Here is a 144179-nt window from a genome sequence, read left to right as displayed (position 1 = left end):
TCATTTGGAGCGCTTTGACGCCTACAGCGGAATAGGAAACATCTTATGATAAAAACTAGACAGAAGCATTCTCAGAAGCATTGTATTGATGTGTGCATTCAACGGCCAGAGTTGAACCGTGCTTTTGATAGAACAGTTTTGAAACACTCCTTTTGTACCGTCTGCTTTTGGATATTTGGAGCTCTTGGAGGAATTCGTTGTAAACGGGAAATCTTCACATACAAACTAAACAGAAGCGTTCTCAGGAACTGCTTTGGGATGTGTGCATTCAACTCACAGAGTTGAGCCTTCCTATTGACAGAGTAGTTTTGAAAGAGTCTTTTTGTAGAATCTGCAAGTGGATATTTGGAGACATTTGACGCCTGTGATGGAGATGGAAATATCTTCCCATAGGAACTAGACAGAAGCTTTCTCGTAAACTGCTTTGTGATGTGTGTATTCACATCACAGACTGGAACTCTACTTCCGATAGAGCAGTTTTGAAACAGTCTTTCTGTAGAATCTGCAAGTGTTCATTTGGAGCGCTTTGAAGCCTACGGTGGAGAAGGAAATATCTTCACTTAAAAACTGGACAGAAGCATTCCGAGCAAATTCTTTGAGATGTGCGCACTCAACTAACAGAGTTGAATCTGTGTTTTGATAGAGCAGTATTGAAACACTCGTTTTGTAGGATCTGCTTGTGGATATATGTAACACTTTGAGGAATTCGTTGGAAACGGGATTTTTCATATAAATCTAGACAGAAGTATTCTGAGAAAGTTCCTTGTGATGTGGGCAATCATCTCACAGAGTTGAAGCTTTCTTTTGATACAGCAGTTTTGAAACACACTTTTTGTGGAATCTGCAAGTGTTCATTTGGAGCGCTTTGACGCCTACAGCGGAATAGGAAACATCTTATGATAAAAGCTAGACAGAAGCATTCTCAGAAGCTTTGTAGTGATGTGTGCATTCAATGACCAGAGTTGAACCGTGCTTTTGATAGAGCAGTTTTGAAACACTCCTTTTTTACCGTCTGCTTTTGGATATTTGGAGCTCTTGGAGGAATTCGTTGTAAATGGGAAATCTTCACATACAAACTAAACAGAAGCGTTCTCAGGAACTGCTTTGGGATGTGTGCATTCAAATCACAGAGTTGAGCCTTCCTTTTGACAGAGTAGTTTTGAAACAGTCTTTTTGTAGAATCTGCAAGTGGATATTTGGAGACATTTGACGCCTGTGATGGAGATGGAAATATCTTCCCATAGGAACTAGACAGAAGCTTTCTCAGAAACTGCTTTGTGATGTGTGTATTCACATCACAGACTGGAACTCTACTTCCGATAGAACAGTTTTGAAACAGTCTGTCTGTAGAATCTGCAAGTGTTCATTTGCAGCGCTTTGAAGCCTACGGTGGAGAAGGAAATATCTTCACTTAAAAACTGGACAGAAGCATTCCGAGCAAATTCTTTGAGATGTGCGCACTCAACTAACAGAGTTGAATCTGTGTTTTGATAGAGCAGTATTGAAACACTCGTTTTGTAGGATCTGCTTGTGGATATATGTAACACTTTGAGGAAACCGTTGGAAACGGGATTTTTCATATAAAACTAGACAGAAGTATTCTGAGAAAGTTCCTTGTGATGTGGGCAATCATCTCACAGAGTTGAAGCTTTCTTTTGATAGAGCAGTTTTGAAACACACTTTTTGTGGAATCTGCAAGTGTTCATTTGGAGCGCTTTGACGCCTACAGCGGAATAGGAAACATCTTATGATAAAAACTAGACAGAAGCATTCTCAGAAGCTTTGTAGTGATGTGTGCATTCAACGGCCAGAGTTGAACCGTGCTTTTGATAGAGCAGTTTTGAAACACTTCTTTTGCACCGTCTGCTTTTGGATATTTGGAGCTCTTGGAGGAATTCGTTGTAAATGGGAAACCTTCACATACAAACTAAACAGAAGCGTTCTCAGGAACTGCTTTGGGATGTGTGCATTCAAATCACAGAGTTGAGCCTTCCTTTTGACAGAGTAGTTTTGAAACAGTCTTTGTAGAATCTGCAAGTGGATATTTGGAGACATTTGACGCCTGTGATGGAGATGGAAATATCTTCCCATAGGAACTAGACAGAAGCTTTCTCAGAAACTGCTTTGTGATGTGTGTATTCACATCACAGACTGGAACTCTACTTCCGATAGAGCAGTTTTGAAACAGTCTTTCTGTAGAATCTGCAAGTGTTCATTTGGAGCGCTTTGAAGCCTACGGTGGAGAAGGAAATATCTTCACTTAAAAACTGGACAGAAGCATTCCGAGCAAATTCTTTGAGATGTGCGCACTCAACTAATGGAGTTGAATCTGTGTTTTGATAGAGCAGTATTGAAACACTCTTTTTGTAGGATCTGCTTGTGGATATATGTAACACTTTGAGGAAATCGTTGGAAACGGGATTTTTCATATAAAACTAGACAGAAGTATTCTGAGAAAGTTCCTTGTGATGTGGGCAATCATCTCACAGAGTTGAAGCTTTCTTTTGATAGAGCAGTTTTGAAACACACTTTTTGTGGAATCTGCAAGTGTTCATTTGTAGCGCTTTGATGCCTACAGCGGAATAGGAAACATCTTATGATAAAAACTAGACAGAAGCATTCTCAGAAGCTTTGTAGTGATGTGTGCATTCAACGGCCAGAGTTGAACCGTGCTTTTGATGGAGCAGTTTTGAAACACTTCTTTTGCACCGTCTGCTTTTGGATATTTGGAGCTCTTGGAGGAATTCGTTGTAAATGGGAAATCTTCACATACAAACTAAACAGAAGCATTCTCTGGAACTGCTTTGGGATATGTGCATTCAACTCACAGAGTTGAGCCTTCCTATTGACAGAGTAGTTTTGAAACAGTCTTTTTGTAGAATCTGCAAGTGGATATTTGGAGACATTTGACGCCTGTGATGGAGATGGAAATATCTTCCCATAGGAACTAGACAGAAGCTTTCTCAGAAACTGCTTTGTGATGTGTGTATTCACATCACAGACTGGAACTCTACTTCCGATAGAGCAGTTTTGAAACAGTGTTTCTGTAGAATCTGCAAGTGTTCATTTGGAGTGCTTTGAAGCCTACGGTGGAGAAGGGAATATCTTCACTTAAAAACTGGACAGAAGCATTCCGAGCAAATTCTTTGAGATGTGCGCACTCAACTAACAGAGTTGAATCTGTGTTTTGATAGAGCAGTATTGAAACACTCGTTTTGTAGGATCTGCTTGTGGATATATGTAACCCTTTGAGGAATTCTTTGGAAACGGGATTTTTCATATAAATCTAGACAGAAGTTTTCTGAGAAAGTTCCTTGTGATGTGGGCAATCATCTCACAGAGTTGAAGCTTTCTTTTGATAGAGCAGTTTTGAAACACACTTTTTGTGGAATCTGCAAGTGTTCATTAGGAGCGCTTTGACGCCTACAGTGGAATAGGAAACATCTTATGATAAAAACTAGACAGAAGCATTCTCAGAAGCTTTGTAGTGATGTGTGCATTCAACGGCCAGAGTTGAACCGTGCTTTTGATAGAGCAGTTTTGAAACACTCCTTTTTTACCGTCTGCTTTTGGATATTTGGAGCTCTTGGAGGAATTCGTTGTAAATGGGAAATCTTCACATACAAACTAAACAGAAGCGTTCTCAGGAACTGCTTTGGGATGTGTGCATTCAACTCACAGAGTTGAGCCTTCCTATTGACAGAGTAGTTTTGAAAGAGTCTTTTTGTAGAATCTGCAAGTGGATATTTGGAGACATTTGACGCCTGTGATGGAGATGGAAATATCTTCCCATAGGAACTAGACAGAAGCTTTCTGAGAAACTGCTTTGTGATGTGTGTATTCACATCACAGACTGGAACTCTACTTCCGATAGAGCAGTTTTGAAACAGTCTTTCTGTAGAATCTGCAAGTGTTCATTTGGAGCGCTTTGAAGCCTACGGTGGAGAAGGAAATATCTTCACTTAAAAACTGGACAGAAGCATTCCGAGCAAATTCTTTGAGATGTGCGCACTCAACTAACAGAGTTGAATCTGTGTTTTGATAGAGCAGTATTGAAACACTCGTTTTGTAGGATCTGCTTGTGGATATATGTAACACTTTGAGGAATTCGTTGGAAACGGGATTTTTCATATAAAACTAGACAGAAGTATTCTGAGAAAGTTCCTTGTAATGTGGACAATCATCTCACAGAGTTGAAGCTTTCTTTTGATAGAGCAGTTTTGAAACACACTTTTTGTGGAATCTGCAAGTGTTCATTTGGAGCGCTTTGACGTCTAGAGCGGAATAGGAAACATCTTATGATAAAAACTAGACAGAAGCATTCTCAGAAGCTTTGTAGTGATGTGTGCATTCAACGGCCAGAGTTGAACCGTGCTTTTGATAGAGCAGTTTTGAAACACTACTTTTGCACCGTCTACTTCTGGATTTTTGGAGCTCTTGGAGGAATTCGTTGTAAATGGGAAACCTTCACATACAAACTAAACAGAAGCGTTCTCAGGAACTGCTTTGGGATGTGTGCATTCAAATCACAGAGTTGAGCCTTCCTATTGACAGAGTAGTTTTGAAACAGTCGTTTTGTAGAATCTGCAAGTGGATATTTGGAGACATTTGACGCCTGTGATGGAGATGGAAATATCTTCCCATAGGAACTAGACAGAAGCTTTCTCAGAAACTGCTTTGTGATGTGTGTATTCACATCACAGACTGGAACTCTACTTCTGATAGAGCAGTTTTGAAACAGTCTTTCTGTAGAATCTGCAAGTGTTCATTTGGAGCGCTTTGAAGCCTACGGTGGAGAAGGAAATATCTTCACTTAAAAACTGGACAGAAGCATTCCGAGCAAATTCTTTGAGATGTGCGCACTCAACTAACAGAGTTGAATCTGTGTTTTGATAAAGCAGTATTGAAACACTCGTTTTGTAGGATCTGCTTGTGGATATATGTAACACTTTGAGCAATTCGTTGGAAACGGGATTTTTCATATAAATCTAGACAGAAGTTTTCTGAGAAAGTTCCTTGTGATGTGGGCAATCATCTCACAGAGTTGAAGCTTTCTTTTGGTAGAGCAGTTTTGAAACACACTTTTTGTGGAATCTGCAAGTGTTCATTTGGAGCGCTTTGACGCCTAGAGCGGAATAGGAAACATCTTATGATAAAAACTAGACAGAAGCATTCTCAGAAGCTTTGTAGTGATGTGTGCATTCAACGGCCAGAGTTGAACCGTGCTTTTGATAGAGCAGTTTTGAAACACTCCTTTTGTACCGTCTGCTTTTGGATATTTGGAGCTCTTGGAGGAATTCGTTGTAAACGGGAAATCTTCACATACAAACTAAACAGAAGCGTTCTCAGGAACTGCTTTGGGATGTGTGCATTCAACTCAGAGAGTTGAGCCTTCCTATTGACAGAGTAGTTTTGAAACAGTCTTTTTGTAGAATCTGCAAGTGGATATTTGGAGACATTTGACGCCTGTGATGGAGATGGAAATATCTTCCCATAGGAACTAGACAGAAGCTTTCTGAGAAACTGCTTTGTGATGTGTGTATTCACATCACAGACTGGAACTCTACTTCCGATAGAGCAGTTTTGAAACAGTCTTTCTGTAGAATCTGCAAGTGTTCATTTGGAGCGCTTTGAAGCCTACGGTGGAGAAGGAAATATCTTCACTTAAAAACTGGACAGAAGCATTCCGAGCAAATTCTTTGAGATGTGCGCACTCAACTAACAGAGTTGAATCTGTGTTTTGATAGAGCAGTATTGAAACACTCGTTTTGTAGGATCTGCTTGTGGATATATGTAACACTTTGAGGAATTCGTTGGAAACGGGATTTTTCATATAAAACTAGACAGAAGTATTCTGAGAAAGTTCCTTGTAATGTGGACAATCATCTCACAGAGTTGAAGCTTTCTTTTGATAGAGCAGTTTTGAAACACACTTTTTGTGGAATCTGCAAGTGTTCATTTGGAGCGCTTTGACGTCTAGAGCGGAATAGGAAACATCTTATGATAAAAACTAGACAGAAGCATTCTCAGAAGCTTTGTAGTGATGTGTGCATTCAACGGCCAGAGTTGAACCGTGCTTTTGATAGAGCAGTTTTGAAACACTACTTTTGCACCGTCTACTTCTGGATTTTTGGAGCTCTTGGAGGAATTCGTTGTAAATGGGAAACCTTCACATACAAACTAAACAGAAGCGTTCTCAGGAACTGCTTTGGGATGTGTGCATTCAAATCACAGAGTTGAGCCTTCCTATTGACAGAGTAGTTTTGAAACAGTCGTTTTGTAGAATCTGCAAGTGGATATTTGGAGACATTTGACGCCTGTGATGGAGATGGAAATATCTTCCCATAGGAACTAGACAGAAGCTTTCTCAGAAACTGCTTTGTGATGTGTGTATTCACATCACAGACTGGAACTCTACTTCTGATAGAGCAGTTTTGAAACAGTCTTTCTGTAGAATCTGCAAGTGTTCATTTGGAGCGCTTTGAAGCCTACGGTGGAGAAGGAAATATCTTCACTTAAAAACTGGACAGAAGCATTCCGAGCAAATTCTTTGAGATGTGCGCACTCAACTAACAGAGTTGAATCTGTGTTTTGATAAAGCAGTATTGAAACACTCGTTTTGTAGGATCTGCTTGTGGATATATGTAACACTTTGAGCAATTCGTTGGAAACGGGATTTTTCATATAAATCTAGACAGAAGTTTTCTGAGAAAGTTCCTTGTGATGTGGGCAATCATCTCACAGAGTTGAAGCTTTCTTTTGGTAGAGCAGTTTTGAAACACACTTTTTGTGGAATCTGCAAGTGTTCATTTGGAGCGCTTTGACGCCTACAGCGGAATAGGAAACATCTTATGATAAAAACTAGACAGAAGCATTCTCAGAAGCTTTGTAGTGATGTGTGCATTCAACGGCCAGAGTTGAACCGTGCTTTTGATAGAGCAGTTTTGAAACACTCCTTTTGTACCGTCTGCTTTTGGATATTTGGAGCTCTTGGAGGAATTCGTTGTAAACGGGAAATCTTCACATACAAACTAAACAGAAGCGTTCTCAGGAACTGCTTTGGGATGTGTGCATTCAACTCAGAGAGTTGAGCCTTCCTATTGACAGAGTAGTTTTGAAACAGTCTTTTTGTAGAATCTGCAAGTGGATATTTGGAGACATTTGACGCCTGTGATGGAGATGGTAATATCTTCCCATAGGAACTAGACAGAAGCTTTCTCAGAAACTGCTTTGTGATGTGTGTATTCACATCACAGACTGGAACTCTACTTCCGATAGATCAGTTTTGAAACAGTCTGTCTGTAGAATCTGCAAGTGTTCATTTGGAGCGCTTTGAAGCCTACGGTGGAGAAGGAAATATCTTCACTTAAAAACTGGACAGAAGCATTCCGAGCAAATTCTTTGAGATGTGCGCACTCAACTAACAGAGTTGAATCTGTGTTTTGATAGAGCAGTACTGAAACACTCGTTTTGTAGGATCTGCTTGTGGATATATGTAACACTTTGAGGAATTCGTTGGAAACGGGATTTTTCATATAAATCTAGACAGAAGTTTTCTGAGAAAGTTCCTTGTGATGTGGGCAATGATCTCACAGAGTTGAAGCTTTCTTTTGATAGAGCAGTTGTGAAACACACTTTTTGTGGAATCTGCAAGTGTTCATTTGGAGCGCTTTGATGCCTACAGCGGAATAGGAAACATCTTATGATAAAAACTAGACAGAAGCATTCTCAGAAGCTTTGTAGTGATGTGTGCATTCAATGGCCAGAGTTGAACCGTGCTTTTGATAGAGCAGTTTTGAAACAGTCTTTCTGTAGAATCTGCAAATGTTCCCTTGGATGACTTTGAGGCCTACGGTGGAGAAGGAAATATCTTCACTAAAAAACTGGACAGAAGCATTCTGAGCAAAGTCTTTGAGATGTGCACACTCAAGTAACAGAGTTGAATCTGTGTTTTGATAGAGCAGTATTGAAACACTCCTTTTGTAGAATCTGCTTGTGGAAATTTGGAAGTCTCTGAGGAATTTGTTGGAAATGGTATTCTTCTCATAAAAACTAGACAGAAGCATTAACAGAAATTTCTTTGTGATATGTGCATTCAACTAACAGATTTGAAGCATTCTTTTGATACAGCAGTTTTGAAACACACTTTTTGTAGTATCTGGAAGTGTACATTTGGAGCCCTTTGAGGCCTACAGTGGAAAAGAAAATATCTTCACATAAAAACTAGCAGAAGCATTCTGAGGAACTTCTTTGTTATGTGTGCATTCAACTAACGGAGTTGAATCTGACTTTTCATAGAACAGTATTGAAACACTCCGTTTGTAGGATCTGCTTGTGGATATATGCAACTCTTTGAGGAATTCGTTTGAAATGGCTATCTTTTCATAAAACTAGACAGAAGTATTCTCAGAATGGTCCTTTTGATGTGGGCAATCATTTCACAGAGTTGAAGCTTTCTTTTGATAGAGCAGTTTTGAAACACACTTTTTGTGGAATCTGCAAGTGTTCATTTGGAGAGCTTTGAAACATGCCGTGGAAAAGGAAATATCTTCTGATAAAAACTAGCCAGATGCATTCTCAGAAGCTTTGTACTGATGTGTGCATTCAACGGCCAGAGTTGAACCGTGCTTTTGATAGAGCAGTTTTGAAACACTTCTTTTGTACAGTCTGCTTGTGGATATTTGGAGCTCTGGGAGGAAGTCGTTGTAAACGGGAAATCTTCACATACAAACTAAACGGAAGCATTCTGAGGAACTGTTTTGGGATGTGTGCATTGAACTCACAGAGTTGAGACTTCCTTTCAACAGAGTAGTTTTGAAACAGTCTTTTTGTGGAATCTGCAAGTGGATATTTGGAGAGATTTGATGCCTGTGATTGAGAAGGTAATATCTTCACATAAGAACTGAACAGAAGTTTCTCAGAAACCGTTTTGTGATGTGTGTATTCACATCTCAGACTGCAACCCTGCTTCTGAGAGAGCAGTTTTGAAACAGTGTTTCTGTAGAATCTGCAAGTGTTCATTTGGAGCGCTTTGAATCCTACCGTGGAGAAGGAAATATCTTCACTTAAAAACTGGACAGAAGCATTCTGAGCAAATTCTTTTAGATGCGTGCATTTCACTAACAGAGTTGAATACGCGTTTTGATAGAGCAGCATTGAAACACTCCTTTTGCAGAATCTGCTTGTGGAAATTTGGAAATCTCTGAGGAATTCGTTGCAAACGAAATTCCTCACATTAATACTAGACAGAAGCATTGTCAGAAAGTTCTTTGTGATGTGTGCATTCAACTCACATATTTGAAGCATTCTTTCGATAAAGCAGTTTTGAAACACACTTTTTGTAGTATCTGCTAGTGTTCATTTAGAGCCCTTTGAGACCTACAGTGGAGAAGGACATATCTTCACTTAAAAACTGGACAGAAGCATTCTGAGGAACTTCTTTGTGATGTATGCATTCAACTAATGGAGTTGAATCTGACTTTTCATACCGTAGTATTGAAACACTCCTTTTGTAGGATCTGCTTGTGGATATATGTAACTCTTTGAGGAATTCGTTGGAAACGGCATCTTCCGCTAAATGTAAACAGAAGTTTTCTCAGAATGTTCCTTGTGATTTCAGCAATCATCTCACAGATTTGAAGCTTTCTTTTGATAGAGCCCTTTTGAAACACACTTTTTGTGAAATCTGCAAGTTTTCATTTGGAGCACTTTGACGCCAACAGCGGAATAGGAAATATCTTCCGATAAAAACTAGACAGAAGCATTCTCAGAAGCTTTGTAGTGATGTGTGCATTCAACTGCCGGAGTTGAACCATGCTTTTGATAGAGCAGTTTTGAAACACTCCTTTTGTACAGGCTGCTTGTGGATATTTGGATCTCTTGGAGGTATTCGTTGTAAACGGGAAATCTACACATACAAACTAAATGGAAGCATTCTCAGAAACTGCTTTAGGATGTGTGCCTTCAACTCACAGATTTGAGCCTTCCGTTTGGCAGAGCAGTTTTGAAACAGTCTTTTTGTAGAATCTGCAAGTGGTTATTTCGGACATTTGACACCTGTGATGGAGAAGGAAATATGTTCACTTAAGAACTAGACAGAAGCTTTCTCAGAATGTGCTTTGTGATGTGTGTATTCACATCACAGACTTGGACCCTACTTCTGATAGAGCAGTTTTGAAACAGTCTTTCTGTAGAATCTGCAAGTGTTCATTTGGAGCGCTTTGACGCCATCAGTGGAAAAGGAAATATCTTCCAATAAAAACTATACAGAAACATTCTCAGAAGCTTTGTAGTGATGTGTGCATTCAACTGCCGGAGTTGAACCGTGCTTTTGATAGAGAAGTTTTGAATCACTACTTTTGTACAGTCTCCTTGTGGATATTTAGATCTATTTGAGGAATTCGTTGTAAACGGGTAATCTTCACATGCAAAGTTAATAGAAGCATTCTCAGAAACTTCTTTGTGATGTGTGCATTCAACTCAGAGAGTTAAGCCTTCCTTTAGACAGAGCAGTTTCCAAAGAGTCTTTTTGTAGAATCTGCATGTGGCTATTTGGAGACATTTGATGACTATGATGCAGAAGGAAATATCTTCACATAAGAACTAGACAGAGGTATTCTCAGAAACTGATTGTGATGTGTGTGTTCACCTCACCGACAGGAACCCTACTTTTGACAGAGCAGTTTTGAAACAGTCTTTATGTACACTCTGCAAGTGTTCATTTGGAGTGGTTTGAAGCCTACGGTCATAAAGAAAATATCTTCACTTCAAAACTGGACAGAAGCATTCTGAGGAACCACTTTGAGATGTGTGCATTCAACTAACAGAGTTCAATCTGTCTTTTGATAGAACAGTATTGAAACACTCCTTTTGAAGAATCTGCTTGTGGATATTTGGAACTGTCTAAGGAATTCGTTGGAAACGGGTATCGGCTTATCAAAGCTAGACAGACGCATTCTCAGAAAGTTCTTTGTGATGTTTGCATTCAACTGAGATATTTGAAGGTTTCTTTGGATATAGCAGTTTTGAAACACACTTTTTGGAAAATCTGCAACTGTTCATTTGGAATGCTTTGAGGCCTGCGGTGGAAAAGGAAATATCTTCACAGAAAAACTAGACAGAAACATTCTCAGGAACAACTTTGTGATGTGATTGTTCAATTCACAGAGTGAAACCTTTCTTTTGATAGAGCAGTTTTGAAACACTCCTTTTGTAGAATCTGCTTGTGAATATTTGGAGCACTTTGAGGAATTCGTTGTAAATGGGATACCCTCACATACGAAGTAGACAGAAGCATTCTCAGAAAGTTCTTTGTGATGTGTGCATTCAACTCACAGAGTTGAAGCTTTCTTTTGATTCAACAGTTTTGAAACACACTTCTTGTAACATGTGCAAGTGCTCATTTGGAGCCCATTGAGGCCTATGTTGTAAAAGGAAATATCATCACATAAAAAGTAGATAGAAGCATTCTCAAAAACTGCTTTGTGGTGTGTGCATTCAACTCACAGAGTTTAGACTTGCTTTTGAGAGAGTAGTATTGAAACAATATTTTTGTAGTATCTGATTGTGAATATTATGGAGCTATTTGAGGAATTCTTTGTAAACGGGATATCTCCACATACAAAGTAGACAGAAGAATTCTCAGAAACTGCTTTATGATGTGTGCATTCAACTCACAGAGTAGAACCCTTCCTTTGATAGAACATTCTTGAAAGAGTCTATTTGTAGAATCAGCAAGTGTTCATTTGGAGTGCTCTGAAGCCTATGCTGAAAAAGGTAATATCTTCACATAAAAACTAGACAGAAGCACTCTCAGAAAGTTCTTTGGATGTGTGCATTCCACTCACAGGGTTGAAGCTTTCTTTTGATACAGCAGTTTGGAAACACATTTTTTGTAGAATCTGCAAGTTTTCATTTGGAGCCCTTTGAGTCCTATGGTGGAAAAGGAAATATCTTCACATAAAAACCAGACAGAAGCCTTCTCGGAAACTGCTTTGTGATGTGTGCATTGAACTCACGGAATTTAGCCTTGCTTTTGAGAGAGCAGTTTTGAAACAGTCTTTGTGTAGTATCTGATTGTGAGTAAATGGAGCTCTTTGAGGAATTCGTTGTAAACGGGATATCTTCACCTGCAAAGTAGACAGAAGAATTCTCAGTAATTGCGTTTTGATGTGTGCATTCAACTCACAGAGTTGTACCATTCTTTTGATAGAGCAGTTTTGAGACAGTCTTTTTGAAGTATCTGCAAGTGTTCATTTGGAGTGATTTGAAGCCTATGGTGGAAATGGTAATATCTTCACATAAGAACTAGACAGAAGCATTCTCAGAAAGTTTTTAGTGCCGTGCCCCTTCAACTCACAGAGTTGAACCTTCGTTTTGATAGAGTAGTTTTGAAACATTCCCTTGGTACATTCTGCTTATGGGTATTTGGAGCTCTTTGAGGAATTCGTTGAAAACTAAATACCTTCACATACAAACTAGACAGAAGCATTCTCAGAAACTGTTTTGTGATGTGTGCATTCAACTCACAGTGTTGAGCCTTCCTTTTGACAGAGCAGTTTTGAAAGAGTCTTTTTGTAGTATCTGCAAGTGGATATTTGGAGCGATTTGATGCCTATGATGGAAAAGGAAATATCTTCACATTAGTACTAGACAGATGCATTCTCAGAAACTGCTTTGTGATGCGTGCCTTCACTTCACAGAGTGGAACCCTTCTTTTAATAGAGCAGTTTTGAAACAGTCTTTGTGTAGAATCTGCAAGTGTTCATTTGGAGTGCTTTGAAGCCTATGGGGAAAAGGAAATATCTTCACTTAAAAGCTGGACAGAAGCATTCTGAGGAACTTCTCTGAGATGTGTGCATTCACCTAATGGAGTTGAATGTGTCTTTTGATAGAGCAGTATTGAAACACTCCTTTTGTAGAATCTGCTTGTGGATATTTGGAACTCTGTGAGGAATTCTTTGGAAACAGGTGTCTTCACATAAGCACTATACAGGAGCATTCTATGAAAGTTCTGTCTTATGTGTGCATTGAACTCACAGAGTTGAGCATTTGTTTTGAAAGAGCAGTTTTGAAACACACTTTTTGTAGAATCTGAAAGTGTTCATTTGGAACACTTTGAGGCCTATTGCGGGAAAGGAAATAACTTCACATAAAAACTAGACAGAAGAATTCTCAGGAACAACTTTGTGATATATGTGTTCAATTCAGTGAGTTGAATCTTTCTTTTGATAGAGCAGTTTTGAAACACTCCTTTTGTAGAATCTGTTTGTGGATATTTGGAGCTCTTTGAGGAATTCGTTTTCTGCCAGATATCTTCACCTGCAAATTAGACAGAAGAATTCTCAGAAACTGCTTTGTGATGTGTGCATTCACGTTGTAGAGTGAAACTCTTCTTTTTTATTTTTTTATTTATTATTATACTTTAAGTTTTAGGGTACATATGCACATTGTGCAGGTTAGCTACCTATGTATACATGTGTCACGGTGGTGCCCTGTGCCCCCTATCTCATCATCTAGTATTAGGTATATCTCCCAATGTATCCCTCCCCACTCCCACCACCCCAGCAAAGTCCCCACACTGTGATATTCCCCTTCCTGTGTCCATGTGATCTCATTGTTCAATTGCCACATATGAGTGAGGATATGCGGTGTTTGGTTTTTTGTTCTTGCGATAGTTTACTGAGAATGATGATTTACAATTTCATCCATGTCCCTGCAAAGGACATGAACTCATCATTTTCTATGGCTGCATAGTATTCCATGGTGTATATGTGCCACATTTTCTTAATCCAGTCTATCATTGTTGGACATTTGGGTCGAATCCAAGTCTTTGCTATTGTGAATAATGCCGCAAAAAACATACGTGTGCATGTGTCTTTATAGCAGCATGATTTATAGTGCTTTGGGTATATACCCAGTAGTGGGATGGCAGGATCAAATAGTGTTTCCAGTTCTAGATCCCTGAGGAATCACCACACTGACTTCCACAATGGTTGAACTAGTTTCCAGTCCCACGAACAGTGTAAAAGTGTTCCTATTTCTCCACATCCTCTCCAGCACCTGTTGTTTCCTGACTTTTTAATGATTGCCATTCTAACTGGTGTGAGATGGAATCTCATTGTGGTTTTGATTTGCATTTCTCTGATGGCCAGTGATGATGAGCATTTTTTCATGTGTTTTTTGGCTGCAACTTAAAAGGGATGTGAAGGACCTCTTCAAAGAGAACTACAAACCACTGCTCAAGGAAATAAAAGAGGATACAAATCAATGGAAGAACATTCCATGCTCATGGGTAGAAAGAATCAATATCATGAAAATGGCCATACTACCCAAGGTAATTGAAAGATTCAATGCCATCCCCATCAAGCTACCAATGACTTTCTTCACAGAATTGGAAAAAACTACTTTATAGTTAATATGGAACTGAAGAAAAGCTCACATTGTGAAGTCAATTGTAAGCCAAAAGAACAAAGCTGAAAGTATCACACTACCTGACTTCAAACTCTACTACAAGGCTACAGTAACCAAAACATCATGGTACTGGTACAGAAACAGAGATATAGATCAATGGAACAGAACAGAGCCCTCAGAAGTAACGCCACATATCTAAAACTATCTGATCTTTGACAAACCTCAGAAAAACAAGCAATGGGGAAAGGATTCCCTATTTAATAAATGGTGCTGGGAAAACTGGCTAGCCATATGTAGAAAGCTGAAACTGGATCTCTTCGTTACACCTTATACAAAAATCAATTCAAGATGGATTAAAGAGTTAACTGTTAGACCTAAAACCATAAAAGCCCTGGAAGAAAATCTAGGCATTACCATTCAGGACATATGCATGGGCAAGGACTTCATGTCTAAAACACCAAAAGCAATGGCAACAAAAGCCAAAATTGACAAATGGGATCTAATTAAACTAAAGAGCTTCCGCACAGCAAAAGAAACTACCATCAGAGTGAATAGGCAACCTACAAAATGGGAGAAAATTTTCACAACCTACTCATCTGACAAAGGGCTAATATCCAGAATCTACAATGAACACAAACATATTTATGAGAAAAAAAAAACCCATCAAAAAGTGGGCGAAGGACATGAACAGACACTTCTCAAAGGAAACCTTCTTTTGATAGAGCAGTTTGGAAACAGTATTTCTGTGGAATCTGCTAGTGTTCATTTGGAGCGCTTTGAAGCCTATGGTGGAAAAGGAAATATCTTCACATAAAAACTAGACAGAAGCATTCTGAGGAATTTCTTTGAGATGTGTGCATTCAACTAACAGAGTTGAATCTGTCTTTTGTTAAAGCAGTATTGAAAGACACCTTTTGTAGAATCTGCTTGTGATTATTGGAAACTCTGAGGAACTTATTGGAAACAGGTATCTTCACATAAAAATTACAGAGAAGCATTGTCAGAAAGTTCTTTGTGATGTCTGTATTCAACTCACAGAGTTGAACGTTTCATTTGATAGAGCAGTTTTGAAACACACTTTTTGTAGAATCTGCAAATGTTCATTTGGAGCGCTTTCAGGCCTATGGTTGAAAAGGAAATATCTTCGCACATCAACTAGACAGAAGCACTCTCAGAAACTGCTTTGTGATGTGTACATTCACCTCACAGAGTGGAACCCTTCTTTTGATAGAGCAGTTTTGAACCACACTTTTTGTAGGATCTGCTTGTGAATATATGGAGCACTTTGAGGAATTCGTTGTAAATGCTGTAACTTCACTTACAAACTAGACAGAAGCATTCTCAGAAACTGCCTTGTGATGTGTGCATTCAATTCACAGAGTTGAGCCTTCCTTTTGGGAGAGCAGTTTTGAAACGGGCTTTAGAGTTATCTGCAAGTGGATATTTAGAGAGATTTGATGCCTATGATGGAAAAGGAAATATCTTCACATAAGAACTAGACAGAAGCATTCTCGGAAACTGCTTTGTGATGTGTGCATGCACCTCACAGAGTGAAACCCTTCTTTTGATAGAGCAGTTTTGAAACTGTCTTTCTGAAGGATCTGCAAGTGTTCATTTGGAGTGCTTTGAGGCTATGGTGGAAAAGGAAATATCTTCACATAAATCAAGTCAGAAGCATCCTGAAGAACTTCTTTTTGATGCGTGAATTCAACTAAGAGAGTTCAATGTGTCTTTTGATAGAGCAGTATTGAAACACTCCTTTTTTTGAATCTGCTTTCGGATATTTGGACCTCTTTGAGGAATTCGGTGGAAATGGGTATCTTCACATAAAATGCAGACATAAGCATTCTCAGAAAGTTCTTTGTAATGTGTGCATTCAACTCACAGAGTTGAAACTTTCTTTTGATAGAGCAGTTTTGATACACACTTTTTGTAGAATCTGCAAGTGTTCATTTGGTGTACTTTGTGGCCTATGTTGGAAAAGGAAATATCTTCAGATACAAACTGGACAGAAGCATTCTCAGAAACTGCTTTGTGATGTGTGCATTGAACTCACAGAGTTGAACCTTCCTTTTGAGAGAGCAGTTTTGTAACAATGTTTTTGTAGTATCTGCAAGTGGATAACTGGAGCGAATTGAGGCCTATGATGGAAAAGGGAATATCTTCATATACAAACTGGACAGAAGCATTCTCAGAAACTGCTTTGTGATATCTGCATTCAACTCACAGAGTTCAGACTTCCTTTTGAGAGAGCAGTTTTGAAACAGACTTTTTGTAGTATCTGCAAGTGGATATTTGGAGAGATTTGACACCTACGATGGAAAATGAAATATCTTCACATAAGAACTAGACAGAAGCAATCTCAGAAACTGCTTTTTGATGGGTGCATTCAACTCATGGTGTTGGGACTTCCTTTTGAGAGAGCAGTTTTGAAACAGTCTTTTTGTAGTATCTGCAAGTGGATATTTGGACCGATTTGACACCTATGATGGAAAAGGAAATATCTTCACATAAGAACTAGACCGAAGCATTCTCAGAAATTGCTTTGTGATGTGTGCATTCACCTCACAGAGTGGAACCCTACTTCTGATAGAGCAGTTTTGAAGCAGTCTTTTTGAAGAATCTGCAAGAGTTCATTTGGAGTGGTTTGAAGCCAAAGGTGGAAAAGGAAATACCCTCACATAAAAACTAGATGGAAGTATTCTCAGAAAGTGCTATGTGATGTATGCATTGAACTCACAGAGTTGAACCTTTCTTTTGACAGAGCAGTTTTGAAACACTCCTTTTGTAGAATCTGCTTGTGGATATTAGGAACTCTTTGAGGAATGTGTTGGAAAGGGTATCTTCTCATAAAAAGTAGACAGTAGCATTCTCAGAAAGTTCTTTGTGATCTATGCATTCAACTCAGTGAGTTGAACGTTTCTTTTGATAGAGCAGTTTTGAGACACACTTTTTGTAGAATCTGCAAGTGCTCATTTGGAGCACTTTGAGGCCTATGGTGGAAAAGGAAATATCTTCACATACAAACTAGAGAGAAGCCTTCTCAGAAACTGTTATGTGATGTGTGCATTGAACTCACAGAGTTGAGCCTTTCTTTTGATAGAGCAGTTTTGAAATACACTTTTTGTAGTATCTGCAAGTGTTCATTTGGAGCGCTTTGAGGCCTACGGTGGAAAAGGATATATCTTCGCATAGAAACTAGACAGAAGCACTCTCAGAAACTGCTTTGTGATGTGTGCATTGAACTCACAGAGTTGAACTTTCCTTCTGAAAGAGCAGTTTTGAAATAGTGTTTTTGAAGTATCTGCAAGTGGATACTTGGAGTGCTTTGAGGCCTATGGTGGAAAAGGAAATATCTGCACATAAAAACTGGAAAGAAGCATTCTGAGAAACTTTTTAGTGATGTGTGCATTCAACTCACGGAATTGAATCTTTCTTTTGTTAGAGCAGTTTTGAAACACTCCTTTTGTAGTATCTGCTTGTGGATATATGGATCTGTTTGAGGAATTCGTTGTAAACGGGATATCTTCACATACAAACCAGACAGAAGCATTCTCAGAAACTGCGTTGTGATGTGTGCATTCAACTCACAGTGTTGATTCTTCCTTTTGAGAGAGCTGTTTGGAAACAGTCTTTTTGTAGTGTCTGCAAGTGGATATTTGGAGCGATTTGAACCTCTGATGAAAAAGGAAATAACTTCACATAAGAAATAGACAGAAGCATTCTCAGAAACTGCTTTGTAATGTGTGCATTCACCTCACAGAGTAAATGCCTTCTTTTCATAGAGCAGTTTTGAAACAGTCTTTCTGTAGAATCTGCAAATGTTCATTTCGAGGGCTTTGAAGCCTATGGTGGAAAAGGAAATATCTTCACATAAAAAGTAGACAGAAGCATTCTGAGGAACTTCTATTTCTTGTGTGCATTCAACTAACAGAGCTGAATCTGTCTTTTGATAGAGCAGTATTGAACCTCTCCTTTTGTAGTATCTGCTTGAGGATATTTGGAACTCTTTGAGGAATTCTTTGGAAACGGTTATCTTCCCATAAACACTAGACAGAAGCATTCTCAGAAAGTTCTTTGTGATGTGTGTATTCAACTCACAGAGTTGAACCTTTCTTTTGTTAGAGCAGTTTTGAAACACACTTTTTGTAGAATCTGCAAGTGTTCATTTGGAGCGCTTTGAGGCCTACGGTGGAAAAGGAAATATCTTCACATTAAAACTAGACAGAAGCATTCTCAGAAACAACTTTGTCATGTGTGTGTTCAATTTGCAGTGTTGAACCTTTCTTTTGATAGAGTAATTTTGAAACACTCCTTTTGTAGAATCTGGCTGTGAATATTTGGAGCTCTTTGAGGAATTTGTTGTAAACGGGATATCTTCACATTGAAACTAGACAGAAGAATTCTCAGAAACTGCTTTGTGATGTGCGCATTCAACTCACAGATTTGATGATCCCTTCCTTTGAGCAGTTTGAAACAGTTGTCTTTTTGTAGAATCTGTAAGTGTTCATTTGGAGTGCTTTGAAGTCTATGGTGGAAAAGGAATATCATCTTCACATAAAAACTAGACAGAAGCATTCTCAGAAACTTGTTAGTGATGTGTGCATCCAACTCACAGAGTTGAATCTTTCTTTTGATAGAGCAGCTTTGAAACACTCGTTTTGGAGAATCTGCTTGTGGATATTTGGATCTCTTTGAGGAATTCATTGTAAATGGGATATCTTCACATACAAACTAGACAGAAGCATTCCCAGAAACTGCTTTGTGATGAGTACATTCAACTCACAGAGTTGAGCCTTCCTTTTGAGAGAGCAGTTTTGAAACAGCCTTTTTGTAGTATCTGCAAGTGGATATTTGGAGCGATTTGATGCCTATGATGGAAAAGGAAATATCTTCACATGAGAACTAGACAGAAGCATTCTCAGAAACTGCTGATTTGTGCATTTGTGCTGATTTGTGTGTTGTGATGTGTGCATTCACCTCACAGAGTGGAACCCTTCTTTTGATAGAGCAGTTTTGAAACAGTCCTTCCATAGAATCTGCAAGTGTTCATTTGAGCGCTTTGAGGCCTATGGTGGAAAAGGAAATATCTTCACATAAAAACTAAACAGAAGCTTTCTGAGGAACTTCTTTTGATGTGTGCATTCAACTAACAGAGTTGAATCTGTCTTTTGATAGAGCAGCATTGAAACACTCCTCTTGTTGAATCTGCTTGTGGAGATTAAGAACTCTTTGAAGAATTCTTTGGAAACGGGTATCTTCACATAAAAACTAGACAGAAGCATTCTCAGAAAGTACTTTGTGATGTGTGCATTCAACTCACAGAGTTGAACGTTTCTTTTGATAGAGCAGTTTTGAAACATACTTTTTGAAGAATCTGCAAGTGTTCATTTAGAGTGCTTTGAGGCCTATGGTGGAAAAGGAAATATCTTCACATACAAACTAGACAGAAGCATTCTCAGAAACTGCTTTGTGATGTGTGCATTCAACTCACAGAGTTGAACGTTTCTTTTGATAGAGCAGTTTTGAAACATACTTTTTGAAGAATCTGCAAGTGTTCATTTAGAGTGCTTTGAGGCCTATGGTGGAAAAGGAAATATCTTCACATACAAACTAGACAGAAGCATTCTCAGAAACTGCTTTGTGATGTGTGCATTGAACTCACAGAGTTGAACCTTCCTTTTGAGAGTGCAGTTTTGAAACAGTTTTTTTGTAGTATCTACAAGTGGATATTTGGATCGATTTGAGGCCTATGGTGGAAAAGGAAATATCTTCGCATACAAAGTAGACAGAAGCATTCTCAGAAACTGCTTTGTGATATGTGCATTCAACTCACAGAGTTGAACACTTCCTTTGATAGAGGAGTTTGGAAACAGTCTCTTTGTAGAATCTGCAAATGTTCATTTGGAGTGCTTTGAAGCCTAAGGTGGAAAAGGTAATATTTTCACTTAAAAAATAGACAGAAGCATTCTCAGAAACTTTTTAGTGATGTGTCCATTCAACTCACAGAATGGACTATCAATCATTCTGCCCCTATCAGGGCAGTTTTGAAACACTCCTTTTGTAGCATCTCCTTGTGGATATTTGGAGCTCTTTGAGGAAATCTTTGTAAACGGGGTTTCTTCACATACAAACGACAGAAGCATTCTCAGAAACTTCTTTGTGATGTGTGCTTTCAACTCACAGGGTTGAGCCTTCCTTTTGAGAGAGGAGTTGTGAAACACACTTTTTGTAGAAAGTGCATGAGTTCATTTGGAGCGATTTGAGGCCTATGGTGGAAAAGGAAATATCTTCTCATAAAATCTAGACAGAAGCATTCTCAGAAACTGCTTTGTGATGTGTGCTTTGAACTCACAGAGTTGAACCTATCTTTTCATAGAGCAGTTTAGAAACACACTTTTTGTAGGAGAGGGAGCCATGATAGCTGAATAGGAACAGCTCGGGTCTGCAGCTCCCAGTGTGAATGATGCAGATGCTGGGTGATTTCTGCATTTCTATCTGAGCTTTGAGGAGAGCAGTGGTTCTCCCAGCATGCAACTGGAGATCTGAGAACGGGCAGACTGCATCCTCAAGTTTTTCTCTGACACCTGACCCCCGAGTAGCCTAACTGGGAGGCGCTCCCCAGCAGGGGCACACTGACACCTCACATAGTGGGGTATTCCAACAGACTTTCAGCTGAGGGTCCTGTCTGTTAGAAGGAAATCTAACAAACAGAAAGGACATCCACAACAAAACCCATCTGTACATCACCATCATCAAAGACCAAAGGTAGATAAAACCACAAAGATGGGGAAAAAACAGAACAGAAAAACTGGAAACTCTAAAAATCAGAGTGCCTCTCCCCCTCCAAAGGAACGCAGTTCCTCACCAGCAACGGAACAAAGCTGGATGGAGAATGACTTGACGAGTTGAGAGAAGAAGGCTTCAGATGATCAAATTACTCTGAGCTATGGGAGGACATTCAAACCAAAGGCAAAGAAGTTGCAAACTTGAAAAAAATTTAGAAGAATGTATAACTAGAATAACCAATACAGAGAAGTGCTTAAAGGAGCTGATGGAGCTGAAAACCAAGGCTCGAGAACTATGTGAAGAATGCAGAGGCCTCAGGAGCCGATGTGATCAACTGGAAGAAAGGGTATCAGCAATGGAAGATGAAATGAATGAAATGAAGTGAGAAGGGAAGTTTAGAGAAAAAAGAATAAAAAGAAATGAGCAAGGCCTCCAAGAAATATGGGACTATGTGAAAAGACCAAATCTACGTCTGATTGGTGTACCTGAAAGTGATGGGGAGAATGGAACCAAGTTGAAAAATACTCTGCAGGATATAATCCAGGAGAACTTCCCCAATCTAGCAAGGCAGGCCAACGTTCAGATTCAGGAAATACAGAGAACACCACAAAGATACTCCTCGAGAAGAGCAACTGCAAGACACATAATTGTCAGATTCACCAAAGTTGAAATGAAGGAAAAAATGTAAAGGGCAGCTAGAGAGAAAGGTCGGGTTACCCTCAAAGGGAAGCCCATCAGACTAACAGCGGAACTCTCAGCAGAAACCCTACAAGCCAGAAGAGTGTGGGGGCCAATATTCAACATTCATAAAGAAAAGAATTTTCAACCCAGAATTTCATGTCCAGCCAATCTAAGCTTCATAAGTGAAGGAGAAATAAAATAATTTACAGACAAGCAAATGCGGAGAGATTTTGTCACCACCAGGCCTGCCCTAAAAGAGCTCCTGAAGGAAACAATAAACATGGAAAGGAACAACCGGTACCAGCCGCTGCAAAATCATGCCAAAATGTAAAAACTGTCGAGGCTAGGAAGAAACTGCATCAACTAACGAGCAAAATTACCAGCTAACATCAAAATGACAGGATCAATTTCACACATAACAATATTAACATTAAATGTAAATGGACTAAATGCTCCAATTAAAAGACAAAGACTGGAAAATTGGATAAACAGTCAAGACCCATTAGTGTGCTTATCCAAGAAACCCATCTCACATTCAGAGACACATTTAGGCTCAAAATAAAAGGATGGAGGAAGATCTACCAAGCAAATGGAAAACAAAAAAAGGCAGGGATTGCAATCCTAGTCTCAGATAAAACAGACTTTAAACCAAAAAGATCAAATGAGACAAAGAAGGCCATTACATAATGGTAAAGGGATCAATTCAACAAGAAGAGCTAACTATCCTAAATATATATGCACCCTATAAAGGAGCACCCAGATTCATAAAGCAAGTCCTGAGTGACCTACAAAGAGACTTAGACTCCCACACATTAATAATGGGAGACTTTGACACCCCACAGTCAACATTAGACAGATCAACGAGACAGAAAGTCAACAAGGATACCCAGGAATTGAACTCAGCTCTGTGACAAGCGGACCTAATAGACATCGACAGAACTCTCCACCCCAAATCAACAGAATATACATTTTTTTCAGCACCACACCACACCTATTCCAAAATTGACCACATACTTGGAAGTAAAGCTCTCCTCAGCAAATGTAAAAGAACAGAGATTATAACAAACTATCTCTCAGACCACAGAGCAATCAAACTAGAACTCAGGATTAAGAATCTCACTCAAAACTGCTCAACTACATGGAAACTGAACAACCTGCTCCTGAATGACTACTGGGTACATAACGAAATGAAGGCAGAAATAAAGATGTTATTTGAAACCAATGAGAACAAAGACACAAAATACCAGAATTTCTGGGACGCATTCAAAGCAGTGTGTAGAGGGAAATTTATAGCACTAAATGCCCACAAGAGAAAGCAGGAAAGATCCAAAATTGACACCCTAACATCACCATTAAAAGAACTAGAAAAGCAAGAGCAAACACATTCAAAAGCTAGCACAAGGCAAGAAATAACTAAAATCAGAGCAGAACTGAAGGAAATAGAGACACAAAAAACCCTTCAAAAAATTAATGAATCCAGGAGCTGGTTTTTTGAAAGGATCAACAACATTGATAGACCACTAGCAAGACTAATAAAGAAAAAAACAGAGAAAAATCTAATAGATGCAATAAAAAATGATAAAGGGGATATCACCACTGATCCCACAGAAATACAAACTACCATCAGAGAATACTACAAACACCTCTACTCAAATAAACTAGACAATCTAGAAGAAATGGATAAATTCCTCGACACATACACTCTCCCAAGACTAAACCAGGAAGAAGTTGAATCTCTGAATAGGCCAATAACAGGATCTGAAATTGTGGCAATAATCAATAGCTTACCAACCAAAAAGAGTCCAGGACCAGATGGATTCACAGCCAAATTCCACCAGGGATACAAGGAGGAACTGCTACCATTACTTCTGAAACTATTGCAATCAACAGAAAAAGAAGGAATCCTCCCTAACTCATTTTACAAGGCCAGCATCATTCTGATACCAAAGCCAGGCAGAGACACAATAAAAAAAGAGAATTTTAGACCAATATCCTTGATGAACATTGATGCTAAAATCCTCAATAAAATACTGGCAAACCGAATCCAGCAGCACATCAAAATGGTTATCCACCATGATCAAGTGGGCTTCATCCCTGGGATGCAAGGCTGGTTCAATATATGCAAATCAATAAATGTAATCCAGCATATAAACAGAGCCAAAGGCAAAAACCACATGATTATCTCAATAGATGCAGAAAAAGCCTTTGACAAAATTCAACAACCTTTCATGCTAAAAACTCTCAATAAATTAGGTATTGATGGGACGTATTTCAAAATAATAAGAGCTATCTATGACAAACACACAGCCAATATCATACTGAATGGGCAAAAACTGGAAGCATTCCCTTTGAAAACTGGCACAAGACAGAGACGACCTCTCTCACCACTCCCATTCAACATAGTGTTGGAAGTTCTGGCCAGGGCAATTAGGCAGGAGAAGGAAATAAAGGGTATTCAACAAGGAAAAGAGGAAGTCAGATTTTCCCTGTTTGCAGACGACATGATTGTATATCTAGAAAACCCCATTGTCTCAGCCCAAAATCTCCTTAAGCTGATAAGCAACTTCAGCAAAGTCTCAAGATACAAAATCAATGTACAAAAGTCACAAGCATTCTTATACACCAATAACAGACAAACAGAGAGCCAAATCATGAGTTAACTCCCAATCACAATTGCTTTAAAGAGAATAAAATACCTAGGAATCCAACTTACAAAGGATGTGAAGGACCTCTTGAAGGAGAACTGCAAACCACTGCTCAAGGAAATAAAAGGGGATACAAACAAATGGAAGAATATTCCATGCTCATGGGTAGGAAGAATCAATATCATGAAAATGGCCATACTGCCCAAGGTAATTTACAGATTCAATGCCATCCCCATGAAGCTACCAATGACTTTCTTCACAGAATTGGAAAAATATACTTTAAAGTTCCTATGGAACCAAAAAAGAGCCTGCATCGCCAAGTCAATCGTAAGCCAAAAGAACAAAGCTGGAGGCATCACGCTACCTGACTTCAAACTATACTACAGGGTTACAGTAACCAAAACAGCACGGTACTGGTACCAAAACAGAGATATAGATCAATGGAACAGAACAGAGACCTCAGAAATAATGCCGCATATCTACAACTATCTGATCTTTGACAAACCTGAGAAAAACAAGCAATGGGGAAAGGATTCCCTGTTTAATAAATGGTGATGGGAAAACTGGCTAGCCATATGAAGAAACCTGAAACTGGATCCCTTCCTTACACCTTATAAAAAATAAATTCAAGATGGATTAAAGACTTAAACCTTAGACCTGAAATCATAAAAACCCTAGAAGAAAATCTAGGCATTACCATTCAGGACATAGGCATGGGCAAGGACTTCATGTCTAAAACACCAAAAGCAATGGCAACAAAAGCCAAAATTGACAAATGGGATCTAATTAAAGTAAAGAGCTTCTGCACAACAAAAGAAACTACCATCAGTGTGAACAGTCAACCTACATAATGGGAGAAAATTTTCGCAACCTACTCATCTGACAAAGTGCTAATATCCAGAATCTACAATGAACTCAAACAAATTTACAAGAAAAAAACAAACAACCCCATCAAAATTGGGTGAAGGACATGAACAGACACTTCTCAAAAGAAGACATTTATGCAGCCAAAAGACACATGAAAAAATGCTCATCATCACTGGCCATCAGAGAAATGCAAATCAAAACCACAATGAGATACCATCTCACAGCAGTTAGAATGGCAATCATTAAAAAGTCAGGAAACAACAGGTGCTGGAGAGGATGTGGAGAAATAGGAACACTTTTACACTGTTCGTGGGACTGGAAACTAGTTCAACCATTGTGGAAGTCAGTGTGGCGATTCCTCAGGGATCTACAACTAGAAATACCATTTGACCCAGCCATCCCACTACTGGGTATATACCCAAAGGACTATAAATCATGCTGCTATAAAGACACATGCACACGTATGTTTATTGCAGCATTATTCACAATAGCAAAGACTTGGAACCAAAACAGATGTCCGACAATGATAGACTGGATTAAGAAAATGTGGCACATATACACCATGGAATACTATGCAGCCATAAAAAATGATGAGTTCATGTCCTTTGCAGGGACATGGATGAAATCGGAAATCATCATTCTCAGTATACTATCGCAAGAACAAAATACCAAACACCACGTATTCTCACTCATATATGGGAATTGAACAATGAGATCACATGGGCACAGGAAGGGGAATATCACACTCTGGGGACTGTGCTGGGGTGGGGGGAGGGGGGAGGGATAGCATTGGGAGATATACCTAATGCTAGATGACGAGTTAGTGGGTGCAGTGCACCACCATGGCATATGTATACATATGTAACTAACCTGCACAATGTGCACATGTACCCTAAAACTTAAAGCATAATAAAAAAATAAAAATAAAAATAAATAAATCAATAAATCAATAAACACACTTTTTGTAGAATCTGCAAGTGTTCATTTGGAGCGCTTTGAGGCCTATGGTGGAAAAGGAAATATCTTCACCTGCAAACTAGACAGGAGCATTCTCAGGAACTGCTTTGTGATGTGTGCATTGAACTCGCAGAGTTGATCCTTCCTTTTGAGAGAGCAGTTTTGACATAGTCTTTCTACAGAATCTGCAAGTGTTCATCTGGAGCACTTTGAAGCCTATGGTGGAAAAGGAAATAACTTTCCATAAAAACTAGACAGAAGCATTCTGAGGAACTACTTTGAGATGTTTGCATTCAACTAACAGAGTTGAATCTGTCTTTTGATAGAGCAGTATTGAAACTCTCCTTTTGTAGATTCTGCTTGTGGATATTCGGAACTCTTTCGGGAATTCATTGGAAAAGGGAATCTTCACATACAAAAATACAGAAGCATTCTCAGAAAGTCCTTTGTCAAGTGTGCACAGATTTGAAACTCTCTTTTGATAAAGCAGCTTTGAAACACACTTTTTGTAGGATCTGGAAGTGTTCATTTGGAGCACTCCGAGGCCTATGGTGGAAAAGGAAATATCCTCTCATAAAAACTAGACAGAAGCATTCTCAGAAACAACTTTGTGATGTGTGTGTTCAATTCACTGAGTTGAAACTTTCTTTTGTTAGAGCAGTTTTGAAACACTCCTTTTGCAGAATTCGCTTGTGAATATTTGGAGCTCTTTGAGGAATTCGTTGTAAACGGGATATCTTCACATACAAACTAGACAGAACAGTTCTCAGAAACTGCTCTGTGATGCGTGCATTCAACTCACAGACGTGAACCATGCTTTTGAGAGAGCAGTTTTTAAACAGTGTTTTCGTAGTATCTGCAAGTGGATATTTGGAGCGATTTGAGGCCTGTGGTGGAAAAGGAAATATCTTCACATACAAACTAGACAGAAGCATTCTCAGAAACTGCTTTGTGATGTGTGCATTCAACTCACAGAGTTGAACCCTTCCTTTGATAGAGCAGTTTTGAAACAGTCTTTTTGTAGAATATGCAAGTGTTCATTTGGAGTGCTTTGAAGCCTATGGTGGAAAAGGAAATATCTTCACATACAAACTAGACAGAAGCATTCTCAGAAACTGCTTTGTGATGTGTGCATTCAACTCACAGAGTTGAACCCTTCCTTTGATAGAGCAGTTTTGAAACAGTCTTTTTGTAGAATATGCAAGTGTTCATTTGGAGTGCTTTGAAGCCTATGGTGGAAAAGGTAATATCTTCACATAAAAACTAGAAAGAAGCATTCTGAGAAACTTTTTAGTGATGTGAGTATTCAACTCACAGAGTTGAACCTTTCTTTTGATAGAGCAGTTTTGAAACACTCCTTTTGTAGTATCTGCTTGTGGATATTTGGAGCTCTTTGAGGAATTTGTTGTAAACGGTATATCTTCACATACAAACTAGACAAAAGCATTCTCAGAAACTGCTTTGTGATGTGTGCATTCAACTCAAAGAGTTTAACCTTGCTTTTGAGATAGCAGTTTTGAAACAGTCTTTTTGTAGAGTCTGCACGTGGATACTTGGAGCGAATTGACACCTGTGATTGAAAAGGAAATATCTTCACATAAGAACTAGACATAAGCATCCTCAGAAACTGCTTTGTGATGTGTGCATTCACCTCACAGAGTGAATCCCTTCTTTTCATAGAGCAGTTTTGACACAGTCTTTCTGCACAATCTGAAAGTGTTCATTTGGAGCGCTTTGAAGCCTATGGTGGAAAAGGAAATATCTTCACATAAAAACTAGACAGAAGCATTCTGAGGAACCTCTTTTTCTTGTGTGCCTTCAACGAACAGAGCTGAATCTGTCTTTTGATAGAGCAGTATTGAAACACTCCTTTTGTAGAATCTGCTTGTGGATATTTGGAACTCTTTGAGAAATTCTTTGGAAACAGTTATCTTCAGATTAACACTAGACAGAAGCATTCTCAGAAAGTTTTTGTGATGTGTGCACTCAACTCACAGAGTTGAACCTTTCTTTTGATTGAGCAGTTTTGAAACACATTTTTTGTAGAATCTGCAAGTGTTCATTTGGAGAGCTTTGAGGCCTATGGTGGAAAAGGAAATATCTTCACATAAAAACTAGACAGAAGCATTCTCAGAAAAAAACTTTGTGACGTGTATGTTCAAGTTACAGAGTTGAACCTTTCTATTGATAGAGTAGTTTTGATACACTGCTTTTGTAGAATCTGGTTGTGAATATTTGGATCTCTTTGAGGAATTCTTTGTAAACGTTATATGTTCGCTTTAAAACTAGACAGAAGAATTCTCAGAAAGTGCTTTGTGATGTGTGCATTCAACTCACAGAACTGAACCCTTCCTTTGATAGAGCAGTTTGAAAGAGTGTTTTTGTAGAATCTGCAAGTGTTCATTTGGAGTGCTTTGAAGCTTATGGTGGAAAAGGTAATATCTTCACATAAAAACTAGAAAGAAGCATTCTCAGAAACTTTTTAGTGATGTGTGCATTCAACTCACAGAATTGAACCTTTCTTTTGATAGAGCAGCTTTGAAACACTCGTTTTGTAGAATCTGCTTGTGGATATTTGGAGTTCTTTGAGGAATTCGTTGTAAACGGGGATCTTTACATACACAGTAGACAGAAGCACTCCTGGAACCTGCTTTTTGATGTGTGCATTCAACTCACAGAGTTGAACTTACCTTTTCAAAGAGGAGCTTTGAAACACTCATTTTGTAGAATCTGCAAGTGTATATTTGGGACACTTTGAGGCCTTCATTGGAAAGGGGAATATCTTCACATGAAATCTAGACTGAAGCATTCTCAGAAACTTCTTTGAGATGTGTGCATTCAACTCACGGAGTTGAACCTTCCTTTCTGTAGAGGAGCAATGAAACACTCTTTTTCTAGAATCTGCAAGCAGACATTTGGAGCGCTTTGAGGTCTATTGTGGAAATGGAAATAACTTCACATAAAAACTAGACAGAAGCATTCTCAGAAACTTCTTTGTGATGTGTGCATTCAACTCACAGAGTCTAACCCTCCTTTTGATAGAGCAGTTTTGAAACAGTCTTTTTGTAAAATCTGCAAGTGGACATTTGGAGAGCTTTGAGGAAGATGGTGGAAAAGGAAATATCTTCTTATAAAAACTAGACAGAAGCATTTTCAGAAAGTTCTTTGTGATGTGGCATTGAACTCACACAGTTGAACCTTCCCTTTGATAGAGCGGGTTTGAAACACTCTATTTGCAGTAGCTACAAGTGGACATTAAGAGAGCTTTGTGGGCGATGGTGGAAATGGAAATATCTTCACATAAAAACTAGACAGAAGCATTCTCAGGAAGTTCTTTGTGATGTGTGCACTCATCTCTCACAGTTGAACCTTCCTTTTGATAGAGCAGTTTTGAAACACTCTATTTGCAGAATCTGCAAGTGCATATTAAGGGAGCGTAGTGGGCGATGGTGGAAAAGGAAATATCTTCACATAAAAACTAGACAGAAGCATTCTCAGAAACTTCTTTTTAATGTTTGCATTCAACTCATAGAGTTGCACCTTCCTTTGGATAGAGCAGTTTTGAGACACTCTTTTTGTAGAATCTGCAAGTGTACATTTGGAGCTCTTTGAGGCCTATGGTGGAAAAGGAAATAACTTCACATAAAACTAGACAGAAGCATTCTCAGAAACTACTTTTTTATGTGTGCATTCAACTCACTGAGTTGAAACTTTCTTTTGATAGAGCAGTTTTTAAACACCCTTTTTTTTTAGAATCTACAAGTGGATATTTGAACCGGTTTGAGGCCTTCTTTGTAAACGGGAATATCTTCATATAAAAACTAGAGAGAAGCATTCTCAGAAACTTCTTTGTGATGTGTGTTTTCAAATCCGAGAGGTGAACATTCCTTTTGATACAGCAGTTTTGAAACACCCTTTGTGTGGAATCTGCAAGCGGACATTTGGAGAACTTTGAGGCCTGTGGTAGAAAAGGAAATATCTTCATATAGAAATCAGATGGAAGCCTTCTCAGAAACTACTTTGTGTTGTATGCATTCAACTCACAGGGTTGAACTTTCCATTTCATAGAGCAGTTTTGAAACACTCTTTGTGTAGAATCTGCAGGTGATAATTTGGAGCCCTTTGAGGTCTACTGGGAATAGGAAATAGCTTCCCATTTGAGGTAGACAGAAGCTTTCTCAGAAGCTTCTTTGTGATGTGTGCATTCAATTCACAGAGTGGAACGTTTCTTTTGATAGAGCAGTTTTGAAACACTCTTTTTGTGGAATCCGCAACTGGATATTTGGACAGGTTTGAGGCCTTCATTGGAAACGGGAATATCTCCACATAAAAACTAGACAGAAGTATTCTCAGAAACTTATTTGTGATGTCTGCATTCAACTCACAGAGTTGACGTTCCTTTTGATAGAGCAGTTTTTAAACACTCTTTTTGTAGAATCTGCATTTGTATATTTAAACTATTTTGTGGCCTTCGTTATAAACGGGATTATATTCTCATAAAAACTAGACAGAAGCATTCTCAGAAACTACTTTGTGATGTATGCATTCAACTCACAGAGTTGAACCCTCCTTTTGACAGAGCAGTTTTGAAACACTGTTTTTGAGGAATCTGCAAGTGGACATTTGGACTGCTTTGTGGCCTTCATGGGAAATGGTTATAAGTTTTCATAACTAGACAGAAGCGTTCTCAGAATCTTCTTTGTCGTGTTGGCATTCAACTCGCAGTGTTGAACATACCTTTTCATACAGCAGTTTTGAAACACTGTTTTTTAAGAAACTGTAAGTGGGTATTTGGACTGCTTTGTGGCCTTCATTTGAAACGGGAATGTCGTCTCATAAAAACTTGACAGAAGCATTCTCAGAAACTTCTTTGTGATGTTTGCATTCAACTCACAGTGTTGAACCTTGCTTGTGATAGAATAGTATTGGAACACTCTTTTGTAGAATCTGCAATTGGACTTTTGAAACGCTTTCAGGGCTACTGTGGAAAAGGAAATATCTTCCCATAAAAACTAGAAAGAAGCATTCTCAAAAACTACTTTGTGATGTTTGCATTCAATTTACAGAGTTGAACCTTCTTTTTGATAGAGCAGTTTTTTAACACCCTTTTTGTAGAATATGCAAGTGGACATTTGCAGCACCTTGAAGCCAAGGTGGAAAAGGAAATATCTCCACATAAAAACCAGACAGAAGCATTCTCAGAAACTTCTTTGTGATGTTTTCATTCAACTCACAGATTTGAACTTACCTTTTCAAAGAGGAGCTTCAAAATCCTCTTTTTGTAGTATCTGCAAGTGTATATTTGGAGCACTTTGAGGCCTTCATAGGAAACGGGAATATCATCACATAAAATCTAGACAGAAGCTTTCTCAGAAACTTCTTTGTGATGTGTGCATTCAACTCACGGGGTTTAACCTTCCTTTCCATGGAGCAGTTTTGAAACACTCTTTTTGTAGTATCTGCAAGTGGACATTTGGAGCCCTTTGAAGGCTATGGTGGAAAAGGAAATATCATCTCATGAAAACTAGACAGAAACATTCTCAGAATTTTCTTTGTTATGTGTGCATTCAACTCACCCAGTTGCACCTTCCTTTTTAATAGAGCAGTTTTGAAACACTGTATTTGCGGTATCTGCAAGAGGACATTAAGAGAGCTTTGTGGGCAATGGTGGAAAAGGAAATATCTTCACATAAAAACTAGAAAGAAGCATTCTCAGGTTGTACATTGTGATGTGTGCACTCAACTCAAACAGTTGAAGCTTCCTTTTGATAGAGCAGTTTTGAAACACTGTTTGCAGAATCTGCAAGTGGACACTAAGAAAGCTTTGTGGGCGATGGTGGAAAAGGAAATATTTTCACATAAAAACTTGACAGAAGCATTCTCAGAAACTACTTTGTGATGTTTGCATTCCATCCACAGAGTTGAAACTTCCTTTTGATAGAGCAGGTTTGAACCACTCTTTTTGTAGAATCTGCAAGTGTACATTTGGTGCGCTTTGAGTGCTATGGTGGAAAAGGAAATATTTTCACATAAAAACAAGACAGAAGCATTCTCAGAAACTCCTTTGTGATGTGTGCATTCAGCTCACCGAGTTGAACTTTTCTTTTGATAGAGCAGTTTTTAAACATCCTTTTTTTAGAATCTCCAGGTGGATATTTGAACCGGTTTGAGGCCTTCATTGGAAACGGGAATATCTTCGTATTAAAACTAGAGAGAAGCATTCTCAGAAACTTCTTTCTGATTTGTGCTTTCAACTCCCAGAGATGAACCTTCCTTTTGATAGAGCAGTTTTGAAACACTCATTGTGTAGGATCTGTAAGTGGACATTTGGAGAGCTTTGAGGTCAATGTTAGAAAAGGAAGTATCTTCATATAAAAATTAGACAGTAGCCTTCTCAGAAACTACTTTGCATTGTGTGCACTCAACTCACAGAGGTGAACGTCTTTTTTGATACAGCAGCTTTGAAACACTCTTTTTGTAGTATCTGCAAGTGGGCACTTGGAGAGTTTTGAGGCCTATTGTGGAAAAGCAAATATCTTCACATAAAAGCTAGACAGAAGCATTCTCAGAAACTACTTTGTGATGTGTGCATTCAACGAACAGAGTTGAACCTTCCTTTTGATAGAGCAGTTTTGAAACACTATTTCTGTAGAATCTGCAGGTAGAAATTTGGAGCCCTTTGAGGGCTAAGGGGAAAAGGAAATATCTTCACATATAAACTAGACAGAAGCATTCTCTGAAGCTTCTTTGTGATGTGTGCATTTAACTCACAGAGTTGAAAACTTCTTTTGATACAGCAGTATTGAAACACTCCTTTTGAGGAATCTGCAAGTGGACATTTGGACTGCTTTGTTTCCTTCGTTGGAAAAGGCTATATATTTTCATCAGTAGATAGAAGCATTCTCAGAAACTTCTTTTTCAAGTTTCCATTCAACTCACAGTGTTGAACATACATTTTCTTTTTTTATTATTATACTTTAAGTTTTATGGTACATGTGCACATTGTGCAGGTTAGTTACATATGTATACGTGTGCCATGCTGGTTCACTGTACCCACTAACTCGTCATCTAGCATTAGGTATATCTCCCGATGCTATCCCTCCTCCCTCCCCCCACCCTACAACAGTCCCCAGAGTGTGATATTCCCCTTCCTGTGTCCTTGTGATCTTATTGTTCAATTCCCATCTATGAGTGAGAATATGCGGTGTTTGGTTTTTTGTTCTTGCGATAGTTTACTGAGAATGATGATTTCCAATTTCATCCATGTCACTACAAAGGACATGAATTCATCATTTTTTATGGCTGCATAGTATTCCATGGTGTATATGTGCCACATTTTCTTAATCCAGTCTATCATTGTTGGACATTTCGGTTGGTTCCAAGTCTTTGCTACTGTGAATAATGCTGCAATAAAGATACGTGTGCATGTGTCTTTATAGCAGCATGATTTATAGTCCTTTGGGTATATACCCAGTAATGGGATGGCTGGGTCAAATGGTATTTCCAGTTCTAGATCCCTGAGGAATCGCCACACTGACTTCCACAATGGTTGAACTAGTTTACAGTCCCACCAACAGTGTAAAAGTGTTCCTATTTCTCCACATCCTCTCCAGCATCTGTTGTTTCCTGACTTTTTAATGATTGCCATTCTAACTGGTGTGAGATGGTATCTCATTGTGGTTTTGATTTCCATTTTCTCATGTGTTTTTTTGGCTGCATAAATGTCTTCTTTTCAGAAGTGTCTGTTCATGTCCTTCGCCCACTTTTTGATGAGGTTGTTGTTTTTTTCTTGTAAATTTGTTTGAGTTCATTGTAGATTCTGGATATTAGCCCTTTGTCAGATGAGTAGGTTGTGAAAATGTTCTCCCATTTTGTAGGTTGCCTGTTCAGTCTGATGGTAGTTTCTTTTGTTGTGCAGAAGCTCTTTAGTTTCATGAGATCCCACTTGTCAATTTTTTCTTTTGTTGCCATTGCTTTTGGTGTTTTAGACATGAAGTCCTTGCCCATGCCTATGTCCTGAATCATAATACCTAGGTTTTCTTCTAGGGTTTTTATGGTTTTAGGTCTAATGTTTAAGTCTTTAATCCATCTTGAATTAATTTTTGTATAAGATGTAAAGAAGGGATCCAATTTCAGCTTTCTGCATATGGCTAGCCAGTTTTCCCAGCACCATTTATTAAACAGGGAATCCTTTCCCCATTGCTTAAACTACCATCAGAGAATACTACAAACACCTCTATGCAAATAAACTAGAAAATCTAGAAGAAATGGATAAATTCCTGGATACATACACTCTCCCAAGACTAAACCAGGAAGAAGTTGAATCTCTGAATAGACCAAAACAGGAGCTGAAATTGTGGCAATAATCAATAGCTTACCAACCAAAAAGAGTCCAGGACCAGATGGATTCACAGCCGTATTCTACCAGAGGTACAAGGAGGAACTGGTACCATCCCTTCTGAAACTATTCCAATCAATAGAAAAAGAGGGAATCCTCCCTAACTCATTTTATGAGGCCAGCATCATTCTGATACCAAATCACACAGAAAAAAAGAGAATTTTAGACCAATATCCTTGATGAACATTGATGCAAAAATCCTTAATAAAATACTGGCAAAATGAACCCAGCAGCACATCAAAAAGCTTATCCACCATGATCAAGTGGGCTTCATCCCTGGGATGCAAGGCTGGTTCAATATACACAAAGCAGTAAATGTAATCCAGCATATAAACAGAGCCAAACACAAAAACCAAATGATTATCTCAATAGATGCAGAAAAAGCCTTTGACAAAATTCAACAACCCTTCATGCTAAAAACTCTCAATAAATTAGGTATTGATGGGACGTATTTCAAAATGATAAGAGCTATCTATGACAAACCCACAGCCAATATCATACTCAATGGGTAAAAACTGCAAGCATTCCCTTTGAAAACTGGCACAAGACATGGGTGCCCTCTCTCACCACTCCTGTTCAAGATAGTGTTGGAAGTTCTGGCCAGGGCAATTAGGCAGGAGAAGGAAATAAAGGGCATTCAATTAGGAAAAGAGGAAGTCAAATTGTCCCTGTTTGCAGATGACATGATTGTATATCTAGAAAACCCCACTGTCTCAGCCCAAAATCTCCTTAAGCTGATAAGCAACTTCAGCAAAGTCTCAGGATACAAAATCAATGTACAAAAATCACAAGCATTCTTATACACAAACAACAGACAAACAGAGAGTGAAATCATGAGTGAACTCCCATTCACAATTGCTTTAAAGAGAATAAAATACCTAGGAATCCAACTTACAAGGGATGTGAAGGACCTCTTCAAGGAGAACTACAAACCACTGCTCAAGGAAATAAAAGAGGATAGAAAGAAATGGAAGAACATTCCATGCTCATGCGTAGGAAGAATCAATGTCATGAAAATGGCCATACTGCCCAAGGTAATTTACAGATTCAATGCCATCCCCATCAAACTACCAATGACTTTCTTCACAGAATTGGAAAAAAAACCTTTAAATTTCATATGGAACCAAAAAAGAGCCCACATCTCCAAGTCAATCCTAAGCCAAAAGAACAAAGCTGGAGGCATCACACTACCTCACTTCAAACTATACTACAAGGCTACAGTAACCAAAACAGCATGGTACTGGTACCAAAACAGAGATACAGAACATACCTTTTCATACAGCAGTTTTGAATCACTCTTTTTTTAGAATCTGCAAGTGGGTATTTGGAATGCTTTGTGGCCTTCATTGGAATCGGGAATGTCTTCCCATAAAAACTTGACAGAAGCATTCTGAGAAACTTCCTTTTGATGTGTGCATTCATCTCACAAATTTGAACCTTCCTTTTAATAGAGCAGTTTTGAAACACTCTTCTGGTAGAATCTGCAAGTGTACATTTGGAGCGCTTTGGGGGTTTAGTTAGAAAAGGAAATATCTTCCCCTAAAAACTAGTCAAAAGCATTCTCAGAAACTTCTTTGTGATGGTTGCATTCAACCCACAGAGTTGAAAATACGTTTTCTTAGAGCAGTTTTGAAACCCTCTTTTTGCAGGATATGAAAGTGGATATTTGGACTGTTTTGTCTCCTTCATTGGAAACAAGAATATCTTCTCATAAAAACTGGACAGAAGCATTCTCAGAAACTTCTTTGTGATGTGTGCGTTCAACTCACAGAGTTGAACCTTCCTTTTCATAGAGTAGTTTTGAAACACTCTATTTGCAGAATCTGAAAGTGGACACTGGGAGCGCTTTGAGGGCTATGGTGGAAAAGAAGATATCTTCACATGAAAACAAAACAGAAGCATTCTGAGAAACTTCTTTGTGATGTGTGCATTCAACTCACAGAGCTGAACCTTCCTTTTGATAGAGCAGTTTTGAAACACTCCTTTAGTAGAATTGGCACATGGATGTTTGGAGTGTTTTGAAGTCTTCTGTGGTAAAGGAAATATATTCACATGAAAACTAGAAAGATGCGTTCTCAGAAAATTCTTTGCGCTATGTGCATTCAACTCACAGAGTTGAACATTCCATTTCATAGAGCAGTTTTGAAACACTCTTTTTGTAGAATCTGCAAGTGGATATTTGGACTGATTTGTGGCCTTCATTGGAAACGAGAATGTCTTCTCATAAAAAATTGTCAGAAGCATTCTCAGAAACTTCTTTGTGATGTTTGCATTTAACTCACAGAGTTGAACATACCTTTTCATAGAGGAGTTTTGAAACACTCTTTTTGAGGTATCCACAAGCAGATATTTGTACTGCTTTGTGGCTTTCATTGGAAACGGGAATGTCTTCTCATAAAAACTTGACAGTAGCGTTCTCAGAAACTTCTTTGTGATGTGTGCATTCATCTCACTGTGTTGAACCTTCTTTTTCATAGCGCAGTTTGAAACACTCTATTTGCAGAGTCTGAAAGTGGACATTTGGAATGCTTTGAGGGGTACTGTGGAAAATTTGAGGGCTGTGGTGGAAGAGGAAATATGTTCACATAAAAACTAGAAAGAAGCATTCTCGGAAACTTCTTTGTGATGTGTGCATTCAACTCACAGATTTGAACCTTTCTTTTGATAGAGCAGTTTTGAAACACTCTTTTTGTAGTATCTGCAAGTTGACATTTGGAATGCTTTGAGGGGTACTGTGGAAAAGGAAGTATCTTCACATAAAAACTAGACAGAAGCATTCTCAGAAACTTCTTCATGATGTGTGCATTTAACTCACAGAATTGAAACACCCTTTGATAGAGCAGTTTAGAAACACTCTTTGTGTAGAATCTGCAAGTGGATATTTGGTGTGCTTTGAGGCCTATTGTAGAAAAGAAAATATCTTCATATAAAAACTGGACAGAAGAATTCTCAGAAAATGCTTTGTGTTGTGTGCATTCAACTCATGGAATTGAGCATGTCTTTTGACAGTGCAGCTCTGGAACACTCTTTTTTTAGAATCTGCAAGTTGACATTTGGAGAGCTTTGAGGTCTCTGGTGGAAAAGGAAATATCTTCATATAAGAACTGGGTAGAAGCCTTCTCAGAAACCTCTTTGTGATGATTGAATTCAACTCACAGAGTTGAGCATACCTTTTGATACAGCAGTTTTGAAACACTCTTTTTGTAGAATCTGCAAGTTAATGTTTGGAGCGTTTTGAGGCCTAAGGTTGAAATGGGAATATTTTCACATGAAAATTAGAAAGAAGCATTCTCAGAAACTTCTTTGTGATGATTGAATTCAACTCACAGAGTTGAACATACCTTTTCATACAGCAGTTTTGAAACACTCTTTTTTTAGAATCTGCATGTGGGTATTTGGACTGCTTTGAGGCCGTTGTTGGAAACGGGAATATCTTCTCATAAAAACTTGAGAGAAGCATTCTCAGAAACTTCTTTGTGATGTTTGCATTCAACTCACAGAGTTGAACCTTCATTTTGATAGAGCAGTTATGAAATACTCTTTTTGTAGAATCTGCAAGTGTGCATTTGGAGGGCTTTGAGGGTTATGGTGGAAAATGCAATTTCTTCACATAAAAACTAAACAGAACCATTCTCAGAAAGTCCTTTGTGTTGTGTGCATTCAGCTCACAGAATTGAATCTTCCTTTTGATAGAGCAGTTTTGAAACACTCTATTTGCAGAATCTGCAAGTGGACATTTAGAGCGCTAGGTGGGTGATGGTATAAAAGGAAATATCTTCACATATAAACTAGATAGAAGCATTGTCAGAAAATTCTTTGTGACATTTGAATTCAACTCACAGAGATGAACATAGCCTTCCAGAGAGCAGTTTTGTGAGACTCTTCTTGTACAATCTGCAACTGGATATTTGAAATACTTTGTGGCCTTCGTTGGAAATGGCAATAGCTTCACAAAAATACTAGAAAGAAGCATTCTCAGAAACTTCTTTGTGATATGTGCATTCAACTCACAGAGTTGACCCTTTTTTTTTGATAGAGCACTTTTGAAACACTCTTTTTGTGGAATCTGCAAGTGGATATTTGGAACGGTTTGAGGCCTTTGTTGGAAAAGGGAATAACTTCCCATAAAAACTAGACAGAAGGATTCAGAGAAACTTATTTGTGATGTTTGCATTCAACTCACAGAGTTGAACCTTCTTTTGACAGAGCAGTTTTGAAACACTATTTTTTTATGAATATGGAAGTGGATATTTGGGCCAGTTTGAGGTCTTCATGGGAAACGGGAATGTCTTCACATAAAAACTAGACAGAAATATTCTCAGAGTCTTCCTTGTGATGTGTGTATTCAACTCACAGAGTTGAACCATCCTTTTGATAGAGCAGTTTTGAAACACTCTTTGTGTAGAATCTGCAGGTGGATATTTGGTGTGCTTTGATGCCTAATGTAGAAAAGATGATATCTTCATATTAAAACTGGACAGGAGCATTCTCAGAAAATACTGTATATTACATGCATTCAACTCACAGAGTCGAACATTTCTTTTGATAGTGTAGCTTTCCAACACTCTTCTTGTATAATCTGCAAATGGACATTTGGAGAGTTTTGAGGTCTATTGTGGAAAAGGAAATATCTTCATATAAGTACTAGACAGAAGCTTTCTCAGAAACTTCTTTGTAATGATTGAATTCAACTCACAGAGTTGAGCACACCTTTTGATACAGCAATTTTGAAACACTCTTTTTGTAGAATCTGCAAGTGAATGTTTGGAGCGTTTCGAGTCCTACGGTTGAAACGGGAATATCTTCACATGAAAACTAGAAAGAAGCATTCTCAAAAACTGCTTTTTGATGTGTGCATTCAACTCACAGAGTTGAACATTCCTTTTCATACAGCAGTTTTGAAACACTCTTTTTGTAGAATCTGCAAGTGGATATTTGGACTGCTTTGTGGTCTTCGTTGGAAATGATAATATCTTCTGATAAAAATTTGACAGAAGCTTTCTCAGAAACTTCTGTGTGATGTGTGCATTCAACTCACAGTGTTGAAGCTTGCTTTTGATAGAGCAGTTTTGAATCACTCTTTTTGTGGAATCTGCAAGGGGATATTTGGACGGGTTTGAGGCCTTCATTGGAAACGGGAATATCTTCACATAAAAACTAGACACAAGGATTCAGAGAAACTTCTTTGTGATGTGTGCAATCAACTCACAGATTTGAACATTCTTTTTTGTAGAGCAGTTTTGAAACACTCTTTTTGTAGAATCTGCAAGTGGATATTTCAACTGCTTTGTGGCCTTCATTGGAAACGGGAATATATTCTCATAAAAACTAGACAGAAATATTCTCAAAAACTGCTTTGTCTGTGCATTCAAGTCACAGAGTTGAACCTTCCTTTTGGTAGAGCAGTTTTAAAACACACTTTTTGTGGAATCTGCAATTGGACATTTGGAGCACTTTGAGGGCTATGGTGGAAAAGGTAATATCTTCCCATAAAAACTAGACAGAAGCATTCTCAGAAAGTCTTTTGTGATGTGTGCATTCAACTCACAGAGTTGAATCTTCCTTTTATAGAGCAGTTTTGAAACACTCTATTTGCAGAATCTGCAAGCGGCCATTTACAGCGCTTTGTGGGTGGTGGTGGAAAAGGAAATATCTTCACATAAAAACTAGACAGAAGCATTCTCAGAAACTTCTTTGTGATATTTGAATTCAACTCACAGAGTTGAACATAGCTTTCCAGTGAGCATTTTTGCAACACTCTTTTTGTAGTATCTGCAAGTGGATATTTGGAATACTTTGTGGCCTTCACTGGAAACGGCAATAGCTTCACATAAAAACTAGACAGAAGCATTCTCAGAAACTTCTTTGTGATGTGTGCATTCAACCCACAGAGTTGAACCTTCCTTTTCACAGAGCAGTTTTGAAACTCTCTATTTGCAGAATCTGCAAGTGGACATTTGGAGCGCTTTGAGGGCTATGGTGGAAAAGGAAATATCTTCACATAAAAACTAAGAAGCATTCTCAGAAAGTCCTTTGTGATGTGTGCATTCAACTCAGAGTTGAATCTTCCTTTTGATAGAGCAGTTTTGAAACGCTCTATTTGCAGAATATGCAAGTGGACATTTAGAGCACTTTGTGGGCGATGGTGGAAAGGAAAATATCTTCACCTAAAAACTAGATGGAAGCATTCCTCGAAACCTCTTTGTGATGTTTGAATTGAACTCACAGAGTTTCACTTACCTTTCCAGAGAGCAGTTTTGCAACATTCTTTTTGTAGAATCCGCAAGTGGATATTTGGAATTCCTTGTGGCCTTCGTTGGAAATGGCAATACCTTCACATAAAAACTAGACCGAAGCATTCTCAGAAACTTCTTTGTGATGTTTGCATTCAACTCACAGAGTTGAACCTTCCTTTTGATAGAGCAGTTTTGAAACACTCTATTTTTAAGAATATGGAAGTGGATATTTGGGCTGGTTTGATGTCCTCGTTGGAAACGGGAATGTCTTCACATAAAAACTAGACAGAAGCATTCTCAGAATCTTCTTTGTGATGTGTGCATTGAACTCACAGAGTTGAACCATCCTTTTGGTAGAGCTCTTTTAAAACACACTTTTTGTGGAATCTGCAATTGTACATTTGGAGAGCTTTGAGGACTATGTTGGAAAAGGTAATATCTTCCCATGAAAACTAGACAGAAGCATTCTCAGAAACTGCTTTCTGTGTGTGCATTCAACTGACAGAGTTGAACCTTTCCTTTGAAAGAGCAGCTTTGAAACACTCTTTTTCTAGAATCTGCTAGAGGACATTTGGAGAGGTTTGAAGTCTATGATAGAAAAGGTAATATCTTTATATAGAAACTAAACAGAGGAATTCTCAGAAACTTCTTTGTGATGTTTGCATTAAAGTCTCATTTTTGAGCCCTCCTTTTGATGGAGCAGTTTTGAAACACTCCTTTTGTAGAATCACCAAGTGGATATTTGGAGCTCTTTGAGGGCTATGGTGGAAAAGCAAATATCTTCACAGAAAAACTAGACAGAAGCATTCTCAGAAACTTCTTTGTGATGTTTGCATTCAACTCACAGAGTTGAACATACCTTTTCATAGAGCAGTGTTGAAACACTCTTTCTATCGTGTCTGCAAGTGGATATTTGTACTGCTTTGTGGCTTTCATTGGAAACGGGAATGCCTTCTCATAAAAAATTGACAGTAGCATTCTCAGAAACTTCTTTGTGATGTGTGAATTCAACTCACAGAGTTGAACATTCGTTTTCATAGAGCAGTTTTGAAACACCTATTTGCAGAATCTGAAAGTGGACATTTGGAGCACTTTGGGGGCTTTGGTGGAAAAGGAAATATCTTCCCATAAAAACTAGACAGAAGCATTCTCAGAAACTGCTTTCTGTGTACATTCAACTCACAGAGTGGAACATTTCGTTTGAAAGAGCAGCTTTGAAACACTCTGTTTGTAGAATCTGCATGTGGACATTTTGAGAGCTTTGAGGTCTATGGTGGAAAAGGAAATATCTTCACATAAAAACTAGACAGAAGCATTCTCAGAAACTTCTTTGTGATGTGTGCATTTGACTCACAGAGTTGAACCTTTCTTTTGATAGAGCAGTTTTGAATCACTCTTTTTGTGGAATCTGCAAGTGGATATTTGGACCGGTTTGAGGCCTTTGTTGGAAATGGGAATAACTTCCCATAAAAACAACACAGAAGTATTTTCAGAAACTTCTTCATGATGTTTGCGTTGGACTCACAGAGGTGAATCTTCCTTTTGATAGACCAGTTTTGAAACACTCTTTTTTTAAGAATATGGAAGTGGATATTTGGGCCGGTTTGAGGTCTTCGTTGGAAACGGTAATGTCTTCACATAAAAACTAGACAGAATCATTCTCAGAATCTTCTTTGTGATGTGTGCTTTCAACACACGGAGTTGAACCATGCTTTTGATAGGGAAGTTTTGAAACACTCTTTGTTTAGAATCTGCACGTAGATATTTTGTATGCTACGTGGCCTATTGTAGAAAAGAATAAATCTTCATATAAAAACTGGACAGAAGTATTCTCACAAACTTCTTTGTGGTGTCTGCATTCAACTCACAGGGTTGAACCATTTTTTTGATAGAGCAGTTTTAAAACACTCTTTCTGTAGAATCTAGATGTGGATATTTGGTGCGTTTTGAGGCCTATTGTAGAAAAGAAAATTACTTCTTCAAAAACCTGGACAGAAGCATTCTCAGAAAATACTTTGTGTTGTGTGCATTCAACTCACAGGGTTGAACGTTCGTTTTCATAGAGCAGTTTTGAAACACTCTTTTTGTAGAATCTGCAAGTGGATATTTGGACTGATTTGTGGCCTTCATTGGAAACGAGAATGTCTTCTCATAAAAACTTGACAGAAGCATTCTCAGAAACTTCTTTGTGATATGTGCATTTGACTCACAGTTGAACCTTTCTTTTGATAGAGCAGTTTTGAATCACTCTTTTTGTGGAATCTGCAAGTGGATATTTGGACCGGTTTGAGGCCTTTGTTGGAAAAGGGAATAACTTCCCATAAAAACAACACAGAAGCATTTTCAGAAACTTCTTCGTGATGTTTGCATTGGACTCACAGAGATGAATCTTCCTTTTGATAGAGCAGTTTTGAAACACTCTTTTTTTAAGAATATGGAAGTGGGTATTTGGGCCGGTTTGAGGTCTTCGTTGGAAACGGTAATGTCTTCACATAAAAACTAGACAGAATCATTCTCAGAATCTTCTTTGTGATGTGTGCTTTCAACACACGGAGTTGAACCATCCTTTTGATAGGGCAGTTTTGAAACACTCTTTGTTTAGAATCTGCACGTGGATATTTTGTACGCTATGTGGCCTATTGTAGAAAAGAATATATCTTCATATAAAAACTGGATAGAAGCATTCTCACAAACTTCTTTGTGATGTCTGCATTCAACTCACAGGGTTGAACCATTTTTTGATAGAGCAGTTTTGAAACACTCTTTCTGTAGAATCTAGACGTGGATATTTGGTGCGTTTTGAGGCCTCTTGTAGAAAAGAAAATAACTTCTTCAAAAACCTGGACAGAAGCATTCTCAGGAAATATTTGTGTTGTGTGCATTCAACTCACAGAGTCGAACATTTCTTTTGATAGTGCAGCTTTGAAACAATCTTTTTGTAGAGTCTGCAAGTGGACATTTGGAGAGCTTTGAGGCCTATGGTGGAAAAGGAAATATCTTCATGTAAGAACTCGACAGAAGTTTCTCAGAAACTTCTTGGCGATGATTGAATTCAACTCACAGTGTTGAGCATAATTTTTGATACAGCAGTATTGCAACACTCTTTTTGTAGAATCTGCAAATGGATGTTTGCAGTGTTTTGAGGTTTATGGTTGAAACGGGAATATATTCACATGAAAACTAGAAAGAAGCATTCTCAGAACCTTCTTTGTGATGTGTGCATTCAAATCACAGAGTTGAACATTCCTTTCCATAGAGCAGTTTTGAAACACTCTATTTGCAGTATCTGAAAGTGGACATTTGGAGGGCTTTGAGAGCTATGGTGGAAAAGGAAATATCTTCCCATAAAAATTATACTGAAGCATTCTCAGAAACTTCTTTGTGATGTGTGCATTCAACTCACAGAGTTGAACTTTTCTTTTGAAAGAGCAGTTTTGAAACACTCTTTTTGTGGAATCTGAAAGTGGATATTTGGACCGGTTTGAGGCCTTCGTTGGAAACGGGAGTAACTTCCCATAAAAACAAGACAAAAGCATTCTCAGAAACTTCTTTGTGATGTTTGCATTCAACTCACAGAGTTGAAGCTTCCTTTTGATAGAGCAGCTTTGAAACTCTCTTTTTTTAGAATATGGTAGTGCATGTTTGAACCGGTTTGAGGTCTTCATTGGAAAGGGGATTGTCTTCACATAAAAACTAGACAGAAGCATTCTCAGAATCTTCTTAGTGATGTGTGCACTCAAAACACGGAGTTGAACAATCCTTTTGATAGGGCAGCTTTGAAATACTTTTTGTGTAGAATCTGCACGTGGATATTTGGTGCACTTTGAGGCCTATTGTAGAAAAGAAAATATCTTCATCCAAAAACTGGACAGGAGCATTCTCAGAAAATACTTTGTGTTGTGTGCATTTAACTCACAGAGTCAAACATTTCTTTTGATAGTGCAGCTTTTAAACACTCTTTTTGTACAATGTGCAGGTGGACATTTGGAGAGCTTTGAGGCCTATGGTGGAAAAGGAGATATTTTCATATAAGAACTAGACAGAAGATTCTCAGAAACTTCTTGGCAATGATTGAATTCGACTCACAGAGTTTAGCATACCTTTTGATACAGCAGTTTTGGAACACTCTTTTTTGTGGAATCTGCATGTGGACATTTTGGGAGCTTTGAGGTCTTTGGTGGAAAAGGAAATATCTTCACATAGAAACTAGACAGAAGCAATCTCAGAAACTTCTTTGTGATGTTTGCATTCAACTCCGAGAGTTGAACATACCTTTTCATAAAGCAGTTTTGAAACACTCTTTTTATAGAATCTTCATGTGGGTATTTGGACTGCTTTGTGGCCTTTGTTGGAAACGGGAATATCTTCTCATAAAAACTTGACAGAAGCATTCTCAGAAATTCTTTGCGATGTTTGCATTCAACTCACAGAGTTGAACATTTCTTTTGATAGAGCAGTTTTGAAACACACTTTTTGTGGAATCTGCAAGTGGATATTTGGACCAGCTTGAGGCCTTTGTTGGAAATGGGAATAACTTCCCATAAAAAACTAGACAGAAGCATTCTCAGAAGCTTCTTTGTGATGTTTGCATTCAACTGACCGAGTTGAACCTTCCTTTTGATAGAGCAGTTTTGAAACACTCTTTTTTTAAGAATATGGAAGTGGATATTTTGGCTGGTTTGAGGTCTTCGTTGGAAACAGGAATGTCTTCACATAAAAACTAGACAGAAGCATTCTCAGAATGTTCTTTGTGATGTGTGCATTCAACTCATGGAGTTGAACCATCCTTTTGATAGGGCAGTTTTGAAACACTGTTTAGAATCCGCACGTGGATATTTGGTGTGCTTTGAGGCCTATTGTAGAAAAGAAAATATCTTCATATAAAAACTGGAGAGAAGCATTCTCAGAAACTTCTTTGTGATGTGGGCATTCAACTCACAGATTTGAACCATTTTTTTGATAGAGCAGTTTTGAAACACTCTTTGTGTACAACCTGCAGGTGGACATTTGGAGAGCTTTCAGGCCTGTTGTAGAAAAGAAAATATCTTCATCTAAAAACTGGACAGAAGCATTCTCAGAAAATATTTTGTGCTGTGTGCATTCAACTCACAGAGTTGAAGATTTCTTTTGATAGTGCAGCTTTGAAACACTTTTTTTGTAGAATCTGCAAGTGGACATTTGGAGAGCTTTGAGGCCTATGGTGGAAAAGGCAATATCTTCATATAAGAACTAGACAGAAGTTTCTCAGAAACTTCTTTGTGATGATTGAATTCAACTCACAGAGTTGAGCATACCTTTTGATACAGCAATTCTGAAACACTCTTTTTGTAGAATCTGCAAGTGGATTGTTGGAGCCTTTTGAGGCGTACGGTTGAAACTGGAATATATTCACATGAAAACTAGAAAGAAGCATTCTCAGAAACTTCTTTGTGATGTGTGCATTCAACTCACAGAGTTGAACCTTCCTTTTGATAGAGCAGCTTTGAAACACTCCTTTTTTTTAGAATATGGAGATGGATATTTGGGCCGGTTTGAGGTCTTCTTTGGAAACGGGAATGTCTTCACATAAAAACTAGACAGAAGCATTCTCAGAATCTTCTTTGTGATGTGTGCATTCAACATACGGAGTTGAACCCTCCTTTTGATAGGGCAGTTTTGAAATACTCTTTGTGTTGAATCTGCACGTGGATATTTGGTGCGCTTTGAGGCCTACTGTAGAAAAGAAAATATCTTCATAAAAAACTGGACAGAAGAATTCTCAGAAAACACTTTGTGTTGTGTGCATTTAACTCACAGAGTCGAACATTTCTTTTGATAGTGCAGCTTTGAAACACTCTTTTTGTACAATCTGCAGGTGGAGATTTGGAGAGCTTTGAGGCCTATGGTGGAAAAGGAAATATGTTCATATAAGAACTAGACAGAAGATTCTCAGAAACTTCTTGGCGATGATTGAATTCAACTCACAGAGTTTAGCATACCTTTTGATAGAGCAGTTTTGAAACACTCGATTTGCAGAATCTGCAAGTGGATATTTGGAATACTTTGTGGCCTTTGCTGGAAACGGCAATAGCTTCACATAAAAACTAGACAGAAGCAATCTCAGAAACTTCTTTGTGATGTTTGCATTTAACTCACACAGTTGAACATACCTTTTCATAGAGCAGTTTTGAAACACTTTTTTTGTAGTATCTGCAATAGGATATTTTTACTGCTTTGTGGCTGTGTTTGGAAATGGGAATGCCTTCTCATAAAAACGTGACAGTAGCATTCTCAGAAACTCCTTTGTGATGTTTGCATTAAATTCTTGGAGTTGTACCTTCCTTTTGATAGAGCGGTTTTGAAAAACTCTTTTTTTAAGAATATGGAAGAGGATACTTGGGCTGGTTTGAGGTCTTTGTTGGAAACGGGAATGTCTTCACATAAAAACTAGACAGAAGCATCCTCAGAATGTTCTTTGTGATGTGTGCATTCAACTCACGGAGTTGAACCATCCTTTTGATAGGGCAGTTTTGAAATACTCTTTGTGTAGAATGCACACGTGGATATTTGGTGCGCTTTGAGGCCTATTGTAGAAAAGAAAATATCTTCATATAAAAACTGGACAGAAGCACTCTCAGAGACTTCTTTGTGATGTGTGCATTCAACTGACAGAGTTGACACATTTGATGAGTTGGCTGGGATGACTCACGCTCTGCTCCTGTCAGGCTGCGTCCCTGTGAAATAACGCCACCGCTGCGCGGAGGCAGTGAGGCTCCTGCTGCAGCCACGGCCGCGGCTGTATTGGGGCTCCAGTTTGGGGTGGTGTAGGAGAGGGGACTGCGGGTGTCTCGTCTTGTCCAGGGCCAAAACTCCAGGAGTCCTATCCTCAGGACCTCCTTGAGCCGACTTCCACCGAGGGAGGGAGGGGGAGCTTCAGGACGCCTGCTGTGTTCTCAGGACTCCACTTCAGATCACATTTTGGCCCCCTCCGAGTGAGATAGGATGGGCTGGCAACATCTGGTGAGGCAGGCAGGGCCTCCCTGCAGCACAGAATGATCCCATAGGTTTCAAGGCCTAGTGTCGGCTGCAAATTCACTGATCCATCAACCCTCTGCCTCCCTCCTCCTTTGAAAGAGCAGTGGCCTGCCACGCTTCTAAAAGCACTGGGGATCCAGAAAGCTGACTGCACTTTACAGGAATCCTGCAAACAGGAACAGGGGCGAATCTGAGGTGCAGACCATGTGACCACGCGTGGCACTGGTGTATCCCACAGCAGATGGTGTAAATGTGTGTCACCGGAGGCAAACGGGGCGACGGCGGAACAAACGGTGTCATCCAGGCATGTGTCGGTGGAAGGGGGGAATGAGTGACTGCTCCATCAATGCCAAAAAAAAAAAAACGAAGAACACCTGGGACCTGGGGGGTGGGGTCACCTGTGCCTGAACCAAGCCACATTTTCAAGTGCCTACCAGAGGAGCAAAGAGGTTTCTGCAAAATTCGCTCCACACCCAACCCTCCACCGCTCTGGTAGCCCTGACGCAACTTTGGCTGCACCCAGCCCCAGCCCCAGCCCCAGCCCCATCCCCAGACCCAGCACCAGGCCCAGCCCCATCCCTTCGGTTCCCTGACATTCGTTTGGGACAGAAGATCAAGGGAGTCAGCCCACTCACGAGCAGAGGAGAGGATGTCCCTCAAGAATGAGACAGAAGTGCAGAGGAAACGCGACACCACCTGTCCTGGAAGACAAGGCAAGTCACGGTCGCCTAGCACTCTTTCTAGGCAATCCACCCACCCATGAGGGGAAACGTGGAGAAGAAGGAAGCTTCCCTGCCTGAGACACGTATGGAAGCCAAGAGCTCCAGGGTCATGCGACCTGCCCAATCCAGCAGAAACACGTTTGGAGAGAGAAACAGTCATGACACGGATCTCCAGGAAGTGTCTCCCTGACGGACTGGGAAGTCATCTTTGTTGAAGACATTTGTCCAGAGCGCGAGGCATCCAGGCCTCTGAGAAACAGGGGAGGCAGAGCGAGAGGGAGGACAGAGCGGAGGCCAGAGGCGAGGCAGGGTACAGCACCGTGCCCCTGCCACGGGCATAAGGGGTGGGTTTCCAAAAGGGTGGCTTGTCCAGAGAGGCCAGCGTTCCAGTGACAGGGATTGTTGCCATCTCCCATTCCTGGCTTCCTCTTGCAGAGCGTAACGTGGTGTGGCTTCATTTCTTGGAGAAGAGCCGTGAAAAGATACAAGCATCTTCTCTGACGTGGGTCTGCTGCTCTCCTGTGGGACAAAGAGCTCCTGTGGGGCTCTTGTCCTCGGCTGCAGTGTGTTCATCTCGATCCTAGGAAAGAGGCCACTGAGGATGGGGATGAGGTTTCAATTGCTGCAGGACAGACGCATCTCCTCACGTGGGCAGGCCTTCACACACCCAAAGTGGATCCGCGGTGGCGAAAACGATTGACAATCGGACTCATGACCCAGTCAGAGACGCAGAAAGAGGCTCACCAAAGACAGGCCGCCATGGAGAAACCGCTTTGTGGCGCACAGGCACATTCGGACAAAGAAACACATGCACATGGGCACACACACACAAACCGACAGAGAGAGGGAAAGAAACACACAGAGACCTAGAGACAGAGAGAGAAGAGAGAATGGGAGACACACTCACACACACACACACACAGAGATGCACACACAGGCAAACACACACACAGACACACTCACAGAGTCCTACAGGAGAGACATTGAAACACACACCCCCAGGCAACCCCTGAGGCTGCGGGGTTCTGCTCTCGATGAGAACGACCCTCGGGTGAGAGAGCAGCCCAGAGACACGCAGGCCGACCTGTCCTCGAGAGCACGGCGGCACGACTTTTGGCGAGACTCACCCCAACCAACACCGTCCGGGTAGGCCTGAGGCTGGGACGCTGTGCTGCTTCCCCCGGACTCCCCCTGGGGTTTCCTCATCCTGGTTGGCCCTTTGCGTCTCCTGGCATCCGGAGACGTTCCCGTCGACCCCGTGGAGACGCCAGGCCGGAGCCTCAGAGCCCCGACACCCAATCACTGCCACAGAGGGCTCCTGCTTTGCCAAGCCTCGGGGACTGGTTTCTAAGACAAGCGTGGGAACCACTGTGAGGGGAGAAGTCGCTTCGGCCTCACGCATGCGCATTGGCTGGGCCAACTCGCGCTGGGCTCCTGGCAGTCAGGCTGCGTCCCCTTTAAGTAATGCCACCGCTGCGTGGCGGCAGCGAGGCTCCTGCTGCAGCCCCGGGGGCAGCTGGATCCGGGCTCCAGTTTGGGGCGACATGGGAGAGGGGACCGCGGGTGTCTTTTCCTGTCCCAGGGCCAAACCCTCAGGAGTCCTGACCTCAGGACCTCCTTGAGCCGACTTCCACCGAGGAAGGGAGGGGGAGCTTCAGGACGCCTGCTTTGTTCTTAGGACTCCCCTTCAGATCCCTTTTTGCCCCCCCTCCCAAGTGCGATAGGATGGGCTCGCCACATCTGGTGAGGCAGGCAGGGCCTCCCTGCAACACAAAATGATCCCATTGGTCTCAAGGCCTAGTGTCATCTGCAAATTCCCTGATCCATCAGCCCTCTGCCTCCCTCCTCCTTTGAAAGAGCAGTGTCCTGCCAGGGTTCTAAAAGCCCTGGGGCTCCAGAAAGCCGACCGCGTTTTACAGGACTCCTGCAAACAGGAACAGGGGTGAATCTGAGGTGGAGACCATGTGACCACGCGTGGCACTGGCGTATCCCACAGTACCTGGTGTGAATGTGTGAATATTCTCATTCAGATTCTAAAAAAAGAATGTTTCAAAACTGCTCTATCAAAAGAAAGGTTCAACTCTGTGTGTTGCATGCGCACATCACAAAGAAGTTTCTGTGAATGCTTCTGTCTAGTTTTTATGTGAAGATATTTCGTTTTCCAAAATGGGCCTCAAAGGATATAACATGTCCACTTGTAGATTCTAGAAAAAGAGTGTTTCAAAACTGCTCAATCAAAAGAAAGGCTGAACTCTTTGAGTTCAATGCACACATCGCAAAGAAGTTTCTGAGAATGTTTCTGTGTAGTTTTTATGTGAAGATATATCGTTTTCCATCATAGGCCTCAAACGAAACCAAATATCCATTTGCAGATTTTACAAAAAGAGTGTTTGGAAACTGCTCTATCAAAAGAAAAGTTCAACTCTGTGAGTTGAAAGCACTCGTAACTAAGAAGTTTCGTAGAAGGCCTGTGTCTAGTTTTTATGTGTAGATATTTCCTTTTCCACCATAGGCCTCAAAGCGCTCCAAAAGTCCAGTTGCAGTTTCTGCAAAAAGAGTGTTTCAAAACTGCTCAATCAAAAGAAAGTTTCAAGTGTGTTATTTGAATGTACACATTACAAAGTAGTTTCTTAGAATGCATGTGTCTTGTTTTTATGTGAAGGTATTTCCTTTTCCTCCGTAGGCCACAAAGCACTCCAAATATCCACTTGTAGATTGTACAAAAAGGGTGTTTCAAAACTGCTCTATCAAAATAAAGGTTCAACTCTGTGAGTTGAAGGCACACATCACAAAGAAGTTTCGGAGAATGCTTTTGTCCATTTTTTATGTGAAGATATTTCATTTTCCAAAGTAGGCCACAAAGGGAACAAAATATCCCCTTGCAAATTCTACAAAAAGAGTGTCTCAAAACTGCCCTATCAAAAGAAATGTTCAATTCTGTGAGTTGAATGCACACATGCATAGAAGTTTCTGAGAATGCTTCTGTCTCCTTTTTATGTGAAGATATTTCCCTTTTCACTATAGGCCTCTAAGAGAACAATATACCCACTTGCATATGCTGCTAAAAGACTGTTTTAAAACTGCTCTATCAAAAGAATGGTTCAACTCTGTGAGTTTCATACACACATTACAAAGAATTTTCGGAGAATGCTTCTGTCTAGTTTTATGTGAAGATACTTCGTTTTCCAACATAGGCCTCAAAGGAAATCAAATATCCAGTTGCAGATTCTACAAATACAGTGTTTCCAAACTGTTCTAGCATAAGAAACGTTCAACTCCGTGACTTGAATGCAAACATCACAAAGAAGTTTCTGAGAATGCTTGTGTCTAGTTTTTATGTGAAGATATTTCCTTTTCCACGACAGCCCTCCAACCGCTCTAAATGTCCACTTGCAGATACTACAAAAAGAGTGTTTTAAAATTGCTCTATCAAAAGAAAGGTTTAACTCTATGAGTTGAATGTGCACATCACAAAGAAGTTTCTGAGAATGCTTCTGTCTAGTTTTTATGTGAAGATATTTCCTTTTCCAACATAGGCCTCAAAGCGCTCCAAATATCAACTCGCAGATTCTACAAAAAGAGTGTTTCAAAGCTGCTCTATCAAAAGAAAGGTTCAACTGTGTGTGTTGAATGCACACATCACAAATAAGTTTCTGAGAATGACTCTGTCTAGTTTTTATGTGAAGAGATTTCATTTTCCAACATATTCCTCAAAGGTAACAAAATCTCCACTTGCAGATTCTAGAAAAAGTGTGTTTCAAAACTGCTCTGTCAAAAGAAAGGTTCCACTCTTTGAGTTGAATGCACACATAACAAAGAAGTTTCTGAGAATGCTTCTGTCTAGTTTTTATGTGAAGATATTTTGTTTTCTATCATAGGCCTCAAAGGGAACAAAATATCCACTTGCGTATTCTGCAAAAAGAGTGTTTCAAAACTTTTCTATCAAAAGAAAGGTTCAACTCTGTGGATTGAATGCACACATTGCAAAGTAACTTCGGAGAATGCTTCTGTCTAATTTTTATCTGAAGATATTTCTTTTTCCACCATAGGCCTCCTAGCTCTCCAACTATCCACTTGCAGATTATAAAAAAAGGTTGTTTCCAAACTGCTCTATCAAAAGAAAGGTTCAACTCTTTGAGTTGAATGCTCACATCACAAAGAAGTTTTGAAGAATACTTCTGTCTTGTTTTTATGTGAAGATATTTCCTTTTCCACCATAGGCCTCAAATCGCTCCAAATATCCACTTGCAGATTTTACAAAAAGAGTGTTGCAAAACTGCTCTATCAAAAGAAAGGTTCAACTCTGTGAGTTGAATGCACACATCACAAGGACGTTTCTGAGAATGCTTCTGTCTAGTTTTATGGGAAGATACTTCCTTTTCCAATATAGGTCTCAAATGAAATTAAATATCCACTTGCAGTTTCTACAGAAACAGTGTTTCAAAACTGCTCTTTCAAAAGAAAAGTTCAACTCTGTGAGTTGAATACAAACATCACAAAGAAATTTCTGATAATGGTTGGGTCTAATTTTTATATGAACAGATTTCCTTTTCCAACATAGGCATCCAAATGTTCAATATACACACTTGCAGATTCAAAAAAAAGAGTGTTTCAAAACTGCTCCGTTGAAATGTTCAACACTGTGAGTTGAAGGCACACATCAAAATGACGTTTCAGAGAACGCATGTGTCTAGTTTTTAAGTGAAGATATTTCCTTTTCCACCATAGGCATCCAGGTGCTGCAAATATCCACTTGCAGATTCCACAAAGAGAGTATTTCAAAAGTGCTCTATCAAAGGAAAGGTTCACCTCTGTGAGTTCAATGCACACATAACAAAGAAGTTTCAGAGAAACATTCTGTCTAGTTTTTATGTGAAGATATTTCATTTTCCTTAACAGACCACAAAGGAAACCAAATATCCAATTGCAGATACTACAAAAAGAGTGTTTCAAAAGTGCTCTATCAAAAGAAGGGTTCAACTCTGTGAGTTCAATGCACACATCACAAACAAGTCTCGGAAAATGCTTTTTTCTAGTTTTTATGTGAAGATATTCTGTTTTCTAACATAGGCCTCAAAGCGCTTCAAATATCCATGTGCAGATACTACAAAAACAGTGTTTCAAAACTGCCCTATAAAAAGAAATGATCAACTCTGTGAGTTGAATACACACATCACAAAGAAGTTTATGAGAATGTCTGTGTCTTGTTTTTATGTGAAGATATTTCTTTTCCACCATACGCCTCAAATTTAACCAAATATCCACTTACAGATACTACAAAAAGATAGTTTCATAACTGCTGTATGAAAAGAAAGGTTCAACTCTGTCAGTTGAATGCACACATCACAAAGAAGTTTCTGAGAATTCTTGTGTCTAGTTTTTATGTGAAGATATGTACTTTTCCATCGTAGGCCACCAAGCCCTCCAAATATCCACTTGCAGATTCTGCAAAAGGATTGTTTAAAAACTGCTCTATCAAAAGAAAGGTTCAACTCTCTCAGTTGAATGCATACATCACAAAAAAGTTTCGGAGAATGTTTCTTTCTAGTATTTATATGAATATATTTCCTTTTCTACCGTGGGCTTCAAAAGGATCCAAATATCCACTTGCAGATTCTACAAAAAGAGTGTTATAACAGTGCTCTATCAAAAGAAATGTTCAACTCGTGAGTTTTATGCACACATCACAAAGAAGTTTCAGAGAATGCTTCTGTCTAGTTTTTATGTGAAGATATTTCCATTTCCACTGTACGCCTCCTAGCATTCCAAATATCCATTAGAAGATTTTAAAAAAAGAGTGTTTCAAAAGTCCTCTATCAAAAGAAAAGTTCAACTCTCTGAGTTGATGCACACATCATAAAGAAGTTTCTGAGAATGCTTGTGCTTGGTTTTTATGTGAAGATAATTCCTTTTCCACCATAGGCCTCCATGGGAACGAAATGTCCACTTGCAGATTCTACAAAAACAGTGTTTCAAAACGGCTCTATCAAAAGAAAGATTCAACTCTGTGAGTTGAATGCACACAACAAAAAGAAGTTTCTGAGAATGTTTCTGTCTAGTTTTTATGTGAAGATACTTCGTTTTCCAACATAGGCCTCAAAGGAAACAAAATGTCCACTTGCAGATTCTAGAAAAAGATTGTTTCAAAACTGCTCTATCAAAAGACAGGTTCATCTCCATGAGTTGAATGCACACATCACAAAGAAATTTCTGAGAATGCTTCCGTCTAGGTTTTATGTGAAGATATTTCGTATTGCATCATAGTCCTCAAAGGAAACAAAATATCCACTTGCAGATTCCACAAAAAGAGGTTTTCAAAACTGCTCTATCAAAAGAAAATTTCAACTCTTTTAGTTGAATGCATATATCACAAAGAAGTTTCGGGGAATGATTCTGTCTAGCTTTTATGTGAAGATATTTCCTTTTCCACCATAGGCTTCCAAAGGCTCCAAATATCCACTTACAGATTCTATAAAAAGAGTGTTTCAAAACTGCTCTATCAAAAGAAAGGTTCAACTCTGTGAGTTGAATGCACACATCACAAAGAAGATTCTGAGAATGCTTCTGTCTAGTTTTATGTGAAGATATCTTTTTTTCCAAAAGGGGCCTCAAAAGAAACCAAATATCTACTTGCAGATTCTATAAAAAGAGTGTTTCAAAACTGCTCTATCAAAAGAAACGTTCAACTCTGTGAGTTGAGTGCACTCATAACAAAGAAGTTTCAGAGAATGCTTGTGTCTAGTTTTTATGAGAAGATATTCCTGTTTCCAACAAAGGTTTCAAAGAGCTCCAAATATCCACTTGCAGATTCCACAAAAAGTGTGTTTAAAAACTGCTCTATCAAAAGAATGTTTCAACTCTGTGAGTTGAATGCACACATCACAATGAAGTTTCTGAGAATGCTTTTGTCTAGTTTTTATGTGAAGATAATTCAATTTCCACCATAGGCCTCCAAGTTCTCCAAATATCAACTTGTAGATTCTACAAAAAGAGCATTTCAAAACAGCTGTATCAAAAGAAAGTTTCAGCCGGGTGAGTTGAATGCACGCATCACAAAAAAGTTTCGGAGAATGCTTGTGTCTAGTTTTTACGTGAAGATATTTCCTTTTCCACCATAGGCCTCCAAGCGCTCCACATATCCACTTGCAGATTCAACAAAAAGAGTGTTTAAATACTGCTCTATCAAAAGAAAGGTTAAACTCTGTGAGTTGAATGCACACATCACAAACATGTTTCTGAGAAAGTTTCTGTCTAGCTTTTATGTGAAGATATTTCATTTTCCTATACAGGTCACAAAGGGAACAAAATATACCCTTGTAAATTCTAGAAAAAGAATGTTTTAAAACTGCTCTATCAAAAGGAAAGTTCAACTCTGTGAGTTGAATGCACACATCCAAAGAAGTTTCTGAGAATGCTTCTGTCTTTTTTTTAAGTGAAGATATTTCCTTTTCAAACACAGGCTGCCAAGCGCTCCAAATATCCACTTCCAGATCCTACAAATAGAGTGTTTCCAAACTGCTCTATCAAAAGAACAGTTCAACTCTTTGAGTTGAATGCACACATCACAAAAAATTTCTGAGAATGCCTGTTTCTACTTTTTATGTGAAGATATTTCCTTTTGCACTGCAGTCCTCAAAGCACTCCAAATATCCACTTGCAGATTCTTAAAAAAGAGTGTTTCAAAACTGCTCTATCAAAGGAAAAGTTCAACTCTGTCAGTTGAATGCATACATCACAAAGAAGTTTCGGAGAATCCTTCTGTCTAGTGCTTATGTGAAGAGATTTCATTTTCCCCTTAGGCCTCAAAGAAAACAAAATATCCACTTGCAGATTCTACAAAAAGAGTGTTTCAAAACTGCTCTATCAAAAGAAAGGTTCAACTCTGTGCTTTGAATGCACACATCACAAAGAAGTTACTGGGAATGCTTCTATGTAGTTTTTACGTGAAGGTATTTAGTTTTCAAACATAAGCCTCAAAGGAGACAAAATATCCACTTGCAGATTCTACTGAAAAAGTGTTTCAAAACTGCTCTATCAAAAGAAAGGTTCAACTATGTGAGTTTTATGCACACTTCAAAAAGAAGTTTCGGAGAATGCTTCTGTCTAGTTTTGATGTGAAGATATTTCCTTTTCCACCATAGGCCTCAAAGCGCTCCAAATATCCACTTGCAGATTCTACAAAAACAGTCTTTCAAAACTGCTCTATTAAAGAAAGGTTCAACTCCGTGAATTGAATGCAGACATCACAAAGAAGTTTCGGAGTATGCTTCTGTCTCGTTTTTATGTGAAGATATTTACTTTTCCACCATAGGCCTCAAAGCTCTCCAAATAGCCACATGGAGATTCTACAAAAGTCATTTTTCAAAACTGCTCTATCAAAAAAAGATAAACTTTGTGAGAGGAATGCACAAATCACCAAACAATTTCTGAGAATGTTTCTGTCTAGTTTTTATGTGAAGATATTCCCGTTTCGAACGAAGGCCTCAAACCGCACCTAATATCCACTTGCAGATTCTAAAAAAGAGTGTTTCAAAACTGCTCTATCAATCAAAACAAAGGTTCAAATCTGTGAGTTGAATGCAGGCATCACAAAGAAGTTTCGGAGAATACTTCCGTGTAGTTTTGATGTGAAGATATTTCCTTTTCCACCGTAGGACTCAAAGGGCTCCAAATATCCACTTGCAGAACCAACAAAAAGAGTGTTTCAAAACTGCTCTATCAAAGAAAGGTCAACTCTGTGAGTTGAAAGCACAAATCACAAAACAATTTCTGAGAATGCTTCTGTCTAGTATTTATGTGAAGATATTTCCTTTTCCAACCTAGGCCTCAAAGGGCACAAAATATCCAGTTTCAGATTTTACAAAAGGAGTGTTTCAAAACTACTCTGTCAAAAGAAAGGTTCAACTCTGTGAGGTGAAAGCACACATCACAAAGTAGTTTCTCAGAATGCTTGTTTGTCATTTTTATGTGAAGATATTTCCTTTTCCACCATAGGCCTCCAAGCGCTCCAAATATCCACTTGCAGATTCTACCAAAAGGGTGTTTCAAAACTGCTCTGTCAAAAGAAAGCTTCAACTCTGTGAGTTGAATGCACACATCGGGAGGAAGTTTCTGAGAATGCTTCTGTCTAGTTTTTATGGGAAGATAATTCAATTTCCAACATAGGCCTCAAAGTGCCCCAAATATCGACTTGCAGATTCCACAAAAAGGGTGTTTCAAAACTGCTCTATCATAAGAAAAGTTCAACTCTGTGAGTTGAGTGCACACATAACAAAGAAGTTTCTGAGAATGCTTCTGTCTAGTTTTTATGTGAAGATATTTCGTTTCCTGACATAGGCCTCAAAGGAAACTAAATATCCACTTGCAGATTCTACAAAAAGAGTATTTCAAAACTGCTCTATGAAAGGAAAGCTTCAACACGTTAAGTTGATTGCACCCATCACAAATAGGTTTCTGAGAATGATTCAGTCTAATTTTTATGTGAAGATATTTGTTTTTCCAATATAGGCCTCAACGAGCTCCAAATGTCCTTTTGCAGATTCTTTAAAAAGAGTGTCTCAAAACTGCTATATTAAAAGAAAAGTTCAAGACTGTGAGTTGAATGCACACTTCACAAAGTAGTTTCTGATAATGCTTCTGTCTAGTTTTTATGTTAAGTTATTTCGGTTTCCAATATAGGCCTCCAAGGGAAATAAATATCCCCTTGCAGATTCTACAAAATGAGTGTTTCAAAACTCCTCTATCAAAAGAAAGGTCCAACTCCTTCAGATGAATGCACACATCACAATGCAGTTTCTGAGAATGCTTCTGTCTACTTTTTATGTGAAGATATTTCATTTTCCAACATTGGCCTCAAAGGGAACCTGATATCCCCTTGCAGATTCTACAAAAAGAGTGCTTCAAAGCTGCTCTATCAAAAGAAATGTTCAACTCTGTGAGTTGAATGCACAGATCACAAAGAAGTTTCTGTGAATGCTTCTGTCTGGTTTTTATGTGAAGATTTTTTTTTTCCATCATAGGCCTCCAAGTGCTCCAAATATCCACATGCAGATTCCTCAAAAAGAGTTTTTCAAAACTGCTTTATCAAAAGAAATGTTCAACTCTGTGAGTTTAATGTACACATCACAAAGAAGTTTCAGAGAATGCTTCTGTCTACTTTTAATATAAAGATATTTCCTTTTCCAAAATAGCCCTCAAAGAGATCCAAATATCCACTTGCAGATTTAAAAAAATAAGGTTTCAAAACAGCTCTATCAAAATAAATGTTCAACTCTGTGAGTTGAATGCACACACCACAAAGAAGTTTCAGAGAATATTTCTGTCTAGTTTTTATGTGAAGATATTTCCTTTTCAACCATAGGCCTCAAAGTGTTCCAAATATCCACCTGCAGATTCTACAAAAAGAGTGTTTCAAAACTGCTCTATCAAAAGTATTGTTCATCCCTGTGAGGTGAATGCATACATCACAGAGGAGTTTCCTAGAATGCTTCTGTTTATTTTTTATGTGAAGATATTTCCTTTTTCACCATAGGCCACATAGGGAACAAAATATCCACTTGCAGATTCTACAAAAAAGGTTTTTCAAAACTGCTCTATCAAAAGAAATGTTCAACACTGTGAGTTGAATGCATGCATCAAAAAGAAGTTTCGGGAGAATGCTTCTCTCTAGGTTTTCTGTGAAGATATTTCCAATTCCCCATAGGCCCCAAAGCACCCCAAATATCCACTTCCAGATTCTACAAAAAGTGTGGTCCAGTCTTTAATCCATCATGAATTAATTTTTGTATAAGATGTAAGGAAGGGATCCAGTTTCAGCTTTCTACATATGGCTAGCCAGTTTTCCCAGCACCATTTATTAAATAGGGAATCCTTTCCCCGTTGCTCGTTTTTCTCAGTTTTGTCAAAGATCAGATAGTTGTAGATATGCGGCGTTATTTCTGAGAGCTCTGTTCTGTTCCATTGGTCTATATCTCTGTTTTGGTACCAGTACCATGCTGTTTTGGTTACTGTAGACTTGTAGCATAGTTTGAAGTCAGGTAGTGTGATGCCTCCAGCTTTGTTCTTTTGGCTTAAGATTGACTTGGAGATGCGGGCTCTTTTTTGGTTCCATATGAACTTTAAAGTAGTTTTTCCCAATTCTGTGAAGAAAGTCATTGGTAGCTTGATGGGGATAGTGTTGAATCTGTAAATTACCTTGGGCAGTAGGGCCATTTTCACAATATTGATTCTTCCTACCTATGAGCATGGAATGTTCTTCCATTTGTTTGTATCCTCTTTTATTTCACTGAGCAATGGTTGTAGATCTCCTTGAAGAGGTCCTTCACATCCCTTGTAAGTTGGATTCCAAGGTATTTTATTCTCTTTGAAGCAATTGTGGATGGGAGTTCACTCAAGATTTGGCTCTCTATTTGTCTGTTGTTGGTGTATAAGAATGCTTGTGATTTTTGTACATTGATTTTGTATCCTGAGACTTGCTGAAGTTGCTTATCGGCTTAAAGAGATTTTGGGCTAAGACAACGGGGTTTTCTAGATATACAATCATGTCGTCTGTAAACAGGGACAATTTGACTTCCTCTTTTCCTTGTTGAATACCCTTTATTTCCTTCTCCTGCCTAATTGCCCTGGCCAGAACTTCCAACACTATGTTGAACAGGAGTGGTGAGAGAAGGCATCCCTGTCTTGTGCCAGATTTCAAAGGGAATGCTTCCAGTTTTTGCCCATTCAGTATGATATTGGCAGTGGGTTTGTCATAGATAGCTCTTATTATTTTGAGGTATGTCCCATCAATAACTAATTTATTGAGAGTTTTTAGCATGAAGGATTGTTGAATTTTGTCAAAGGTCTTTTCTGCATCTATTGATATAATCATGTGGTTTTTGTCTTTGGTTCTGTTTATATGCTGGATTACATTTATTGATTTTCATATATTGAACCAGCCTTGCATCCCAGGGATGAAGCCCACTTGATCATGGTGGATAAGCTTTTTGATGTGCTGCTGGATTCGGTTTGCCAGTATTTTATTGAGGATTTTTGCATCAATGTTCATCAAGGATGTTGGTCTAAAATCCTCTTTTTTGGATGTGTCTCTGCCTCGCTTTGGTATCAGGATGATGCTGGTCTCATAAAATGAGTTAGGGAGGATTCCCTCTTTTTCTATTGATTGGAATAGTTTCAGAAGGAATGGTACCAGTTCCTCCTTGTACCTGTGGTAAAATTCAGCTATGAATCCATCTGGTCCTGGACTCTTTTTCATTGGTAAGCTACTGATTATTGCCACAATTTCAGATCCTGTTATTGGCCTATTCAGAGAATCAACTTCTTAATGGTTTAGTCTTGGGAGAGTGTATGTGCCAAGGAATTTATCCATTTCTCCTAAATTTTCTAGTTCATTTGTGCAGAGGAGTTTGTAGTATTCTCTTATGGTAGTTTGTATTTCTGTGGGAACGGTGGTGATATCCCCTTTATCATTTATTTTACATCTATTTGATTCTTCTCTCTTTTTTTCTTTATTAGTCTTGCTAGCAGTCTATCAATTTTGTTCTTTCTAGTTTTTATGTGAAGATATTTCTTTTCCACCATAGACCTCAAAGCACACCAAATATGCACTTGCAGATTCTACAAAAAGAGTGTTTCAAAACTGCTCTATCAAAAGAAAGGGTCAACTCTGTGAGCTGAATGCACAAATCAGAAAGAAGTTTCTGAGACTGTTTCTGTCTAGTTTTTATGTGAAAATATTTGGTTTTCCAACATAGGCATCAAAGGGAAAAAATATCCACTTGCAGGTTGTACAAGAATAGTGTTTCAAAACTGCTCTATCAAAAGAAATGTTCATCTGTGTGAGATGAATGCCCACATCACAAAGAAGTTTCCGAGAATGCTTCTGTCTAGTTTTTATGTGAAGATATTTCATTTTACACCATAGGCCTCAAATCACTCCAAATATCCACTATCAGATTCTACAAAAAGAGCGTTATAAAACTACTCTATCAAAAGAAAGTTTTAACCACGTTAGCTGTATGCACACATCACAAAAAGTTTCTGAGAATGCTTCCGTCTAGTTTGTATGTGAAAATATTTCCTTTACCAACATAGGCCTCAAAGCGCTAAAAGTATCCACTTGCAGATACTACAAATGGAGTGTTACAAAACTGTTCTATAAAAAGAAAGGTTCAAATCGGTGAGTTGAATGCAAACAACACAAAGAAGTTTCTGATTATGCTTCTGTCTAGTTACTCTGTGAAGATATTTCCTTTTCCACCGTAGGCCTCAACCTTTCAAAATATCCAGTTGCAGATACTACAAAAAGAGTTTTTCAAAACTGCTCTATCAATAGAGAGGTTCAACTTTGTGAGTGGAATGCACACATCACAAAGAAGTTTCTGAGAATGCTTCTGTGTAGTTTTTATGCGAAGAAATTTCATTTACTACCATAGGCCTCAAAGTGCATGAAATATCCACTTGCAGATTCTACAAAAAGAGTGTTTCAAAACTACTCTATCAAAAAAAAGGTTGAACTCTGTGAGTTGAAGGCCCACATCACAAAGAAGTTTCAGAGAATGCTTCTTTCTAGTTTTTATGTGAAGATATTTCCTTTTCCGACATACGCCTCAAAGCGCTCCAAATATCCACTTGCAGATTCCAAAAAAACAGTGTTTCAAAACTGCTCTATCAAAAGAAAGGTTCAACTCTGTGAGTTGAATGCCCACATGACAAAGAACTGTCTGAGAATGCTTCTGTCTACCTTTTTTGTGAAGACATTTTCTTTTCCACCATATGACTCAAAGTGCTCCAAATATCCACTTGCAGATTCTCCAAAAAGAATGTTCCAAAACTGCTCTATCAAAAAGAAAAGTTCAACTCTGTGAGTTGAATGCACTCACCACAAACAACCCTCAGAGAAGGCTTCTGTCTAGTTTTTACGTGAAGATATTTCGTTTTCCAACATAGGCCTCAAAGGGAACTGAATATCCACTTGCAGATTCCACAAAAAGAGTGTTTCAAATCCGCTCTATCAAAAGAAATGTTCAACTCTGTAAGTTGAATGCACACATCAGAAAGAAGTTTCTGAGAATGCTTCTGTCCAGTTTTTATGTGAAGATATTTCCTTTTCCACCATAGGCCTCCAAATTAACCAAATATCCACTTGCAGATTCTACAAAAAGAGTATTTCAAAGCAGCTCTATCAAAACAAAATTTCAAATCCATGAGTTGAATGCACACATCACAGAGAAGTGTCTGAGAATGCTTCTATACAGTTTTTATGTGAAGATATTTCCTTTTCCATCATAGGCCGCAAAGCACTCCACATATCAACTGGCAGATTCTTCAAAAAGACTATTTCAAAACTGCACTCTCAAAAGACAAGTTTGTCTCAGTGAATTGAATGTCCACATCACAAAGAAGTTTTTGAGAATGCTTTTGTCTGGTTTTTATGTGATGATATTTCCTTTTCCAACATAGGCCTCAAAGCGCTTCAAATATCCACTTTCAGATTCTATAAAAAGAGTGTTTCAAAACTGCTGTATCAAAAGAAAGGTTCAACTCCATTAGTTGAATGCACACATCACAAAGATGTTTCTGAGAATGCTTTTCTCTGGTTTTTACTTGAAGATATTTCCTTTTCCACCATATGCCACAAAGGGAACCAAATATCCACTTGCAGATTCTACAAAAAGAGAGTTTCAAAACTACTCTATCAAAAAAAAGGTTGAACTCTGTGAGTTGAATGCCCACATCATGAAGAAGTTTTGGGGAATGCTTCTGTGTAGTTTTTATGTGAAGATATTTCATTTTCCACCATAGGCCTCAAAGCGCTCCAAATATCTACTTGCAGATTCTAAAAAAAGAATGTTTCAAATCTGCTCTATCAAAAGAAAATTTGAACTCTGTGAGTTGAATGCACTCACCACAAAGAAGTTTCAGAGAATGATTCTTTCTAGTTTTTATGGGAAGATATTTCGTTTTCCAACATATGCCTCAAAGGGAACTAAATATCCACTTGCAGATCCTGCAAAAAGAGTGTTTCAAAACTCCCCTATCAAAAGAAGTGTTCTACTCTGTGAGTTGAATGCACACATCACAAAAGTTTCTGAGAATTATTCTGTTTAGGTTTTATGTGAAGATATTTCCTTTTCTACCATAGGCCTCAAAGGGCTCCAAATATCCACTTGCAGATTCTAGAAAAAGAGTGTTTCAAAACTGCCCTATCAAAGGAAATGTTCAACTCTGTGAGTTGAATGCACACATCACTTAGAAGTTTCTGAGAATTATTCTGTCTAGTTTTTATGTGAAGATATTACCTTTTCCAGCATAGGCCTCAAAGCGCTCCAAATATCCACTTGCAGATTCTACAAAAACAGTGTTTCAAAACTACTCTACAAAAAGAAAGGTTCACCTCTGTGAGTTGAATGCCCACATCAAAAAGAAGTTTCTGAGAATGTTTCCGTCTAGTTTTTATGTGAAGATATTTCGTTTTCCGCCATAGGGCTCAAAGCGCTCCTAATATCCAGTTGCAGATTCTACAGGAAGAGTGTTTCAAAACTGCTCTATCAAAAGAAGGGTTTAGCTCTGTGAGTTGAATGCACACATCACAAAGAAGTTTCTGAGAATGATTGTGTCTAATTTTTATGTGAAGATATTTCATTTTCCAAGAAAGGCCACCAAAGGTACGAAATATTCCTTTGCAAATTCTACAAAAAGAGAGTTTCAAAACTGGTCTATAAAAACAAATTTCAACTCTGTGAGTTGAATGCACACATCACAAAGAAGTTTCTGAGAATACTTGTGTCTAATTTTTATGTGAAGATATTTCATTTTCAAACATAGGCCTCAAAGGAAACAAAATATACACTTGCAGATTCTACGAAAAGAGTGTTTCAAAACTGCTCTATCAAAACAAAGTTGAACTGTGTGAGTTGTATGCACACATCACAAAGAAATTTCAGAGAATGCTTCTGCGCAGTTTTTATGTGAAGATACTTCCTTTTAAACTGTAGGCTAAAAAGCGCAACAAATATCCACTTGCAGGTTATAGAAAAAGAGTGTTTGAAAACTGCTCTACCAAAAGAGAGGCTCAACTCTCTAAGTTGAATGCACACATCAGAAGGAAGTTTTGGAGAATGCTTGTGTCTAGCTTTTATGTGAAGATATTTCCTATTCTACCATGGACCTCCAAGCGCTCCAAATGTCCACCTGCAGATTCTACAAAAAGAGTGTTTCAAAACTCATCTGTAAAAGAAAGATTCAACTCTGTGAGTTGAATGCACACATCACAAAGAAGTTTTTGAGGATGGTTTTGTGTAGACTTTATGGGAGGATATTTCCTTTCTCACCATAGGCAGCAAAGGGAACCAAATATCCACTTGCAGATTCTACAAAAAGCGTGTTTGCAAACTGCTGTATCAATAGAAAGATTCAATTTTGTGAGTTCAATGCACGCATCACAAAGAACTTTCGGAGAATGCTTGTGTCCAGTTTTTATGTGAAGATGTTTCCTTTTTCACCATAGTCCTCAAAGAGAACGAAATATCTGCTTGCATATTCTACAAAAAGAGTGTTTCAAAACTGCGCTATCAAAAGAAATGTTCAACACTGTGAGTTGAATGCACACATGACAAATCAGTTTCTGAGAATGCTTCTGTGAAGTTTTTATGTGAAGATATTTCCTTCTCCACCATAGGCCTCAAAGCCCTCTAAATATTTACTTGCAGATTCTACAAAAAGAGTGTTTCAAAACTGCTCTATCAAAAAGGTCAACTTTGTGATTGGAATGCACACATCACAAAACAGTTTCTGAGAATGCTTCTGTCTAGTTTTTGTGTGAAGATATTTCATTTTCCAGCATAGGCCCCAAAGGGAAAAAGGTAACCACTTTCAGATTTACAAAAGCGTGTTTCAAATCTGCTCTATCAAAAGAGAGCTTCAACTCTGTGTGTTGAATGCACACATCACAAGGAAGTTCTGGAGAATGCTTGTGTCTGGTTTTTATGTGAGGATATTTCCTTTTTCACCTTAGGCCTCAAAGGGAACAAAATATCCACTTTCAGATTCTATGCAAAGATGGTTTCTAAACTGCTCTATCAAAGAAAAGTTCAACTCTGTGAGTTGAATGCTCACATCACAAAAGTCTTTCAGAGAAGGCTTGTGTCTAGTTTTTATGTGAAGATATTTCCTTTTTCACAATAGTTCTCAAAAGGAACCAAATATCTACTTGCAGATTCTACAGAAAGGGTTTTTTCAAGCTGCTCTATCAAAAGAATGGTAAAACACTGTCTGTTGAATGCACCTATCACAAGGAAGTTTCAGAGAATGCATCTTTCTAGTTTTTATGTGAAGACATATCGTTTTCCAACATAAGCCTCAAAGGGAATCAAACATACACTTGTAGATTCTACAAAAAGAGTGTTTCAAAACTGCTCTATCAAAAGAAATGTTCAACTCTGAGAGTTGCACACATCACAAGGAACTTTCGGATAATGCTTCTGTCTAGTTTTTATGTGAATATATTTCCTTTTCCACCATAGGCCTCAAAGTGCTCCAATAATCCACTTCCAGATTCTATGAAAAGAGTCTTTCAAAACTGCTCTATTGAAAGAAATGTTCAACTCTGTGAGTGGGATGCCCACACCACAAAGCAGTTTCTGAGAATGCTTCTGTCTAGTGTTTATGTGAAGATATTTCCTTTTCCAACATAGGCCTCAAAGGGAACAAAGTATCCACTTGCAGATTTACAAAAAGAGTGTTTAACAACCGCTCTATCAAATGAAAAGTTCAACTCTGTGAGTTGAATGCACACATCACAAAGAAGTTTCGGAGAATGCTTGCGTCTAGTTTTTATGTGAAGATATCGCCTTTTTCACCTTATGCCTGAAAGGAAACAAAATATCAACTTTCAAACTCTACAAAAAGAGTGTTACAAAACTGCTCTATCAAAAGAAAGTTTTAACTCTGTGCGGAGAATGTGCATATCACAAAGAAGTTTTGGAGAAGGCTTCTGTCTAGTTTTATGTGCAGATATTTCGTTTTCCAACTTAGGCCTCAAAGGAAACAAAACATCCACTTGCAGATTCTCCAAAAGAGTGTTTCAAAACTGCTCTATCAAAAGAAAGGTTCAACTCTGTGAGTTGAATGCACACATTGCAAGAGGTTTCTGAGAATGCTTCTGTCTAGTTTTTATGTGAAGATATTCCCATTTCCACTGAAGGCCTCAAAGCACTCCAAATATCCGTTTGCAGATTCTACAAAAAGAGTATTTCAAAACTGCTCTACCAAAAGGAAGTTTCACCTCTCTGTGATGAATGCACACATCACAAAGTAGTTTCTGAGAATGCTTCTCTCTAGTTTTTATGGGAAGATATTTCCTTTTTCACCATATGCCTCAAAGCAATCCAAATGTTCCCGTGCAGATTCTACAAAAAGAATGTTTGAAAACTGCTCTATCGAAAGAAAGGTACAACTCTGTGAGTTGAACGCACACATCACAAAACAGTTTTTGAGAATGATTCTGTCTAGTTTTTATATGAAGATATTTCCTCTTCTGCGATAGGCCTCAAAGCGCTGCAAATATCCACTTGCAGATTCTACAAAGAGTGTTTCAAAACAGCTCTATCAATATAAAGGTTCAGCTCTGTGAGTTGAATGCATACATCACAAAGAAGCTTCTGAGAATGCTTCAGTCTAGTTTTTATGTGAAGATATTTTCTTTTCTAACACAGGCCTCTAAGCGTTCCAAATGTCCTCTTGTAGATTCAACAAAAAGAGTGTTTCAAAACTGCTCTGACAAAAGAAATGTACAATTCTATGAGATGAAAGCACACATCACAAAGTAGTTTCTGAGAATGCTTCTGTCTAGTTTTTATGTGACGATATTCTCGTGTCTAGCGAAGGCCTCAAAACGCTCTAAATATCCACTTGCAGATTCTACAAAAAGAGTTTTTCAAAACTGCTATATCAAAAGGAATGTTCAACTCTCTGTAATGAATGCACACATCACAAACATGTTTCTGAGATTGCTTCTGTCTAGTTTATATGTGCAGATATACCTGTTTCCATAGTAGACCTCAAAGAGCTCCATATAGCCACATGCACATTATACAAAAAGAGTGATTCAAAACCGCTCTTTCAAAAGAAAGTTTGAACTGTCTTAGTTCAATGCACACATCACAAGGAAGTTTCTGAGAATGCTTCTGTCTAGTTTGTATGTGAAGATATTCCCGTTTCCACTGTAGGCCTCAAAGAGCTGCAAATATCCACCTGCAGATTCTACAAAAAGTGTGTGTCAAAACTGCTCTATCAAAAGAAATGTTCAGCTCTGTGCGTTGAATGCACACATCACAAAGAAGTTTCTGAGAATGCTTCTGTCTAGTTTCTATGTGAAGGTATTTACTTTTCCACCAGAGACCTCTAAGCGCTCCAAATGTCCACTTGCAGATTGTACAAAAAGAGTTTCAAAACTGCTCTATCAAAAGAAAGTTTCAACTCTGTGAGTTGAATGCACACATCACAAAGAAGTTTCTGACAATACTTCTGTCTAGTTTTTAGGTGAATATATTCCCGTTTCCACTGAAGGCCTCAAAGCACTCCAATATCCACTTGCAGATTCTACAAAACGAGTGTTTCAAAACTGCTCTATCAAAAGGAAGGTTCAACTCTCTGAGTTGAATTCACACGTCACAAAAAGTTTCTGAGAATGCTTCTGTCTAGTTTTTATGTGAATATATTCCCGTTTCCACTGAAGGCCTCAAAGCGCTTCAAATATCCACTTGCAGATTCTGCAAGGAGAGCATTTCAAAACTACTTTATCAAAAGGAAGGTTCAGATCTGTGAGTTGATTGCACACATCACAAAGGACTTTCTGAGAATGCTTCTGTCTATTTTCTATGTGAAGATATTTCCTTTCCATAACAGGCTTCTAAGGGCTCCAAATGTTCACTTGCAGATCCTATAAAATGCTTGTTTCAAAATTGTTCTATCAAAAGAAAGTTTCAACTCTCTGAGTTGAATGCACACGTCCCAAAGAGGTTTCTGGGAATGCTTCTGTCTGGTTTTTAGGTGAAGATATTCCCATTTCCACCGAAGGCCTCTAAGCGCTCCAAGTATTCACTTGCAAATTCTACAAAAAAGTGTTTCAAAACTGCTCTATAAAAAGGAATGTTCAACTCTCTGAATTGAATTCACATGTCACAAAAAAGTTTCCGAGAATGCTTTTGTCTAGATTTTATGTGAAGATATTGCCGTTTCCACCGAAGGCCTCAAAGCGCTCCAATTACCCACTTGCAGATTCTACAAAAAGAGTTTTTCAAAACTGCTCTATGAAAAGGAGTGTTCAACTCTGTGAGTTGAATGTAAACATCACAAAGAAGTTTTTGAGAGTGCTTCTGTCTAGTTTTTATGTGAAGATATTTCCTTTTTTACCATAGACCCCAAAGACCTCCAAATGTCCACTTGCAGATTCTACAAAAAGAGTGTTCCAAAACTGCTCTATCAAAAGAAAGGTTCAATTCTGTGAGTTCAATGCACACATCACAAAGCAGGTTCTGAGAATGCTTCTGTCTAGTCTTTATGAAGATATTTCCTTTTCAACCATATGCCTCAAAGTGCTGCAAATATTCACTTGCAGATTCTACAATGAGTGTTTCAAAACTGCTTTATTAAAAGGAAGGTTTAAATCTGTGAATTGAATGCACACATCACAAAGAAGTTTCAGAGAATGCTTCTGTCTAGTTTTTATGTGAAGATATTTCCTTTTTCATCATAGGCCTCAAAGCCCCCAAATGTCCACTTGCAGATTCTACAAAAACAGTGTTTCAAAACTTCTCTCTCAAAAGAAAGGTACAATTCTGTGTGTTCAATGCATACATCACAAAGCAGCTTTTGGGAATACTTCTGTCTAGTTTTTATAAGAAGATATTTCTTTTTCTACCTTAGGCCTCAAAGCACTGCAAATTTCCACTTGCAGATTCTACAAAGAGTGATTCAAAACTGCTCTATCAAAAGGAAGGTTCAACTCTTTGAGTTGAATGCACACATCACAAAGAAGTTTCTAGGAATTCTTCTGTCTAGTTTTTATGTGAAGATATACCCGTTTCAAATGAAGGCCTCAAAGCGGTCAAGTTATCCACTTGCAGATTCTACAAAAAGAGTGTTTCAAAACTGCTCTATTTAAAGGAATGTTCAACTCTGTGAGTTGAATTGAAACATCACAGAGAAGTTTCTGAGAATGCTTTTGTCTAGTTTTTAAGTGAAGATATTTCCTTTTTCACCATAGGCCACAAAGCCCTCCAAATGTCCACTTGCAGATTCTACGAAAAGAGTGTTTCAAAAGTGCTCTATCAAAAAAAAGGTTCAACTCTGTCAGGTGAATGCACACATCACAAAGCAGTTTCTGAGAAGGCTTCTGTCTAGTTTTTACGTGAAGATATTTCCTTTTCTACCACTGGCCTCAAAGCGCTCAAAATATCCATTTGCAGATTCTACAAAAAGAGTGTTTCAAAACTGCTCTATCAAAAGGAAGTTTCACCTCTCTGTGATGAATGCACACATCACACAGTGGTTTCTGAGAATTGTTCTGTCTAGTTTTCATGTGAAGATATTTCCTTTTTCTCCATAGACCTCAAAGCCCTCCAAATGTCCATTCCAGATTCTACAAAAAGAGTGTTTGAAAACTGCTCTATCAATAGAAAGTTTCAACTCTGTGAGGTCAATGAATGCATCACAAAGCGGCTTCGAAAAATGCTTATGTATAGTTTTTCTATGAAGATATTTCATTTTCAACCATATGCCTCAAAGAACTGCAAATATCCACTTGCAGATTCTACAATGAGTGTTTCAAAACTGCTCTATGAAAAGGAAGGTTCAGCTCTGTGAATTGAATGCACACATGACAAAGAAGTTTTGGAGAATGCTTCTGTCTAGTTTTTATTTGAAGATATTTCCTTTTTCATCATAGGCCTCAATGCCTCCCAAATATCCATTTGCAGATTCTACAAAAACAGTGTTTTAAAACTTCTCTATCAAAAGAAAGGTTCAAATCTGTGTGTTGAATGAATACATCACAAAGCAGCTACTGGGAATGCTTCCGTCTAATTTTTATAAAAAGATATTTCTTTTTCTACCATAGGCCACAAAGCGCTGCAAATTTCCACTTGCAGATTCTACAAAGAGTGTCTCAAAACTGCTCTATTAAAACTCTGTGAGTTGAAGGGTCACTTCACAAAGAAGTTTCTGAGTATTGTTCTGTTTAGTTTTTTTGTGAGGGTATTTCCTTTTCCACCACAGGCCTCTAAGTTCTCCAAATGTCCACCTGCAGATTCTACAAAAAGAGTGTCTCAAAACTTCTCTATCAAAAGAAAGTTTCAACTCTGTGAGTTGAATGCACATATCACAATGAAGTTTCTGAGAATGCTTCTGTCGAGTTTTTAGGTGAAGATATTCCCGTTTCCACCGAAGGCCTCAAAGCGCTCCAAGTATCCACTTGCAGATTCTACAAAAAGTGTGTTTCAAAAGTGCTCTATCAAAAAAAATTTCAACTCTGTCAGGTGAATGCACACATCACAAAGTAGTTTCTGAGAAGGCCTCTGTCTAGTTTGTATATGAAGATATTTCTTTTTCTACCTTAGGCCTCAAACCGCTCCAAATATCCACTTGCAGATTTTACAAAAAGAGTGTTTCAAAACTGCTCTGTCAAAAGAAAGGTTCAACTCTGCGAGTTGAGTGCACGCATCACAAAGAAGTTTCTGAGAATGCTTCTTTCTAGTTTCTATGTGAAGATATTTCCTTTACCACCACAGGCCTCTAAGCGCTCCAAATGCCTACTTGAAGATTCTACGAAAAGAGTGTTTCAAAACTGCTCTATCATAAGGAAGGCTCACCTCTCTGAGTTGAATGCACACATCACAAAAAAGTTTCTGAGAATGCTTCAGTCTAGTTTTTATATGAAGATATTTCCTTTTCTGCCATAGGCCTCAAAGCGCTCCAAATATACACCTGAAGATTCTACAAAAAGATTGTTTCAAAACTGCTCTATCAAAAAGAATGTTCAACCTTGTAAGTTGAATGCACACATCACAAAGAAGTTTCTGAGAATGCTTGTGTCTAGTTTTTATGTGAAGATATTTCCTTTTCCACAATAGCCAACAGAGCACTCCTAATATCCACTTACAGAATCTACAAAAAGATCGTTTCAAAACTGCTCTATCAAGAGGAATGTTCCACTCCGTAAGTTGAATGCACACATCTCAGAGAAGTTTATGAGAATGCTTGTGTCTATTTTTTATGTGAAGAGATTTCCTTTTCCACCATAGCCCAACAAGCACTCCAAATATCCATTTGCAGATTCTACAAAAAGAGTGTTTCAAAACTGTTCAATAAAAAGAAAGGTTCAACTCTGTGACTTGATTGCACACATCACAAAGAAGTTTCTGAGAATTCTTCTGTCTAGATTTTATGTGAAGATATTTCCTTTTCCACCATAGGCCTCAAACCGCTCCAAATATCCACTTGCAGATTCTACAAAATGAGTGCTTCAAAACTTCTCTATCAAAAGAAAGCCTCAACTCTGTGAAGTGAATGCACACATCACAAAGAATTTTCGGAGAATCCTACTGTCTAGTTTTTGTGTGAAGATATTTCGTTTTCCCCATAGGCCTCAAAGAAAACAAAATATCCACTTGCAGATTCTTCAAAAATAGTGCCTCAAAACTGCTCTATCAAAACAAAGGTTCAACTTTATGAGTTGAATGCACACATCACAAAGAAGTTTCTGGGAATACTTCTGTCTAATTTTTATATGAAGATTTTGTGTTTTCCAACATAGACCTCAATGGAAACCAAATATCCACTTGTAGGTTCTACAAAAAGTGTGTTTCACAATAGCTCTATTAAAAGAACGGTTCAATTCTGTGAATTGAATGAACACATCAAAAAGAAGTTTCTGAGAATGCTTATGTCTTGTTTTTATGTGAACATATTTCATTTACAAGCAAAGACCTCAAAGGAAACCAAATATCAACCTGCAGATTCTACAGAAAGAGTGTTTCAAATCTGCACTATCAAAAGGAAGGTTCAACCCTGTGAGTTTTATTCACACATCACAAAGAAGTTTTGGAGAATGCTTCTGTCTAGTTTTTATATGAAGATATTTCCTTTTCCACCATAGCACTCCAATGCTCCAAATATCCCCTTGTGGACTCTACAAAAACAGTGTTTCAAAACTGCTCTATCAAAAGAAATATTCAACTCTTTGATTTGAATGCACACATCACAAAGAAGTTTCTGGGAATGCTTCCGTCTATTATTTATGTGAAGATATTTCGTTTTTAAACATAGGCCTCAAAGGAAACCGAATATATATTTGCAGATTCTACAGAAAGAGTGTCACAAAATGGCTCTATCAAAAGAAAGGTTCCACACAGTGAGTTTTATGCACACATCACAAAGAATTTCAGAGAATGTTTCTGTCTAGTTTTTATTTGAAGATATTTCCTTTTCCACCATAGGACTCAAAACACTCAAATATCCGCTTGCAGATCCTACAAAAAGAGTGTTTCAAAACTGCTCTATCAAAAGGAAAGTTCAACTTTGTAGGTTGAATACACACATCACAAAGAAGTTTCTGAGAATGCTTGGGTCTAGTTTTTATGTGAAGTTATTTCCTTTTCCACCATAGCCTTCGAAGCGCTTCAAATATCCACTTGCAGATTCTACAAAAAGAGTGTTTGAAAACTGATCTGTCAAAAGAAAGTTTCAATTCTGCGAGTTGAATGCACACATCACAAAGAAGTTTTGGAGAAGGCTTCTGTCTAGTTTTTATGTGAAGATATTTCCTTTTCCACCTTAGGCCTGAAAGCACTACAAATATCCACTTGCAGATCCTACAAAAAGAGTGTTTCAAAACTGCTCTATCAAAAGGAAAGTTCAACTTTGTAAGTTGAATGCACACATCACAAAGAAGTTTCTGAGAATGCTTGGGTCTAGTTTTTATGTGAAGATACTTCCTTTTCCACCATAGCCTTCCAAGCGCTTCAAATATCCACTTGCACATTCTACAAAAAGAGTTCTTGAAAACTGCTCTATCAAAAGAAAGGTTCAACTCTGTGAGTTGAATGCGCACATCACAAAGAAGTTTCTGAGAAGGCTTCTGTCTAGTTTTTATGTGAAGAGATTCCCTTTTCCACCATAGGCCTCAAAGAGCTGCAAATATCAACTTGCAGATTCTACAAAAAGAGTGTTTCAAAACTGCTCTATGTAAAGAAATGATCAAGTTTGTGTGTTGAATGCATACATCAAAAAGTAGCTTCTGAGAATGCTTCTGTCTAATTTTTAAATCAGGCCTCAAAGGAAACAAAATGTCCACTTACAGATTCTAGAAATAGAATGTTTCAAAACTGTTCTATGAAAAGAAAGGTTCAACTCTGTGAGTTGAATGCACACATCACAAAGAAGTTTCTGAGAATGCTTCTGTCTAGTTTTTATGTGAAGATATTCCCGTTTCCAATGAAGGCCTCATAGCAGTCAAAATACCAACTTGCTTTTTCTACAAAAAGATTGTTTCAAAACTGCATTATGAAAAGGTATGCTCAAGTCTATGAGTTGAATGCAACTATCACAAAGTAGTTTCTGAGGATACTTCTGTCTACTTTTTATGTGAAGATATTTCATTTTCCACCATAGCCCTCAAAGAGCTCCAAATGTCCCTTTGCAAATTCTCCAAAAAGAGTGATTCAAAACTGCTCTATCAAAACAAAGGTTAAACTCTGTGATTTGAATGCACACAACACAAAGTAGTGTCTGAGAATTCTTCTCTCTACTTTTTATATGAAGATATTTCCTTTTCTACCATAGGCCTCAAAGCGCTTCAAATATTCACCTGCAGATTCTACAAAAACAGTGTTTCAAAACTGTTCTATCAAAAAGAAGGTTCAACTCTGTGAGCTGAATGCACACATCACAAGGAAGTTTCTGAGAATGCTTCTGTCTGCTTCTTATGTGAATATATACCCGTTTAAAACAAAGGCCTCAAAGCAGTCCAACTATCCACTTGCTGATTCTACAAGAAGAGTGTTTCAAAACTGCTCCATCAAAAGAAAGGTTCAACTCTGTGAGTTGAATGCACACATCACAAAGAAGTTTCTGAGAATGCTTGTGTCTAGTTTTTATGTGAAGATATTTCGTTTTCCAACATAAGCCACAAAGGGAAGTAAATATAACCTTGCAAATTCTTCAAAAAGAGTGCTTAAAAAATGCTCTATCAAAAGAAAAGTTCAACTCTGTGAGTTAAAATCACACATCACAAAGATGTTTCTGAGAAACCTTCTGTCTAGTTTTTATGTGAAGATATTTCGTTTTCCAATATAGGCCACAAAGGGAAAAAAATCCCCTTGCAAATTCTACAAAAAGAGTGTTTCAAAACTGCTCTATGAAATGGTATGCTAAACTCTGCGAGTTGAATGGCAACATCACAAAGAAGTTTCTGAGAATGCTTCTGTCTAGTTTTTATGTGATGATATTTCCTTTTCCAATGAAGAAGTCAAAGCGGTCCAAATATCCACTTGCAGATCCTCCAAAAAAAGAGTTTCAAAACTGCTCTTTCAAAAGGAAAGTTCAACTATGGGAGTTGAATGCACACATCACAAATAAGTTTCTGAGAATGCTTCTGTCTAATTTTTATGTGAAGATATTCCCATTTCCAATGAAGGCCTCATAGCAGTCCAAATATCAACTTGCTGATTCTACAAAAACATTGTTTCAAACTGTAGTATGAAAAGGTATGCTCAAATCTGTGAGTTGAATGCAACTATTACAAAGCAGTTTCTGAGGATGGTTCTGTCTAGTTTTCATGTGAAGATATTTCATTTTCCAATATAGGCCACAAAGGGAACAAAATATTCCCTTGCAAATTCTACAAAAAGAGTGTTTCAAAACTGCTCTATGAAATGGTATGTTAAACTCTGTGAGTTGAATGGCAACATCACAAAGAAGTTTCTGAGAATGCTTCAGTCTAGATTTTAAGTGAAGACATACTCATTTCCAATGAAGGCTTCAAAGCACTCCAAATATCCACTTGCAGATCCTACAAAAGAGTGTTTCAAAACTGCTCTATGAAAAGAAGTTTCAAATATGTGAGTTGAATGCACAAATCACAAAGAAGTTTCTGAGAATGCTTTTGTCTAGTTTTTATGTGAAGATACTTCCTTTTCCACTATAGCCCTCAAAGCACTCCATGTGTCCACTTGCAGATTCTACAAAAAGAGTGTTTCAAAACTGCCCTATGAAAAGGGCACTCTTTTTGTAGAATCTGCGAGTGGACATTTTGAGCACTTTGAGGGCGATGGTGGGAAGGAAATCTCTTCCCATAAAAAGTAGACAGAAAGATTCCCAGAAACTTCTTTGTGATGTGTGGATTCAACTCACAGAGTTGAACCTTTCTTTTGATAGAGCAGTTGTGAAACACTCTTTTTGTAGAATCTGCAAGTGGATATTTGGACCGGTTTGAGGCCTTCATTGGAAATGGGAATATCTTCACATAAAAACTAGTCAGAAGCATTCTCAGAAACTTCTTTGTGATGTGTGCATTCAACTCACAGAGTTGAACCTTCCTTTTTATACGGCAGTTTGGAGACATTCTTTTTGTAGAATCCGCAAGTGGACATTTGGAGCGCTTTTAGGGCAATGGTGGAAAAGGAAATATCTTGAAATAAAAACTAGACAGAATCATTCTCAGAAACTTCTTTGTGATGTGTGCATTCAACTCACAGAGTTGAATCTTCGTTTTGATAGAGTAGTTTGGAAACACTCTTTTTGTAGAATCTGCAAGTGGACAATTTGTGCGCTTTGAGGGCTGTGGTTTAAAAGGAAATATCTTCACATAAAAACTAGACAGAAGCATTCTGAGAAACTTCTTTGTGATGTGTGCATTCAACTCACAGAGTTGAACCTTCCTTTTGATAGAGCAATTATTAAACACTCTTTTTGTAGAATCGGCAAGTGGACATTTCGAGGGCTTTGAGGGCTATGGTGGAAAAGAAAATATCTTCACATAAAAACTAGACAGAACCATTCTGAGAAACTTCTTTGTGATGTTTGCATTCAACTCACAGGTTTGAACATACCTTTTTATAGAGAAGTTGTGAAACACTCATTTTAAAAATCTGCAAGTGCATATTTGGACCGATATGAGTCCTTCGTTGGAAACGGGAATATCTTCACCTAAAAACTAGACAGAAACATTCTCAGACACTTCTTAGTGATGTTTGCATTCAAATCACAGAGTTGAACCTTCCTTTTGATAGAGCTGTTTGAAAGACTGTTTTTGTATAATCTGCAAGTGGATATTCGGACCGCTTTGAGCCCTTCATTGGAATCTGGAATATCTTCACATAAAGACTTGACAGAAGCATTCTCAGAAACTTCTTTGTGATATGTGCATTCAACTCACAGAGATGATCTTTTCTTTTGATAGAGCAGTTTAGAAAATCTCTTTTTGTAAAACCTGCAAGTGGATATTTGGACCGGTTTGAGGCCTTCGTTGGAAACGGGATTATCTTCACATAACAACTAGAGAGAAGCATTCTCAGAAACTTCTTAGTGATGTGTGCATTCAACTCACAGAGTTGAACTTTTCTATTGATAGAGCAGTTCTGAAACACTCTTTTTGTAGAATCTGCAAGGGGATATTTGTAAAGCTTAGTGACCTTCATTGGAAAAGGGAATATCTTCTCATAAAAAGACAGAAGTATTCTCAGAATCATCTTTGTGATGTGTGATTCAACTCACAGAGATGAACCTTCCTTTTGATGGAGCAGTTTTGAAACACTCTTTTTTGTAGAATCTGCAAGTGGACATTTGGAGCGCTTTGACGGCTATGGTGGAAAAGGAAATATCTTCACATAAAAACTAGACAGAAGCATTCTCAGAAATTTTTTTGTGATGTTTGCATCCAGCTCACAGAGTTAAAATGCCATTTCATAGACCAGTTTCAAAACACTCTTTTTGTAGAATCTACACATCGATATTTTGACCAGAGTGAGGCCTTCATTGGAAACAGTATATCTTCACATAAAAACCAGACACAAGCATTCTCTGAAACTTCTTTGTGATGTTTGCATTCAACTCACAGAGTTGAACCTTCCTTTTGATACAGCAGTTTTGAAGCACTCTTTTTGTAGAACCTGCAAGCAGATAGTTGGACTGCTTTGTGTCCCTCGTTGGAAATGGGAATAAACTTGACAGAATCATTCTCAGAAACTACTTTGTAACGTGTGCATTCAACTCACAGGGTTGAACCCTCGCTTTGAGAGAGAAGTTTTGAAAAACTCTATTTGCAGAATCTGCAGCTAGACATTTGGCACGCTTTGAGGGCTATGGTGGAAAAGGAAATATCTTCATATGAAAACTAGACAGAAGCATGCTCAGAAACTTCTTTGTGATGTGCGCATTCAACTCAGAGTTGAACCTTCCTTTTGATAGAGCAGTTTTCAAACACTCTTTTTGTAGAATCTGCAAGTGGACAATTTGGAGCGCTTTGAGTGCTATCGTGGAAAAGGAAATAACTTCACATGAAAACTAGACAAAAACATTCTCAGAAATTGCTTTGCGATGTGTGCATTCAACTCCCAGGGTTGAACCTTTTTTTTGATAGAGCAGTTTTGAGACCCTCTTTTTTTAGATTCTGCAAGTGGATATTTGGACCGGTTTGAGGCCTTCCTTGTAAATGGGAATACTTTCACATAAAAACTAGACAGAAGCATTCTCAGAAACTTCTTTGTGATGTGTGCATTCAACTCACAGAGGTAAACCTTCCTTTTGATAGAGCAGTTTTGAAACACTCTTTGTGTAGAATCTGCAAGCGGACATTTGGAGTGCTTTGAGGCTTAAGGTAGAAAAGGAAATAGCTTCATATAAAAACTAGACAGAAGCATTCTCAGAAACTACTTTGTGTTGTGTTCATTCAACTCACAGAGTTGAACCTTTCCTTTTATAGAGCAGCTTTGAAACACTCTTTTTGTAGAATCTGCAAGTGAACATTTGGAGAGTTTTGAGGGCTATGGTAGAAAAGGAAATATCTCACATAAAAACTAGACAGAAGCATTCTCAGAACATTCTTTGTGATGTTTGCATTCAACTCACAGATTTGAACATACCTTTTCATAGAGCAGTTTTGAAACACTCTTTTTGTAGAATCTTCAAGTGGATATATAGACTGGTTTGAGGCCTTCCTTGGAAATGGGAGTATCTTTACATAAAAACTAGACAGCAGCATTCCCAGAAACTTCTCTGTGGTCTTTGCATTCAACTCACAAATATTAACCTTCCTTTTGATAGAGCACGTTTGAAACACTCTTTTTGTAGAATCTGCAAGTGGATATTTGGACTGCTTTTTGGCCTTCGTTGGAAACGGTTATATATTCTCATAAGCGGAATGAAGCATTCTCAGAAACTTCTTTGTGATGTTTGCATTCAACTGATAGAGTTGAACTTTCCTTTTGATAGAGCAGTTTCGAAATACTCTTTTTGTAGAATCTGCTTGTGTACATTTGGAGCGCTTTGAGGGTTATGGTGGAAAATGAAATATCTTCACATAAAAACTGGACAGAAGCATTCTCAGAAACTTCTTTGCAATGTTTGCACTCCACTCACGGAGTTGAACATACCTTTTCATAGAGTAGTTTTGAAACACTCTTTTTGTAGAATCTGTAACTGTATATTTAGACCAGTTTCAGGCCTTCATTGGAAACGGAAACATCTTCCCATAAAAACTAGACAGAAACATTCTCAGAAACTTCTTTGTGATGTTTGCATTCAAGTCACAGAGTGGAACCTTCCTTTTGGTAGAGCAGTTTTTAAACACACTTTTTGTAGAATTTGCAAGTGGATATTTGGACTGCTTTGTGTCCTTCTTTGGAAACGGGCTTATCTTCTCATAAAAACAAGACAGAAGCATTCTCAGAAACTACTTTGTGATGTATGCATTCAAGTTACAGAGTTGAACCCTCCTTTTGATAGCGCTGTCAAAAGTTTTGAAACAGTCTTTCTGTAGAATCTGCAAGTGGACATTTGGAGCGCTTTGAGGTCAAGGTGGAAAAGTAAATATCTTCACATAAAAACTAGACAGAAGCATTCTCAGAAACTTCTTTGTGATGTGTGCATTCAACTCAAAGAGTCGAACCTTGCTATTGATAGAGCAGTTTTCAAACACTGTTTTTGTGGAATCTGCAAGTGTATATTTGGACCTGTTTGAGACCTTGGTTGGAAACGGGAATATCTTCCCATAAAAACTATGCAGAAACATTGTCAGGAATTTTTTCTTGATGTTTGCATTGATCTCACAGAATTGAACCTTCCTTTTGATAGAGAGGTTTTCAAATACACATTTTGTATAATCTGCAAGTGTACTTTTGGAGGGCTTTGAGGGTTATGTTGGAAAATGAAATATCTTCACATAAAAACTAGAGAGAAGCATGCTCAGAAACTTCTTTGTGATGTGTGCATTCAACTCACCCAGTTGAAGCTTTCTTTTAATAGAGCAGTTCTGAAGCACTTTTTTTTTTAGAATCTGCAAATTGATATTTGGACCGGATTGAGGCCTTCGTTGGAAATGGGAATATCTTCAGATAAAAACTAGACAGAAGCATTCTCAGAAACATCTTTGTGATGTGTGCAGTCAACTCACAGAGGTGAAACTTCCTTTTGGTAGAGTAGATTTGAAACAAACTTTTTGTAGAATCTGCAAGCCGACATTTGGAGCACTTTGATTCTTATGGTAGAAAAGGATATATCTTCATGTGAAAACTAGACAGAAGCATTCTCAGAAACTGCTTTGTGTTTTGTGCATTCAATTAACAGAGTTGAACCTTTCCTTCGATAGAGCAGGTGTGAAACACTCTTTTTGTAGAATCTGCAAGTGGATATTTGGAGAGCTTTTAGGCCTATGGTGGAAAAGGAAATATCTTCACATAAAAACTAGACAGAAGCATTCTCATAAACTTCTTTCTGATGTCTGCATTAAACTCACAGATTTGAACCTTGCTTTTGATAGAGCAGTTTTGAAACACTCTTTTTCCGGAATCTGCAAGTGGATATTTGACCGGTTTGAGTCCTTCGTTGGAAACGGGTATATCTTCACATAAAAACTTGACAGAAGTGTTTATTCATGCCCTTCGCCCACTTTTTAATGGGGTTGTTTGTTTTTCTCTTGTAAATTTTTTTGAGTTCATTGTACATTCTGGTTATTAGCCCTTTGTCATATGAATAGGTTGCGAAAATTTTCTCCCATTTTGTAGGTTGCCTGTTCACTCTGATGGTAGTTTCTTTTGCTGTGCAGAAGCTCTTTAGTTTAATGAGATCCCATTTGTCAATTTTGTCTTTTGTTGCCATTGCTTTTGGTGTTTTAGACATGAAGTCCTTGCACATGCCTATGTCCTGAATGGTAATGCCTAGGTTTTCTACTAGGGTTTTTATGGTTTTAGGTCTAACATTTAAGTCTTTAATCCATCTTGAATTGATTTTTGTATAAGGTGTAAGGAAGTGATCCAGTTTCAGCTTTCTACATATGGCTAGCCAGTTTTCCCAGCACCATTTATTAAATAGGGAATCCTTTCTGCACTGCTTGTTTTTCTCAGGTTTGTCAAAAATCAGATAGTTGTGGATATGCAGCGTTATTTCTGAGGGCTCTGTTTTGTTCCATTGATCTATATCTCTGTTTTGGTACCAGTACCATGCTATTTTGGTTACTGTAGCCTTGTAGTATAGTTTGAAGTCAGGTAGTGTGATGCCTCCAGCTTTGATCTTTTGGCTTAGGATTGACTTGGTGATGTGGGCTCCTTTTTGGTTCCATATGAATTTTAAAGTAGTTTTTTCCACTTCTGTGAGGAAAGTCATTGGTAGCTTGATGGGGGTGGCATGGAATCTGTAAATTACCTCGGGCAGTATGGCCATTTTCACGATATTGATTCTTCCTACCCATGAGCATGGAATGGTCTTCCATTTGTTTGTATCCTCTTTTATTTCCTTGAGCAGTGGTTTGTAATTCTCCTTGAAGAGGTCCTTCACATCCCTTGTAAGTTGGATTCCTTTGGTATTTTATTCTCTTTGAAGCAATTGTGAATGGGAGTTCACTCATGATTTGGCTCTCTGTTTGTCTTCTTGTTGGTGTATAAGAATGCTTGTGATTTTTGTACATTGATTTTGTAATCTGATACTTTGCCAAAGTTGCTTATCCACTTAAGGAGATTTTGGGCTGTGACAATGGGGTTTTCTAGATATACAATCATGTCGTCTGCAATAAGAGACAATTTGACTACCTCTTTCCTAATTGAGTACCCTTTATTTCCTTCTCCTACCTAATTGCCCTGGCCAGAACTTCCAACACTATGTTGAATAGCAGTGGTGAGAGAGGTCATCCCTGTCTTGTGCCAGTTTTTAAAGGGAATGCTTCCAGTTTTTGCCCATTCAGTATGATATTGGCTGTGGGTTTGCCATAGATAGCTCTTAGTATTTTGAAATACGTCCCATCAATACCTAATTTATTGAGAGTATTTAGCATGAAGCATTGTTGAATTTTGTCAAAGGCCTTTTCTGCATCTATTGAGATAATCATGTGGTTTTTGTCTTTGACTCTGTTTATATGCTGGATTATGTTTATTGATTTGCATATGCTGAGCCAGCCTTGCATCCCAGGGATGAAGCCCACTTGATCATGGTGGATAAGCTTTTTGATGTGCTGCTGGATTCTGTTTGCCAGTATTTTATTGAGGATTTTTGCATCAATGTTCATCAAGGATATTGGTCTAAAATTCTCTTTTTTGGCTATGTCTCTGCCTGGCTTTGGTATCAGGGTGGTGCTGGCCTCATAAAATGAGTTAGGGAGGATTCTGTCTTTTTCTATTGATTGGAATAGTATCAGAAGGAATATTACCAGTTTCTCCTTGTACCTCTGATATAATTCCGCTGTGAATCCATCTGGTCCTGCACTCTTTTTGGTTGGTAAGCTATTGATTATTGCCACAATTTCAGCTCCTATTGGTCTATTCAGAGATTCAACTTCTTCCTGGTTTAGTCTTGGGAGACTGTATGTGTCGAGGAATTTATCCATTTCTTCTTAATATGGGACTATGTGAAAAGACCAAACCTACATCTGATTGGTGTACCTGAAAGTGACGGGGAGAATGGAACCAAGTTGGAAAACACTCTGCAGGATATTATCCAGGAGAACTTCCCCAATCTAGCAAGGCAGGCCAACGTTCAGATTCAGGAAATGCAGAGAACCCCACAAAGATACTCCTCGAGAAGAACAACTCCAAGACATATAATTGTCAGATTCACCAAAGTTGAAATGAACGAAAAAATGTTAAGGGCAGCCAGAGAGAAAGGTCGGGTTACCCTCAAAGGGAAGCCCATCAGACTAATGGCAGATCTCTCGGCAGAAAATCTACAAGCCAGAAGAGAGTGGTGGCCAATATTCAACGTTCATAAAGAAAAGAATTTTCAACCCAGAGTTTCATATCCAGCCAAACTAAGCTTCATAAGTGAAGGAGAAATTAAATACTTTACAGAGAAGCAAGTGCTGAGAGATTTTGTTACCACCAGACCTGCCCTAAAAGAGCTCCTGAAAGAAGCACTAATGATGGAAAAGAACAACCAGTACCAGCTGCTGCAAAATCATGCCAAAATGTAAAGACCATCGAGACTAGGAAGAAACTGCATCAACTAACGAGCAAAATAACCAGCTAACATCAGAATGACTGGATCAAATTCACACATAACAATATTAACTTTAAATGTAAATGGACTAAATGCTCCAATTAAAAGACACAGACTGGCAAATTGGATAAAGAGTCAAGATCCATCAGTGTGCTGTATTCACGAAACCCATCTCATGTGCAAAGACACACATAGGCTCAAAATAAAAGGATGGAGGAAGATCTACCAAGCAAATGGAAAACCAGGAAAGGCAGGGGTTGCAATCTTAGACTCTGATAAAACAGACTTTAAACCAACAAAGATCAAAAGAGACAAAGAAGGCCATTACACAATGGTAAAGGGATCAATTCAACAAGAAGAGCTAAGTATCCTACATATATATGCACCTGATACAGGAGCACCCAGATTCATAAAGCAAGTCCTGAGTAACCTACAAAGAGACTTAGACTCCCACACATTAATAATGGAAGACTTTAACAACTCACTGTCAACATTAGACAGATCAACGAGACAGAAAGTCAACAAGGATACCTGGGAATTGAACTCACCTCTGCACCAAGCAGACCTAATAGACATCTACAGAACTCTCCACACCAAATCAACAGAATATACATTTTTTTCAACACCACACCTATTCCAATATTGACCACATACTTGGAAGTTAGGCTCTCCTCAGCAAATGTAAAAGAACAGAAATTATAACAAACTATCTCTCAGGCCACAGAGCAATGAAACTAGAACTCAGGATTAAGAATCTCACTCAAAACCACTCAGTTACATGGAAACTGAATAACCTGTTCCTGAATGACTACTGGGTACATAATGAAATGAAGGCAGAAATAAAGATGTTCTTTGAAACCAATGAGAACAAAGACACAACATACCAGAATCTCTGCGATGCATTCAAAGTAGTGTGTAGATGGAAATTTATAGCACTAAGTGCCCACAAGAGAAAGCAGGAAATATCCAAAATTGACACCCTAACATCACAATTAAAAGAACTATAAAAAGCAAGAATAAACATATTCAACAGCTAGCAGAAGGCAAGAAATAACTAAAATCAGAGCAGAACTGAAGGAAATAGAGACACAAAATCCCTTCAAAAAATTAATGAATCCAGGAGCTGATCTTTTGAAAGGATCAACAAATTTGATAGACCGTTGGCAAGACTAATAAGGAAAAAAAGAGAGAAGAATCAAATAGACCCAATAAAAAATGATAAAGGGGATATCACCACCGATCTCACAGAAATACAAACTACCATCAGAGAAACATTCTTATTTAGAATCTGCAGGTGGATATTTGGACCGCTTTGAGGCCTTCATTGGAAACGGGAATATCTTCATATAAAAACTAGACGGAAGCATTCTCAGAAACTTCATTGTGATGTGTGCAGTTAACTCACAGACGTGAAACTTCCTTTTGAGAGCAGTTTTGAAACACTCTTTGTGTAGTATCTGCAGGCGTACATTTGGAGCACTTTGAGACCTATGGTAGAAAAGGAAATAACTTCATATAAAAACTAGACCGAAGCATTCTCAGAAAATGCTTTGTATTGTGTGCATTCAACTCAGAGAGTTGAACCTTTCTTTTGATAGAGCAGCTGTGAAACACTCTTTTTGTAGGATCTGCAAGTGGACATTTGGAGCGCTTTGAGGGCTACGGTGGAAAAGGAAATATCTTCATATAAAAACTAGGCAGATGCATTCTCAGAAACTTCTTTGTGATGTTTGCATTCAAATGAAAGAATTGAACATGCCTTTTTATAGAGCAGTTTTGAAACACTCTTTTTGTAGAATCTGCAAGTGGATATTTAGACCGGTTTGAGGCTTTCATTGGAAACGGGAATATGTTCACATAAAAACTAGACAGCAGCATTCTCAAAACTTCTATGAGATGTGTGCATTCAACTCACAGAGTTGAACCTTCCTTTTGATAGAGCAGGTTTGAAACACTGTTTTTGTAGAATCTGCAATTGGATATATGGACTGCTTCATGGCCTTCATTAGAAACGGGTATATCTTCTCAAAACTAGACAGAAGCATTCTCAAAACTTCTATGAGATGTGTGCATTCAACTCACAGAGTTGAACCTTCCTTTTGATAGAGCAGGTTTGAAACACTGTTTTTGTAGAATCTGCAAGTGGATATATGGACTGCTTTATGGCCTTCATTAGAAACGGGTATATCTTCTCATAACTAGACAGAAGCATTCTCAGAAACTTCTTTGTGATGTTTGCTTTCAACTCACAGAGCTGAACCTTCCTTTTGATAGAGCAGTTTTGAAACACTCTTTTTGTGGAATCTGCAAGTGGACACTTGGAGTGCTTTGAAGCCAAGGTGGAAAAGGAAATATCTTCACATAAAAACTAGACAGAACCATATTCAGAAACTTGTTTGTGATGTTTGCAATCATCTCACAGAGTTGAACATACCTTTTCATAGAGCAGTTTTGAAACACTCTTTTTGTAGAATCTGCAAGAGGATATTTAGACCCGTTTGAGGCCTTCATTGGAAACAGGAATATCTTCACATAAAAACTAGAGAGAAGCATTCTCAGAAACTTCTTTGTGATGTGTGCATTCAAATCACAGAGTTGAACCGTCCTTTTGATAGAGCAGTTTTGAAACACTCTTTTTGTAGAATCTGCAAGTGTACACTTGGAGAGGTATGAGGGCTATAAAGGAAAAGGAAATATCTTCACATAAAAACTAGACAGAAGCATTTTCAGAAAATTCTTTGTGATGTGTGCACTCAACCCACAGAGTTGAACCCTCCTTTTCATAGAGCATTTTTGAAACACTCTTTTTGCAGAATTACAAGTGGACATTTTGAACGCTTTGAGGGTTATGATGGAAAAGGAAATATCTTCACATAAAAACTAGACAGAAGCATTCTCAGAAACTTCTTTGCTATGTGTGCATTCAACTAGCAGAGTGGAAACTTTCTTTTGATAGAGCAGTTTTGAAACACGGTTTGTGTAGAATGTGAAAGTCGACAATTGCAGCGCTTTGAGGCCTATGGCAGAAAAGTGTATATCTTCATATAAAAACAAAACAAAATCATTCTCAGAATCTACTTTGTGTCGTGTGCTTTCAACTCACAGAGTTGGACCTCTCTTTTGATAGAGCAGCTTAGAAACATTCTTTTTGTAGAATCTGCAAATGGACTTTTGTAGAGCTTTGAGGCCTATGGTGGAAAAGGAAATATCTTCACATAAAAACTAGACAGAAGCATTCTCAGAAACTACTTTGTGATGTGTGGATTCAACTTGCAGAATTGAACCTTACTTTTGATAGAGGAGTTTTGATGCACTCTTTGTGTAGAATCTACAAGTGGACATTTGGAGCCCTTTGAGGGCTATGGGGAAAAGGAAATATCTTCACATAAAAACCAGACACCAAACACCACATATACTCACTGATAGGTGAGAATTGAACTGGGTATATCCCCAAAGGGCTATGAATCATTCTGCTATAAAGACACATGCACAAGTATGTTTATTGTGGCATTATTCACAATAGCAAAGACTTGGAACCAACCCAAATGTCCAACAATGATAGACTGGATTAAGAAAATGTGGCACATATACACCATGGAATACTACGCAACCATAAAAAATGATGAGTTCATGTCCTTTGTAGGGACATGGATGAAATTGGAAACCATCATTCTCAGCAAACTATCGCAAGAACAAAAAACCAAACACCACATATTCTCACTGATAGGCGGGAATTGAACAATGAGATCACATGGACACAGGAAGGGGAACATCACACTCTGGGGACTGTTGTGGGGTGGGGGGAGGTGGGAGGATAGCATTGGGAGATATACCTAATGCTAGATGATGAGTTAGTGGGTGCAGCACACCAGCATGGCACATGTATACGTATGTAACTTACCTGCACAATGTGCACATGTACCCTAAAACTTAAAGTATAAAAATAAAAAAATAAAAAAATAAAAAGAAAGAATGAATCGAGCAAAAAGAAAAAAAAGATCGAGTCACCACACCCCACCTGGCCCATACTTGCAATCTTGAAATAAACACAGCTTGTCATGATGTAAAAAAAATAAAAATAAAAATAAAAAAAATAAAAACTAGACACAAGCGTTTTCAGAAACTTCTTTGTGATGTGTGCATTCAACTCACACAGTTGAACCTTTCTTTGATAGAGCAGTTTTGAAACACACTTTTTCTGGAATCTGCAAGTGGATATTTGGACAGGTTTGAGGCCTTCGTTGGGAATGGGAATATCTCCACATAAAAACTAGAAAGAAGCATTCTCAGAAACCTCTTTGGGATGTATGCATTCAACTCACATAGTTGAACCTTCCTTTTGATAGAGTAGTTTTGAAATACTCTTTTTGTAGAATCTGCAAGTGACATTTGGAGTGCTTGGACGGCTATGGTGGAAATGGAAATAACTTCACATAGAAACTAGACAGAAGCTTCTTTGTGATGTTTGCATTCAACTGGCATAGGTGAAGATACCTTTTCATACAGCAGTTTTGAAACACTCTTTTTTTAGAATCTGCAAGTGGATATTTGGACTACTTTTTTGCCTTCATTGGAAACGGGAATGTCTTGTCACAAAAACTTGACAGAAGCATTCTCAGAAACTTCTTTGTGATGTGTTCATTAAACTCATAGAGTTGAACCTTCCTTTTGATAGAGCAGTTTTGAAACACTCTATTTACAGAATCTGCAAGTTGACATTTGGAATGCTTTGAGTGCTATGGTGGAAAAGGAAATATCTTCACATGAAAACTAGACAGAAGCATTCTCAGAAACTTCTTTGTGATGTGTGCATTCAACTCACAGAGTTGAACCTTCCTTTTGATAGAGCAGTTTTGAAACACTCTTTTTGTAGTATCTGCAAGTGGACATTCGGAGCATGTTGAGGGCTATTGTGGAAAAGGAAATATCTTCACATAAAAACTAGACGGAAGCATTCTCAGAAACTTAGTTTGCATTCAAGTCACAGAGTTGAACATAACTTTTCATAGAGCAGTTTTGAAACACTCTTTTTGTAGCATATGCCATTGGATATTTGGACTGCTTTGTGGCCTTCGTTGGAAACGGGTATGTCTTGTCATAGAAATTTGACAGAAGCATTCTCAGAAACTTCTTTGTGATGCGTCCATTCAACTCACAGAGTTGAACCTTCCTTTTGATAGAGCAGTTTTGAAACACTCTATTTGCAGAATCTGCAAGTGGACATTTTTAGCGCTTTGAGGGCCTTGGTGGAAAAGGAAATACCTTCACATAAAAAATAGAGAGAAGCATTCTCAGAAATTACTTTGTGATGTGTGCATTCATCTCACAGAGTTGAACCTTCCTTTTGATACAGCACTTTTGAAACACACGTTTTGTAGAATCTGCAAGTGGACATTTGGAGCGCTCTGAGGACTATAGTGTATATGGAAATACCTTCACATTAAAACTAGACAGAAGCATTCTCAGAAAATTCTTTGTGATGTGTGCATTGAGCTCAGTGAGTAGAACATACCTTTTCATAGTGCAGCTTTGAAACCCTCTTTTTGTAGAATTTGCAAGTGGATATTTGAAGTGATTTATGGCCTTCTTTGGAAACGGGTACATCTTCTCATAACTGGACAGAAGCATTCTCAGAAACTATTTTGTGGTGTTGGCATTCAACTCACAGAGTTGAACCTAATTTTTGGTTTTTTTTTGTTTTGTTTTATTTATTTATTTATTTTTTTTTAAATTTTTTTAAATTATACTTTAAGTTTTATGGTACATGTGCACATTGTGCAGGTTAGTTACATATGTATACATGTGCCATGCTGGTGTGCTGCACCCACTAACTCGTCATCTAGCATTAGGTATATCTCCCAATGCTATCCCTCCCCCCTCCCCCCTCCCCACCACAGTCCCCAGAGTGTGATATTCCCCTTCCTGTGTCCATGTGATCTCATTGTTCAATTCCCACCTATGAGTGAGAATATGCGGTGTTTGGTTTTTTGTTCTTGCGATAGTTTACTGAGAATGATGGTTTCCAATTTCATCCATGTCCCTACAAAGGACGTGAACTCATCACTTTTTATGGCTGCATAGGATAGAGCAGTTTTGAAATACTATTCTTGTAGAATCTGCAAGAGTACATTTGTGGCACTTTGAGGGTTACTGTGGAAAATGAAACATCTTCACATAAAAAATAGATGGAAGCATTCTCAGAAAATTCTTTATGAAAGTTGCATTCAACTCACAGAGTTGAACATAACTTTTCATAGAGCAGCTTTGATACGCTCTTTTTGTAGAGTCTGCCAGTGGATATTTGGATTGCTTTGAGGCCTTCGTTGGAAACGAAAATATCTTCAAATAAAAACTAGACAGAAGAATTCTCAGGAACTTCTTTCTGATGTTTGCATTCAATTCACAGAGTTCAACCCTCCTTTAGATAGAACAGTTTTGAAAAACTCTTTTTGTAGAATCTGCAAGTGGACATTTGGAAAGCTTTGAGGGGTAATGTCGAAAAGGAAATATCTTCACATAAGTATTTGACAGAAGCATTCTCAGAAACTTCTTTGTGATGTGTGCATTCAACTCACAGTGTTGAAACCTCCTTTTGTTAGAGCAGTTTTGAAACACTCTTTTTGTACAATCTACAAGTGGACATTTAGACCGGTTTGAGTACTTCATTGGAAAGGGGAATATCTTCACATAAAAACTAGACAGAGGTATTCTCAGAAACTTCTTTGTGATGTTTGCATTTAACTTACAGAGTTGAACGAACCTTTTCATAGAGCAGTTTTTAAACACTCTTTTTGTAGAATCTGCAAGTGGATATTTGGACTGCTTTGTTGCCTTCGTTGGAAACGGGAATATCTTCTCATAAAAACATGACAGAAGCATTCTCCAAAAATTCTTTGTGATGTGTGCACTCAACTCACAGAGTTGAATTTAGCAGTTTTGAAACACTCTATCTGCAGAATCTGCAAGTGGACATTTGGAGTGCTTTGAGGGCTATGGTGGAAAAGGAAATATCTTCACATATAATCTAGACAGAAGCATTCTCAGAAACTTCTTTGTGATGTGTGCATTGAACTCACAGAATAGAAACTTTCTTTTGACAGAGCAGTTTTGAAACACTCTTTTTTTAATATTTGCAAGTGTATATTTGGACCGGTTTAAGGCCTTCGATGGAAACGGCAATATCTTCACATAAAAATTAGACAGAAGCACTCTCAGAAACTTCTTTGTGATATGTGTATTCAAATGAAAGAGGTGAACCTTCCTTTTGATAGAGAAGTTTTGAGACACTCTTTGTGTAGAATCTACAAGCGGACATTTGCTGTGCTTTGAGGCCTATGGTAGAAAAGGAAATACCAGCATATAAAAACTAGACAGAAGCATTGTCAGAAACTATTCAGTGTTGTGTGCATTCAACTCACAGAGATGAACCTTTCTTTTGATAGATCACCTTTGAAACACTCTTTTTGTAGAATCTGCAAAAGGACATTTGGAGGACTTTGAGGGCCATGGTGGGAAAGGAAATATCTTCACATAAAAACTAGACAGATGCATTGTCAAAAACTTCTTTGTGATGTTTTCATTCAACTCACAAAGTTGAATATCTCTTTTTATAGAGCAGTTTTGAAATACCCTTTTTGTTGAATCTGCAAGTGGATATTTAGAACGGTTTGAGGCCTTCGTTGGAAATGGGAATATCTTCACATAAGAACTAGACAGAACCATTCTCAGAAACTACTTTGTGATGTTTGCATTCAATTAACAGAGTAGAACATTCCTTTTGATAGAGCTGTTTTGAAACACTCTTTTTGTGAAATCTGCAAGTGGATATTTGGACCAGTTTGAGGCCTTCGTTGGAAAAGGGAATATCTTCCCATAAGAACTAGACAGAACCATTCTAAGAAACTTCTTTGTGATGTGTGCATTCAACTCACAGAGGTGAACCTTCCTTTTGATAGAGCAGTGTTAGAAGGCGCAAGCGGACATTTGGGGCGTTTAGAATTCCTTAATAGAAAAGGAAATGTCTTCATATAAAAACTAGACCGAAGCATTCTCAGAAACTACTTTGTGATGTGTGCATTCAACTCACAGAGTTGAAACCTCCTTTTGATAGAGCAGTTTGAAACACAGTTTTTGTGGAATCTGAAAGTGGATATTTGGACCGGTTTGAAGCCTTCTTTGGAAACGGGAATATCTTCACATAAAAACTAAACAGAAGCAATCTCAAAAACTTCTTTGTGTTGTCTACATTCAACTCGCAGAGCTGAAACTTCCTTTTAGTAGAGCAATTTTTAATCACTCTTTTGGTAGAATCCGCAAGTGTACTTTTTTGAGCGCTTTGAGGGTAATGGTGGAAACGAAATATCTTCACATAAAACTAGATAAAAGCATTCTAAGGAATTTCTTTTTGATGTTTGCATTCAACTCACAGAGTTGAACATGGCTTTTCATAGAGAAGCATTGAAACACTCTTTGTGGAATCTGCAAGTGGATATTTGGACTGCTTTGTGGCTTTCGTTGGAAAAGGGAATATCTTCTCATAAAAACTTGACAGAAGCATTCTCAGAAACTTCTTTGTGATGTGTGCATTCAACGCACAGATTTGAACTTTCCTTTTAATAGAGCAGTTTTGAAAGACTCTATTTGCAGAAACTGAAAGTGGACATTTGAAGGGCTTTGAGGGCTATGGTGGAAAAGGAAATATCTTCCCATAAAAACTAGACAGAAGAATTCTCAGGAACTTCTTGGTGATGTGTGCATTCAACTCACAGAGTTGAACCCTTCTTTTGATAGAGCAGATTTTTTAACACTCTTTTTGTAGAATCTGCAAGTGGACATTTGGAGTGCTATGAGGGCAATGGTGGAAAAGCAAATATATTCACATAAAACCAGACAAAAGCATTCTCAGAAACTTCTTTCTGATTTTTGCGTTCAACTCACAGAGTTGAACATACTTTTTCATACAGCAGTTTTGAAACACTCTTTTTGTAGAATCTGCAAGTGGATATTTGGACTGTGTAGTGGCCTTTGTTGGAAACGGGAATTTCTTCACATAAAAACTTGACCGAAGCATTCTTAGAAACCTCTTTGTGATGTGTGAATTCAGCTCACAGATCTGAACCTTCCTTTTGGGAGAGCAGTTTTGAAACACTGCTTGTGTAGAATCTGAAAGCTGACAAATGGAGCTCTTTTAGGCCTATGGCAGAAAAGTGTATATCTTCATATAAAAGCTAAACAGGAGCATTCTCAGAAACTACTTTGTGTCGTGTGCATTCAACTCACAGAGTTGGACATCTGTTTTGATAGAGCAGCTTAGAAACACTCTTTTTGTAGCATCTGCAAGTGGATACTTGGAGAGCTTTGAGGCCTATGGTGGAAAAGGAAATATCTTCACATAAAAACGAGACAGAAACATTCTCAGAAACTTCTCTGTGATGTCTACATTCAACTCACAGAGTTGAACCTTCTTTTTGATAGAGCAGTTTTGAAATACTCTTTTTGTAGAATTGCAAGTGGACATTTGGAACCCTTTGAGGGCTATGGGGAAAAGGAAATACCTTCACATAAAAACCAGACAGAAGCATTCTCAGAAACTTATTTGTGATGTGTGCATTGAACTCACAGAGTTGAACCTTTCTTTGAGAGAGCAGTTTTGAAACACACTTTTTCTGGAATCTGCAAGTGAATATTTGGACAAGTTTGAGGCCTTCATTGGAAACTGGAATATCTGCACATAAAAACTAGACAGAAGCACTCTCACGAACTTCTCTGTGATGTGTGCGTTCAACTCACATAGCTGAACCTTCCTTTTGTTAGAGCAGTTTTGAAATACTCCATAGTTGAATATTCCTTTTCATACAGCAGTTTTGAAACACTCTTTTTGTAGAATCTGCAAGTGGATATTTAGACTCCTTTGATGCCTTCGTTGGAGACAGGAATGTCTTCTCACAAAAACTTTGACAGAAGCATTCTCAGAAACTTCTTTTTGATGTTTGCATTCAACTCACAGAGTTGAACCCTCCTTTTGATAGAGCAGTTTTGAAATACTATTTTTTAGAATCTACAAGAGTACATATGAGTGCTTTGAGAGTCATGGTTTAGAATGAAATATCTTCACATAAAAACTAGACAGACGCATTCTCAGAAACTTCTTTGTGATGTCTGCATTCAACTCACAGAGTTGAACCTTCCTTTTGGTAAAGCAGTTTTGAAACACTCTTTTTGTACACTCTGCATGCACACACTTTGAGAGATTTGAGGCCTACATTGTAAAAGGCCTACACATAAAAACTGGACAGAAGCATTCTCAGAAACTTCTTTGAGATGTGTGCATTCAACTCTCTGTGTTGAACCCTCCTTTTGATAGAGCAGTTTTGAAACACTCTTTTTGTACAATCTGCAAGCGGACATTTGGCGCGCTTTGAGGGCTATGTTGGAAAAGCAATTATCTTCACATAAAGACTGGACAGAAGCATCCTCAGAAACTTCTTTGTGATGTTTGCATTCAACTCACAGAGTTGAACATACCTTTTCATAGAGCTGGTTTGAAACACCGTTTTTGTAGAATCTGCAAGAGGATATTTGGAAGCTTAGTATCCTTCATTGGAAGCAGGAATATCTTCACATAAAAACTAGACAGAAGCATTCTTAGAAACTTCTTTGTGATGTGTGCATTCAACTCATAGAGTTGAACCCTTCTTTTGATAGAGCAGTTCTGAAACACGCTTTTTGTGGAATCTACATGTGGATATTTGGAGCACTTTGAGGCCTTCATTGGAAACGGGAATATCTTCATATAAAAACAAGACAGAAGAATTCTCAGAAACTTCTTTGTGATGTGAGCATTCAAATCACAGAGTTGTACCCTCTTTTCGATAGAGCAGTTTTAAAACACTCTTTTTGTAGAATCTGCAAGTGGACATTTGGAACTCTTTGAGGGCTAATGTCGAAACGGAAATAACTTCACATAAAAAGTTGACAGGAGCATTCTCAGAAACTTCTTTGTGATGTGCACATTCAACTCACAGAGTTGAACCCTACTTTTGATAGAGCAGTTTTGAAACGCTCTTTTTGTAGAATCTGCAAGTGGACATTTGGAGTGCTTTGAGGGCTATGGTGGAAAAGGAAATATCTTCACATGAAAACTAGACAGAAGCATTCTCAGAAAGTTCTTTGCGATGTGTGCATTCAACTCACAGAGTTGAACCTTCCTTTTGATAGAGCAGTTTTGAAATACTCTTTTTGTACAAACTGCCTGTGTACTTTTGGAGCGCTTTGAGGGTTTTGGTTTAAAATGAAATATCTTCCCATAAAAACTAGACAGAATCATTCTCAGAATCTTCTTTGTGATGTTGCATTCAACTCACAGATTTGAACATAGCCTATCATAGAGTAGCTTTGAAACACTATTTTTGTAGAATCTGCAAGTGTATATTTGGACCGCTTTGAACCCTTCTTTGGAAAGAGGATATCTTCACAGAAAATCTAGACAGAAGGATTCTCAGAAACTTCTTTGTAATGTGCGCATTCAACTCACAGAGTTGAAGCTTCCTTTTGAAAGAGCGGTTTTGAAACAAACTTTTTGTACAGTCTGCAAGTGGACATTTGGAGCGCTTTGAGCGCTATGCTGGAAAACCAAATATCTTCACATAAAAAGTAGACAAAAGCATTCTCAGAAACTTCTTTGTGATGTGTGCACTCAACTCACAGAGTTGAACCTTGCTTTTGATAGAGCAGTTTTGAAAAACTCTTTTGTTGAATCTGCAAGTGGATATTTGTACTGGTTTGAGGTCTTCGTTGGAAACCGGAATATCTCCACATAAAAACTAGACACAAGCATTCTCAGAAAATACTTTGTGTTGTGTGCATTCAACTCACAGAGTTGAACCTTCCTTTTGGTAGAGCAGTTTTTAAGCACTCTTTTTGTAGAATCTGCAAGTGGATATTTGGACTGCTTTGTGGCCTTCGTTAGAAACGGGATTATCTTCTCATAAAAACTAGACAGAGGCATTCTCAGAAAATGCTTTGTGATGTGTGCATTCAACTGTCAGAGTTGAACCTTCCTTTTGATAGCTCTACCAAATTTTTGAAACACTCTTTTTATAGAATCTGCAAGTGGACATTTGGAGTGCTTTGAGGCCAAGGTGGAAAAGGAAATATATTCACATGAAAACTAAACAGAACCATTATCAGAAACTTCTTTGTGATATGTACATTCAACTCACACATATGTTTTCTTAGAGCATTTTTGAAACACTCTTTTTGTAGAATCTGCAAGTGGACATTTGGAACGCTTTTAGGTCTATGGTTGAAAAGGAAATATCTTCACATAAAAACTAGACAGAAGGATCCTCAGAAATTTCTTTGTGATGTTTGCATTCAACTCACAGAGTTGAACATACCTTTTCATAGAGCAGTTTTGCAACACTCTTTTTGTAGAATCTGCAACTGGATATTCAGAGCGGTTTGAGGCCTTCTTTGGAAAGAGGAATATCTTCACATAAAATCTAGACAGAAGCATTCTCAGAAACTTCTTTGTGATGTTTGCATTCAACTCAAGAGTTGAACATACCTTTTCATAGAGCAGTTTTGAAACACTCTTTTTGTAGAAAATGCAAGTGGATATTTGGACTGCGTAGTGGCCTTCATTGGAAATGGGAATATCTTCACATAAAAACTAGACCGAAGCATTCTTAGAAACTACTTTGTGATGTGTGCATTCAACTGACAGAGGTTAACCTTCCTTTTGATAGAGCAGTTTTGAAACACTCTCTGTGTAGAATCTGCAAGCATACATTTGGAGTGCTTTGAGGCCTATCGTAGAAAAGAAAATATCCTCATATAAAAACTAGACAGAAACATTCTCAGAAACTACTTTGTGTTGTGTGCATTCAACTCACAGAGTTGAACCTTTCTTTTGAGAAATGTCTGTTCATGTCCTTTGCCCACTCTTTGATGGGGTTGTTTGTTTTTTTCTTCTAAATTTGTTTGAGTTCATTGTAGATTCTAGATATTCGCCCTTTGTCAGATGAGTAGGTTGCAAAAATTTTCTCCCATTTTGTAGGTTGCCTGTTCACTCTGATGGTAGCTTCTTTTGCTGTGCAGAAGCTCTTTAGTTTAATGAGATCACATTTGTCAATTTTGTCTTTTGTTGCCATTGCTTTTGGTGTTTTAGACATGAAGTCCTTGCACATGCCTATGTCCTGAATAGTAATGCCTAGGTTTTCTCCTAGGGTTTTTGTGGTCTTAGGTCTAACATTTAAGTCTTTAATCCATCTTGAATTGATTTTTGTATAAGGTGTAAGGAAGGAATCCAGTTTCAGCTTTCTACATATGGCTAGCCAGTTTTCCCAGCACCATTTATTAAATAGGGAATCCTTTCCCCATTGCTTGTTTTTCTCAGGTTTGTCAAATGTCAGATAGTTGTGGATATGTGGCGTTATTTCTGAGGGCTCTGTTCTGTTCCATTGATCTATATCTCTGCTTTGGTACCAGTACCATGCTGTTTTGGTTACTGTAGCCTTGTAGTACAGTTTGAAGTCAGGTAGTGTGATGCCTTCAGCTTTGTTCTTTTGGCTTAGGATTGACTTGGCGATGCGAGCTCTTTTTTGGTTCCATATGAACTTTAAAGTAATTTTTTCCACTTCTGTGAGGAAAGCCATTGGTAGCTTGATGGGGATGGCATTGAATCTTTCAATTACCTTGGGCAGTATGGCCATTTTCACGATATTGATATTTCCTACCCATGAGCATGGAATGTTCTTCCATTTGTTTCTATCCTCTTTTATTTCCTTGAGCAGTGGTTTGTAGTTCTCCTTGAAGAGGTCCTTCCCATCCCTTGTAAGTTGGATTCCTAGGTATTTTACTCTCTTTGAAGCAATTGTGAATGGGAGTTCACTCATGATTTGGCTCTCTGTCTGTTGTTGTTGTATAAGAATGCTTGTTATTTTTGTACATTGATTTTGTATCCTGAGACTTTGCTGAAGTTGCTTATCAGCTTAAGGAGATTTTGGGCTGAGACAATGGGGTTTTCTAGATATACAGTCATGTCGTCTGCAAACAGGGACAATTTGACTTCCTCTTTTCCTAATTGAATACCCTTTATTTCCTTCTCCTGCCTAATTGTCCTGGCCAGAACTTCCAACACTATGTTGAATGGGAGTGGTGAGAGAGGGCAGCCCTGTCTTGTGCGAGATTTCAAAGGGAATGCTTCCAGTTTTTGCCCATTCAATATGATATTGGCTTTTGGTTTGTCATAGATAGCTCTTATTATTTTGAGATACGTCCCATCAATACCTAATTTATTGAGAGTTTTTAGCATGAAGGGTTGTTGAATTTTGTCAAAGGCCTTTTCTGCATCCATTGAGATAATCATGTGGTTTTTGTGTTTGGCTCTGTTTATATGCTGGATTACATTTATTGACTTGCATATATTGAACCAGCCTTGCATCCCAGGGATGAAGCCCACTTGTTCATGGTGGATAAGCTTTTTGATGTGCTGTTGGATTCAGTTTGCCAGAATTTTATTGAGGATTCTTGCATCAATGTTCATCAAGGATATTGGTCTAAAATTCTCCTTTTTCATTGCATTTCTGCCCGGCTTTGGTATCAGGATGATGCTAGCCTCATAAAATGAGATAGGGAGGGTTCCATCCTTCTCTATTGATTGGAATAGTTTCAGAAGGAATGGTACCAGTTCCTCCTTGTACCTCTGGTAGAATTCGGCTGTGAATCCATCTTGTCCTGGACTCTTTCTGTTGTAAGCTATTGATTATTGACACAATTTCTGATCCTGTTATTAGTCCATTCAGCGATACAAATTCTTCCTGGTTTAGTTTTGGGAGAGTTTATGTGTCGAGGAATTTTTCGATTTCTTCTAGATTTTCTAGTTTATTTGTGTAGAGGTGTTTATAGTGTTCTCTGATGGTAGATTGTATTTCTGTGGGATCAGTGGTGATATCCCCTTTATGATTTTTTATTGTGTTGATTTGATTCTTCTCTCTTTTTTTCTTTATTAGTCTTGCTAGTGGGCTATCAATTTTGTTGATCCCTTCAAAAAAACAGCTCCCAGATTCATTAATTTTTCGAAGGGTTTTTTGTGTCTCTATTTCCTTCAGTTCTGCTCTGATTTTAGTTATTTCTTGGCTTCTGCTAACTTTTGAATGTGTTTGCTCTTGCTTTTCTAGTTTTTTAATTGTGATATTAGGGTGTCAATTTTGGATCTTTCCTGCTTTCTCTTGTGGGCACTTAGTGCAATAAATTTCCCTCTACACACTGTTTTGAATGCTTCCCAGAGATTCTGGTATGTTGTGTCTTTGTTCTCGTTGGTTTCAAAGAACATCCTTATTTCTGCCTTCCTTTCGTTATGTACCCAGTAGTCATTCAGGAGCAGGTTGTTCAGTTTCCATGTAGTTGAGTGGTTTTGAGTGTGATTCTTAATCCTGAGTTCTAGTTTGATTGCACTGTTGTCTGATAGATAGTTTGTTATAATTTCTGTTCTTTTACATTTGCTGAGGAGAGCTTTACTTCCAAGTATATGACATTTATGCAGACAGAAAACACATTAAAAAATGCTCACCATAACTGGCCATGAGAGAAATGCAAATCCAAACCACAGTGAGATACCATCTCACACCAGTTAGAATGACAATTATTAAAAAGTCAGGAAACAACAGGTGCTGGAGAGGATGTGGAGAAATAGAAACATTTTTACACTGTTGGTGGGACTGTAAACTAGTTCAACCATTGTGGAAGTCACTGTGGGGATTCCTCAGGGATCTACAACTAGAAATACCATTTGACCCAGCCATCCCACTACTGGGTATATACCCAAAGGACTATAAATCATGCTGCTATAAAGACACATGCACACGTATGTTTATTGCGGCATTATTCACAATAGCAAAGACTTGGAACCAACCCAAATGTCCAACAATGATAGACTGGATTAAGAAAATGTGGCACATATACACCATGGAATACTATGCAGCCATAAGAAATGATGAGTTCATGTCCTTTGTAGGAACATGGATGAAATTGGAAATCATCATTCTCAGTAAACTATCACAAGAACAAAAAAACCAAACACCGCATATTCTCAATCATATGTGGGAATTGAAAAATGAGAATACATGGACACAGGAAGGGGAATATCACACTATGGGGTCTGCTGTGGGGTGGGGGGAGGGGGGAGGGATAGCATTGGGACATATACAAAGTCTTAGATGAAGAGTTCTTGGGTGCAGTGCACCAGCATAGCACACGTATACATATGTAACTAACCTGCACATTTTGCACATGTACCCTAAAACTTAAAGTATAATAATAGTAATAAATAAACAAATAAATAAATAAAGAGTTGAACCTTTCTTTTGGTACAGCAGCGTGGAAACACTATTTTTCTGGAATCTGCAAGTTGACATTTGTGGTGCTTTGACGGATATGGTGGAAAATGAAATATCTTCATATAAAAATTAGACAGTTGCATTCTCAGAATCTTCTCTGTGATGTGTGCATCCAACTCGCATAGTTGAACCCCCTTTTGATAGAGCAGTTTTGAAAGAGTCTTTTTGTAGAATCCGCAAGTGAACACTTGGAGAACTTCGGGGCCTATGGTGGAAAAGGAAATATCTACCCATAAAAACTAGACAGAAGCATTCTCAGAAACTTCTTTGTGATGTGTGAATTCAGGTCACAGAGTTGAACATACCTTTTCCTAGGGCAGTTTTGAAAAACTCTTTGTAGAATCTGCAATGGACATTCGGAGCACTTTGAGGGCTATTGTGGAAAAGGAGATATCTTCACTTAAAAACTAGACAGAAGCATTCTCAGAAACTTCTTTGTGATGTGTGCACTCAACTCACGGAATTGAACCCTCTTTTTGACAGAGCAGTTTTGAAACACTCTTTTTGTAGTATCTGCAAGTGTACATTTGGAGCGCTTTGAGGGCTATGGTGTAAAAGGGAATATCTTCACATAAAAACTAGACAGAATCATTCTCAGAAAGTTCTTTGTGATGTGTGCATTCAACTCACAGAGTTGAACATTCTTTTTTATACAGAAGTTTTGAAATACTCTTTTTGTAGAATCTGTAATTGTACTTTTGGAGTGCTTTGCAGGTTTTGGTGGAAAATGAAATTTCTTCCCATAAAAACTAGACAGAAGCATTCTCAGAAACTTCTTTGTGATGTTGCAATCAACTCACAAGTTGAACATAGCTTTTCATAGAGTAGCTTTGAAGCACTCCTTTTGTAGAATCAGCAAGTGTATATTTGGACTGCTTTGAGCCCTTCATTGGAAACGGGAATATCTTCACATAAGAACTTGACAGAAGCATTCTCAGAAACTTCTTTGTGATGTGAGCATTCAACTTACAGAGTTGAAAATTCCTTTCGATAGAGCAGTTTTGAAACACACTTTTTGTAGAATCTGCAAATGGATATTTGGACCGCTTTGAGGGCTATGGTGGAAAAGGAAATATCTTCACATAAAAATGAGACAGAAGTATTCTCAGAAACTTCTTTGTGATGTGTGCATTCAACTCACAGATTTGAACCTTGCTTTTGATAGAGCAGTTTTCAAACACTATTTTTGCGGAATCTGCAAGTGGATATTTGGCCTGGATTGAGGCCTTCGGTGGAAACGGAAATATCTTCCCATAAAAACTAGACAGAAGCATACTCAGAAACTTCATTGTGATATTTGCATTCAAATCACAGAGTTGAAACTTCCTTTTGGTTGAGCAGTTTTTAAACACTCTTTTTGTAGGATCTGGAGGTGGATATTTGGACTACTTTGCGTCCTTCGTTATAAACGGGATTATCTTCTCATAAAAACTAGATAGAAGCATTCTCAGAAACTACTTTTTGATGTATGCATTAAACTCTCAGAATTGAACTTTCCTTTTGATAGCTCTATCAAAATTTTGAAACACTCTTTTTGTAGAATCTGCAGGTGTGCATTTGGAGCGCTATGAGGCCGAGGTGGAAAAGGAAATATATTCACATAGAAACCAGACAGAAGCATTCTCGAAAACTTCTTTGAGATATGTGCATTCAAGTCCCAGCATTGAACATTTCTTTTCATAGAGGAATTTTGAAAAACTCCTCTTGTAGAGTCTGCAAGTGGACATTGGGAGGGCTTTGAGGGCTATGGTGGAAAAGGAAAGATTTTCACATACAAATTTGACAGAAGAATTCTCTGGGATTTCTTTGTGATGTCTGCATTCATCTCACAAAGTTGAACCTGCATTTTGATAGAGGAGTTTTGAAACACTCTTTTTGTAGGATATGCAAGTGTATATTTGGACTTCTTTGTGGCCTTCGTTGGAAACGAGAATATCTTCTCAGAAAAACTTGACAGAAGCATTCTCAGAAACTTCTTTGTGATGCATGCGTTCAACTCACAGAGTTGAACCTTCCTTTTAATAGAGCAGTTTTGAAACACTCTTTTTGTAGGATATGCAAGTGGATATTTGGACTTCTTTGTGGCCTTCGTTGGAAACGAGAATATCTTCTCATAAAAACTTGACAGAATCATTCTCAGAAACTTCTTTGTGATTCGTGCGTTCAACTCACAGAGTTGAACCTTCCTTTCGATAGAGCAGTTTTGAAACACTCTATTTGCAGAATCTGCATGTGGACATTTGGAGCGCTTTGAGGCCTCTGGTGGAAAATGAAATATCTTCACATGAAATCTAGACAGAAGCATTCTCAGAAACTTCTTTGTGATGTGTGCATTCAACTCACAGAGTTGAAGCTTGCTTTTAATAGAGCAGGTTTGAAACACTCTTCTTCTAGAATCTGAAAGTGGATATTTCGACCGTTTTGAGGCCTTCGTTGGAAACGGGAATATGTTCAGGTAAAAACTAGACAGAAGCATTCTCAGAAAGATCTTTGTGATGTGTGCATTCAAGTCACAGATTTGAATCTTCCTTGTGGTAGAGTAGTTTTGAAACACTCTTTTTGTAGAATGTGCAAGAGGATAATTGGACTGCTTTGTGGAGTTCTTTGGTAACGGGATTATATTCTCATAAAAACAAGACAGAAGCATTATCAGAAATTAATTTGTGATGGATGCATTCAACTCACAGAGTTTAACCTTCCTTTTGATAGAGCAGGTTTGAAACACTGTTTTTGCAGAATCTGCAGGTGGATATTTGGACTGCTTTGTGGCCTTCGTTGGAAAAGGATATATCCTCTCATAACTAGACAGAAGCATTCTCAGAAACTTCTTTGTGATGTGTGCATTCAACTCACAGAGTTGAAGCTTGCTTTTGATAGAGCAGGTTTGAAACACCCTTTTTCTAGAATCTGCAAGTGGATATTTCGACCGCTTTGAGGCCTTCATTGTAAACGCGAATATCTTCACATAAAAACTAGATAGAAGCATTCCCAGAAACTTCCTTGTTGTGTGTGCATTCAAGTCACAGAGTTGAACCCTCCTTGTGGTAGAGTAGTTTTGAAACACTCTTTTTGTAGAATCTGCAAGAGGATATTTGGACTGATTTGTGGCCATCATTGGAAACGGGATTATATTCTCATAAAAACTAGACAGAAGCATTTTCAGGAAGTTCTTTTGATACAGAAGTTTTGAAATACTCTTTTTCTAGAATCTGTAAGTGTACTTTCGGAGCGCTTTGAAGGTTTTGGTGGAAAATGAAATATCTTCCCATAAAAACTAGACAGAAGCATTCTAAGAAACTTCTTTGTGATGTTGCATTCAACTCACAGAGTTAAACATAGCTTTTCGTAGAGTAGCTTTGAAACACTCTTTTTGTAGAATCTGCAAGTGTATATTTGGACCGCTTTGAGCCCTTCATTGGAAGTGAGAATATCTTCACATAAAAACCAGACAGAAGCATTCTCAAAAACGTCTTTGTGATGTGCGCATTCAACTCACAGAGTTGAAAATTCCTTTCAATAGAGCAGTTTTGAAACACACTTTTTGTGGAATCTGCAAGTGGACATTTGGAGAGCTTTGAGTGCTATGATGGAAAAGGAAATATCTTCACATAAAAATGAGACAGAAGCATTCTCAGAAACTTCTTTGTGATGTGTGCATTCAACTGACGGAGTTGAAACTTGCTTTTGATAGAGCAGTTTTGAAACACACTTTTTGTGGAATCTGCAAGTGGACAATTGGAGAGCTTTGAGTGCTATGATGGAAAAGGAAATATCTTCAAATAAAAATGAGACAGAAGCATTCTCAGAAACTGCTTTGTGATGTGTGCATTCAACTCACGGAGTTGAAACTTGCTTTTGATAGAGCAGTTTTGAAACACTCCTTTTGTGGAATCTGCAAGTGGATATTTGGACTGGATTGAGGCCTTCATTGGAAACGGAAATATCTTCCCAAAAAAACTAGACAGAAGCATACTCAGAATCTTCATTGTGATATTTGCATTCAACTCACAGAGTTGAAACTTCCTTTCGGTAGAGCAGTTTTTAAACACTCTTTTTGTAGAATCTGGAGTTGGATATTTGGACTGCTTTGCAGCCTTCGTTATAAATGGGATTATCTTCTCAAAAAGCTAGACAGAAGCATTCTCAGAAACTGCTTTGTGATGTATGCATTCAACTCTCAGAGTTGAACCTTCCTTTTGATAGTTCTATCAAAATTTTGAAACACTCTTTTTGTAGAATCTGCAAGTGTTCATTTGGAGCGCTTTGAGGCCCAGGTGGAAAAGGAAATAGCATCACATAAAAACTAGACAGAAGCACTCTCCATAACTTCTTTGTGATGTGTGCATTGAACTCACAGATTGGAACCTTTTTTTTGATAGAGCAGTTTTGAAATACTCTTTTTGCAGAATCTGCAAGTTGATGTTTTGTTCCCTTTGAGGCCTATGGTGAAAAAAGGATATATCTTCACATGAAAACCAGACACAACCATTCTCAGAATCGTCTTTGTGATATGTGCAGTCAACTCATAGAGTTGAAACATTCTTTTGGTAGAGCAGTTTTGAAACAATCTTTTTGCAGAATCTGCAAGTGGATATTTTGTTCCCTTTGAAGCCTATGGTGAAAAAGGAAATATGTTCACATAAAAACCAGACAAAAGCATTCTCAGAAACTTCTTTGTGATGTGTGCATTCAACTCAGAGAGTTGAACCTTTCTTTTGATTGAGCAGTTTTGAAACACTCTTTTTGTAGAATCTGCAAGTGGATATCTGGAGTGATTGGAGGACGGAATGTGGAAAACTAAATGTCTCCACATAAAAACTAGACACAAGCATTCTCAAAAACTCCCTTGTGATGTGTGCATTCAACTTACAGAGTTGAACCTTTGTTTTGATAGAGCGATTTTGAAGCTCTCTTTATGTAGAATATGAAGTGGATAATTGGAGCACTTCGAGGCCCATGGTGGAAAAGGGAATATCTTCACATAAAAACAAGACACAAGCATTCTCAGAAACTTCTTTGTGATGTGTGCATTCAACTCACATGGTCGAATTTTTTTTTGATAAAGCAGTTTTGAAACACTCTTTTTGTAGAGTCCGCAAGTGGATATTTGTAGCGGTTGGAGGCCTGTGCTAGAAAAGGAAATATCGTCACATAAAAACAAGACAAAAGCATTCTACGAAACTTCTTGGTGATGTGTGCATTCCACTCACTGAGTTGAACTTTTCCCGTGTTAGAGTTGTTTTGAAACACTCTTTTTGAAGAATCTGCAAGTTGATATTTGGTTTCCTTTGAGGCCTATGGTGAAAAAGTTAATATCTTTACATAAAAACTAAACACAAGTATGCTCAGAAACTTCTTTGTGAGGTGTGCATTCAACTCACTTAGTTGAACATTTCTTTTGATAGAGAAGTTTTGAAGCACTCTTTTTGTAGAATCTGCAAGTGGATATTTGGAGCACCTTGAGGCCTGCCATGGAAAAGGAAATATCTTCACATAAAAACTAGACAGAAGCATTTTCCGAAAGTTCATTGTGATGTATTCATTGAGCTCACAGGTTTGAACATTTCTTTTGATAGAGCAGTTTTGAAACCCTCTTTTTGTAGGATCTGCAGGTGGATATTTGGGGCGCTTTCAGGCCTGTGGTGGAAAAGGAAATATCTTCACATAAAAACTAGACAGAAGGATTCTCAGAAACTTTTTGTTCTTGGACATTCAACTCACAGAGTTGAACCTTCCTTTTGATAGAGCAGTTTTGAAACATTCTATTTGTAGAATCTGCCAGTGGATATTTACAGCTCCTTGAGGCGTATTGTGGAAAAGGAAATATCTTCACATGAAAACTAGACAGAAAAATCTCTAAAATTTCCTTGTGATGTGTGCATTCAACTCACATAAATGACCCTTTCTTTTGATATAGCAGCTTTGAAACACTCTTGTTGTAGAATCTGTAAGTGGATATTTGTTTCCCTTTGACACCTATGTTGGAAAACGAAATATCCTCACACAAAAACTAGACAGAAACATTCTCAGAATCTTCTTTGTGATGTGTGCATTCAAGTCACAGAGTTGAACCTTTCTTTTGAGAGAGCAGTTTCAAAACACTCTTATTGTAGAATCTACAAGTGGATATTTGGGTACCTTTGCGACTTAGGTTGGAAAACGAAATATCTTCTCATAAAAACTAGACAGAAGAATTCTCAGAAAATTCTCTGGGATGGGTGCATTCAACTCACAGAGTTGAAAATTTCTTGTGATAGAGCAGCTTTCACACACTCTTTTTGTAGAATCCGCAAGTGGATATTTGGTTTACTTTGAGGCCTATGTCGGAGAACGAAATATCATCACAAAAAAACTACACAGAAGAATTCTCAGAAACTTCTTTGTGATGTGTGCATTCAACTCACAGAGTTGAACCTTTCTTTTCATAGAACAGTTTTGAAACACTCTCTTTGTAGAATCTGCCAGTGGATATTTGGAGCTCTTGGAGGCCTATCTTGGAAAAATAAATATCTTCACATAAAAGCTAGACACAAATATTCTCCAAAACTTCTTTGTGATATGTGCATTCAAGTCAAGGAATTGAATCTTTCTTTTGATGGAGCAGTTTTGAAACATTCTTTTTGTACCATTCGCAAGTGGATATTTGGAGCGCTTCACCAACTATGGGGGAAAAGGAAATATCTTCACATAGAAAATAAACACAAGCATTCTCATAAACTTCTTCATGATGTGTATATTCGACTCACAGAATTGAACCTTTCTTTTGATTGACCAGTTTTGAAACACTCTTTTTCTATAATCTGCAAGTGGACATATGGTTTACTTTGACACCTCTGTATGAAAATGATATATCTTTACATAAAAACTTGAAAGACGTATTCTCAGAAACTGTTCTGTGATGTGTGCATTCACCACACAGAGTTCAAACTTTCTTTCAATAGAGCAGTATTGAAACACTGTTTTTGTAGAATCTGCAAGTGGATATTTGTTGCGCTTTGAGGCCTATGGTGTAAAAGGAATTACCTTCCCATAAAAACTAGATAGAAGCATTTTCAGAAACTTCTTTGTGATGTGTGCATTCAACTTACACAATTGAACCTTTCTTTTCATGGATCAGTTTTGAAACACTCTTTTTGTTGAATCCGCACGTGGATATTTGGAGCGCTTTCAGGCCTATGGTGGAAAAAGAAATATCTTCACATAAAAACTAGACAAAAGCATTCTCAGAAACTTCATTGTGATGGGTGCATTCACCGCACAGAGTTGAAACTTTCTTTCAACACAGCAGTATTGAAACACTGTTTTTGTAGAATCTGCAAGTGGATATTTGGAGTGCTTTGAGGCCTATGGTGTAAAAGGAATTACCTTCCCATAAAAACTAGACAGAAGCATTTTCAGAAACTTCTTTGTGAGGTGTGCATTCAACTCACAGAGTTGTCCCTTTGTTTTGATAGAGCAGTTTTTGAAACACTCTTTTTGTAGAATCTGCAAGTGGATATTTGGACTGCTTTAAGGCTTGTGGTGGAAAAGGAAATATATTCACATAAAAATCAGGCAGAAGCATTCTCAGAAACTTCTCTGTGATGGGTGCATTCAACTTACAGGGTTGAACCTTCCTTTTGATAGCGCAGTTTTACAACACTCTTTTTGTAGAATCTGCATATAGATATTTGGAGCGCTTAGTGGCCCATGGTAGAAAAGAAAATATCTTCATATAAAAAGTAGATAGAAGCATTCTCAGAAACTACTTTGTGATGTATGCATTGAACTCACAGAGTTTAACCTTTCTTTTGAAAGAGCAGTTTTGGAAACACTCTTTTTGTGAAATCTGCAAGTGGTTATTGGGAGCTCTTTGTGGGGTACGGTGGAAAAGGAAATATCTTCACATAAAATCTAGACAGAATGATTCCTAGAAACTTCTTTGTGATGTTTGCATTCAACTCACAGAGTTGACCATACCATTTCATACAGCGGTTTTGAAACTCTTTTTGTAGAATCTGCAGGTTGATATTTGGAGTGATTTGAAGCCTTTGTTGGAAACGGGAAAATCTTCACATAAAAACTAGACAGAAACATTGTGAGAAACTTCTTTGTGATGTGTGCCTTTATCTCACAGAGGTGAACCTTCGTTTTGATAGAGCAGTTTTGAAACACTCTTTTTGTAGTAACTGCAAGTGTATGTTTGGAGCTCTTTGAAGCCTATGGTAGAAAAGGAAGTATCTTCATAAAAAAACTAGACAGAAGAATTCTCAGAAACTACTTTGTGATATGTGCATTCAACTCACAGAGTTCAACCTTTCTTTTGATAGAGCAGTTTAGAAACACTCTTTTTGTGGAATCTGCAAATGGATATTTGGAGCGCTTTGAGGCCTATGGTAGAAACGAAAATATCTTCATATAAAAATTAGACAGAAGCATTCTCAGAAACTACTTTGTGATGTGTGCATTCAACTCACAGAGTTGAACCTTTCTTTGATAGAGCAGTTTTGAAACTCTCTTTTTGTAGAATCTGCAAGTGGACATTTGGAGCACTTTGAGGGTTGTGGTGGAAAAGGAAATATCTTCCCACAAAAACTAGACAAAAGCATTCTCAGAAACATCTTTTTGATGTTTGCATTCAACTCATGGAGTTGAATCTTTCTTTTGATTGAGAAGTTTTGAAACACTCTTTATATAGGATCTGCAAGTGTATATTTGGACCTCTTTGAGACCTTCATTGGAAATGGGAATATCTCTCATAAAACTAGACAGAAGCATTCTCAGAAACTTCTTTATGATGTGTGCATTCAACTCACAGTGTTGAACCTTCCTTTTGATAGAGTGGTTTTGAAACACTCTTTGTGTAGAATCTGCAAGTGGATATTTGGAGCGCTTTGAAGTATTCATTGAAAACAGGAATATCTTCACATAAAAACTAGACAGCAGCATTCTCAGAAACTTCTTTGTGATGTGTGCATTCAACTCACAGAGGTGAACCTTTCTTTTGTAGAGCAGTTTTGAAACACTCTTCTTGTAGAATCTGCAAGTGGATATTTGGAGCGCTTTCAGGCCTATGGTAGAATAGGAAATATCCTCATATAAAAACTAGACAGATGCATTCTCAGAAACTACTTTGTGATGTGTGCATTCAACTAACAGAGTTCAACATTTCTTTTGATACAGCAGTTTTGAAACGCTCTTGATGTGGAATCTGCAAGTGGACATTTGGAGCACTTAGAGGGCTATGGTGGAAAAGGAAATAACTTCACATAAAAACCAGAAAGAAGCATGCTCAGAAACTTCTTTGTGATGTTTGCATTCATCTCACAAAGTTGGACTAACTTTTCATAGTGCAGTTTTGAAACATTCTTTTTGAAGTATCTGAAAGTGGATATTTGGACTGCTTTGAGGCGTTCGTTTGAAACGCGAATATCTTCACATAAAAACCAGACAGAAGCATTCTCTGAAACTTCTTTGAGATGTTTCCATTCACCTCCCAGAGTTTAACATACCTTTTCATAGAGCAGTGTTGAAACACTCGTTTTGTAAAATCTGCAAGTGGATATTTTGACCGCTTTGGGGCCTTCATTGGAAACATGTATATCTTCACATAAAAACTAGACAGAAGCATTCTCGCAAGCTTCTTTGAGATTTGTGCATTTGGCTCTCAGCACTGAACCTTCCTTTTGATAGAGCAGTTTCGAAACTCTCTTTTTGTGGAACCTGTAATGGATATTTGGAGCGCTTTGAGGCCTGCAGTAGAAAAGGAAATATCTTCATATAAAAACTATACAGAAGCATTCTCAGAAACTACTTTGTGATGTGTGCATTTAACTCACACAGTTTAGCCTTTGTTTTGATAGAGCAGTTTTGAAAAACTCGTTTTGTAGAATCTGCCAGTGGATATTTGGAGTGCTTTGAGGGCTGTGGTGGAAAAGGAAATATCTTCACATAAAACTTGACAGAAGCATTCTCAGTAACTTCTTTGTGATGTTTGCATTCAACGCAAAGAGTTGAACATACCCTTTCATAGAGAAGTTTTGAAACACTCTTTTGTAGAATCTGCAATTGGATATTTATACTGCTTTGAGGCCTTCATTGGAAACGTGTATATCTTCACATAAAAACTAGACAGAAGCATTCTCAGAAATTTCTTTGTGATATGAGCATCCATCTCACAGAGTTGAACCTTTCTTTGGATACAGCAGTTTTGTAACACTCTTTTTGTAGGATATGCATGTGGACATTTGGAGCACTTTGAGGCCTTCTGTGGAAAAGAAGTATCTTCACATGAAAACTAGACAGAAGCATTCTCAGAAACTACTTTGAGATGGGTGCATTCAGCTCACAGAGTTGAACCTTTCTATTGATATAGCAGTTTTGAAACACTCTATTTGTAGAATCTGCAAGTGCACATTTGAAGCACTTTGAGGGCTGTGGTGGAAAAGGAAATATCCTCATATAAAAACCAGACAGAAGCATTCTCAGAAACTTCTTTGTGATGTTCACATTCAACTCACGGATTTGAACATTTCTTTCGATAGAGCAGTTTTGAAACATTATTTTTGTAGAATCTGCAAGTGGATATTTGGACCGCTTTCAGGCCTTCATTGGAAATGGGAATATCTTCACATAAAACAAGACAGAAGCGTTCTCAGAAACATATTTGTGATGTGTGCATTCGACTCATAGAGGTGAACCATCTTTTTGATAGAGCAGTTTTGAAACACTCTTTTGTAGAATCTGCAGGTGGATATTTTGAGTTATTTGAAGCATTCTTTTGAAAAGGGAATAACTTCACGTAAAAACTAGATAGAAGCATTCTGAGAAACTTCTTTGTGATGTGTGCATACAACTCACAGTTTTGAACATTCCTTTTGATAGGGCAGTTTTGAAACACTCTTTTGGTAGAATCTGCGAGTGGATATTCGGAGCGCTTAGAGGCCTGTGGTGGAAAAGAAAATATCTTCACATAAAAACGAGATAGAAGCATTCTCAAAAACTTCTTTGGCATGTGTGCATTCAAATCACAGAGTTGAACCTTCCTTTTGATAGAGCAGTTTTGAAACACTCTTTGCAGAATCGAAAAGTGAACATTTTCAGTGCTTTGTGGCCGATGGTAGAAAAGTAAATATCTTCACATAAAAACTAGACAGACTCATTCTCAAAAACTTCTTTGTCATGTTTGCATTCAACTCACAGAGTTGAAAATTCCTTTTCATAGAGCAGTTTTTAAACACTCTTTTTGTAGAATCTACAAGTGAGTATTTTGAGTGCTTTGAGGCCTTTGGTGGAAAAGAAAATATCTTCCCATAAAAAACAGAGAGAAGCATTCTCAGAAACGACTTTGTGATATGTGCATTAAAATCACACAGTTGAACCTTTCTTTTGATAGAACAGTTTTGAGACACTCTTTTTGTAGAATCTGCAATTGGACAGTTGGAGGGCTTTGAGCCCTATGGTGGAAAAGGACATATATTCACATAAAACTAGCAGAAGCATTTTCAGAAACTTCTTTGTGATGTGTGCATTCAACTCACAGAGTTGAAAATTCCTTTTCATAGAGTAGTTTTGAAACAATCTTTTTGTATTTTCTGCAAGTATATAATGTGACCACTTTGAGACATTCATTGGAAATGGTTATATCTTCACATAAAAACTAGACAGAAGCATTCTGCGAAACTGCATTGTGAGGTGTGTATTCAACTCACAGAGTTGAACATTTTTTTTGATAGAGCAGTTTTCAAACACTCTTTTTGTAGAATCTGCAAGTGGACATTTGGAGTGCTTGGAGGCCTATGGTGAAAAAGGAAATATCTTCACATAAAAACTAGACAGAAGCATTCTCCTAAACTGCATTGTGAGGTGTGTATTCAACTCACAGAGTTGAACTTTTTTTTGATAGAGCAGTTTTGAAACGCTCTTTTTGTAGCATCTGCAAGTGGATATTTGGAGGGCTTTGAGACCTTCGGTGGAAACGGGTATATCTTCACATAAAAACTAGACAGAAGCATTCTCAGAAATTTCTTTGTGATGTGTGCATTAAAGTCATAGAGTTTTACCTTTCCTTTGATAGAACAGTTTTGAAACACACTTTTTGAAGGATCTCCAAGTGGGCATTTGGAGCACTTAGAGGCCTGTGGTGGAAAAGGAAATATCTTCACATAAAGACTAGACAGAAGCATTCTCAGAAATTTCTTTGTGATGTGTGCATTCAACTCACAGAGTTGAACCTTCCTTTTGATAGAACAGTTTTGAAACACTCTTCATACAATCTACTACTCGATATTTGCAGCGCTTTGAGGCATATGGCAGAAAAGGAAATATCTTCGTGTAAAAACTAGACAGAAGCATTCTCAGAAACTTCTTTGTGATGTGTGCATTCAACTCACATAGTTAAACCTTTCTTTTGATACAGCAGTTTTGAAACACTCATTTTGTAGAATATGCAAGTGGACATTTGGAGCCTTTGGAGGCCTGTTGTTTAAAAGGAAATATGTTTTCACAGAAACTAGACGGAAGCATTCTCAGAAACAACTTTTTGATGTGTGCTTTGAAGTCACAGAGTTGTACCTTTCTTTTGATAGAACAGTTTTGAAACACTCTTTTTGCAGAATCTGCAAGCGGACATTTGGAGTGGTTAGAAGCATGTGGTGGAAAAGGAAATATCTTCACATAAAAACTAGGGAGAAGCATTCTCCAAAACTTCTTTGTGATGTGTGCATTCAACTCACAGAGTTGAAGTTTCTTTTTGATAGAGCAGTTTTGAAACACTCTTCGTAGAATCTGCAACTGGATATTTGCAGTGCTTTGAGGCATATGGTAGAAAGGGAAGTATCTTCATGTAAAAACTAGACGGAAGCATTCTCAGTAACTTCTTTGTGATGTGTGCATTCAACTCACAGAGTTGAACATTCCTTTTCATAGAGCAGTTTTGAAACACTTATTTTGTAGAATCTGCAAGTGAATATTTTGAGTGCTTTGGGGCCTTCAGTGGAAAAGAAAATATCTTCCCATAAAAAATAGAGAGTAGCATTCTCAGAAACCTCTTTGTGATATGTGCATTCAAATCACACAGTTGAACCTTTCTTTTGATAGAACAGTTTTGAGACACTCTTTTTGTAGAATCTGCAATTGGACATTTGGAGGGCTTTGAGGCCTATGGTGAAAAAGGACATATTTTCACATAAAAACTAGCAGAACCATTTTCAGAAACTTCTTTGTGATGTTTGCATTCAACACACAGAGTTGAAAATTCCTTTTCATACAGTAGTTTTGAAACAATCTTTTTGTATACTTTGCAAGTGGATAATGTGACCGCTTTGAGGTCTTCATTGGAAACGGATATGTCTTCACATAAAAGCTAGACAGAAGCATTCTCAGAAACTTCTTTGTGATGTGTGCATTCAACTCACAGAGTTAAACCTTTCTTTTGATACAGCAGTTTTGAAACACTCATTTTGTAGAATATGCAAGAGGACATTTGGAGCCTTTAGAGGTCTGTTGTTTAAAAGGAAATATCTTCACATAGAAACTAGACAGAAGCATTCTCAGAAACAGCTTTGTGATGTGTGCATTCAGGTCACAGAGTTGTACCCTTCTTTTGATAGAACAGTTTTGAAACACTCTTTCTGTAGAATCTGCAAGCAGACATTTGGAGCGGTTAGTGGCATCTGGTGGAAAGGAAATATCTTCACATAAAAACTAGGGAGAAGTTTTCTCAGAAACTTCTTTGTGATGTGTGCATTCAACTCACAGAGTTGAACCTTCCTTTTGATAGAGCAGTTTTGAAACAGTCTTCGTAGGATCTACAACTGGATATTTGCAGCGCTTTGAGGTATATGGTAGAAAAGGAAATATATTCATGTAAAAACTAGACGGAAGCATACTCAGTAACTTCTTTGTGATGTGTGCATTCAACTCACAGAGTTGAACCTTTCTTTTGATAGGCAGTTTTGAAACCCTCATTTTGTAGAATCTGCAAGTGGATATTTGGAGTGCTTTGAGGCCCATGGTGGAAACGGGAGTATCTTCGCATAAAAACTAGACAAAAGCATTCTCAGAAACTTCTTGGTGATGTGTGCATTCAACACAGAGAGATGAACCTTCCTTTTGATAGAACAGTTTTGAGACACTCTTTTTGTAGAATCTGCAAGTGGATATTTGGAGTGCTTTGAGGTCAATGGTAGAAAAGGAAATATCTTCATATAAGAACTAGACAGAAGCATTCTCAGAACCTCCTTTGTGATGTGTGCATTCAACTCTCAGAGTTAAACCTTTCTTTTGGTACAGCAGTTTTGAAACACTCATTTTGTAGAATATGCAAGTGGACATTTGGAGCCTTTAGAGGCCTGTTGTTTAAAAGGAAATATCTTTACATAGAAACTAGACAGAAGCATTCTCAGAACCTTCTTTGTGATGTTTGCATTCAACTCACAGAAGTGAACATTCCTTCTGATAGAGCAGTTTTGAAACAAACTTTTTGTAGATTCTGAAAGTGGATAATTTGATGGCTTTGATGTCTTCGTTGGAAACGGGTATATCCTCACATGAAAACTAGACAGAAGAATTCTCAGAAACTTCTTTCTGATGTGTGCGTTCAACTCAGCGAGTTGAACTTTCCTTTTGATAGAGTAGTTTTGAAACACTCTTTTAGAAAATCTGCAAGTGGATATTTGGAGCTCTTTGAAGCCTACTATGGAAAAGGGAATATCTTCACATAAAAACTAGACAGAAGCAATCTCAGAAACTTCTTTTTGATATGTGCATTCAACACAGAGTGTTGAAACTTCCTTTTGATAGAGCACTTTTGAAACACTCTTTTTGCAGAATTTGCAAGTGGATATTTGGAGCGCTTTGAGGCCTATGGTAGAAAAGGAATTATCTTCATATAAAAACTAGACAGAAGCTTTCTCAGAAACTGCTTTGTGATGAGTGCATTCAACTCACAGAGTTAAAACTTTCTTTTGACAGAGCAGTTTTGAAACACTCTTTTGTAGAATCTGCAAGTGGATATTTCGAGTGGATTGAGGCCTTCAGTGGAAACGGGAATGTCTTCACATAAAAACTAGACAGAAGCATTCTCAGAAACAACTTTGTGATGAGAGCATTCAACTCACAGAATTGAAATTTTCTTTCGACCGGGCAGTTTTGAAACACTCCTTTTGTAGAATCTGCAATTGGATATTTGGAGCTCTTTCAGGCCTCCTGTGGAAACGGGAATAACTTCCCATAAAAACTAGACAGAAGCACTCTCAGAAAATCCGTTGTGATGTTTGCATTCAAGTCACAGAGTTGAATATTCCTTTTCATAGAGGAGTTTTGAAACACTCTATGTAGAATCTGCAAGTGGATATTTGGAGTGCTTTGAGGCCTTCAGTGGAAGCAGGAATACCTTCACATGAAAACTAGACAGAAGCATTCTCAGAAACTTCTTTGTAATGTGCGCATTCAACTCCCAGAGCTGTGCCTTTCTTTTGATAGAGCACTTTTGAAACACTCTTTGTGTAGCATCTGCAAGTGGACATTTGCAGTGCTTAGAAGTCTGTGGTGGAAAACGAAATAACTGCACATAAAGACTAGACAGAAGCATTCTCTGAAAGGTCTTAGTGATATGTGGATTCATCTCACAGACTTGAACCTTTCTATGGATAGAGCAGTTTGGAAACACTCTGTTTGAAGAATCTGCAAGTGGATATTTGATTCCCTTTGAGACCAATCTTGGAAAACAAAATATCTTCACATAAAAACTAGACAGAAGCGTTCTCAGAAACTGATTTGTGATGTGTGCATTCAACTCACAGACTTGATCCATTCTTTTGATAGAACCGTTTTGAAACACTCATTTTGTAGAATATGCAAGTAGATATTTGGTTTCCTTTGAGGCCTATGATGGAAAGTGAAATATCTTCACAATGAAACTAGACAGAATCATTCTCAGAAACTGCTTTGTGATGTGTGCATTCAACTCATGGAGTTGAACCTTTCTTTTGATAGAGCAGTTTTGAAACACACTTTTTGTAGAATCTGCAAGTGGATATTTTGTTCCCTTTGAGGACTATGGTGAAACAGGAAATAACTTCACATAAAAACAAGACACGAGCATTCTCTGAAAGTTCTTTCTGATGTACGCTTTCAACTCACAGAATTGAAGCTTTCTTTTGATAGAGCAGTTTTGAAACACTCTTTTTGTAAAATCTGCAAGGGGATATTTTGTTCCCTTTGTTGCCTATGGTGAAAAAGGAAATATCTTCAAATAAAAATTAGACTCAAGCATTCTCAGAAACTACATTGTGTTGTGTGCATTCGACTTACAGTGTTCAACATTTCTTTTGATAGAACAGTTTTGAAACACTCTTTTTGTGGAATCTGCAAGTGGATATTTGGAGCGCTTTGAGGTCTATGGTGGAAAAGCAAATATCTACACGTAAAAGCTAGACAGAAGCATTTTCCGAAACTTCTTTGTGATGGGTGCATGCAACTCACAGAGTTGAACTTTTCTTTTGATAGAGCAGTTTTGAAACACTCTTTTTGGAGAATCTGCAAGTGGATATTTTGTTTCCTTTGAGGCCTATGTTTGAAAATGAAATATCTTCACAGAAAAACAAGACAGAAGCATTTTCCGAAACTTCTTTGTGATGGGTGCATGCAACTCACAGAGTTGAACCTTTCTTTTGATAGAGCAGTTTTGAAACACTCTTTTTGGAGAATCTGCAAGTGGATATTTTGTTTCCTTTGAGGCCTATGTTTGAAAACGAAATATCTTCACAGAAAAACAAGACAGAAGCATTCTCCGAAACTTCTTTATGATGTGTGCATTAATATCACAGAGTTGAACCTTTCTTTGATAGAGCAGTTTTGAAACACTCGTTTTGTAGAATCTGCAAGTACATATATTGTTCCATTTGAGGACTATGGTGAAAATGGAAATCTCTTCATTTAATAACTAGACAGAAGTATTCTCTGAAACATCTTTGTGATGTCTGCATTCAACTATCAGAGTTGAACCTTTCTTTTGATAGAGCAGTTTTGAAACATTATTTTTTAGAATCTGCAAGTGGAGATTTTGTTCCCTTTGAGGGCTATGTTGGACAGCGAAATATATTCACATAAAAACTAGACAGAAGCATTCTCAGAAACTGCTTTGTGATATGTGCATTTAACTCACAGAATTGAAACTTTCTCTGTAAAGAGCAGTTTTGAAACCCTCTTTTTGCCGAATCTGCAAGTTGATATTTCGTCTCTTTTGAGGCCTATGTTGGAAAACGAAATATCCTCACACAAAAACTAGACAGAAGCATTCTCAGAAACTTCTTTGTGATCTGTATATTCAATTCAGAGGTGAAACTTTTTTTGATAGATCAGTTTTGAAATTCTCTTTTTGTAGAACCTGCAAGTGGATATTTGTTTCCCTTTGAGGACAATTGTGAAAAAGGAAATATCTTCACATTAAAACTAGATGCAAACATTCTCCGAAAGTTCTTTGTGCTGCTTGCATTGAACTCACAGAGTTGAACCTTTCTTTTGATAGAGCAGTTTTGAAAACCTCTTTTTCTAGCGTCTGCAAGTGGATATTTTGTTTCCTTTGAGGCCTATGAGAGAAAACGAAATATCTTCACATAAAAACTAGACACAAACATTCTCCAAATGTTCCTTGTGATGTGTGGATTCAACTGACGGAGTTGAACCTTTCTTTGGACAGAGCAGTTTGGAAAAACTCTGTTTGTAGAATCTGCAAGCGGATATTTGGTTCCCTTTGAAGCCAATGTTAGAAAAAAAAAGATCTTCACATAAAAACTAGACAGAAGCATTCTCAGAAACTGCTTTGGGATGTGTACATTCAACTCACAGACTTGATCCTTTCTTTTTATAGAGCTGTTTTGAAACACTATTTTTGTAGAATTTGCAAGTGGATATTTGGTTTCTTTTGAGGTCTATGATGGAAAGCGAAATATCTTCACAATAAAACTAGACAGAAGCATTCTCAGAAACTGCTTTGTGATGTGTGCATTCAACTCACAGAGTTGATCCTTTCTTTTGCTAGAACAGTTTTGAAACACTCTTTTTGTAGAATCTGCAAGTGTATATTTTGTTCCCTTTGAGGACTATGGTGAAAAAGAAAACTTCACACAAAAATTAGACAGAAGCATTCTCCAAAATTTCTTTGTGATATGTGCATTCAACCAACAGAGTTGAACAATTCTTTTGATAGAGCAGTTTTGAAACACCCTTTTTGTAGAATCTGCAAGTGGATATTGTGTTCCCCTTTAGGACTGTTGTGGAAAACGAAATAACTTCACATAAAAAGTAGACACAAGTATTCTCTGAAAGTTCTTAGTGATGTGTGGATTCAATTCACAGAGTTGAACCTCTCTATGGATAGAGCAGTTTGGAAACACTCTGTTTGTAGAATCTGCAAGTGGATATTTGATTCCCTTTGAGACCAATCTTGGAAACCGAAATATCTTCACATAAAAACTAGACAGAAGCGTTCTCAGAAACTGCTTTGTGATGGTGCATTCAACTCACAGACTTGACCCTTTCTTTTGATAGAGTCGTTTTGAAACAGTCTTTTGTAGAATATGCAAGTGGATATTTGGTTTCCTTTGAGGCCTATGATGGAAAGCGAAATATCTTCACAATAAAACTAGACAGAAGCATTCTCAGAAACTGCTTTGTGATCTGTGCATTCAACTCATAGAGTTGAACCTTTCTTTTGTTAAAGCAGTTTTTAAATACACTTTTTGTAGAATCCACAAGTGGATATTTTGTTCCCTTTGAGGATTATGGTGAAAAAGGAAATACCTTCACATAAAAACTAGACACGAGCATTCTGTGAAAGTTCTTTCTGATGTATGCATTCAACTCACAGAATTGAAGCTTTCTTTTGATAGAGCAGTTTTGAAACACTCTTTTTGTAGAATCTGCAAGTGGATATTTTGTTCCCTTTGTTGCCTATGGTGAAAAAGGAAATATCTTCACATAAAAATTAGACTCAAGCATTCTCAGAAACTACATTGTGTTGTGTGCATTCAACTTACAGTGTTCAACATTTCTTTTGATAGAACAGTTTTGAAACACTCTTTTTGTGGAATCTGCAAGTGGATATTTGGAGCGCTTTGAGGTCTATGGTGGAAAAGCAAATATCTTCACGTAAAAACTAGACAGAAGCATTTTCCGAAACTTCTTTGTGATGGGTGCATGCAACTCACAGAGTTGAACCTTTCTTTTGATAGAGCAATTCTGAAACACTCTTTTTGGAGAATCTGCAAGTGGATATTTTGTTTCCTTTGAGGCCTATGTTTGAAAACGAAATATCTTCACAGAAAAACAAGACAGAAGCATTCTCCAAAACTTCTTTATGATGTGTGCGTTAGTATCACAGAGTTGAACCTTTCTTTTGATAGAGCAGTTTTGAAACACTCGTTTTGTAGAATCTGCAAGTACATATATTGTTCCATTTGAGGACTATGGTGAAAATGGAAATATCTTCACTTAAAAGCTAGACAGAAGTATTCTCTGAAACATCTTTGTGATGTCTGCATTCAACTCTCAGAGTTGAACCTTTCTTTTGATAGAGCAGTTTTGAAACACTATTTTTTAGAATCTGAATGTGGATATTTTGTTCCCTTTGAGGCCTATGTGGGAAAGCGAAATATATTCACATAAAAACTAGACAGAAGCATTCTCAGAAACTGCTTTGTGATATGTACATTTAACTCACAGAGTTGAACCTTCCTTTGTAAAGAGCAGTTTTGAAACCGACTTTTTGTAGAATCTGCAAGTGGATATTTCGTCTCATTTGAGGCCTATGTTGGAAAACGAAATATCTTCACATAAAAGGTAGACAGAAGCATTCTCAGAAACTGCTTTGGGATGTGTGCATTCAACTCACAGACTTGATCCTTTCTTTTCACAGAACAGTTTTGAAACTCTCTTTTTGTAGAATCTGCAAGTGGATATTTGCAATGCTTTGTGGACCATGGTGAAAAAGTAAATATCTTCATATAAAAATTAGACACAAGCATTCTCTGAAAGTTCTTTGCGATGTGTGCATTCAACTCACAGAATTGAACCTTTCTTTTGATAGAGCAATTTTGAAACACTCTTTTTGTAGAATCTGCAAGTGGATATTTGGACCAGTTTGAGGCCTTCGTTGCAAACGGGAATATCTTCTCATAGAAACTGCAAGTGGATATTTGGAGCACAGTCAGGCCTATGGTGGAAAAAGAAATATCTTCACATAAAAACTAGACACAAGCATTCTCAAAAACTGCTTTCTGATGTGTGCATTCAACTATCAGAGTTGAACCTTTCTTTTGATAGACCAGTTTTGAAACATTCCTTTTGTAGAATCTGCTTGTAGATATTTGGATCTCTTTGAGGACTTTGTTGGAAATGGGTGTATCCTCACATAAAAACTAGACCAAAGCATTATCAGAATATGCTTTGTGATGTGTGCTTTCAACTCACACACTTGAACCTTTCTTTTGAGAGAGCAGTTTTGAAACAGTCTTTTTGTAGAATCTGCAAGTTTTCATTTTGAGCGCTTTGAGGCCTAGGTGGAAAAGGAAATATCTTCACATAAAAAGTAGACAGAAGCATTCTCAGAAACTTCTTTCTGATGTGGGAATTCAACTCACAGAATTGAAACTTGTTTTTGAGTGAGCAGTTTTGAAACAGTCTTTTTGTAGAATCTGCAACTGGATATTTGGAACGATTTGAAGCCTATGGTGGAAAAGGAAATATCTTCACATAAAAACTAGAAAGAAGCATACCTAGAAACTTCTTTGTGATGTGTGCATTCAACTCACAGAGTTGAACCTTTATTTTGAAAGAGCAGTTTTGAAACACTCGTTTTGTAGTATCTACAAGTGGATATTTAGAGCGATTTGAGGCCTATGGTGGAAAAGGAACTACCTTCACATAAAAACTAGACAGAAGCATTCTCAGAAACTTCTTTAGATGTGCGCATTCACTTAACAGAGTTGAACAGCTGTTCAACTCTGTCTTTTGATAGAGCAGTTTTGAAACGCTCCTTTTGTAGAATCTTCTTTTGGATATTTGGAGATCTTTGAGGCCTTCGTTGGAAACGGGTTTATCTTCACATAAAAACTAGACAATAGCATTCTCAGAAACTGCTTTGTGATGTGTGCATTCAACTGACAGAGATGAACCTTTCTTTTGATAGAGCACTTTTGAAACAGTCTTTTTGTAGCATCTGCAAGTGTTCATTTGGAATGCCTTGAGGCCTATGGTGGAAAAGGAAATATCTTCACATAAAAACAAGACAGAAACATTCTCAAAAACTTCTTTGTGATGTGTGAATTCAACTCACAGAGTTGAACCTTGCTTTTGAGAGAGCAATTTTGAAACACTCTTTTTGTGGAATCTGCAAGTTGATATATGGACCTCTATGAAACCTTCGTTGAAACTGGGATATCTTCCCATAAAAACTAGACAGAAGCATTCTGAGAAACTTGGTTGTTATGTGTGCATTCAACTAACAGAGTTGAACCTTTCTTCTGAGAGAGCAGTTTTGAAACACTCTTTTTGTAGGAAGTACAGGTGGATATTTTGTTTCCTTTGAGGCCTATGTTGGAAAACAGGATATCTTCATATAAAAACTAGACAGAATCATTCTCAGAAACTTCTAAGTGATGTGTGCATTCAACTCACATAGTTGAAGCTTCCTTTTAATAGAGCAGTTTTGAAACACTCTATTTGCAGAATCTGCATGTGGACATTTGGAGCGCTTTGAGGCCTATGGTGGAAAATGAAATATCTTCACATGAAATGTAGACAGAAGCATTCTCCCAATGTTCTTTGTGATGTGTGCATTCAACTCACAGAGTTGAACATTTCTTTTGATAGAGCAGTTTTGAAACACCGTTTTGGCAGAATCTGCAAATGCATATTTGGAGCACTTTGAGGCCTATGGTGGAAAAGGAAATATCTTCACAGAAAAACTAGATAGAAGCATTCTCTGAATCTTCTTTGGGATGCTTGCATTCACCTCACACAGTTGAATCTTTCTTATGATAGAACACTTTTGAAACACTCTTTTTGTAGAATCTGCAAGTGGATATTTGATTTCCTTTGAGGGTGATATTGGAAAATGAAATATCTTCACATAAAAACTAGACAGAAGCATTCCCCGAAACTTCTTTGTGATGTGTGCATTCAACTCACAGAGTTGAAATTTTGTTTTGATAGAGCCGTTTTCAAACACTCCTTTTTTAGAATTTTCAAGGGGATATTTAGTTCCCTTGGTGGCCTATGTTGGAAAATGAAATATCTTCATATAAAAACTAGACACAACCATTCTCAGAAACTTCTTTGTGATGTGTACATTCAAGTCGCAGAGTTGAACCTTTCTTTTGATAGAGCAGTTTTGAAGCAGTATTTTTGTAGAATCTGCAAATGGATATATGGAGCGGTTGGAGGGCTATGGTGGAAAAGGCAATATCTTCACAAAAAAACTAGACAGAAACATTCTCAGAAATATCTTTGTGATGTGTGCATTCAACTCAAAGAGTTGAAGATTTCTTTTGATAGAGCCGTTTTGAAACACTGTTTTTTGCAGAATCTGCTAGTGGGTATTTGTTTCCCTTTGAGGATGATGGTGAAAAGGAAAATATCTTCACATAAAAACTAGACAGAAGCATTCACAGAAACTTCTTTGTGATGTGTGAATTCAAGTGACAGAGTTGAACCTTTATTTTGGTAGAGAAGTTTTGAAACACTCTTTTTGTAGAATCTGCAAGTGGATATTTGGAGCACTTTGAGGCCTAGGGTGGAAAAGGAAATATCTTCACATAAAAACTAGACACAAGCATTCTCCAAAACTTCTCTGTTATGAGTGCATTCAACTCACAGAGTTGAACCTTTCCTTTGTTAGAGCAGTTTTGAAACTCTCTTTTTGTAGAATCTGCAAGTGGATATTTGGAGAGATTGGAGGCCTATGGTGGAAAAGGTAATATCTTCACATGAAAACTAGACACAAGCATTCTCAGAAAATACTTTGTGACGTTTGCATTCAACCCACATAATTGAACCTTTTTATGATAGAGCAGTTTGGAAACACTCTTTTTGTAGAATCTGCATGAGGAAATTTGGAGCACTTTGAGGCCTATGGTGTAAAAGGAAATCTCTTCATATAAAAACTAGACAGAAGCATTCTTAGAAACTTCTTGGTGATGTGTGCATTCACGTGACAGAGTTGAACATTTCCTTTGATAGAACAGTTTTGAAACACTATGTTGTAGAATCTGCAAGTGGATATTTGGAGTGCTTGGAGGGCTATGGTGGATAGGGAAATATCTTCACATAAAAACTAGACACAAGCATTCTCAGAAACCTCCTTGTGATGTGTCCATTCAACTTACAGGGATGAACTTTCGTTTTGATAGAGCAGTTTTGAAACCCTCTTTTTGTAGAGTCTGCAAGTTGATATTTGGAACGTTGGAGGGCTTTGTTGGAAAAGGAAAGATCTTCATGTAAAACCTAGACACAAGCATTCTCAGAAACTACTTTGTGATGTGTGCATTCAACTTACAGAGTTGAACCTTTATATTGATAGAGCAGTTTTGAAACACTCTTTTTGTAGAATCTACAAGTGGATATTTTGAGCGCATTGAGGCCAAATATGGAAAAGGAAATATCTTCACAAAATACTAGACAGAAGGATTCTCAGAAACTTCTTTTTGATGTGTGCCTAACACCCTCACACTTGAACCTTTCTTTTGATAGAGCAGTTTTGATACACTCTTTAAGTGGAACCTGCAAGGGATATTTGTTTTCCTTTGTGACCTAGTTTGGAAAATGAAATATCTTCAGGTAAAAAGAAGACAAAAGCATTCTCAGAAACATCTTTGTGATGTGTGCATTCAACTCACAGAGTTGAACCTTTCTTTTGATAGCACAGTTTTGAAACACTCTTTATGTAGAATCTGCAAGTGGATATTTTGTTTCCTTTGAGGCCTAGTTTGGAAAATGAAATATCTTCACATAAAAAGTTGACGAAAGCATTCTCAGAAACAGCATTGTGATGTGTGCATTCACCTCACAGAGTTGAACCTTTCTTTTGATAGTGCAGTTTTGAAACACTCTTTTTGTAGAATCTCCCTGTGGATATTTGGAGTGCTTTGAGGCCTGTGGTGGAAAAGGAAATATCTTCACATAAAACTAGACAGAAGCATTCTCGGAAACTTCTTTGGATGTGTGCATTCAACTCACAGAGTTGAAAATTTCTTTTGTTAGAGCAGTTTTGAAACTCTCTTTTTGTAGAATTTGCAAGGGGATATTTGGTTCCCTTTGTGGCATATGTTGGAAAACAAAATATGTTCACATAAAAATTAGACACAAGCATTCTGAGAAACTTGTTTGTGTTGTGTGCATTTAACTCCCAGAGTTGAACATTCCTATTGATAGAGAAGTTTTGAAACACCCTTTTTGTAGAATCTGCAAGTGGATATTTGGTTTCCTTTGAGGCCTATGTTGGAAAAAAAGATATCGTCATATAAAAACTAGACATAACCATTATCAAAAAGTGCTTTGTGATGTGTGCATTCAACTCACAGAGTTGAATCATTCTTTTGATAGAACAGTTTTGGAAGACACTTTTTCTAGAATCTGCAAGTGGATATTTGCAGTGCATTGAGGCCTATGTCTGAAAACGAAATAACTACCCATAAAAACTAGACAGAAGGATTCTCCGAGAGTTCTCTGTGATGTGTGCATTCAGCTCACAGAGTTGAACATTCCTTTTGATAGAGCATTTGTTTTGTTTTGAAACAATCTTTTTGAAATATCTGAAAGTGGATATTTGATTTCCTTTGAGGACGATGTTGGAAAATGAACCATCTTCACATAAAAACTAGACAGAAGCATTCCCTGAAACTTCTTTGTGATGTGTGCGTTCATTTCATAGAGTTGAACTTTTGTTTTGATAGAGCCATTTTGAAACACTCTTTTTGTAGCATTTTCAAGGGGTTATTTTGTTCTCTTGCTGGCCTTCGTTGGAAAACAAGACATAATCCATATAAAAACAAGACACAATCATTCTCAGAAACTTCTTTGTGATGTGTGCATTCAACTCACAGAGTTGAACTTTTCTTTTGATAGGGCAGTTTAGAAACACACTTTTTGTAGAATCTGCAAGTGGATATTTCAAGCACTTGGAGGGCTATGATGGAAAAGGAAATAGCTTCACATAAAATCTAGACAGAAGCTTTCTCAGAAACTTCTTTGTAATGTGTTTCTTTTGATAGAGAAGTTTTGGAACACTCTGTTTGCACAATCTGCAAGTGGATATTTTGTTCCCTTTGAGGCCTATGGTGAAAAGAGAAATTTCTTCACGTAAAAACTGGACAGAGGCATTCTCGGAAATTTTGTTGGATTTATACCTTCATCTCACAGAGTTGAAACTTTCTTTTGATACAGCAGTTTTGAAACCCTGTTCTTTCAGATTTTGCAAGGGGCTATTTTGTCCCCTTTGAGGCATATGTTGGAAAACGAAATACGTTCACATAAAAGCTAGACACAAGCATTCTCAGAAATTTCTTTGTGATGTGTGCATTCAACTCACAGAGTTGAACCTTTCTTTTGATAGAGTACTTTTGAAACACACTTTTTGTAGAATCTGCAAGTGGATATTTGCAGAGTTTGGAGGCCTGTGGTGGAAACGGAAATAACTCCACATGAAAACTACACAGAAGCATTCTCAGATACTACTTTGGGATGTTTGCGTTCAACTCGCATAGTTGAAGCTTTCTTTTGATACAGCAGTTTTGAAACACTCTTTTTGTAGAATCTGCATGAGGATATTTGGAGCACTTTGAAGCCTGTGGTGGAAAAGGAAATATCTTCAAAATAAAACTAGACAGTAGGATTCCCCAAAACTTCCTTGTGATGTGTGCATTAAACTTACAGAGTTGAACATTTCTATTGTTAGAGCAGTTTTGTAAAACTCTTTTTGTAGAATCTTCAAGTGGATATTTGGAGCGCATTGAGGACTATGGTGGAAAAGGAAATATCTTCACATAAAAACTAGACACAAGGATTCTCAGAAACTGCTGAGTGATATGTGCTTCCAACTATCAGAGTTGAACCTTTATTTTGATAGACCAGTTTTGAAACACTCCTTTTGTAGAATCTGCTTGTGGATATTTGGAGCTCTTTGAGGCGTTTGTTGGAAACAGGTGTATCTTCACATAAAAACTAGACTGAAGCATTCTCAGAATCTGCGTTGTGATGTGTGCTTTCAACTCACACACTTGTACCTTTCTTTTGAGAGAGCAGTTTTGAAACAGTCTCTTTGTAGAATCTGCAAGTTTTCATTTTGAGCGCTTTGAGGCCTATGGTGGAAAAGGAAATATCTTCACATAAAAAGTAGACAGAAGCATTCTCAGAAACTTCTTTGTGAAGTGGGTATCCAACGCACAGAATTGAAACTTGCTTTTGAGAGAGCAGTTTTGAAACAGTCTTTTTGTAGAATCTGCAACTGGATATTTGGAGCGTTTTGATGCCTATGGTGGAAAAGGAAATATCTTCACATAAAAACCAGACAGAAGCATTCCTAGAAACTTCTTTATGATGTGTGCATTCAACTCACAGAGTTGAACATTTATCTTGAAAGGGCAGTTTTGAAACAGTCGTTTTGTAGAATCTGCAAGTGGATATTTAGAGCGATTTGAGGCCTATGGTGGAAAAGGAACTATCTTCACATAAAAACTAGGCAGAAGCATTCTCACAAACTTGTGATGTGCGCATTCACCTAAAAGAGTTGAACATTTATTTTGATAGAGCAGTTTTGAAACACTCCTTTTGTAGAATCTTCTTGTGGATATTTGGAGCTCTTTGAGGCCTTCATTGGAAACGGGTTTATCTTCACATAAAAACTAGACTGAAGCATTATCAGAAACTGCTTTGTGATGTGTGCATTCAACTCACAGATTTGAACCTTGCTTTTGAGAGAGCAGTTTTGGAACAGTCTTTTTGTAGAATCGGCAAGTGGATATTTGGAGCGCTTTGAGGCCTATGGTGGAAAAGGAAATATCTTCACATAAAAACTAGACAGAAGCATTCTCTGAAACTTCTTTGGGATGCATGCATTCACCTCACAGAGTTGAACTTTTCATATGATAGAACATTTTTGAAAAACTCTTTTTGTAGAATCTGCAAGTGGATATTTGATTTTCTTTGAGGACGTTGTTGGAAAATGAAATATCTTCACATGAAAACTACACAGAAGCATTCTCCGAAACTTTTTTGTCATGTGTGCATTCAAATCACAGAGTTGAAGTTTTGTTATGATAGAGCCGTTTTGAAACACTCTTTTTGTAGAATTTTCAAGGGATATTTGTTACCTTGGGAGACTTTGTTGGAAAACGAAATATCTTCATATAGCAACTAGACACAAGCATTCTCAGAAACTTCTTTGTGATGTGTGCATTCAACTCACAGAATTGAATCTTTCTTTTGATAGAGCAGTTTTGAAACACACTTTTTGTAGAATCTGCAAGAGGATATTTGGAGCGCTTGGAGGGCTATGGTGGAAAAGGAAATATCTTCTCATAAAATCTAGACAGAAGCATTCTCAGAAACTTCTTTGTGATGTGTACATTCAACTCAAAGAGTTGAAGCTTTCTTTTGATAGAGAAGTTTTGGAACACTCTTTTGCACAATCTGCAAATGGATATTTTGTTGCCGTTGAGGCCTATGGTGAAAAGGGAAATTCCTTCACGTAAAAACTGGAGAGAAACATTTTCGGCAACATCTTTGGATTTGTGCCTTCAACTCACAGAGCTGAACCTTTCTTTTGATAGAGCAGTTTTGAAACACTTCTTTTGTAGAATCTTCTTGTGGATATTTGGAGCTCTTTGAGGCCTTCGTTGGAAATGGGATATCTTCACATAAAAAGTAGACAGAAGCATTCTCAGAATCTGCTTTGTGATGTGTGCTTTCATCTCACAGAGTTGAAGCTTTCTCCGGATTGAGCAGTTGTGAAAAACTCTTTTTGTAGAATCTGCAAGTGGACATTTGGAGCACTTTGAGGCCTATGGTGGGAAAGCAAATATCTTCACGTAAAAACTAGACAAAAACATTCTCAGAAACTTCTTTGTGGTGTGTACATTCAACTCATGGAGTTGAACCTTCGTTTTAGAGAACAGCTTTGAAACAGTCTTTTTGTAGTATCTGCAAGTGGATATTTGGAGCTATTTGAGGCCTGTGGTGGAAAAGGAAATATCTTCACAATAAAACTAGACAGAGGCATTCTCCGAAACTTCTTTGTGATGTGTGCACTAAACTTGCAGAGTTTAACATTTCTATAGATAGAGCAGTTTTGAAACTCTTTTTGTAGAATCTGCAAGTGGATATTTGGAGCACATTGAGGGCTATGGTGGAAAAGGAAATATCTTCACATAAAAACTAGACATAAGCATTCACAGAAACTTCTTTGTGATGTGTGCATTCAACTCATAGAATTGAAACTTGCTTTTGAGAGAGCAGTTTTGAAACAGTCTTTTTGTAGAATCTGCATGTGGATATTTGCAGTGATTTTAGGCCAATGGTTGAAAAGGAAATATCTTCACATAAAAACTAGACAGAAGCACTCTCAGAAACTTCTTTGTGATGTGTGTATTCAACTCACAGAGTTGAACCTTTCTTTTGAAAGAGCAGTTTTGAAACAGTCGTTTTGTAGAATCTGCAAGTGGATATTTCGAGTGATTTGAGGCCTGTGGTGGAAAAAGAACTATCTTCACATAAAAACTAGACAGAAACATTCTAGAAACTCCTTTGTGATGTATGCATTCGACTCACAGAATTGAACCTTTCTTTTGATAGAGCAGTTTTGAAACAGTCTTTTTATAGAATCTGCAAATGGATATTTGGAGATTTTTGTGGCCTTCATTGGAAAGGGGAATATCTTCTCATAAAAACTAGACAGAAGCATTATTATTGATGTGTGCATTCAACTTGCAGAGCTGAAGCTTACTTTTGATAGAGCAGTTTTGAAGCAGTATTTTTGTAGAATCTGCAAGTATTCATTTGGAGTGCTTGGAGGCCTATGGTGGAATAGGAAATATCTTCACATGAAAACTAGACATAAGCATGCTCACAAACTTCTTTGTGATGTGTGCATTCAACTCTCAGAAATGAACTTTTCTTTTGATAGAGCAATTTTGAAAGACTCCTTTTTTAGAATCTGCTTGTGGATATATGGAGCTCTTTGAGAACTTCGTTGGAAACAGCAATATCTTCATATAAAAACTAGACAGAAGCATTCTCAGAAACTGCTTTGTGATGTGTGCATTCAACTCACAGAGTTGAACCTTCTTTTGAGAGAGCAGTTTTGAAACAATCTTTTTGTAAAATCTGCAAGTGTTCACTTGGAGCGCGTTGAGTCCTATGGTGGAAAAGGAAATATCTTAGCATAAAAACTAGACAGAAGCATTCTCAGAAACTTCTTTGTGATGTGTGCATTCAACTCACAGAGTTTAACCTTGCTTTTGAGATAGCAGTTTTGAAACAGTCTTTTTGTAGAGTCTGCAATTGGATACTTGGAGTGATTTGAGGCCTATGGAGGAAAAGGAAATATCTTCACATAAAAACTAAAAAGAAGCATTCTCAGAAACGTCTTTGTGATGTATTCATTCAACTAACAGAGTTGAACATTTCTTTTGATAGAGCAGTTTTGAAACGCAACTTTTATAGAATCTGGTTGTGGATATTCGGAGCACTTTGAGGCCTTTGTTCTAAACAGGAGATCTTCACTTAAAAACTAGACAGAAGCATTCTCACAAACTTCTCTGTGATGTGTTCATTGAAATCACAGAGTTGAACCTTCCTTTTGAGAGAGCGGTTTTGAAAAAGTCTTTTTGTAGAATCCCCAAGTGGATATTTGGAGCGATTTGTGGCCTATGGTGAAAAAGAAAATATTGTCACATTAAAAACTAGACAGAGGAATTCTCAGAAACTTCTTTGTGATGTGTGCATTCAACTCGCAGAGTTGGACCTTTTTTTTGATAGAGCAGTTTTGAAACACTCTTTTTGTAGATTGTGCAAGTGTTCATTTGGAGTGCTTTGCGGCCTGTGGTGGAGAAGGAAATATCTTCACATAAAAACTAGACAGAAGCATTCTCAGAAACTTCTTTGTGCTGCGTGCATTCAACTTACAGAGTTGAACCTTCCTTTTGATAGAGCAGTTTTGAAACACTCTTTTTGTAGAATCTGGAAGTATTCATTTGATGTGCTTTGAGGCCTATGGTGGAAAAGGAAATATCTTCACATCAATACTAGACAGAAGCATTCTTACAAACTTCTTTGAGATGTGTGCATTCAACTCACAGAGTCGAACCTTCCTTTTGACAGAACAGTTATGAAACACTCCTTTTGTAGAAGCTGCTTGTGGATATCTGGATCCCTTTGAGGCCTGTCTTGGCAATGAGATATCTTCACAAAAAACTAGACAGAAGCATTCCCAGAAACTTCTTTTTGATATGTGCATTCAACTAACAGATTTGAACATTTTTTTGATAGACCAGTTTTGAAACACTCCTTTTGCAGAATCTGCTTGTGGATATTTGGAGCTCTTTGAGGCCTTCGTTTGGATCTGGTTTATCTTCAAACAAAAACTAGACTGAAGCATTCTCAGAAACTGCTTTGTGCTGTGTGGATTCAACTCACAGAGTTGAACTTTTCTTTTGAAAGACCAATTTTGAAGCACTGCTTTTGTAGAATCTGCTGGTGGATATTTGGAGGTCTTTACGGCCTTCATTGGAAATGGGATATCTTCACATAAAAACAAGAAAGAAACATTCTCAGAAACCTCTTTGTGATGTGTGCTTTCATCTCACAGAGTTGAACCTTCCTTTTGATAGAGCAGTTTTGAAACACCCCTTTTACAGAATCTGTAATTGGATACTTGGTTCCCTTTGAGGACTATGGTGAAAATGAAAATATCTTCACATAAAAACTTGACAGAAGCATTCTGAGAAACTGCTTTGTGATGTGTGCATTAAAATCACAGAGTTGTACCTTTCTTTGATAGAGCAGTTTTGAAACACTCTTTTTGTAGAATCTGCCAGAGGATAATTTGTTCCCTTTGAGCACTAGTTGGAAAGCGAAATATCTTCACGAAAGAAGCATTCTCAGGAGCTTCTTTGTGATGTGTGCATTCAACTCACAGAGTTGAACCTTTCTTTTGAAAGAGCAGTTTTGAAACAGTCTTTTTGTAGAATCTGCAAGTGTTCATTTGGAGCGCTTGGAGACCTATGGTGGAATAGGAAAGATCTTCACATAAAAACTAGACGGAAGCATGCTCAGAAACTTCTTTGTGATGTGTGCATTCAACTCTCAGAGTTGAACATTTCTTTTGATATTGCAGTTTTGAAACACTCCTTTTGTAGAATCTGCTAATGGATATTAAGGGATTTTTGAGGCCTTCGTTGGAAACGGGAATATCTTCACATAAAACTAGACAGAAACATTCTCAGAAAGTTCTTTGCGATGGGTCCATTCAATTGCAGAGTTGAACCACTCTTTTGATAGAACAGTTTTGAAACACTCTTTTTTTTTTAGAATCTGCAAGTGTTAGTTTGGAGCACTTTGAGGCCTATGGTGGAAAAGGATATATCTTCATATAAAAAGTAGACAGAAGCATTCTCAGAAACTTCTTTGTGATGTGTGCATTCAAATTACAGAGATGAACCTTGCTTTTGAGAGAGCAGTTTTGAAACAGTGTTTTTGTACAATCTGCAACTGGTCATTTGGAGCGCTTTGAGGCCTATGGTGGAAAAGGAAATATCTTCACCTTAAAACTAGACAGCAGTATTCTCAGAAACGTCTTTGTGATGTGTGCATTGAACTCACAGAGTTGATCCTTTCTTTTGATAGAGTAGTTTTGAAACACTCCTTTTGTAGTATCTGCTAGTGGACATTTGGAGCTCTTTGAAGCCTTCGTTGGAAACGGGAATATCTTCCCATAAAAACATGAGAGAAGCATTCTAAGAAACCGCTTTGTGATGTATGCATTCAACTCACACAGTTGAACCTTTCTTTTGACAGAGCAGTTTTGAAACACTCTTTTTGTAGAATCTGTAAGTGTTCATTTGGAGTGCTTTGAGGCCTATGGTGGAAAAGGAAATATGTTCACATAAAAACTAGACAGAAGCATTCTCAGAAACTGCTTTATGATTTGTGCATTCAACTGACAGAGTTGAACCTTTCTTTTGATAGAGTAGTTTTGATACACTCTTTTTGTAGAATCTGCCAGTGTTCATTTGGAGCACTTTGAGGCCTGTGATGGAAAAGGAAATATCTTCACATAAAAACTAGACAGCAGCATTCTCAGAAACTTCTTTGTGATATGTGCATTCAACTTACAGAGTTTACATTTCCTTTTGAGGGAGCAGTTTTGGAACAGTGTTTTTGTAGAATATGCAGGTAGATATTTGGAGCGATTTGAGGCCTATGGTGGAAAAGGGAATATCTTCACATAAAAACTAGACAGAAGCATTCTCAGAAACTTCTTTGTGATGTGTACATTCATCTGACAGTTATGAACCTTCCTTTTCACAGAGCAGTTTTGAAATAGTCTTTTGTCGAATCTGCAAGTGGATATTTGAAGCGATTTGAGGCTAATGGTGGAAAAGGGAATATCTTTGCATAAAAACTAGAGAGAAGCATTCTCAGGAACTGCTTTGTGATGTGTGCATTCAATTCACAGAGTTGATCCTTTCTTTTGATAGAGCAGTCTTGAAACACTCCTTTTGTAGGATCTGCTTGTGGATATTTGGAGCTCTTTGAGGCCTTCATTGGAAACGGGAATATCTTCACTTAAAAACTAGATAGAAGCTCAGAAACTGCTTTGTGATGTGTGCATTCAACTCACAGAGTTGAACCTTTCTTTTTAGAGAGCAGTTTTGAAACAGTCTTTTTGTAGAATCTGATGTTCATTTGGAGCACTTTGAGGCCTGTGGTGGAAAAGGAAGTATCTTCACATAAAAACTAGGCAGAAGTATTCTCAAAAGCTTCTTTGTGATGTTTGCATTCAACTCACAGAGTTGAACCTCTCTTTTGATAGAGCAGTTTTGAAACACTTCTTTTGTGGAATCTGCTTGTGGATATTTGGAAATCTTTGAGGCCTTCATTGGAAACGGGAATATCTTCATATAAAAACTAGACAGAAGCATTCTCAGTAACTGCTTTGTGATGTGTGCATTCAACTCGCAGAGTTGAAACTTCCTTTTTAAAGAACAGTTTTGAAACAGTCTTTTTGTAGAATCTGCAAGTGGCTATTTGGAGCGATTTGAGGCCTATGGTGGAAAAGGATATATCTCCACATAAAAACTATACAGAAGCATTCTCAGAAACTAGTTTGTGATGTGTGCATTCAACTCACAGATTTGAACGTTTCTTTTGATAGAGCAGTTTTGAAACACTCCTTTTATAGACTCTGCTACTGGATATTTGGAGCTCTTTGAGACTTTCATTGGAAACGCAATATCTTCACATAAAAACTAGACAGAAGCATTCTCAGAAACTGCTTTGTGATGTGTGCTTTCAACTCACAGAGTTGAACCTTTCTTTTGAAAGAGTAGTTTTGAAACAATCTTTTTGTAGAATATGTAAGTGTTCATTTGGAGCGCTTTGAGGCCTATGGTAGATAAGCAAATATCTTCACATAAAAACTAGACAGAAACATTCTCAGAAACTTATTTTTGATATGTGCATTCAACTAACAGGGTTGACCCTTCCTTTCGATAGAGTAGTTTTGAAAAAGTCTTTTTGTAGTATCTGCAAGTGGATATTTGGAGAGATTTGGGGCCTTCATTGGAAACTGGTACCTTCACATAAAAACTAGAGAGAAGCATTCTCAGAAACTTCTTTGTGTTGTGTGCATTCAACTAACAGAGTTGAACCTTCCTTTTGATACAGCAGTTTTGAAACAGTCTCATTGTAGATTCTGCATTTGGATATTTGGAGCGCTTTGAGTCCTATGTTGGAAAAGGAAATATCTTCACATAAAAACTAGACAGAAGCATTCTCAGAAACTTCTTTGTGATGCGTGCATTCAACTCACAGTGTTGAAACATCCTTTTCACAGAGGAGTTTTGAAACAGTCACAGCCCCAGCCCCAGCCCCACCCTAGTCCCTTTGGTTCCCTGACATTTGTTTCAGACAGAAGATCATGGGAGTCAGTCCACCTAGGAGCAGAGGAGAGGATGTCCTTCAAGAATGAGACAGGAACTGCAGAGGAAATGTGACACCACCTGTCCTGGAAGACAAGGCCAGTCACGCTCTCCTAGAGCTCATTCTAGGCAATCCACCCACCCATGAGGGGAATCGTGGGGAAGAAGGAAGCTTCCCTGCCTGAGACATGTATGGAAGCCAAGAGCTCCAGGGTCATGAGACCTGCCCAATCTAGCAGAAAAACATTTGGAGAGAGAAACAGTCATGACACGGATCTCCAGGAAGTGTCTCCCTGACGGACTGGGAAGTCATCTTTGTTGAAGACATTTGGCCAGAGCGAGAGGCATCCAGGCCCCTGAGAAACAGGGAAGGCAGAGCGAGAGGGAGGACAGAGCAGAGGCCGGAGCCCAGGCAGGGTACAGCACCGTGCCACCCCCATGGGCATAAGAGGAGGGGTTCCAAAAGGGTGGCTTGCCCAGAGAGGCCAGCTTTCCAGTGACAGGGATTGTTGCCATCTCCCATTCCCTGCTTCCTTTGCAGACCGTATCGTGGTGTGGCTTCATCTCTCAGACAAGAGCCGTGAAAAGATACAAGCATCTTCTCTGACGTGGGTCCGCTGCTCTACTGCGGGACAAAGAGCTCCTGTGGGGCTCTTGTCCTCGGCTGCAGTGTGTTCATCTCGATCCTAGGAAAGAGACCGCTGAGGATGGGAATGAGATTTCAATTGCTGCGGGACAGACGCATCTCCTCACGTGGGCCAGGCCTTCACACATCCAAAGCGGATCCGCGGCGGCGAAAACGATTGACAACCGGACTCATGACCCAGGCAGAGACGCAGAAAGAGGCTCACCAAAGACAGGCCACCATGCGAGAAACCGCTTTGTGGCGCACAGGGCACATTCGGACAAAGACACAAACGCACACCGGCACACACACACAAACCGACAGAGAGAGGGAAAGAAACACACAGAGACTGAGAGACAGAAAGAAAAGAGAGAATGGGACACACACACACAGACACACACACACAGACACAGACACAGACACACACACAGATTCCTACAGCAGAGGCATTGGAACACACCCCCAGGCAACCCCTGAGGCTGCGGGGTTCTGCTCTCGACGAGAACGACCCTCGGGCTAGAGAGCAGCCCAGGAGCACGCAGGCTGACCTTTCTTCGAGATCAGGGCGGCACGACATTTGGCGAGACTGTCCCCAACCAACACCGCCCGGGCAGGCCTGAGGTTAGGATTCCGTGCTGCTTCTCCCGGACTCCGCCTGGGGTTTCCTCATCCTGGTCGGTCATTTGCGACTCCTGGCATCCTGAGACGTTCCCGTCGACCCCGTGGAGAGGTCAGGCCGGGGCCTCAGATCCCCGACACCCAACCACTGCCGCGGAGGGTTCCTGCTTTGCCAAGCCTCAAGGACTAGTTTCTAAGACAACCGTGGGAACCACTGTGACCGGAGAAGCAGCTGGCGCCTCGCGCATGAGCATTGGCTAGGCCGACTCGCTCTCCGCTCCTGGCAGTCAGGCTGCGTCCCCTTTAAATAACGCGACCGCTGCGCGGCGGCAGCGAGGCTCCTGCTGCAGCCGTGGCGGCGACTGGATCCGGGCTCCAGTTTGGGGCGGCATGGGAGAGTGGACGGCTGGTGTCTTGCCCTGTCCCAGGGCCAAACCCCCAGGAGTCCTGTCTTCAGGACCTCCTTGAGCCGACTTCCACCGAGGGAGGGAGGGGGAGCTTCAGGACGCCTGCTGTGTTCTCAGGACTCCCCTTCAGATCCCATTTTGGCCCCCTCCGAGTGAGATAGGATGGGCTCGCCAAATCTGTTGAGGCAGGCAGGGCCTCACTGCAGCACAGAATGATCCCATAGGTCTCAAGGTCTAATGTCAGGTGCAAATTCACTGATCCATCAGCCCCCTGCCTCCCTCCTCCTTTGAAAGATCAGCGGCCTATCCCGCTTCTAGAAGCCTTAGGGCTCCGGACAGCCCAACGCGCTTTACAGGACTTGTGCAAACAGGAACACGGGCGAATCCGAGGTGGAGACCATGTGACAACCCGTGGCACTGTCGTATCCCACAGCAGATGGTGTGAATGTGCGAATATCCACATTCAGATTCTAAAAAAAGAGTGTTTCAAAACTGCTCTATCAAAAAAAAAAAGGTTCAACTCTGTGAGTTGAATGCACACATCACAAAGAAGTTTCTGAGAATGCTTCTGTCTAGCTTTTATGTGAAGATATTTCGTTTTCCATCATAGGCCTCAAAGGAAACAAAATACCTACTTGCAGATTCTACAAAGGAGTGTTTGAAAACTGCTCTAACAAAAGAAAGGTTCAGCTCTGTGAGTTGAAAGCACACATCACAAAGAAGTTTCTGAGAATGCTTGTGTCTAGTGTTTATGTGAAGATATAAACTTTTCCACCATAGGCCTCCAAACGCTCCAAATATCCACTTGCAGAGTCTACAAAAAGAGTCTTTCAAAACTGCTCTATCAAAAGAAAGGTTCAAGTCTGTGAGTTGAATGCACACATCACAAAGAAGTTTCGAAGAATGCTTGCGTCTAGTTTTTATGTGAAGATATTTCATTTTCCAACATAGGCCACAAAGGGAACTAAATATCCCCTTGCAAATTCTACAAAAAGAGTGTTTCAAAACTCCTCTATCAAAAGAAAAGTTCAACTCTGTGAGTTGAATAGGGTGCACACAACCATAGAAATCTCCGAGAGTGCTTCTGCCTAGTTTTTATGTGAAGATATTTCCCTTTTCACTATAGGCCTCAAAGAGAACCAAATATCCACATGAATATTCTGCAAAAAGATTGTTACAAAACTGCTCTATCAAAAGAAAGGTACAACTCTGTGAGTTTTATTCGCACATCACAAATAATTTTCGGAGAATGCTTCTGTCTAGTTTTATGTGAAGATACTTCGTTTTCCAACATCAGCCTCAAAGGAAATCAAATATCCACTTGCAGATTCTAGAAAAACAGTGTTTCAAAACTGCTTTATCAAAAGAAACATTCAACTCCGTGAGTTGAATGCACACATCACAAAGAAGTTTCTGAGAATGCTTGTGTCTAGTTTTTATGTGAAGATATTTCCTTTTCCACGACAGCCCTCCAAGCGCTCTAAGTGTCCACTTGCAGATTCTACAAAAAGACTGTTTTAAAACTGCTCTATCAAAAGAAAGTTTCAAGTCTATGAGTTGAATGCACACATCACAAAGAAGTTTCTGAGAATGCTTCTGTCTAGTTTTTATTTGAAGATATTACCTTTTGGAACACAGGCCTCAAAGTTCTCCAAATATCAACTTGCAGATTATACAAAAAGAGTGTTTCAAAACTGCTCTGTCAAAAGAAAGGTTCAACTCTGTGTGTTGAATGCACACATCACAAAGAAGTTTCTGAGAATACTTCTGTCTAGTTTTTATGTGAAGATATTTCGTTTTCCCACATAGGCTTCAAAGGAAACAAAGTCTCCACTTGCAGATTCTAGAAAAAGAGCGTTTCAAAACTGCTCTGAGTTGAATGCACACATAAGAAAGAAGTTTCTGAGAATGCTTCTGTCTAGTTTTCCTGTGAAGATATTTCGTTTTCCATCATATGCCTCAAAAGGAACCAAATATCCACTTGCATATTCTGCAAAAAGAGTGTTTCAAAACTGTTCTGTCAATAGAAAGGTTCAACTCTGTGGATTGAATGCACACATCACAAAGTAATTTCGGAGAATGCTTCTGTCTAGTTTTTATCTGAAGACATTTCTTTTTCCACCATAGGCCTTCTAGCGTTCCAAATATCCACTTGAAGATTATAAAAAGAGAGTGTTTCCAAACTGCTCTATCAAAAGAAAGGTTCAACTCTTTGAGTTGAATGCACACATCACAAAGTAGTTTCAGAGAATGCTTCTGTCTAGTTTTTATGTGAAGATATTTCCTTTTCCACCATAGGCCTGAAATCGCTCCAAATATCCACTTGCAGATTCCACAAAAATTGTGCTTCAAAACTGCTCTATCAAAGGAAAGTTTCACATCTGTGAGTTGAATGCACACATCACAAAGAAGTTTCGGAGAAACCTTCTGTCTAATTTTTATGTGAAGATATTTTGTTTTCCAAAATAGACCTCAAGGGAAACAAAATATCCACCTACAGATTTCTATAAAAAGAGTGTTTTAAAAATGCTCTATCAAAAGAAGGGTTCAACTCTGTGAGTTCAATGCACACACCACAAAGAAGTTTTGGAAAATACTTTTGTCTAGTTTTTATGTGAAGATATTCCGTTTTCTAACATAGGCCTCAAAGCGCTCCAAATATCCACGTGCAGATACTACAAAAACAGTGTTTCAAAACTGTCCTATCAAAAGAAATGTTCAACTTTGTGAGTTGAATACACACATCACAAAGAAGTTTCTGAGAATGCTTGTGTCTTGTTTTTATGTGAAGATATTTCTTTTCCACCATAAGTCTCAAATTTAACCAAATATCCACTTGCAGATTCTCCAAAAAGATTGTTTCAAAACTGCTCTATCAAAAGAAATGTTCAACTCTGTGAGTTAAATGCACACATCACTAAGAAGTTTTGGAGAATGCTTCTGTTTAGTTTTTATGTGAAGATATTTCCTTTTCCTCCGTAGGCCTCAAATCTCTCCAAATATCCACTTGCAAATTTTACAAAAAGAGTGTTTCAAAACTGCTCTATCAAAGGAAAGCTTAAACTCTGTGAGTTTTATGCACACATCAAAAAGAAGTTTTGGAGAAATCTTCTGTCTAGTTTTTATGTGCAGATATTTCCTTTTCCACCATATGCCTCCTAGTGCTCCAAATATCCAGTTGAACGTTCTAAAAAAAGAGTGTTTCAAAAGTGCTCTATCAAAAGAAAGGTTCAACTTTCTGAGGTGAATGCACACATCTTAATGAAGTTTCTAAGAATGCTTGTGTCTAGTTTTTATGTGAAGATAATTCCTTTTCCACCATAGGCCTCAAAGGAAACGAAATATTCACTTGCAGATTCTACAAAAAGAGTGTTTCAAAACTTCTCTATGAAAAGAATGGTTCAACTCTGTGAGTTGAATGCACACATCACAAAAAAGTCTCTGAGAATGCTTGTGTCTATTTTTTATGTGAAGATATTTATTTTTCCACCAAAGGCCTCCAAGCGCTCCAAATACCCAATTGCATATTGTACAAAAAATGTATTTCAAAACTGCTCTATCAAAAGAAAAGTTCAACTCCTTGAGTTGAATGCTCACAACACAAAGAAGTTTATTTGAATGCTTCTGTCTAGTTTATATGTGAAGTTATTTCGTTTTCCAACATAGGCCTCAAAGGAAACAAAATATCCACTTGCAGATTCTACAAAAAGAATATTTCAAAACTGCTCTATCCAAAGAAAGGTTAAACTCTGTGAGTTGAGTGCACACATCACAAAGATGTTTCTGGGAATTCTTCTATCTAGTCTTTATGTGAAGATATTTCGTTCCCCTACATAGGCTTCAAAGTAATCTAAATACCCACTTGTAAATTCTACAAAAAGAGTACTTCAAAACTGCTCTAACAAATGAAAGATTCAACTCTGTGAGTTGAATGCACACATCACAAAGAAGTTGCGGAGATGGCTTCTGTCTAGATTTATGGGAAGATTTTTCCCTTTCCACCATACGACTCAAAGAGCTCAAAATATCCACTTGCAGATTCTACAAAAAGAGTGATTCAAAACTGCTCTACCAAAAGAAAGGTTCAATTCTGTGAGTTTAATGCCCACATAACAAAGAAGTTTCTGAGAAACATTCTATCTAGTTTTTATGTGAAGATATTTCCTTTTTCACCGCAGCCTCAAAGCACTCCAAATATCCACTTGCAGATCTTACAGAAAGAGTGCTTCAAAACTGCTCTATCAAAAGAAGGGTTCAACACCGTGAGTTGAATGCACACTTCAAAAAGAAGTTTTTGAGAATGCTTCTGTCTATTTTTTATGTAAGGATATTTCATTTTCCACGATAGGCCTTAAAGGAAAAAAAATCCACTTGCAGATTCCTCAAAAAGAGTGTTTCAAAACTGCTCTATCAAAAGAAAGTTCAACTGTGTGAGTTGAATGCACACAAAACAGAGATGTTTCTGAGAATGCTTCCGTCTAGTTTTTTTGTGAAGATATTTCATTATCCACCAAAGGCCTCAAAGTGCTCCAAATATCCACTTGCAGATTCTACAAAAAGAGTGTTTCAAAACTGCTCTATGAAAAGAAAGTTTCAACCCTGAGAGTTGAATGCACACATAACAAAGTAGTTTCAGAGAATGCTTCTGTCTAGTTTCTATTTGAATATATTTCGTTTTCCAACATAGGCCTCAAAGGAAACAAAATATCCTCTTGCAGACTCTACAAAATCAGTGTTCAAAAATTGCTCTATGAAAAGAAAGGTCGAACTCTGTGACATGAATGCACACATCACAGAGAAGTTTCTGAGAATGCTTCTGTCTAATTTTTATGTGAGGATATTTCGTTTTCCAACACAGGCCTCAAAAGCAACCAAATATCCACTAGCAGATTCAACAAAAAAGTGTTTCAAAACTGCTCTATCAAAACAAAGGAGCAACTCTGTGAGTTTAATGCACACATCACAGAGAAGTTCCCGAGAATGCTTGTGCCTAGTTTTTATGTGAAAATATTTCCTTTTCCACCATAGGCCTCAAAGCGCTCCAAATATCCACATGCAGATTCTACAAAAAGAGTGTTTCAAAACTGCTCTGTCAAATGAAAGGTTCAACTCTGTGAGTTGAATGTACACGTCACAAAGAAGTTTCTGAGAATGCTTCTGTCTAGTTTTTATGTAAGGATATTTTGTTTTCCACCATAGGCCTCAAGTGGAAACAATATCCACTAGCAGATTCCACAAAAAGAGTGTTTCAAAACTGCTGTATCAAAAGAAAGGTTCAACTCTGTGGGTTGAATGCACACATCACAAAGAAATTACAGACACTGCTTCTGTCTAGTTTTTATGTGAAGATGTGTCCTTTTCTACCACATGCCTCAAAGAGCTCCAAACATGCACTTGCAGATTCTACAAAAGGAATGTTTCTAAACTGCTCTATGAAAAGAGCAGTTTCAAAAGAAAGGTTCAACTCTTTGAGTTGAATGCACACATCACAAAGTTGTTTCTGAGAATGCTTCTGCCCAGTTTTTATGTGAAGATATTTCCTTTTCCAACATAGGCCTCAAACGGAACAAAATTTCCCCTTGCAGATTCTACACAAAGAGTATTTCAAAACTGCTCTATCAAAAGGAACGTTCAACTCTCTGAGTTGAATACACACATCACAAAGTAGTTTCGGAGAATTCTTGTGTCTAGTTTTTATCTGAAGATATTTCCTTTTTCACCATAGGCCTCAAAGGGAACTAAATATCCACTTGCAGATTTTACAAAAAGAGTGTTTCAAAACTTCTCTATCAAAACAAAAGTTCAACTCTGTGACTCGAATGCACACATCACAAAGAATTTTCTGAGAATTCTTGTGTCTAGTTTTTATGTGAAGATATTTCCTTTTTCACCACAGGCCTCAAGGGGAACAACATATCAACTTTCAGATTCTACAGAAGATATTCCCTTTTCTACCACAGGGCTACAAGTACTCCAAATATCCACTTGCAGATTCTACAAAAAGAGTGTTTTGAAACTGCTATATCAAAAGAAAGGTTCAAGTCTGTGAGATGAATGCACACTTCACAAAGTACTTTCTGAGAAGGATTCTGTCTAGTTTTTATGTGAAGATATTCCCGTTTCCAACGAAGGCTTCAAAGCACTCCACATATCCAGCAGAAGATTCAACAAAAAGTTTGTTTCCAAACTGCTCTAAGAAAATGTTTGTTCAAATCTGTGAGTTGAATGCAAACATCACAGAAAAGTTTCTGAGAGATCATCTGTCTGGTTTTTAAGTGAAGATATTTCCTTTTCCTCCACAGTCCTCAATGCGCTCTAAATGTCCACTTGCAGATTCTAGAAAAATATTGTTTAAAAACTGCTCTGTCCAAAGGAAGTTTCAACTCTGTGATTTGAATGCACACATCAGAAAGAAGTTTCTGAGAATGATTCAGTCTGCTTTTTATGTGAAGATACTTCCTTTTCCACCAAAGGCCTCAAAGAGATCCAATTGTCCACTTTCAGATTCTACAAAAAGAGGTTTTCAAAGCTGCTCTATCCAAAGAAAGATTCAATTCTGTGAGTTGAATGCACACATCGCAAAGAAGTTTCTGAGAATGCTTCTGTCTAGTTTTTATGTGAAGATATTCCCGTTTCCAACGAAGGCCTCAAAGTGCTCAAAATATCCACTTTCAGATTCTACAAAAAGAGTGTTTCAAAAATGCTCTATGAAAAGGTATGTTCAACTCTGTGAGTTGAATGCAAACATGACAAAGAAGTTTTTGAGAATGCTTCTGTCTAGTTTTTATGTGACGATATTTCCTTTTCAGCCATAGACTTCAAAGCGCTCCAAATGTCCACTTGGAGATTCTAAAAAAAGAGTGTTTCAAAACTGTTCTATGAAAACGAAAGTGCAACTCTGTGAGTTGAATGCAAACATCACAAAGAAGTTTCAGAGAATGCTTCTGTCTAGTTTTTATGTGAAGATACTCCGGTTTCTAACAAGGGCATCAAACCGGTCAATGTATCCACTTGCAGATTCCACAAAAAGAATGTTTCAAAACTGCACTTTCAAAAGAAAGGTTCAAGTCTGTGAGTTGAATGTACACATCACAAAGAAGTTTCTGAGAATGCTTCTGCCTAGTTTTTATGGGAAGACATTTCCTTTTCCACCATATCCCTCAAAGCGCTCTAATTGTCCACTTGTAGATTCCACAGAAAGAGTGTTTCAAAACTGCTTAATCAAAAGAAAGGTTCAAATTTGTAAGTTTAATGCACATATTACAAGAAGTTTCTGAGAATGCTTCTGTCTAGTTTTTATGTGAAGATATTTACTTTTCCACAATTGGCATCGAAGATCTCCAAATGTCCACTTGCAGATTCTACAAAAACAGTGTTTCAAATCTGTTCTATCAAAAGAAAGGTTCAACTCTGTGAGTTGAATGCACACAAGACAAAGTAGTTTCTGAGAATGCTTCTGTCTAGTTTTTATATGAAGATATTTACAATTCTACCGTAGGCTTAAAAGCGCTCGAAATGTCCACTTGCAGATTCTACAAAAAGAGTGTTTTCAAACTGCTCTATCAAAAGGAAGGTTCATCTCTGTAAGTTGAATGCACACATCACAAAGAAGTTTCTGAGAATGCTTCTGTCTAGTTTTTATGTGAAGATATTTCCTTTTCCACCATAGCCTTCAAACCGCTACAAATATCCCCTTGAATATTCTACACAAACAGTGTTTCAAAACTGCTCTATCAAAAGGAAGGTTCAACTCTGTGAGTTGAATGCACATATCACAAAGCAATTTCTGAAAATGCTTCTATCTAGTTTTCATGTGAAGATATTCGCGTTTCCAACGACGGCCTCATACCGCTCCAAATATCCACTAGCAGATTCTGCAAAAAGAGTGTTTCAAAACTGCTCTATCAAAAGAAGGGTTCAACTCTGTGTGTTGAATGCACAAATTGCAAAGTAGTTTCCGAGAATGCTTCTTTCTAGTTTTTCTTTGAAGAGATTTCATTTTCCACCACAGTCCTCACAGCTCTCATAATGTCCACTTGCAGATTCTACAAAAAGAGTGTTTCAAAACTGCTCTATGAAAAGGTGTGTTCAACTCTGTGAGTTGAATGCAAACATCACAGAGAAGTTTCTGAGAATGCTTCTTTCTAGTTTTTATGTGAAGATGTTTCATTCTCCACCATAGACCTCAAAGTGCTCCAAATGTACACTTACAGATTCTGCAAAAAGAGTGTTTCAAAACTGCTGTATCCAAAGGAAGGTTCAACTGTGTGAGATGAATGCATACATCACAAAGTAGTCTCTGAGAATTCTTCTGTCTAGTTTTTATGAGAAGATAATGCCGTTTCCAATGAAGGCCACAAAGCAGTCCAAATATCCACTTTCAGATTCTACAAAAGGAGTGTTTCAAAACTGCTCTGCTAAAAGAAAGGTTCAACTCTGTAAGTTGAATGCAAACATCACAAAGAATTTTCTGAGAATGCTTCTGTCTAGTTTTTATGTGAAGATATTTCCTTTGCCAATGAAAGCCTCAAACCGGTC

At 38.1% G+C, this 144179-nt stretch overlaps 1 pseudogene; it reads left to right on the top strand.

Moving 5' to 3' along the window:
- The first annotated feature begins 50121 nt into the window (after window positions 1–50121).
- Window positions 50122–135320, top strand: LOC134810151 (protein FAM27D1-like; annotated as a pseudogene).
- Window positions 135321–144179: the final 8859 nt, after the last annotated feature.

Source organism: Pan troglodytes, chromosome 4, assembly GCF_028858775.2.
Source record: "Pan troglodytes isolate AG18354 chromosome 4, NHGRI_mPanTro3-v2.0_pri, whole genome shotgun sequence".
NCBI lineage: Eukaryota > Metazoa > Chordata > Mammalia > Primates > Hominidae > Pan > Pan troglodytes.
The sequence above is the reverse complement of the archived record's forward strand: the minus strand, read 5'-3'. Positions and strand labels throughout refer to the sequence as shown.